Source organism: Neofelis nebulosa, chromosome 5 (assembly GCF_028018385.1).
Source record: "Neofelis nebulosa isolate mNeoNeb1 chromosome 5, mNeoNeb1.pri, whole genome shotgun sequence".
NCBI classification, from domain to species: Eukaryota; Metazoa; Chordata; class Mammalia; order Carnivora; family Felidae; genus Neofelis; species Neofelis nebulosa.
In genome coordinates this window covers 141,713,162-141,857,340 of record NC_080786.1, presented here as the reverse complement: position 1 = coordinate 141,857,340, position 144,179 = coordinate 141,713,162, and the positions used below count along the sequence as shown (strand labels likewise).

At 41.4% G+C, this 144,179-nt stretch overlaps 1 protein-coding gene and 3 long non-coding RNA genes across 5 annotated transcripts; 2 read left to right on the top strand and 2 right to left on the bottom strand.

The window, feature by feature from the left end:
* Positions 1-77,100: 77,100 nt before the first annotated feature.
* On the bottom strand, positions 77,101-83,933 carry LOC131512743 (uncharacterized). The gene is made up of 4 exons (XR_009262280.1): positions 83,834-83,933; positions 81,299-81,371; positions 79,468-79,948; positions 77,101-77,262 (listed from the first exon to the last, which is right to left on the bottom strand). It is a non-coding gene; the product is annotated as an uncharacterized LOC131512743 (long non-coding RNA).
* Positions 82,352-128,062, top strand: ADAMTS5 (ADAM metallopeptidase with thrombospondin type 1 motif 5). Of its 2 annotated transcripts, XM_058731811.1 has the most exons (9): positions 82,352-82,481; positions 82,819-84,670; positions 96,691-96,823; positions 108,846-109,013; positions 118,202-118,485; positions 119,507-119,690; positions 120,062-120,237; positions 122,583-122,758; positions 127,079-128,062. In XM_058731811.1, the coding sequence occupies exons 2-9, from the start codon at positions 83,567-83,569 to the stop codon at positions 127,644-127,646; spliced, it is 2,793 nt and encodes a 930-aa protein (XP_058587794.1). In that variant the 5' UTR covers positions 82,352-82,481; positions 82,819-83,566; the 3' UTR covers positions 127,647-128,062. The 2 variants fall into 2 exon arrangements, with proteins under 2 accessions (XP_058587794.1, XP_058587793.1); XM_058731810.1 differs by lacking the exon at positions 82,352-82,481 and having other exon boundaries at positions 82,714-84,670.
* On the bottom strand, positions 96,643-108,822 carry LOC131512745 (uncharacterized). The gene is made up of 3 exons (XR_009262282.1): positions 108,236-108,822; positions 102,704-102,906; positions 96,643-96,872 (listed from the first exon to the last, which is right to left on the bottom strand). It is a non-coding gene; the product is annotated as an uncharacterized LOC131512745 (long non-coding RNA).
* A 6,009-nt stretch (positions 128,063-134,071) lies between the features above and the next one.
* On the top strand, positions 134,072-139,973 carry LOC131512744 (uncharacterized). The gene is made up of 3 exons (XR_009262281.1): positions 134,072-137,486; positions 137,721-138,072; positions 138,747-139,973. It is a non-coding gene; the product is annotated as an uncharacterized LOC131512744 (long non-coding RNA).
* The last annotated feature ends 4,206 nt before the right edge of the window (positions 139,974-144,179 follow it).

Sequence of the window (144,179 nt, the reverse complement as noted above, 5' to 3'; positions counted from 1 at the left end):
CCATCTTCAGCCCTAGCAGAACTTTCTCTCATTCTTTCAAGCTCTTTCCTCTTTCGGTGCAGAACTGCCAGAACCCCACATCCACCCGCTCTCAGGTCCTACCTTCTAGACTTCTCAGTCCCGTGGGACCAGGGATCTTTTCTGCACGGGCATTCCTAGATTCTGCATTTGAATTCTGGGAACAACTTTTTCTGTGTAGGACCATGATCCTTCCTGAATATTCACCTTTAGTTTCTTGTGAACTAATCTTCTTTTAAATAAATGTCTCTAAGCCAAAACTTATGTCATTAGAAAGAAAGATACAAATACCAGAATGGGTTTTTTAAAGGTAGGATAAAACTATAATTGTGTAAAGTCTGGGACACACCACGATGATGAAAATTATATTGAACTTGGAGTCAAGGACATGGGTCCCATGAAACATTAGTTTGTGTTTGCTGTTCGAGCCTAGACAATTTACTTAACTTTCTTGAGTATGCTTAGATTGTCTATGGACAGTAAGACTTCATTACCCTCAGTTGTTTCTGTGTCCTATGCAGCCCAGAGAAGAAGCTTTGGCCTGTGTGTCCCAACATCCCTTTCTCAAAATGGTGCCTGGTTTCTGTCTGACAATGACAGGCATTCATAGTGCATTGTTTGAGGATAGCGTTTGGGGAGTGTTGGATTAGATTTTGAGGCCAGTATACGCAGGAGGTGCCTGCCTCAGTATGTTCTAAGCCCTGACTAAGAGACAGCCACCAGCCCACAAGACATGACAACTGGTTCCTAATGTCAGGTTTACTTCTAGGTGGGAGGAACAGGATCTACTTGCCTGCTGCCTTGAAGTTTGGGGTCATATAACCAGTTGTGGCCAATGTGTATGGGTGATGGGTGAAAATGACCTCTAGGAGAAGATCCAGTAGGCATTTTTTTTTCTACCACAACCAGCAGTGTTCCAGAGAGCAGAGTCAAGGACCTAGAGTGAGAATGGCAATCTCATTGGCGATTCAGTAAGAGTGAGCAATAAACCTTTTTGTTTCATTTTTTAAAAAAAATTTCTGGCTTTATTGAGGTATAATTCACAAAATTGCAAATGTTTAGAATGTACAATGTGGCGATTTAGTAGAAGTAGACATTGTAAAACCATTACCATAATCAAGTTAGTTAACATATCTATCACCTCACATAGTCACCGTGTGTGTGTGTGTGTGTGTGTGTGTGTGTGTGGTGGTGATGGTGGTGAGAGCACTTAAGATCTGCTCTCTCAGCAAATTTCAAGTATACTATATAGTATTATTAATTGCAGTCACCATGGCGTACATTGGATTCCCAGAACTTATAACTGGATGTTTCTATCGTTGCCCAGTATCTCACCATTTCCACCACCTACCAGCCTCTGGAGCCATCATTTTACTCTCTGGTCCTATTAGTTCAACATTCCCGAACCTTGGCAAAAATTAGATACTTACTTTATAGAAAACCACAGAAGTTTTGGACTCACGGACACTAGTCATAGTTGAAGACGGGATAACATATGGAGAACCATTAGATGAAATCAAACCCTACCCTGAAAGGTAAGACCGCACTAGATCTCTTTACAAATAGCCCCCCAAGTGAGCAATCAGGATTATAACTTGTAGACAGGAAATAAGATTCCTTTCTGGAGAAAGATGACACCTCGTGAAACAGCCAATCCAGATTATCCTATAGGGAAATCCGGAATTTCCAATCACATTTTGGTATCCCCACACTTAAATAACGATTAAAAACATTTTTTTAAAGAAACAGAAACAATGCATGGAACAGAAAAAACATTTAAGAAAAAAATAAGAAAAGGAGGCTATAAAAATAATGGAAACAAGAAGCAACAACGAATAGTTCTGGAAATGAAAAATATGATAACAGAAATAAACATTTGAATGGGAGTTGAAGATTAAGTTTCAAGAGAAAATGACTTATAATCTGAAATTATGCAGCCAGTTTAATGCTCAATCAAAAATGAAGGCCCAACAAAGACGATTTTAGAAAAGCATGTTCTCAGAAACTAAATCCCTTCCCTATGCTCCCTTTTTATGAATCTACAGATATGCATCCCACTAGTCAAGGAAAGAAACTCAGAAGAGGACCCAAGGAGCAGAGGACCCAACAACAACAAAAAGGAGTAGGAAAGCTCTAGGTCCTGAAGGCAAAACTCAGGATGACAGGGGTCCAACAGGCCCAAGGGGAGACTATCCTTATTGCAGCAGGAAGACAGTGGGCTCCAGGAGACCAATCTTCAAATAAAAAGTATTTTTTTAAGAAAAACTCTGGAATATTTTTGAACATGTTATTTAAAGATTTGGGCTTCTAGTACAAGAATTTGGGGATAACATTACAGTCACATGCAAAACTAGACAAAAAGAGGCACCTGGGTGGCTCAGTTGGTTGAGCGGCCAACTTTGAGTCATGATCTCGAAGTCCGTGAGTTCCAGCCCTACATCGGGCTCTGCGCTGACGGCTCGGAGCTTGGAGCCCGCTTCGGATTCTGCGTCTCCCTCTCTCTCTGCTCCTCTCCTGCTCACGCTCTGTCTCTCTTAAAAATAAACATTAAAAGTTAAAAAAAAAAAAATAAACAAGAAAATTAAAGAAAAGATGTAATAAAGAAAGAAAATATAGCCATGAGTTACCTGAAAATAAAATTTGGATAAACACATATTATGACCAGTAATTTGGGACTTTCTAAGTTATAATACAATTGTGCTAGGATGAGAAATGGGGGTAGATGTGCACATGTTGAAGGACAGAGTGGGTTTGGGGCAGCTATTTTCAAGTGAGGAAGTCAGTGGAACTACCTTAACAAACACTCAAAAAATGGCAGTACAGCACATTATATAGAGATACGAAGGACAGTATTAGGAAAAACACCTAAAAGATGTGTACGTGACTTCCTCTAGGGAATGAGAATCAAGTGTGCCGCAGAGAAATTTTCTTTTTTCCTAACGTTCAGAATTTTGCTTAGTTAGAAACAGTAGAAAATGATTTGACTTTTGACACTATGCACATTTCTTCAAAAATTAGATTAAAAGTATATATATTTTTTAAGTTTATTTGCTTTGAAAGAGAGACAGAGAGTACAAACTGGGGATGGGCAGGCAGAGGGAGAGAGAGAGAATCCCAACCAGGCTGTACAGTGCCAGCAAGGAGCCGGATGCAGGGTTCGAACTCACAGACTGTGAGATCATGACCTGACCTGAAATCTACAGTTGGCCATTTGGCCATTTGGCCACCTGAGCCACACAGGTGCCTCATGGAAATATATATATATATATATATATATATATATATATATATATATATATATATGTGTGTGTGTGTGTGTGTGTGTATATATATATATATATATATATTTTTTTTTTTTTTTTACCAAAAAACCCTGAGAGAGAATGGACATGGAGTGTTCCCAGTACTGAGAGAAGTCTCTAGAGCAGGTAGTTAGCAAGGAGAAGAGTGAAGGGAGAGAGCCAGAGATGCAGAACTGGACCAGAGTGGGCAGTGTCTTGAAAGACACGATGAAAACTTAGACATTTGCCTTAACACCAATGAGATGACCGCCTAAGTTATCCACAAAAAAGGGTATATCTTTTTAATTTAATAGTTATCAATGTAACCAATTTAATAGTTATCAATCATCTTAGAACATCTCAAAAATAAATGAAAACTAAATGTCCTTTTAAAAGAGTTTCTGAGGGGCGCCTGGGTGGCTCATTCCATTGAGGGTCCGCCTTCAGCTCAGGTCATGATTTCATAGTTTGTGAGTTCGAGGCCCACGTCGGGCTCTGTGCTGACAGCTCAGAGCCTGGAGCCTGCTTCGGATTCTGTGTCTCCCTCTCTCTCTGCCTCTCCCCACCTTGCACGCATTCTCTCTCTCTCTCTCTCCCTCTCAAAAATAAACATCAAAATTTTTTTTTCAAAAAATACAAGATTTTATGAGATTTTATCTCAGTCTTAAAACTCACAAAGTGAACAAGAAAAAAAAAGAAAGAAAAAAAAAAGAAACAAAAAGATGGATAGTTGAAACTGTACGATCTTAGTTTCAGATGCAATATTTTGCCAGTGTAAGTCGAGCAAGTAAGCAAGTTCATGAAAAAATGAGACTCAAATAAGGTATATTTCTTTCTAGTTTTGCCCCCTTGCCCCGTGGAGATTATTTTTTGAAAGAAAGTAGGCAGTACTTTTCTTCAGGGAGTGACTATTACCTGTAAATTTTGATGAACACTTTAACTTCACTCCAATCCAAACAACATTTATTGCATGAATGATGTTTCTCACCTCCCTCCCTGGATTTAAATTTTTATTCCTTGTTTTCAAAATAGTCTCTGAGTACCCTAGAGCTGGAACTGACAGAAAGATGAGTGGTCTAATCCCATCATTTTTTCAGCTGAGGTCCAGATAGGAAAAGTGACTTGCCAAAGGCTATCTATCAAGTTAGGGGCAAAACATGAGCCTATTTCTTTTGCTTAGTTCAGATCTCTTGCCATTATATCAGCTCAGGACTATTCGATTTACTAGGCAATATAGTCACGTTATCAGTGACCCCATGGTTTTCCAAGGACACATAGCAATGTTTGGGACCTGAAGTGGGTAACACTTACTGACTTAAAAATATTTTTAAAAAGTACGAGACTGACATCCATAAGTACACCATTAAATGACGAGACAACATTAATTTATGTCAACTACCAGTTACAACACGGTTTTTACAGTTTTGTAAAGTTATATGTTAATTTTATGAAATGCATTACATGATAATATGTTCATTATCATAGAAAGTCAGATCCTTCTGTTGTATTTTTTCAAAATAGATACTAGCAAAAATATTCATGTACATACACACATACTAGTTTTCCAGGTTGAGAGTACAGTGGTTAGTAAAAACCTAATCTAATTCAAGTTTTCATTTGTATCTATAGAAAAGTTCCAGGTAATTAAAAGTCACCAAGTGTGTTTTTTCTTGCCCTCATTATATGGATTCTTATCTCTAAACTAGGGTATTGGGCATACAAACCACATGATCTCTAAGTTTTCTTATGGATCTAAATTCCCGTAATTTGATTGTGATCCTTCCCTTCTGAAGATCCGTCCTTAAGAAAAAATAAATGTTGCTGAGTTCCTTTAGAGGACACAGGAGTGGGTTGGGTCAAGTACTCCCTGTGCGTATTGTTTTTGATGTCCTGAGTTCCTTCCTCGCGATTGCTTCATGCATTTGCTGATGTCAGGGCTTTGACTGTGGACCGTAGGCTGCAATTGCCACAGATTTTCCAGATGTTGACACATTAGGCAAATGTATTCTTTGTGGGAGCAGCTATTGCTGTGGGAAGAGAAATCTTGGAAGTACATTCCAGAGGCAGCCTGATTTAATGAAAGTAGTAAACATCATGGGAACAATGGTTGACATTGGCCAGGCTCCACCATAAGGAGGTGCAGAGTCACCGGAGAACCAGGAGGGAAGTGCAGAAAATAAGGCAAAACATATGAAGCAGTGAGAGGAGAAGAAGGGAGAGAGAATGCCAAGAAAGCCAGACACATAAACAAATGAGTAATGTTTTCCATTGGTTGTTCAAATGTGTGTGTGTGTGTGTGTGTGTGTGTGTGTGTGTGTGTGTGTATTAAAAGCTCAGAGGATAATTTATATAAGATTCTACAAGCTATTCTCTTTGAGTTTTTCAGACCCCAGGAAGATACCTTCATGTTATTCTAAGATGTTTGTCTTTCCGTCCACTTTAAAAAGGATTCATTTATACAATGTAAAAATTCCAAAACCATTTACACAATTAAATCACATTTTCACCGAGTTAATCCTGCTGCTCTCTCTTTGCATATGTGAGGGTGTCTTGGTCCCATTAAAGAGCTTCTTTGGCTCTCAAGGCAGCAATAAATTGACCAAGTGGCTAAAGAGGGACATGATATGGTTTCACTCTCAAGTTTGATGTCGACATTTTCCCTCCACGAATAATAAGGTCTTTGACAGGTTTGTGATTTTTAAAGATTATGAATAAAGCTTTTTCTACTTGTCTATTTTCAAAAATATCAGTGTATATTAACATCCTTTACACATTCTTGTAACCAATATTGTCAAAGCCTTACTTTTTCCTCTGTTTCAGTGCTTTTATTTCAAGTTATTTACTACTCTTAAAACTTCATATCTTATTGAAACTAGCCACATATTATGAAGCAGTACTGTTCATACAAAGAGTTTGATAGTTTCTCTGTCCTATCCTTTCCAACTTCCCCAATTTCTCATGTTCCATCTTTCCTGTGTTGCTAAATATATAAACACCTCAACCAACAGATGGTAAATGGAAGCACCAATGGGCACAGAAGTCAATCCAAGGGTTTTTAAGCATAAAATGTCCCTGAGGCAAGCAGCAGAAGAAAAAAGAAAAAGGAAGCTTGAGTGTTTTCAAAGGGAAGAAAGGACTGACTGTCCTTTCTTGTCGTTTGGAGAATCATTCAATAAATGAGGCGAATAAAATTGACCAACTGAGAATGAATTCATTTTAGAGTTTGAATCGCATTAAAAGTGGTATGCCCGTTTTTGGGTGCCCAATGTGGTTAAAACCTAAGCAATAGACTCTTGTCTTCAATGCTGTTACATTTTATTGGGATAAGGAGTCATGCACTGCTTTACTTTTCAGGATTTCAGAGCTCCTATATTAAAACCTTCTAGAAGGCCCTGGGTTTTTAACGTTTTGGGTATGACTTTACTCAGTCTGTGCAATCTTCACAGCTGTTAAAGAAAATGTGGTTATATAATCTTAAAATATAACCATTCTCTGATCTTTTTTTCTCAATACTCATTCATCCCAGATGACTCTTTCCTTAATATATAACTATGAAGATATTAAGATAAAACAGTGCATACCAATGTACTTTAAATAGTTTAAATAGTTTCAAGTGTTCTTTAGGCTGTACATCATGGCTGGCGAAGGAAAAAACGCTGTCTTCCTCTATCAGCTAAGAATCCAATTCAATCTTTTGAAGGGTTTTAAAATTTTAATCTACATGTCGCATTACCGAGAAATTAATTCCTAGATTGTTTCTTCACTATATAATCTTGGGGGAAAAATAAAACTCTCCCAAGAACAACATATGAGCAGAAGAAAGGTTCTATGATGAGAATTAAAAGGCTAGCAACTGACATCCATTTGGACCTACTTGTTGTTGTAACTCTTTACTGCTCCTTATTCTAAATAAGAACCTTTTTCTCTATTCAGATTGCACCCTCAAAACTGCAGAGACATTTTGATAACAAATGCCTTAACTTCTAGAAGGTTACAAACAAAGCAAAAGCTAGTGTTGTGGCAGCGATGTACAGGTGGGATCCTTGGGCTCCATGTCAGAATCCTAGCTTAACCGGATCTCAGTAAGAGAGGCAGATGGAAAAAGAGAAGCAGCCCCATAACTGAAATTATGTCAAGTTTGAAAAGTGCTCTGAACCTAGCGTAGGGTTAGGGTATCTAAAGAGACTCATTAGAGGCTCAAAGAGGCTCATTAGAGGTTCAGGGAAGACAAAAGGATGCGGTTAGATCTGCCAGAAGAAGACAGGACATGAAGACATGCCAGCAAAGAGATCACCACGAACAAAAGTCTCAAGTGAACAAGAGTTTAAGTGGCTCCAAGAAGTAAAAGAAGCTTGGGCTGGAGCTCTGGAAACAGCGGAGAAGCACAAGGGGTGAAGAGAGCCGTCGGCAGTGGGCTGTCGATTTTTAGTCAAAAAGGTTGTTTTATTGAAAGTGACTAAAGGGTTTTAAGCAGAAGAGTACGTACTAGTAATCTATTTCTAACAAGTGCCCCAAAACTTAGAGGTTCAAGACAACAATATTTATCACCTCACAGTTTCTCTAGTTCAGGAATCCAGGTGCAATTTATCCGGGACCTGTAGCTCAAGATGCCTCACGGAGATGCAATCAAAGTGTTGGCTAGAGATCCACCCACCTCATGGCTCGACTGGAGCCATCGTTCCATCTTGGAACGATCCATTTCCAAGCTCACTTCAGCGATTGTTGGCAGGGTTCAGTTTCACGTGGACTGTTGAACTGAGGGCCTCAGTTTCTTCTTGGCTGTTGGCTGGAGGCCATCCTCACTTTCTCGCCCCGTGAGTCTCTCCATAAGGTAATTCACAGCATGGCAGCTCGATTCTTTAGAGGGTGTGACTGAGAAGAGCCAGAGGGAGAGAAAGAGCAAACAAGATAGAAGTCACAGTCTTCTGTAACCTAAGGTCAGAAGTAATATGCCATTACTTTTGTCATGTTCTATCCATTAGACGCCAATGTGTCCACTCAGCTCTTAGGAGGAGGGAATTGCACAGTGGCATGAATATCAGGAGATGGGGATTATTGTGGGCTAGCTTAGAAGTGTGCCTACTATAAAATATCATCATTTTATAATTTTAGCAAGATCTCTAGCTCTGTGCGGAGAATGGACTGTAGGTACCAAAAGTAGAGTCAGGCAACTGATGTAGGTAAAGCCTATAGAATGTGCTGACAGGTTAGATGTGGAGGGTTTGAGGAAGAGAGGATTCGAGGATGTCTGGCTTCCGTGATGGACTTGATGATGTTGTACTTTTGGATAAAGAAGACACGCATAAAGAAGGTCTAGAGTGGGGTCACCTGGGTGACTCCGTTGGGTAAGCATCCGACTCTGGATACAGGCTCAGGTAGTGACCTCATGGTTGTGAGATCAAACCCCACTTCGGGCTCTGTGCTGACAGTGGAGCTTGGTTGGAATTCTCTCTCTCTCTCTCTCTCTCTCTCTCTCTCTCTCTCTCTCTCTCTCCGTCTCATAAATAAATAAACTTTAAAAAAACAAAAGCCTACACTGGAAATCAATTGGCAACTCGTCCATGAAAAATCAAACTTCATGTTTAAAAACTGTTTATTAACTATAATATGTTGGTTAGTTCGATTTTATTTCGTTTCGAAGACCGAATAATATTGTAAAAAATTTTAAAGTAGAGGGGCATGTGAGTGGCTCCATCAGTTGAGCATCTGGCTTGATTTCAGCTCAGGTCATCATCCCAGGGTTGTGCGATCAAGTCCTGTGTAGGGCTCCGCACTGAGCGTGGAGCTTGCTTAAGATTCTCTTTCTCTTTCTCTCTGCCCCTCTTCGCCACTCACGCTCTCTCCCTCTCTCAAATTAAAAAAATATAGGGGCGCCTGGGTGGCGCAGTCGGTTAAGCGTCCGACTTCAGCCAGGTCACGATCTCGCGGTCCGTGAGTTCGAGCCCCGCGTCAGGCTCTGGGCTGATGGCTCGGAGCCTGGAGCCTGTTTCCGATTCTGTGTCTCCCTCTCTCTCTGCCCCTCCCCCGTTCATGCTCTGTCTCTCTCTGTCCCAAAAATAAAAATAAAAAAAAAAAAAAATTAAAAAAATATATATATATTAAAACTATGTGTGACTTTGCCTGAAATTAAACTGTCACTCTACATGGCACCACAGGGAAGAACAGAACTACAGGAAAACGGATTTTACATTAGCCTAAGTGTCTTCTAATAATATAATAGATGTCTGTAAAGAATTTAATAAATTACATCATAAAATAATGAACTTTTCATTTCTGGGGTGTTGAAAGAGCATTTAGAAGACCACAGGCCAGGTGAAATCTGTGTCAAGTTGCAGCTGAATTAATTGATCTCTAAAGATTCGCAAATCATCTGTTCAATAATTCCATGAGATACGGTGCGGAATTATGATAAAATTATTAAGTTATTATATAAATAGAACATACTTCATTTTCTTTCAGTAACTTCACATCCATAAATTCCTTCCACATGGAGTTGCTGCGTGCTATGCTCAGTCACGGATTTGGGCTGTAAAGGAGGGAGCAGAATCATAGGGCCTTTTCAGTCCAACTTTCTTTCCTGCTGCATCTCATGTTATAGTGAAGTACATGGTGATGGCCTCACAATACTTACACACATGCACCTCTCTGTGCTCCATCACGATCACTGACAAGGCTGCAAACAGTTCTACTATCAAACATATATTTCAGGGGCGCCTGGGTGGCTCAGTCGGTTGAGCGTCCGACTTCGGTTCAGGTCACCATCTCGCGGTCTGTGTGTTCGAGCCCCGCATCGGGCTCTGGGCTGACGGCTCAGGGCCTGGAGCCTGCTTCGGATTCTGGGTCTCGCTCTCTCTCTCTCTGCCCCTCCCCTGCTCATGCTCTGTCTCGCTCTCTGTCAAAAATGAATAAACATTAAACACATGTTTCAGGCCAGTGATCCTTTCCACACCAGGTTCACTTATAAAATATTACCGAGGGATGGAAAGGCCATTTCCCACAGTGTCGTAGGTATGAAGGTCCAAAACATTTGTGCTCATGCAATTCGAGAAGGTGAGAAATTTGGCACGAGGAATGGAATGTGTTAGCATGGTATGTAGATACTCACACATCGTCATCTTCTAAACAGGAAAGAGTGCCCTGCAGCTACAGCATATTTATTTCTTTTTTCCTTTCTTTTTTTTTTTTTTGGAGGTAATTACAATTCATGTTACGTCTTATTTGCTTTTTTGTGCTAATTTTCTGTTGAGGTAGAACATACATACATTTTATAATGTAATGTAACAAAGCATCTCTTGATTGTGATTGCTTTGCATTCATTCTTTGAGGCTACATTTGCCATAGCTACAATCATGAGCCTTCCAGCTCATGAAAATGTCACCTCATCCATTTATTCATTCATTCTTTTTCCATTTTTCTCAATAATTTTTATATTGTAACTATCTCTACGGAAGCTTTTCCATCTTTAATGTATTCGTAGGCATGTGATACTTTTTTTTAATGTTAATTTATTTCTGTGAGAGAGAGAGAGAGAGAGAGAGAGAGAGAGAATGCAAGCGGGGGAGGGGCAGAGAGAGAGAGGGAGACACAGAATCCCAAGCAGGCTCCAGACTCAGAGCTGTCAGCACAGACCCCCGACACGGGGCTCGAACTCACAAACCATGAGATCATGACCTGAGCTGAAGTCTGACACTCAACCGACTGATCCACCCAGGCACCCCAGGCATGTGATACTTTTTGATATTAACATAAATAGTTTTATAAATATAGCCAGTGCTTTAAAAGACTGTACACATTCAGAAGACTGTACTGAACAAATTCACAGCAATTAGCCCACCAAGGTCACCATTGTGATTTCCAGCACCATTGATCACTTTTATTTATTTTGGAGAGACAGTCTCTATAGAGATGAGATTCTATAATATAGAATATATTCTGTCACAAGTGACGTCTCACAATCAAATTTATAAAGCCACTCTCACGCATGTCGTAGCCTTGAACAGTCTCCGATTTTGGACAGAAGCTTTATTCATTTACCTTTCACTTGTAGATCTTCAACTGGAATCTTCAATCCACCTGGAATTCGTTTTTACATATGGTGAGAGATGTGAGAAAAAGTTTAATTCAATTTTTCTTCCACTTGAATATCAAATTGATTTGGCATCATCTACGGAAAAGTTGAAGGTTCATCTATTTTCCCATAGAGGTACCCAACTTATCCAGCATCACCTGCTGAAAATATCAATCTTTCTTTCCTACATTTCGGTGGCACTTTTGTTATAAATGGTGTGGTTATTGTAAATACTATGATGCATCATTGTTATGAATGGTGTGGTATATCATTCTGGATTCTTTCTGGGGTCCCACTGAATTGTTTGTCTGATTGTGTCAATATCGCACACTTTTATAGTAACTTTATGATAAAACATGGTAACGTACCTCCTCCTGTGCATTCATCTTTGCCATTCTTGGGTCTTCGAATTTCCACATGCATTTCAGAATCAATTTTCAATCCACACACATAGACCCTGCTGGAATTTTGATTGGTATTACGTTGCATCTACTGTTTTGGGAGGATATAGTTTGTATCTTTAAATGATGAGTCTTCTGATCAGTCAAGTGCATTTATTGCATTATTTGTTCGTTTTCTTTTCGTCCTCAGTAATGTTTGCTTTGTAATTTTCCATGTAGAAGTTTTGCACGTCTTTCATTAGATTTACTCCCAGGTATGTTTGATGCTATTTTAAAGAATTCACTTGAATATTTCATTCACTCTTTGTCAACTTCAAACCTATCCAGAATCAGCCAACTAACAGAATCAAGAGCAAAAAATATGTATTTTTGTTAGTCATTGAGTTTTGAGATGATTTGTTAGGTTGGAATAACCAACTATATACAATGTCCCTTATCAGTGTAATGAAATTTTCCTTTATTACCAGTTTGCCCACAGAGCCAAAAAAAAAAAAAAAAGAAAAGAAAAGAAAGAAAGAAATACAAGAAAAAAAGAAAGAAAGAAAGAAATGGATGTTGACTTTATCAATATTGTTCTGCATCTGATCAGATGATCCTATTTTTTCTCCTTTATTTTATTAATGCAGTAAGTTACAATGATTGACTTACAAATGTTACACTGCCTTTACATTATTAGAAAAAACACTGCTTTATGCATTACTGGATTAATTTCACTAATAGTTATTTTTTCATATTTTTGTGTCTATGTTCTTGAAATAAATCTGTTTGAGAATTTCCATTCTTAAAGTGTCCATGCTTTGTTTTGGCATCAACTTATGCTTGCCATTAAAAAGTTGGGGGAATATTTTCCTTCTGCTTCTATTCCCAAAAAAGCTTTTTATAACAATAATGAAATTACTTCCCTAAATTTTTGGAAGGATTCAAAGTGAGATCTTTTTGACTCAGAGTTTTCTTAGTGGAAAGTTTAAATTGTGAATTCGATTTTTTAAACATACGCAATAATTTGCATTTAATCTGCCATCTTGTGTCAATTTCAATAAATTGTGGTTTTTTAAGACATTGGCTTATTTAATTTTAATCATTTTAGTTATAATCTTAATTGGTAGATATTGCCCATATCAGATAGAGATATATATATTTTTTATTCCTTTAAAAAGCTACACCATCTCTCTTTTCTTTTAATCAAGAATAGGATTGTCAGGTTACAATTTTAATAGTTTTCAACTTTCAAACAACCAAAATTTATCTTTGTTTATTTTCTCTATGGCGTATTTGTTTTCTGTTTCATTGATTTCTGCTTTAACCTTTTATTGTGTCCTTTCTGCTACTTCATTTAGCTCTGTTTTTTTTTTTTTGTTTCTTCACATGGAAATATAGATTGCTAATTTTTCAGATTTTCTTCTTTTCTTCTGGATGTATATATACTGAGTTTTCCTCACAGTACAGCTATAGCAACATCCTACAACATTTTTATGTAATATTGTCATTAAATTTTAGTTCAAAATATTTTCTCATTTCTACGTGATTTATTCTTTGGCACACGGGCGATTTCAAAACGCATTGCTTCATCTTCAAAGTTTGGGGATTTTACTAGTTATCTTTCTATTTTTGTTAATGTTTTTCCCAGTTTAATTATATTTGTGTCAGGACATATTCTCTATGACTTCATTTTCAACTCCTTTGGAATATATTAGGACTTGCTTTGTGGCCCAGCATGTGGTGACCTATTTTGGAAAATGTTCCATGTACACTTGAAACGAACTGCATTTTGCAGTCCTTGAGTGCACTGGTGTGTGTGTGTGTGTGTGTGTGTGTGCATGCATGCATGTGAGTGTGTGTGTATGTAGAAAGAGAGAAAGAGAATTACATATATTCATAGTATATATATTATGTACTTATATACTATATTGAATTGTTTAATTATGTCAAGTTGTTTCATTATATAAATTTCTAACACTGAATTTTTGTCTGCTTCATCTGTCAGTTACTAAATGGGGTATATAGAAATCTCAAATTATGAGAATCATCTGGCTGTCCCATAAGTTTTTAAAAGATAATATTAGTGGTATACAAAATTAGACCTTGTAAATTTTTTTTTTACTGAGCATCTCTGTGAATCACCATTTCTTTAAGTATTTGACTTGTGTTGGTAGAGTTTTACAGTTTCTGTTGGTTACTCTTTGCACTTCTCATCTTTTCTTTCCTTTTCCTTTCAACTATTCTGTTCCCTTATATTAAAGATGCATCCCATGTGAGCAAGAGATGGCCATTTTGTTGTTTTTTGTTTTTTTTTTCAACGTTTTTTATTTTTGGGACAGAGAGAGACAGAGCATGAACGGGGGAGGGGCAGAGAGAGAGGGAGACACAGAATCGGAAACAGGCTCCAGGCTCCGAGCCATCAGCACAGAGCCCGACGCGGGGCTCGAACTCACGGACCGCGAGATCGTGACCTGAGCTGAAGTCGGACGCTTAACCGACTGAGCCACCCAGGCGCCCCGGCCATTTTGTTTTTTAATTGTCTTTATAATTAACACTGTCCGTGAATTTAGGTTGGTTTTTTCCATCGTACCATTTGCTTTCCAATGTGTCCATCAATTCTTTGTTTCTTGTGTTCTCATTTCTTGCTTTTTTCTGGATAAATCAAATATCTCTATTTTTTTTCACTCCTCATCTTTAATAAGCCTGTTAGTAATACATTCTATTATTATTATTTTTGTGTGTAACTGTTGTTAAGGTCCTTTTTGCTATTGTGGGAAAATATACATAACATAAAACTGGTCATTTTTCAGCAGACACTTCAGTGACATTACTACATTCACCTTGTTGCACACACATCACCACCATCCACTTCCAGAACTTTCTGTCATTGTCTCCCTGAGACTCCACACTCACAGAACAGTAACTCTTCATTCCCTCTCCACACAGTTTCTGGTGCTCACCATTCTACTCCTGTCTCTATGAACCTGACTGCCCCCAGTCAGGTGGACTCATACAGTATTTGACATTTTGTAACTGGCTTATCATGTCACTTAGCATAACGTTGTCAACGTTCATCCATATTGTGGCACGTGCTAGAATTCTCTTGCTTTTTAAGGATGACTAATATTTCGTGGTATGACTATATCATGTTGTATTTAGCCATTCATCCACCAAGGAACACTTGGATTGCTTCCACCATTGGATTACTGCAAATAATGTTGTTGTAAACTTGAGTGTACAACACTCGAAGATATATTTTCCGAGGCCTTGATTGCAAGTTTTGGGGGTATATTCCCAGAAGTGGAATTGCTGGATCATATGATAACTTAACATTTAATGTTGTGAGGAACTACAATATCATTTTCTACGGCAACTGAGCCATTTCTTTCCTGCTCAGCAGCCCACAAGGCTGTAGTTCTTTCACATCTCCACACGTGTAATAAATTCAATGTCCTAGTGATACCCTCCTTCTTTCATCTATTTTTTTGCTGTATTGGCTATTTTTTTAAATTTTATGTCTGATAACCTCCATAGCTGAAGTTGTATAGTCTGTTCTTTTTGTCTGTTTTGATTTCCATATTTTCTGTCACCTTCCCCTTCAAATTTAGCAATATAACTGGCAAAGAATTAGTCAGATATAAAAGACTTTAGAAAGGGTGGTAAAGAATTTTTGCCAGTGAACCTGGATTTCTGAAAGACTCTCTCACCATTAAACAACAAACAAACAAAAATCTGCAATGGGTATTTAAAGGCACTGGGGGTAAGGGGCACTAATAGTAGATTAACAAAATTATTAAGTTTACAATTACTCTTTTCATAGTGAGAAAATAACAATATTCTCACATGATTACCTTACTCACAAGAGATATATCATTAGACATCACCATCGCAAAAGACAGGGATATAGTTGTTTCTGTTAGGAAGTCAAAAATTACAGGTGGAAGTCTAAGCATATGAGTCTGGGTTCTCCAGAAAACAGAAAGAACAAGAGATTTTATATAGAGACAGAGATAGATAGATAGATAGATAGATAGATGATAGATAAATAAATGATAGATGATAGATAGATAGACAGATGATAGATAAATAAATGATAGATAATAAATGATAGATGATAGATAGATAGATAGATAGATAGAGATAGATAGATGATAGACAGACATTTACTATATGAAATTGGCTCATGTGACTATGAAGGCTGAGAAATCGCAGGGTAGCAAATGATATAGTTCTAATCCAAGTCTGAAGGCCTGAGAGACAAAAGAACCAATACTGTAAGTTCTAGACTAAGACCAAGTCGAACGGCAGGAGAAAAACTATGTCTCAGCTCAAAGACAGTCAGATAAAGAGAGGATTGTTTCTTATCCTTTTCTTCTATTCAGGCTTTCAACAGACAGATACCCTCATAGACACATCCAGAAATGCTGTTTAACCAAAAGATAGGGCCCTCCATGGTGGTCCAATTAAACTGACATAAAATTAGCCAGTACATCAGGATTTTTTTATAGTCTTTTTTTTTACATTTTTTTTTTTTTACTTGAAGTATAATTGCCAAGGTTTTATTCATTTGAGAGGAACTAGATATGAATGGCACAACCTTTTTTTTTTTTTTTAAGAGAGAGAGAGAGAAGTGAAGCCCACCCAACGTGGAGCTTGAGCTCAACAACTGTGAGATCCTGACCTGAGCCAAAGTCAGATGCTTAAGGCCTGAGCCACCCGGGAGGCCAAGCGTAACTCTTTCATAGTCACTTGCTTTGTCTTGCTTTGTTTTATTTTCATCTCAGATGTAAAGTTGTTTGTTCGTTCACCTTCCCTGACTAGAACCTGGCGAGCGTGCTGTTCCAAAACGCATTGTGAGGGGAGAGCGAGATGTCAGTTTTGCTTCCACACGCCATTTGTAAGTTCATATCTGGCCCTGGAACCGGGTGTCTCTGTGCACTGCGAATTGGCCCATTGTTGGTCGATGGGAATCTTTGAGCGTGACATCATTAACATTCTGGCTTATTAGTTGAGAGGTCACGAAGTGTCTAGATGAACTCCTATATTGATCGCTACTATTTCTATTTTGCCATCAAGTCTTCATGTCACCTCAGGGTAGTACTCGGGTCTCTGCAAAACAAACTCGAAAGATCTGTTTTCAAAAATCTAGCTAATCAAAATATTTACCGAAACAAAAAAGCAATGTTATGGTGATGGTACATCATGCTATGATTATCCCGCCTTAGTGAAATCGTTAAATCAGGTGAAGTTAACTTTTTTTAATGTTTGTTTATTTTTGAGGAAAGAGAGAGACAGAGCATGAAGGGGGCGGGGTGGGGGAGAGAGAGAGAGGGAGACACAGAATCTGAAGCAGGCTCCAGGCTCTGAGCTGTCAACACAGAGCCCGTTGTGGGGCTCGAACTCACGAACTTCGAGATCGTGACCTGAGCTGAAGTCGGTCGCTCAACCGACTGAGCCACCCAGGCGCCCCAGGTGAATTTAATTTAAATGAGGTGAAATGTAGTTGAACAATTCAGGTTTGAACTGAGCAGGTCCACTTAGATTTTTTTTCAATAAATACAGTACAGTACTGTAAATGTATTTTTCTTCCTTATGACTTTTCTTAATAACGTTTTTTCTCCCTAGCTTACCTTATTGTAAGAATATAGTACATAATATATATAACATACAAAATAGGTCCATCGATTATTTATGTTATCAATAAGGCCTCCAGTCAACAGTAGGCTGTTAGTAGTCAACCTTTTTAGGAGTCAACAGTTATATGCAGATTTTTAACTAGAAAGAGTAGAGGGGAGTTGGTGCCCCCAACATCCACATTGTTTAAAGAGCCCACTGTGGTGAAATAAATTACCTGTTATAAATTACCCATCTCAAACTTAAAAGTATTTATAAATGTAAATATACATTTATATATTTAAACTTCAGGAAAATATTCTTCTATTGAAAATCAGGGACATTTCCACACTTGGTAATGAGGGTCCTTTATTTTATAGAAGAATTTCTCTCTCTCAAGTTTGTCTCTTATAAAACACAGTTGAAAGGATACAATGTTCCATGATGAAATCATAATAAAGTCTGCACATTAGAAATGACAGCTCCTGTGTAAAACATTTCTGCCAGAATTCCAAAGTCTCTACTAAAATGTCTGGCATTTCTGTAAAACCTTAGTAGATATTTTTGGTATAACATAACATTACCTCAAGGAATTCCATGAGCTGTCCCTCCCCACATCTGTTAGCAAAGTTCTTGTCAAACATGGGTCATGAAATGTGGCTGAGAGCTGCAACCCTTCCAGTCAAAACTGGTGATGTAAAGTTGTCATATATTACAATTGTGTCCCCACAAGGGAGAGGGGGGAGTATTATTTCGATCCCTTTAACATTCCAGATGAAGAAATAGATTTAGAGGAATGAAGAGATATTAGGTTCATACAACTAGTTAGTGGCAGAACTAATCCCGAAACAACGCCATTCATTAAAAACTTTTAACAACTTTCCCACAGGGGCGCCTGAGTGGCCCAGTCGCTACTCTTGACTTCAGCTCAGGTCATGATCCCATGGCGGGGTCAGGCTACCATTGAGTATGGCGCCTGCTTGCGATTTTCTCCCTCTCTCTCTGCCCCTGCCCCACTCGCTCATGCTTTCTCTCTCAAAACAAAACAAAACAAACACTTTTCCACAGACGCACATTTAAAACAGAGAAGAAGCTTACACCCTAAAAGTCTAGACAGGTAAATGGTGGCGATTCACAGGAAGCAGAACATTTCTGGGAAGTATCTGAAGCCATGTGAATTTTTCAGCCCATGTAGAATATACCTATGTCTCTCTTAATGTAAAAATAATGTTTTATATATCTTACCAATAAAAAAAAATTGAGGCATAATAAAGACAGCTTATATAGTGTGGTAGGCAGAGTCCAATTTTTTGGTTTTCTGGGTTTGGGTGGGTTTCATTTTGGGGGGTTTTGTTTGTTTTTGTTTTTTTCACCGTTGGTGGATTAACATGCCCTCCAGAGGATACATTTATCTGAGTTTCAGAAGCAAAGAATGACAATCTGTTTCCTATATCATTCATTGTATCAAGTGAGTGTGGAGTGGGGGGTAATTTTAACTAGTCTAGGAAACAACATAAATGATGTGAGATTTCAAACTAGGCACTGGAAAATCTAGACAAATCTAAAATGCCCTGAACATTTATTAAATTCTATTTCATGAATAAACTGACTCACTTGGCACATTTTCTCATAACATAAACACCAAGATATAAGTTAGGAAAGAATGCATGTGTCAGCCAATGGCTAGCCCATCCTTACTTAATGCCCATCCCTACTACTTTGTATTTCTGTATTCAGCTACTCAGGGTCCCAAACCCATCATTCTACATTTTTTCCCCCGGACAGGCAGCCAGAATTGTCCATATCCAAGTTTGCATTGATAGAAATGAACTTGTCTCTCTCTTACCTTCATTAAAACTTCCTTTACTATGTCTGAAAATTTCAAGTAGATGATAGGAAGAAAGCAACCTGATTAAAAGCATATATAACTAAATATAATATATATATGTGTGTATATATATATATATACGTATATATATGTGTTTATATACATATATGTGTATATATGTATGTATGTGTATATATATGTATATATACACATATATATGGAAATAAGCATATAAAAGCATACATATATATAAGGAAATAAGCATATAAAGCTATATATAGTCTGGTTAAACTTGCCCAAGATTAGGTGTAGTTTGAAAGGAGGAGGTAACCTTATCTCAAATGAATTTGTAATTAGCACAGAGTCTTGCATTTCAACGTTTTTTTTGTTTGTTTGTTTTTATTTTTGGGACAGAGAGAGACAGAGCATGAACGGGGGAGGGGCAGAGAGAGAGGGAGACACAGAATCGGAAACAGGCTCCAGGCTCCGAGCCATCAGCCCAGAGCCTGACGCGGGGCTCGAACTCACGGACCGCGAGATCGTGACCTGGCTGAAGTCGGACGCTTAACCGACTGCGCCACCCAGGTGCCCCCAGAGTCTTGCATTTCAAACACAGTAGTAATGGGAGGGGGCTGGGAATATTACATGGACCTGACAGCACAACTCGGCTGTTTTGAGTTGTCATCACCTGTGGCTTTTGAGGCTGTCTCTTTCTATGCCAGTTTCCACTTGAGGGTAAGGGGGAAGCCAAATGACCGAGGGCCTCAATTTCAGAATTGTTTCTTTTTAAGGTTTCTTTGTTTCCCTGTATGATTTGCTCCTGCACTGTCTCCATGCTTAGGAGTCATGGTCACCTGCTTCATCGCCCAGTGGATGTTTGTTGTGAGACTGTGTCTCCAAATGCCTTTCAGCCTGGTCCTGATCGAGGTCCCGAGGATAACAAAGTCCATACCATTTGGGGAAGAGAATTCTGAGCAGGCTACCTTCGTGCAGTAGTCTGGCTTTGCCTCCAACTTGTCTGTGGCAAGTTATCATGGTACCGTGCGTGCACGGTTTCACTTCTGCAGACCTGCAACTGCTTAGGAGGAATGATACCAACTAATTCTGTTTGTAACATGGGGGCAGCTGGGAGGGTTCACTCGATATGATACAAGTTTCCTCTAAGGAGAGGTTATGAATGAAAACATTGCTGATTTGAGTCCACATGTGTTCCTTGAGGGGTTAGGCAATTTCACCTGCTAACTAGCCAATATGGATGTGGATAATTAAAAGCAGGCAATTCACAAAATATTAACAGCCAGCAATTTGAAACCTATAAGGAGGGTGTTGACCTATCTTCACAATGTTTCCACCCTTTGGGTACCCTGGAGAAATTAAGAAATATTGGCTGATACTGATCCTTGCTGTGAAGAGCAACTTTGGTGGGGTTTTCTGCCAAGAATCTGTTGTTTTAAGCAATTCACAAAGAAGGCCAGATTGGTATGCGTTCTCCCTACTTGAGTATTTCTGGTTTGAATTATTCCTTGCAAATCTCAGTTCTGGAGGGAGGGTGGATTTACAGCGAACTGGTATTTAGATGGTGGGAGTAGGGGGCTGTTTCTAATTCCAAGCTATATTGAGGAGTAATTAGTTGCAGTGGAATAGATCTTTTCGGAGATAAGGCCAATGGCTTCCTCTTTAAAATGCTTTTCATCAGCAAGAATGTTTTCTTTTAAATGTGGTCCTCACCAATCTCTTGCGTGCGTGTGTGCTTTCCATTTTCCAAACCCTAACAAACATTTTGAAGGGTACATTTAAAATAGGTGTTTATTTACATGTGTAAAAGTACATAGATAACATTTGTAATCTGACACACCAATGCACAAAGAAGTTTTATCCTGTAATTTAGGGGAAGAAATCTTATTTTTGACTCTACATTTGTACAATAGAGAATCAAGATGTTATTATTCTCTTTATTATTTTTAAATGATTATTCGTCTTTCTCTGCGAGACAAATTAGTGACCTACTAACATTCTTGAACTAATGTAGGAGTCTTACTTCAAAAAAGTTCAGATCTTAACCTAATTAGCAATTGCTAGAAATAAAACTATTAAGCAGACATTTGTTAGGGCTTGATGTGACAGTATCATTTTCTGGGAAGTGAGCCATTTATGTAGAACTGTCAAAGAGAACCAGGTTTTTACCATTCTTTTGGAATTGGGTTTACAAAATCCCCGAAGTGGTCCAATAAGTACCTTCTCTGAGTTTGTTAGTGAATTATTTATAGTTGAAACACATTTTAATTAATTAATGGAAGGAATGCACGCGTTTTCCCAGTACTTTCTGCGAACATCAAACCAACTGAAATTTTGCTTTTCAACATAGCCTATCATAAAAGCAAAATTTTAAATTTTGTAAGCTTTGATTTTCTATTTATCCACTATAGTCATATTCAAATAACTTCACAGAAATGGTACAGGGGTGTGACAAAATATAGGCTGAATGTGTCACTCACCTGATCGAGAGGCATCTGAGGGACAGGAAACTTCCAATAAAAAAATCACTATAATATCAGTCCTTGTAAAATGATTCCTATAATAATGATTTAAAAAATAATGAAAAAGGGGTGCCTGGGTGGCTCAGTCGGTCGAGTGTCTGACTTCGGCTCAGGTCATGATCTCGCGGTCTGTGAGTTCGAGCCCCGTGTCAGGCTCTGTGCTGAGAGCTCAGAGCCTGGAGCCTGTTTCAGATTCTGTGTCTCCTTCTTCCCCGCTCATGCTCTGTCTCCCTCTCCGTCAAAAATAAATAAACATTAAAAAAATTTTTTAAATAATGAAAAAGACTTAATGACTGAACTAATTTCTACCAGGTTTTATGATAAGTATTACACACACATTTGTACTTCATCTCCAAATAGTAAAGAAAAATTAAGCACAATTTTAGACTTTTTTCCTTGAAACTGATAGAGATCTGGAGCGTTGGGGAAGTCGCACAAGATGTCTAGGGTTTTACAGTGAATAAGTAAGAAAGGGAATATTCTGGCCATATTCCTTACTACCAAGCAATCACATTTTCTGTTTATAAAACTAATGTTCTTTATGTCCTTAATTAATAGAAAAGCATCAGTGAATTCCAGAAAAAAAAAAAATACAGTTGATCCTTGAACAATACAGGGGTTAGGGACACTGATTGCCAACACAGTAAAAAATCACATATAACGTTTGACCCTCCTCAGATCTCAGCTACTGATAGCCTACTGTTGGCTAGAAGCCTTACCAGTAAAATAGACAGTCAATTAACTCATAATATGTACATGTGTCATATACCGTATTCTTTTTTATTTTTAAAGTTTATTTATTTATTTTGAGAAAGAGAGAGACAGTGTAAGGGTGGTACAAAGAGAGAAGGAGAGAGAGAATGGCAAGTAGGCTCCGTGCTGTAAGCACACAACCCGACTCGGGGCTTGAACTCACAAACCACAAGATCGTGACCTGTGCCAAAAGCAAGAGTCAGACACTCAACCGACTGAGCCACTCAGGCTTCCCTATACTGTATTCTTATAAGGTAAGCTAGATAAAAAATGTTATTAAGAAAAATCATAAGACGGGCGCCTGGGTGGCTTGGTTGGTTAAGCGTCCGACTTCGGCTCAGGTCATGATCTCACGGTCAGTGAGTTCGAGCCCCGCGTCGGGCTCTGTGCTGACAGCTCAGAGCCTGGAGCCTATTTCAGATTCTGTGTCTCCCTCTCTCTCTACCCCTCCCCTGTTCATGCTCTGTCTCTCTCTGTCTCAAAAATAAATAAATGTTAAAAAAAAAAAATTTTTTTTTTAAATCATAAGAAAAAGAAAATACATTTACAGCACTATTGGTATATTTACTGATAACAATAAAAGAGAAACATGTGTAAGTGTACCTGCACCATGCAAGCCTGTGTTGCTCAAGGGTCAGTTGTATAAATACACATAAAACATATAACCATATAGGGGCACCTGGGCTCAATCGATTAAACAACTGACTTCGGCTCAGGTCACGGTGTTGCGGTTCATGAGTTCGAGCCCCGCGTCAGGCTCTGTGCTGACGGCTCAGAGCCTGGAGCCTGCTTCAGATTCTGTGTCTCCCTCTATCTCTCTGCCCCTCCCCTGTTCATTCTGTGTCTCTCTCTGTCTCTCAAAAATAAATAAGTGTTAAAAAAATGTTTTTAAGTATATGTATATAACCATATATTAATCCCCTAAAAAAAAGGAAGTAATTGTGAAAGTAGAAAGCGCGTAGGTTCTAAGGAAAAAAAGCAAGGCAGAGACTAGGGATAAGGAGAGTCGGGCTTTGGATGGGACTTCCATTTTAAGAAGAGGGGACTACAGTGGCATCACGGAGAAGGTGTCTTTGTGACTTAAGTCCTATGGCATTGGGGGTGGGAGGGAGAAGGTATCTGAGGAACAGGAAACTTCCAGTGAAAAGTCCCTAGGGAAACAAGATCCCTGGAGTGACTGAGGAGTAGCAAGAAAGCCAGTATGGTTGAGGGGTAATAGACAAGAATTGGAGAGTGGAAGATAAGACCAGAAAGGTTAGTGAGGTAGGGCTGAGGTGAGGGAGGTAGGCATTTATAGGCTTTTGTAAGTCATTTTTGAACTTTGGCTTTTATTTAAAATGAAGCGTGAAGCCATCGGGAGGATTTGAAAAGAGAAATTATATGATGTAGCTTATATCTTAACAATATCACTTAATACCTGAGCTGCAAATAGGCTAGATGTGGATTAGTGCAAAGAAAAAAAAAAAAAAAAAAGCAGTGATTCAGCTAATATAGTTGTTCAGTTGAGAAATGTCAACATCTTGGATCAGAATAGAAGCAGTGAAGGTAGGAGAAGGTTATTTTGAAGGTGAGCTAATGGTATTTGCAAGTGGACTGTGCCTGAGACATGGCAGAAAGAGGAGTCCACTAGGTGACATGGGGTGGGGTCCAGAGCATGGATGGAGAATTTGCTGGAGTTCTTCTCTGATTGCTTCACTTTTCTCAGTGAAATAGAAGATCGTCAGTTCAGTGGGAAAAATACGTGAAGAAATTCTGGAAGTCGAAGGAAAGACAAGATGTGAAATGATCATCTGGGAGAGTGGAAAAGTAAATGGGCCGGTGGATAGAGGACGATTACCCGACAACTTGAAGTTAAGGACAGTAAAGCTCATGTGAGAACAGCCAGCACTGTTGGGTGTCCTATTCCAGCCACGCTGAGGTGCAGGTGCAGATGTGAAGTATTTGGAGGGCTGGATTTCGCCAGGGTTGGGATTTTGCCAAAGGATCGATTATGGGAAGGAAGGATAAAGCAGCTGAAAAGCATATGCCAAGAAAAGCTTTTAGTTGACTGTAGAATGGAGGTGGAGTAAAAAGAAAGGTGAGGACGTTAGGTGGAGTAGCCATATAATTTATTATCTAAACCAGGGCACTATTGATTCTTACGCTGAGATGACTAACACGTTTAACCCAGACCTCTCCTATGCAAACCAGGACATATGGTGATTATAACATTAAGGGGCACGGGACAAGAAAAAGGGCTTGTGATTATTGGAATCAGACTACTAAAAGAGATGGGGCTAGAAAGGTGGGAGGTGAAGGTCAGAACGTGGTATTTGAAATTGATAGTATGGAAGGTTTGCAGTTGCTGTTAATAACAAAATCACTGGGGCATCTGGGTGGCTCAGTTGGTGAAACGCCCTGTCTGACTTTCAATTTCAGCTCAGATCATGATTTCATAGTTCACCAGTTCAAACCCCGTGTGGGGCTCTGCGCTGACAGTGTGTAGCCTGCTTGGGATTCTTTCTCTCTCTCTCCCTCCCCCCCCCCCAAAAAAATAAATAAATAAACATTAAAAAACAAAACAAAATCATGCCCACATGGGTGAGTGCCCGAAGGAGGTGGAGGGCAAAACAACTGGAAAGGAAGTTAAAACCAGAGAGGCCCGTGGAGGGAAAGGTCCACGCAGATGTTTTCAAGCACAAAAATTAGGAAAGGGGTGTTTTGGAGACAGTGGCATCTACGAGGGCTGGTATTTTCAAGGAATTAAGGGGTTTGCCTCGGGATCAGCAGACACTTGCCCAAGGTACCGTAAACAATGTTATAATCTGAAGCCTTGAGAGTTAAAACTGGGAGAATTTAGAGAAGAGGAAGGAAGAATCGTGTCAAAGCTTCAAAGAAGCAGAAGCAGCAAAGAGCTTGCCTTCTCCTGCCTAGGCGCGGGAGACCAAGTTTGTGGGCACGACACAGCGGCCACTGGGCACCCCGAGAGAAGCTGCGCGCCAGTGAGGCCAGGTTTCAGAGCAAGAAGATAAAGGAAACTGCCAGGAAAAAGACCAAGGCTACCAGGGATTTGGCTGTGTCATCAAAAGGATGGCGAGGATGAAAATAATGCTGCGTGGGAGGGGCGGAAGTAGGGAGTAGGAGGCGGGCTCGGAATAACGATGTGCGCCGGGAGGGTGGGGGTGCAGAGCAGACGCAGGAAAATGGGACGAGCAACATCTCAGAGACGAAGGGAAGGGAGGCGGCGAGATTGGGCCTTTTAGGGCCAAGGCAGATAACGATGCTGAATCCATCTTCAGCAAAAGGAAGCACAGGGATGGAGACGTGTGTGGAGGATAGTGCTGAGCGGGACTCTTCGCAAGGTGTGGAGGCCCACCCTGCTAGCCAGGGTATGGCCCCACCACCACCTTAGTGTATTGACTGATCATCTTTTCAAAATGCAGTTTCGACCTTGTGTATTTTACCATACTGTGCATCAATTAATACATTAGGGTGAAGTTTTATTTACAGGGTTTTTTTTTAAGTTTATTTATTTTGGGAGGGAGAGAGAATGCACATGCACGCACATGCGATGGAGAGAGTGGGGGAGGGAGAGAGAGAGAGAGAGAGAGGGAAGGAGAGACTCCCAAGCAGGTTCCATGCTGTGATCACGGAGGAGCCTGACCCTGGGCTCGATCTCACGACGTGAGCCGAAAGCGAGAGTCGGAGGCTTAACCGGCTGAGCCACCCGGCTGCCCCCAATTTAAAGCTTCTGCTTTGTTTAAAGCCAAATACTTTCTGGAAAAACACATCTCTGACTTTATCGTAGTGGCCCTCGGTGAAAATTATACAGAAAAGCATTCAGTGTTGCCATATATGTAGACACATATGCTTTGCAGTAATTAAGTCTATTTTGTTTTGTTGTATTTTAAGAAATCTTTAAGGCTCTTACTTTTTTAATCAAAGGAAATAGAAATGCAATTTTAATTTGGGGCAACATTGTTACCTATTTCAATATTTTAGCAAATGTAATACCATTAAAAAACATTTTAATTAACATATATTTGAATAACTGTTAATTAACAGATACCGCTGCATAATCCATTCAATTTGTTTAATTAAAAAACTCTACCAGCACTTAATAGTGTGTTACTTATTTTAGCATATTGAAAGCTACTTAGACTAAAACCCTAACTCAAAGAGAACGCAAATATTTGGATGACTAATAACGGCAAAGGAAAAATTCAGCTTGGATACCTCTGTTTTTTTTCATTTAGACAAACAAGATGACAAAAATAAAGTTGTCTGTGTAAATGTATGGTTATTAACTCATTTTCAGTTACTCTTTAGAACAGCTGATATTTTATCTCTGTGTTTTTTATCTTCTGAGGGGAAAAAACAGAAAAGAATTCCAAGTTATACAACTTAACAGAGCAAAATAAAGTTCACATATTTTTGTAAAAGGAGAGTAAATGAATCCGTACATTTGGACGCACAGTCTTTCATCTCTGGTCAACGGCTAAAACCAGTGATTCTGAATTCCTATGGTTTCCGTTTTGACATTGTTGTTTACTCTTGGTTCTACGTGTACGTATTTTTTTCTACCTTTGTTATTTTCATAGATGTTGCTCAAAACTTAAGAATTGTTCTGCCAGTACACCTTTACAAAATTAAGGTTATAGTCTAATATGTTTCAATAAAAAAGGATATGAAAATAGATTGGCTGCAAATACATGCCCTAACTAGTTAAGTGAAGGGTTATCCCAAAGTACTCATGAATGAGTATGCTGTTTTTAAAATATGTGTTTTATTATTCTTTGAAGAGTAGAGGGATGAATCTCTTTAGATGCTGTGTTAGTATGAATGCCAACAGGAATTGCTGTGGCTGAGACATTCCTTCCCACACAAGCCCCAAATACTAGGGCAGCTGTCTTCATAACAGGTTAACATGTCCCTTAAAATGTCCCCTTGCTCTGAATGGTCAGTATGAAGTTTAAAAAGAGTCAGAGTAGGATGTGGGATAGCAACAGTACCAAAAAAAAGAAAAAAAAAAAAGTCATGTAAGAACCTTCACTCTTCACCTAACTTCCAATGCCTACCTATGGCTCGCTGCTTCTTTCCAATCCTTGATGAAGAGAAGAAAGACTGTATCAACGGGGTTTTTTTCAAGGAGTTATGGAAAAATTCCCTCCTTGACCACTTCAGATTTGGCATGGGCTTTATTGTTTTATATACATCTTATAGATATGGCATGAAAGACCCACTGATATCAGAGGTAATAAATTTTGTTCCAGAAATTCACCATGGAAGCCAATGTAAAAATATTTTTGCCCTTTTTCCTAGGCTTGTGTGTTGGGATGGCATTCCTACTGGAGTAAGTCACCCGTAAGTTTCCTTAGTAGTCAGTTTCCCATCCTGTCTTATGATTGCCTGCCCTTAAAAAAGTATGAAGATAAGAGAATACATATTCCCAACAGATGGGATAGCCTGTGTCTTTTAGACACGTTTCAGCAGCTAAATTGTTCCCCATTTTTTAAGGTTCTTGGACCCTGAGTCTTAAGTTAGGTATGAATGTGTCTGGCTCTTCATTAAATTTACTAAGATTCTTGCTTTAAAATTAGGGAAATGGATAAGGGACTAGAAAAATGTATCTTCTTACCCATAACTTAATCATGTAGAATCTTTGAGTAGGAATTATTTGGCTCTGACAACTGGTAACTTCAAAATGGAAACATTTCATGAACTCACCCAGCTTTCTTAGGAACACATTCCCTTCCAGAAACTTCCCCTAAACACACACACACACACACACACACACACACACACACACTTATTTAAGTAATAAATGTTCCAGCCACCACTCAGATTTTTCTAATCACATATGTCAAAAGACAGTCTTTTCCCTGAATTAGTTGAATCTGAGTATAAAGAAGAGAGGTTGTCTGAGCTACTGACGTTAGCTCAAGCACCTCCATCAACTTTTAAAATAAGATTCCTGGGGTGCCTGGGTGGCTCAGTTGGTTAAGCATCTGACTTTGGCTTAGGTCATGTTCTCACAGTTTGTGGGTTCAAGCTCCGCATCAGGCTCCATGCTGACAGCTCAGAGCCTGGAGCCTGTTTCAGAGTCTGTGTCTCCCTCTCTCTCTGCCCCTCTCCTGCTCATGCTCTGTCTCTCTTTCTCAAAAATAAATAAACACTAAGAAAAAATAAGATTGCTCTTACTAACTGTATTGGTTTTATAGGGCTGCCATAACAAATACCACAAACTAGGTGACTTACCAGAAATTTATTGCCTCACTGTTCTGGAGGCTAGAAACTCAAAATCAAGATGCCAGGACCATTGGTTTCTTCTGAGAGCTAAGAAGAATACATTCCATGCCTTTCCCTTAGTTTCTGGTGGTTTTCCAGAAACCTTTGGCCTTCCTTGACCTGTGGCCACTTATCTCCAATCTTCGCCTGGTGTTCTCCCTGTGTTCCTCACTGTGACCATATTTCCCCTTCTTATTAAGCCATCAGTCATATCGTTTGAGAGACAGACCCACCCTACTCGAATATAACTTCATCTAAAATAATTACATCTGCAATGAGCTTATTTTCCAGTCAAGTCACACTGTAAAATAACCAAGGTTAAGACTTCAGCATATAAATTTAAGGGAGACAAAATTCAACCCTTAAAACTGACCGATAGGTCCTTGGAGGTAAGAACTCTTTGATTCATCTTTCGCTATTGTTTCTAGTCTCCCAAGTTCAAGTGTCTCCATGCCTGTTACTTATTTATGTTTTGAATACACAGAGCTCTGATGCATTCTTATCTTCTTTTTGAAACTAGAGCAATCATTTACTTATTTATTCAATAAGCTTATAAAAAGTGTTTATTTGAGAGAGAGAGAGAGAGAGAGAGAGAGAGAGAGAAAGAGAGAGTGAGCAGGGAAAGGGCAGAGAGAGAGGGAATCCCAAGCAGGTTTCCTGCTATCAATGCTGAGCCCAACATGGGGCTTGATCCCATGAACCGTGAGATCATGATCTGAACCGAAATCAAGAGTCAGATGCTTAATCGACTGAGCCACCCAGGCACCCCAAGCATATATTATCTTCTAGGTACAAGGGATACAGTATAAAACAAACACTAATGTCTCTAGCTTTGATAGACTTACAGTCAAATTAGAATGTCAAAAGAGAATAGGGAATTTTACAGTTGAGACATTTTAGATATTAAAGAAGATAAATTCTTCTTCTTCTAAGTACAGAAACTAAGGAAGAAGTCAAGGGCTTGTTTACTCGAATTTCCATGCCTTCCCCAAAGTTTAATTTTTCATGGTTAATTGTCATTTTAGGGGACAATCTGACATTCCAAAGGGAATAATTCCTAGCGAGAGGAAACAGACTCCACAGAAGTGTATTTTTGAGGGCTCACTGAGCATCTGCGTTCCAGCAGCCACAAGCAGATTTTTTTGCTCCGATTATATCCTTAGGACCTTGCGCAAATGTTGCTCAGAAATGTGAATGGAGAACTTTCACTCTAGAAATGACTTCCCTCTTATGCTTTGTTCTTTGCCACAAACAGTTTAAGCAAACCATTTTTCAAGAGGCACACTGGGATAAGATTCAAATGGACCGCAGAGCGGATGAGAATCATGCAAATAAGGAGAAAGGAGAAAAACCTATTAAACACCAAAATAGCAACAAGGATACAGAGAAGCTAGGCACGCCTGGAATCTCTGGATTCATGGTGACGGTGGCCCCAGGTGAGCAGGAAGGCCCAATTCTTAAACCAAGCGTAGGGAGCTTAATATCACTATCTGTCATGTATTATTAGGAAACATCTATATGAAAGATATGCTTCATTGTCTCCAATAAAAAATTCTGACATCTTAAAAAAATTAACTGCAAAAGAAATAAATTTCTTTCTTTCTTTCTTTCTTTCTTTCTTTCTTTCTTTCTTTCTTTCTTTCTTTCTTTTGAGAGAGAGAGACACAGCACATGCTCATGTGAGCAGGTTAAGGGGTAGAGGAAGAGAGAGAGAGAGACAGAGAGAGAGAGAGAGAGAGCATCTTCAGCAGGCCCCACACTCAGCGAGGAGCTCGATTCCACGACCCTGGGATCATGACCTGAGCTGAAATCAAGAGTTGGACACTCACCCAAGTCAGACAACCAGGTGCCCCCATTCTTTAAGAAAGGTCTGAAAGAGTTCAAATATCTCATTTCCTTGGAATTGGTAGTTCCAATGCAAAGATATCTTTGCCATTTCTAAGAGAGTCTAATGCAATAAAGGGTATTCAAGGACACAAAAGCAAGAGCCTACAGCATCAGAGGCTGAAAGCAATTAAAAGATGTTTGCCCTTTGTCTGAAAGGGAAAAACATCAAAGAGTCACTAACGTTGGGAAGAGAATGAAGCCATAGCTCAACTTGACTAGGTATTGTCATGTTGCTCTATGAAATGAATACAGCGGTCTTCACCTCTGCCAGAAATGCATGAAATTTCCTTTGACTTCCTGTGACTGGGGACATATGGTTACTTCTGGCCAATGAATTATGGGCAGAAGTGTCATATAAAATGTTTTTGCCAATCCAAAGGCTCACCCCCACATCCCAACTCAATTCCCACCCACACTCTCTGCCCAGAGGGATCTCCTTTTCCCACCGACCTGACCAACAATGTTTAATTGGTTGTGCTACATGAGCCCGGGTTTCTGAGAACAGTGAGCAGAGGACTACTTTTGACACTGTAATATGCAAGTACCATGAGCCGTAAATAAACCTTTAGTTATTTTAGCCACCAACATTTTGATTTTGGTGTCATTTATCTTCCTAACTTACACTAGTCGGTCCAGGACAGACTTCATAACCATATCAACATTTGACATTAGCTGGATTTGTACTATACAAATACAGTCTTTGATATGTAAGTTTATATTCTATTATTATTTTAATGTGCGTTTCTCAGATACAAAATGTTTTGTGTATCTTACTATATGATCGTGAGATTTTTGCGTTTCTTCTTCAACTTTACTCTTCACAGATGTTTCCCATTTGATATTGCTATCTTTATATGCCATTGATTTTCGTGAGTTTTACTCATGATTTTTTGGTTTTTAGTTTAAGTTTCAGATATTGCAAATATTTTCTTCCATTCTGGCAACTTGTCTTTAACTTTGTGCTATCCTTTTTGGAAAAGAAATCCATAATTTTTATAGCATCAGATTGTTTTATAGCATCAGATAATTTTCCCATTGATGTTTTGTTTAAGAAATCCTTTCTGACCTCTAGGTCAAAAAGATAAATTCCTAAAAAACAAACAGGCAAAAAAAAGATAAATTCCTACTTTTCCTTGTAATAACTTTTTAAAATTTTTGCTTTTCATATTTATTTCTTTAATCAATCTAAAGTTTTATTTTCTTCCATACAAGGAGTATGTTGCTCAACACCACATATTAAACAATCTGCCTTATTACCACTGATTTGCAAAGCCAAACATTTTTGTATCCTCAGTTCTCGTATATTTGCAATGCGATCATTGACTCAAATTTGTTAAATTTTTACCCTTGGGAATCTTATTTGGCAACCAGGGGCATCTCCTTCCTATGGGTTTTTGTATTTTGCGGCTGGCAATGCCCACCCATAGGAATTAGAGCAATGCAAATGAACACAAACACCTCCAGCAGGGTATAAACAGCACCATTCGTTGGTACCCTTTCCTGCTGGGTTAAATAGATTCGCTGAACAAAGCTGCATGAATCTTCTACACCGTGTGGGGAAGAGGTAAAGTGTAGGTGTTTGGTTCAGGTTCCTTCGAAGCAAAGCCTGAGATAAGAATGTGTATGCAAGGAATTTACTTTTGGAGAGAAAAGGGCCTTGGTTGGCAAATTGGGGAGTAAGACAGAGAAGGCGGATAACAGAAGGTAACAACTGTTGGGACTAGAGCTTACCTCCACTGGGAAAACTCTGGGATTCAGTGCAGAACACAAGCTTTGCAGTTGTCACAGATGAGTCGTGAGAGCTGGAGTACTTCCAAAAACTCATTGTCTGAGAGCTGCATTCCTGATCTTCACTGGGCAGAAAAGGAGCTCGAGCACCAGGAGAAAGCCCTCAGGGACCGATGCTGGCAGCTGGCAGTATGTAGCTACATGGCGTGCCCTGAGGAGGCAAGGGTGATAGGAAGCTGGTGGACGGCCGACAGTGATCATGTTATACATATGGTGAATGTAGGTCATAATTGGATAGCCCTGTTTAATAAGAAGGGAAATACGGGGTCATAGAGCAGAGCTTCTCAAGTTTAATTAATAAATGTACCTCTTTGGGTCACCTGGGTGGCTCAGTCGGTTGAGCATGCACCTCCAGCTCAGGTCATGATCTCACGGTCCGTGAGTTTGAGCCCCGCGTCGGGCTCTGTGCTGACAGCTCAGAGCCTGGAGCCTGCTTTGGATTCTGTGTCTCCCCCTCTCTCTCTGCCCCTCCCCTGCTTGTGCTCTGTCTCTCTCTCTCTGCCTCTCTCTCAAAAATAAATAAACATTAAAAAAATAATAATAAATGTATCCCTTGGGAATCCTAACAAGACCCAAAGTGGACACTATTAATATTCCTATTTTACACATGAAAATACTAAGGTATAGAGACGTTGGGAATATTTCCCAAGATTTCAGAGCTAGGTTTGGTTTTCACTACCTTTTTTTTTTTTTTTTTCAGGAATTTGGGTCACTGGGAAATTAAGACTTTTGATACAAATATTTCATTATTTGTCTTGATCCCCCACTGCATTTGCAAAATACTCTGTGTGTGTGTGTGGGGGGGGAAATATATATATATATATATATATATATATATATATATATATATATATCAGTAATGAAAATTTTTGTTTCTACAAAATGAAAGAAACAAATAGCTAAGACGTGAAATCCAAATGCCAAATTACTTTACGGTTGAAATGTAATAACACAAACAGGAAATACTATCCAAGCAGTGAGTGGACCTCATATTTAATGTTCCCTCTCCTTATTTCCTCACATTACCCACAATGAAAATAGTATTGCAAAGCTCTGACTTAAGAGGCTATTTCCTATACTTTGTCCTTAAAATCTCTCATATCAATTCTTGGCTTTTGACCTTTAAAAATTTGAACAACGACAGTTCTTGCCAACCATTTTCCCCACTCTCATGTTTAGTTACAATCATTCACAGCTCTTTCTGAGAAAGAATAATACAGTGTGACAGACTATCGTCCTGTTTATGAGGCTTTAGATCCACGGCCACTCTGTTTGCAGACTAGTCGAAGTTAGACAGTTCTGGCGATTCTCCACCTGTACTTTGTCCCTTGCGTTGATGGTAGGTTCTAAAATTCTCCCCTAGGATCCACTATACAAAAGCTAATAAAAGAAGACACACACTATTCTTGATCAGAAGCAGCGTTTAAAATGGAGCACTATGGAAGATGGCGGCGTAGGAGGACGCTGGGCTCACCGCGTCCTGCGGATCACTTAGATTCCACCCACACCTGCCTAAAGAATCCAGAAAACCGCCAGAGGATTAGCAGAACGGAGTCTCTGGAGCCAAGCGCAGACCAGAGGCCCACGGAAGAGGGTAGGAAGGGCGGCGAGGCGGTGCGCGCTCCACGGACTGGCGGGAGGGAGCCTGGGCGGAGGGGCGGCTCGCCGGCCAAGCAGAGCCCCCGAGTCTGGCTGGCAAAAGCGGAGGGGCCGGACGGAGTGTGTTCCGACAGCGAGCGGGACTTGACATCTGGAAGGTTATAAGCTAACAGCTCTGCTCAGAGAACGGGAGGGCTGGAGGACAACGGGAGGGAGAGTTGTTGAGCCCCGGCCGACAGAACGCAGCTTGGCGGGGAACAAAGGCGCTCGCCAGCGCCATCTCCCCCGCCCATCCCCCAGCCAAAAGCCCAAAGGGAACCGGTTCCTGCCAGGGAACTTGCTCGCTCCGTGCAAACACCCAATGCTGTGCTTCTGCGGATCCATCCCTCCTACGGGTCTGACTCCCTCCCAGAGCCGCAGGGCCCCTCCCGAAGCGGATCTCCGAAGGAAAAGCGAGCTGAGCCTGCCCCTCCCACCCCCACCCCCCCCCCCCGTGCCCCTTGCCGATCCACCCCAGCTAATATGCCAGATCCCCAGCACCACAAGCCTGGCAGTGTGCAAGTAGCCCAGACGGGCCACGCCACCCCACAGTAAATCCCGCCCCTAGGAGAGGGGAAGAGAAGGCACTCACCAGTCTGACTGTGGCCCCAGCGGTGGGCTGGGGGCAGACATCAGGTCGGACTGCGGCCCCGCCCACCAACTCCAGTTATACACCACAGCACAGGGGAAGTGCCCTACAGTCCCGCATGACTCCAGGGACTATCCAAAATGACCAAACGGAAGAATTCCCCTTGAAAAACGTCCCGGAAATAACAACAGCTAACGAACTGATCAAAAATGATTTAAACAATATAACAGAAAGTGAATTTAGAATAATAGTCATAAAATTAATCGCCGGGCTTGAAAACAGTATAAAGGACAGCAGAGAATCTCTTGCTACAGAGATCAAGGGACTAAGGAACAGCCAGGAGGAGCTAAGAAATGCTAACAACGAGTCGCAAAATAAAATGGAGACAACTACGGCTCGGATTGAAGAGGCAGAGGAGAGAATAGGTGAACTAGAAGATAAAATTATGGAAAAAGAAGAAGCTGAGAAAAAGAGATAAAAAAATCCAGGAGTATGAGGGGAAAATTAGAGAACTAAGTGAGGCACTAAAGAGAAATAATCTACCCATAATTGGTATTCCAGAGGAGGAAGAGAGAGGGAAAGGTGCTAAAGGTGTACTTGAAGAAATAATAGCTGAGAACTTCCCAGATCTGGGGAAGGAAAAAAGGCATTGAAATCCAAGGGGCACAGAGAACTCCCTTCAGACGTAACTTGAATGGATCTTCTGCACGACATATCATAGTGAAACTGGCAAAATACAAGGATAAGAGAAAATTCTGAAAGCAGCTAGAGATAAACGTGCTCTAACATATAAAGGGAGACCTATAAGACTCGTGATGGATCTCTCTTTTGAAACTTGGCAGGCTAGAAAGGAATGGCAGGATATCTTCAATGTGATGAACAGAAAAAATATGCATCCGAGAATTCTTTATCCAGCAAGTCTGTCATTTAGAATAGAAGGAGAGATAAAGGTCTTCCCAAACAAACAAAAACTGAAGGAATTGTCACCACGAAACCAGCCCTACAAGAGATCCTAAGGGGGATCCTGTGAGACAAAGTACCAGAGACATCACTACAAGCATGAAACCTATGGACATCACAATGACTCTAAACCCATATCTTTCTATAATAACACTGAATGTAAATGGACTAAATGTGCCAACCAAAAAACATAAGGTATCAGAATGGATAAAAAAACAAGACCCATCTATTTCCTGTCTACAAGAGACTCCTTTTAGACCTGAGGACACCTTTAGGTTGAGAGTGAGGGGATGGAGAACTATTTATCATGCCACTGAAAGTCAAAAGAAAGCTGGAGTAGCCATACTTATATCAGACAAACTAGACTTTAAATTAAAGGCTGTAACAAGAGATGAAGAAGGGAATTATATAATAATTACAGGGTCTATCCATCAGGAAGAGCTAACAATTATAAATGTCTATGTGCCAAATACAGGAGGCCCCAAATATATAAAACAATTATTCACAAACATAAGCAACCTTATTGATAAGAATGTGGTCATTGCAGGGGACTTTAACACTCCACTTACAGAAATGGATAGATCATCTAGACACACGGTCAATAAAGAAACAAGGGCCCCATGGGGCGCCTGGGTGGCGCAGTCGGTTAAGCGTCCGACTTCAGCCAGGTCACGATCTCGCGGTCCGTGAGTTCGAGCCCCGCGTCGGGCTCTGGGCTGACGGCTCGGAGCCTGGAGCCTGTTTCCGATTCTGTGTCTCCCTCTCTCTCTGCCCCTCCCCCGTTCATGCTCTGTCTCTCTCTGTCCCAAAAATAAATAAAAAAAAAAAAAAAAAAAAAAAAAGAAACAAGGGCCCTGAATGATACATTGGATCAGATGGACTTGACAGATATATTTAGAACTCTGCATCCCAAAGCAACGGAATATACTTTCTTCTCGAGTGCACATGGAACATTCTCCAAGATAGATCACATACTGGGTCACAAAACAGCCCTTCATAAGTATACAAGAATTGAGATCATACCATGCATACTTTTAGACCACAATGCTATGAAGCTTGAAATCAACCAAAGGAAAAAGTCTGGAAAACCTCCAAAAGCATGGAGGTTAAAGAACACCCTACTAAAGAATGAATGGGTCAACCAGGCAATTAGAGAAGAAATTAAAAAATGTATGGAAACAAACGAAAATGAAAATACAACACTCCAAATGCTTTGGGATGCAGCGAAGGCAGTCCTGAGAGGAAAATACATTGCAATCCAGGCCTATCTCAAGAAACAAGAAAAATCCCAAATACAAAATCTAACAGCACACCTAAAGGAAATAGAAGCAGAACAGCAAAGACAGCCTAAACCCAGCAGAAGAAGAGAAATAATAAAGATCAGAGCAGAAATAAACAATATAGAATCTAAAAAAACTGTAGAGCAGATCAACGAAACCAAGAGTTGGTTTTTTGAAAAAAATGAACAAAATTGATAAACCTCTAGCCAGGCTTCTCAAAAAGAAAAGGGAGATGACCCAAATAGATAAAATCATGAATGAAAATGGAATTATTACAACCAATCCCTCAGAGATACAAGCAATTATCAGGGAATACTATGAAAAACTATATGCCAACAAACTGGACAACCTGGAAGAAATGGACAAATTCCTAAATACCCACATGCTTCCAAAACTCAATCAGGAGGAAATAGAAGCTTGAACAGACCCATGACCAGCGAAGAAATTGAATCAGTCATCAAAAATCTCCCAACAAATAAGAGTCCAGGACCAGATGGCTTCCCAGGGGAGTTCTACCAGACGTTTAAAGCAGAGATAATACCTATCTTTCTCAAGCTATTCCAAAAAAGACTCATTTTATGAAGCCAGTATTACTTTGATTCCTAAACCAGACAGAGACCCAGTAAAAAAAGAGAACTACAGGCCAATATCCCTGATGAATATGGATGCCAAAATTCTCAATAAGATACTAGCAAATCGAATTCAACAGCATATAAAAAGAATTATTCACCATGATCAAGTGGGATTCATTCCTGGGATGCAGGGCTGGTTCAACATTCGCAAATCAATTAATGTGATACATCACATTAATAAAAGAAAAGATAAGAACCATATGATCCTGTCAATCGATGCAGAAAAGGCCTTTGACAAAATCCAGCAATGTTTCTTAATAAAAACCCTCGAGACAGTCGGGATAGAAGGAACATACTTAAAGATCATAAAAGCCATTTATGAAAAGCCCACAGCTAACATCATCCTCAATGGGGAAAAACTGAGAGCTTTTTCCCGCGATCAGGAACACGACAGGGATGTCCACTCTCACCGCTGTTGTTTAACATAGTGTTGGAAGTTCTAGCATCAGCAATCAGACAACAAAAGGAAATCAAAGGCATCAAAATTGGCAAAGATGAAGTTAAGCTTTCACTTTTTGCAGATGACATGATATTATACCTGGAAAATCCAATAGACTCCACCAGAAGTCTGCTAAAACTGATACATGAATTCAGCAAACTTGCAGGATACAAAATCAATGTACAGAAATCAGTTGCATTCTTATACACTAATAATGAAGCAACAGAAAGACAAATAAAGAAACTGATCTCATTCACAATTGCACCAAGAAGCATAAAATACCTAGGAATAAATCTAACCAAAGATGTAAAAGATCTGTATGCTGAAAACTATAGAGAGCTTATGAAGGAAATTGAAGAAGATGTAAAGAAATGGAAAAACATTCCGTGCTCATGGATTAGAAGAATAAATATTGTCAAAATGTCAATACTACCCAAAGCTATCTACACATTCAATGCAATCCCAATCAAAATTGTACCAGCATTCTTCTCGAAACTAGAACAAGCAATCCTAAAATTCATATGGAACCACAAAAGGCCCCGAATAGCCAAAGTAATTTTGAAGAAGACCAAAGCAGGAGGCATCACAATCCCAGACTTTAGCCTCTACTACAAAGCTGTCATCATCAAGACAGCATGGTATTGGCACAAAAACAGACACATAGACCAATGGAATAGAATAGAAACCCCAGAACTAGACCCACAAACGTATGGCCAACTCATCTTTGACAAAGCAGGAAAGAACATCCAATGGAAAAAAGACAGTCTCTTTAACAAACGGTGCTGGGAGAACTGGACAGCAACATGCAGAAGATTGAAACTAGACCACTTTCTCACACCATTCACAAAAATAAACTCAAAATGGATAAAGGACCTGAATGTGAGACAGGAAACCATCAAAACCCTAGAGGAGAAAGCAGGAAAAGACCTCTCTGACCTCAGTCGTAGCAATTTCTTACTTGACACATCCCCAAAAGCAAGGGCATTAAAAGCAAAAATGAACTACTGGGACCTTATGAAGATAAAAAGCTTCTGCACAGCAAAGGAAACAACCAACAAAACTAAAAGGCAACCGATATTTGGGAAAAGATATTTGCAAATGACATATCGGACAAAGGGTTAGTATCCAAAATCTATAAAGAGCTCACCAAACTCCACACCCGAAAAACAAATAACCCAGTGAAGAAATGGGCAGAAGACATGAATAGACACTTCTCTAAAGAAGATACCCAGGTGGCCAAGAGGCACATGAAAAGATGCTCAACGTCGCTCCTCACCAGGGTAATACAAATCAAAACCACACTCAGATATCACCTCACGCCAGTCAGAGTGGCCAAAATGAACAAATCAGGAGACTATAGATGCTGGAGAGGATGTGGAGAAACGGGAACCCTCTTGCATCATTGGTGGGAATGCAAACTGGTGCAGCCACTCTGGAAAACAGTGTGGAGGTTCCTCAAAAAATTAAAAATAGACCTACCCTATGACCCAGCAATAGCACTGCTAGGAATTTACCCAAGGGATACAGGAGTGCTGATGCATAGTGGCACTTGTACCCCAAGGTTTATAGCAGCACTCCCAACAATAGCCAAATTGTGGAAAGAGCCTAAATGTCCATCAACTGATGAATGGATAAAGAAATTGTGGTTTATATGCACAATGGAGTACTACGTGGCAATGAGAAAGAATGAAATATGGCCCTTTGTAGCAACGTGGATGGAACTGGAGAGTGTGATGCTAAGTGAAATAAGCCATACAGAGAAAGACAGATACCATATGTTTTCACTCTTATGTGGATCCTGAGAAACTTAACAGAAACCCATGGGGTAGGGGAAGGAAAAAAAGAGGTTAGAGTGGGAGAGAGCCAAAGCATAAGAGACTCTTAAAAACTAAGAACAAACTGAGGGTTGATGCAGGGTGGGAGGGAGGGGAGAGCGGGTGATGGGTATTGATGAGGGCACCTTTTGGGATGAGCACTGGGTGTTGTATGGAAACCAATTTGGCAGTAAATTTAATATATTGAAAAAAATAAATAAAATAAAATAAAATAAAATAAAATAAAATAAAATAAAATGGAGCACTATAAAACTTCATAAATTTTTTTTTAAAAAGTTTCCTTAAAGAAGGGCAACTGGGTGGCTCAGTCGGTTAAGCGTCCGACTTTGGCTCAGGTCACGATCTCACGGTTCATGTGGTCAAGCCCCGCGTCGGGCTCTGTGCTGACAGCACAGAGCCTGGAGCCTGCTTCAGATTCTGTGTCTCTGTCTCTCTCTGCCCCCACCTCCCACTCGTACTCTGTCTCTTTCTCAAAAATAAATAATAAAAACATTTAAAAAATTTTTTGAAAAGCTTATAAAAAAGTTCGCCTAAGGAGGGGCGCCTGGGTGGCGCAGTCGGTTAAGCGTCCGACTTCAGCCAGGTCACGATCTCACGGTCCGTGAGTTCGAGCCCCGCGTCAGGCTCTGGGCTGATGGCTCGGAGCCTGGAGCCTGTTTCCGATTCTGTGTCTCCCTCTCTCTCTGCCCCTCCCCCGTTCGTGCTCTGTCTCTCTCTGTCCCAAAAATAAATAAAAAAAAAAAAAAAAAAAAAAAAAAAAGTTCGCCTAAGGAAAGTGACGTGTAATTGTTAACATTTCACATATTGATGTCCATGCTCACAATGGCATGTCTTTCAAGCAGGAATACCGTATAATAACATCACTGATGATGCAATATATCTTTATTTATGTGATTTGTGTGTGTGTAACAAAGATACTTTTAAATAGAGCATCTTATTTCATCACTAAAAAATGTATTGTTATTGTAGACTTTTACAAAAAAGAAAAACGAAGTAACTCTCCCAGAATCAAAGAAAACTAGTAATTTCCAGATGCGTAAGTGGAATCCAGGACCGCTAAAGTTCATATTAACGTAACATTAGTGTTCTTTCCCATAAGCCGTGTTTCGGGACTATGTTTCCAAGTGAATCACATGGGACACTATTGATTTAAAATCCAGCCTGCATATGCGATCTCATAGAAGTTTCTCTTGGTGCCTGCAAGTGATCATGTTTCTGGGTATTTGCTTCTCAAATATGTCTGCCAAGTGAGGCATGAGATAACACTTAACAACAATGAGATGTTTGTGTGATAATTACCACAAAGAATCTCTCTCAATAATTCTTACCAGTGAGGCAGAAAGAGAAAAATGAGCCATAAAGTGTGCCAGCTAGATAAAACATTGGAAAATAGTTTGCTCTCAGAAACTAAGTGGTAATGAGGGTGAATTCAGGCACGAGTATTTCTTCTGCATTGTTGTCACATATTGTTTTAAGCCATATTCTGTTAAGGTATGGCACACAAACAAAAAAGCTAAGAGACATCATCTCCGGTATCAAGAAACACACACACATGCACACACGCATGCACACACACGTGCGCACACACATATAATCGCTGATGATTCATGAATAATTGCCGCAGATATGTTTTAGAAATTGAGAACACATATTTCTGCAGATTGGTAAACAGCGGTGGTATTTCAACAGATTCCCAGCACGAGATTTCTTGAGAAAGCAGAAGAGATAAGACATAGGTTCTTGATAGTTATCTTTAAAAAGTTCATTCGTGATTCAGAGTCACAGGATTCTCAGTTCAGAAAAGGTGCCAATCAATGTGGTTTAATAACAAATCTTTATTTCATGCTCAATACTCCCTGAAATCCAAGGACAAATGCTTATAGAGCCATTAAGAGGCTTAGCGTCCTCTGATTATATGGCAGAAGCCTGTAGTTATGCCAAATACTTGTATTGCAAGGACAAGATGATCATTTTATGGGGGTAGGCAGCTAAATTATTCTAACCTGTCTAAACTTTACCTGCAATTTTCAGATGGCATTCCTTTATTAGCAATTAGAACTCCTCTAGATTTCATTTTCTTTTTCAGCTAAAAAAGGTGTTCTAGTTAAAATACCATTCATTATTGGGGGTGCCCGGGTGGCTCAGTCAGTTGAGCGACCGACTCCGGCTGAGGTCATGATCTCGAAATCTGTGAGTTCAAGCCCCGCGTCGGGCTACGTGCTGACAGCTCAGAACCTGGAGCCTGTTGCAGATTCTGTGTCTTCCTCTCTTCTTCATGCTCTGTCTCTCTCTCTCTCTCTCTCAAAAATAAATGAACGATAATTTTTTTAATAAATAACATGTATTATTCAAGCCAAACAATATCACATGTATCCTTGCCTTAGATATCTAAATTTTACAAAAGTAGAATTTATTGATGCCTAAATGAGTATTTTGCTGGACCCATGCTTTATATATTCTTATCTTTCCTATTTTTGGATTAATTTAATCTATATTCAAATTATTATCTAAATTTCTTTTCCTTATGTCAAAACTTCTTTGCTTGGTTGTTTGCTCTCTGAATCAAAGCTGGTTAATATATAATAACTTGATCATTGTAGAAAAGGCTCAAAAATTATTTAAGTAAGTTGAAATATTCCATTATCGAAACAAATTAATCCAGTTTTTTCCCAGCAAAAGTAACCATCCATCAACTTTGGAAGAAATGAACTCTTACCCATTCTTTCTTACACTCAACCATGCCTGGAAAATGTATCCTGGGTAAGTGATTTTGTTTGTTCTAGCAAACCTAGCTCAAAGATCACTCACTCATGGGGGTGCTTGGGTGGCTCAGCCAGTTAAGTGTCCAGCTCTTGATTTCTGCTCAAGTCATGATCTCATGGCTGGTCGTGAGATCGAGCCCTGAGTCTTTGGGTGCTGGATGTGGAGACTGCTTAAAATTTCTCTCTCTCTCTCTCTCTCCTTCTCCCTCTGCCCCTCCCCCACTTGCAAGCACTAGAGTGCGAGCTTTCTCTCTCTCTTAAAAACAAACAAAAGATCACTCTTGTATCTCACAAATAATCATTGATCACTAACAGTGTGTTTCACATGAAAGGAACAGCGGAGAAAAAGCAAAAGTCCCTGTCATCATGGGAGTTACAGTATAAGGCAAGTAATCAGTCAAACATATAACTCATTTTCTATGTTAATAAAATCTTGAGTTCATGCAGTATCATCACATCCTGTACTCTAATTCACTGTAATATAAATTCATTTTGACAGTCAGAAGAATCTGTTAAGATCAGACACAAGAATCTGGCAGGAATCTAAGGTTTTATCCATGGCACAACCACCTTCTGTCTCATAAACTGCTGTCTCATGGCGGGCTCCGCCATCATTCCCTCCCTACTGAGTCAGTAGGTGCCGCCCACGGGAGTTGAGAGGCACCACTGCAGCGTTACGGCTGAATCTCTCACAACCCTAGAGTTAATATCACAATTTCTATAGTGAGAATTTTATTCAGTGAGAAATATTGGTAGTGAGAAACTATTTATAGTGAGAAATATTAATATGCTCAACTCAAAGAGTGATCCTGGGGCGCCTGGGTGGCTCAGTTGGCTAAACATCTGACTCTTGGTTCCGGCTCACATCAGGATCTCATGCATGGTTTATGAGTTCAAGCCCCACATCAGGCTCTGTGCTGTCAGTCTCTCTCTCCCTCTCTCTCTGCCCCTCCCCCCACTCACTCTCTCTGTCTCTATCAAAATAAATAAACTTAAAAAAAAAATAAATAGCTTTATAAAAAAAAAGAGTGATCCAAGTTTTGGAGGTCTGTTGCTTATATCATTGTGGGGGTATTTTCGCAAAAAATAAGAATACACACATGAATACAAAATTAGATTAGGTCAAGAGATTTGGAAGATGCTAATGCATGGGAAGATCTGAAAGCCAAGCTTTATTAGCTTCACAATAAATGGTTCCATTAATAAATGAGAATAGAGCACACAATTCGTCACATAGACACCTTCGTATGCACACGATCAAGCGTAACACTCTAGCGCCTATAACTATAACTAAGGTTATGAAAATCCTATGACAGTATTTGCATATTTAATCCAGCTAAAAACACACTATGATAAGCCACCAAACTGCCTCTTAAAGTGGCTGTATCATTTTGCATTTCTACCAGCAGTGAATGTAGTTTCCTGTTGTTCCACATCGTCACCAGCATTTAGTGTTGTCAGTATTCTGGGTTTGGACCATTCTAATAAATATGTAGTGGTAACGTGGTTGTTGTTTTCATCTGTGTATCCATGATGATGTATGATGTGGAACATCTTTCGTGTGTTTATTTGCCTTCTATGTATCTTCTTTGATGAGGTATCTGTTAAGGTCTTTGGCCCATTTTGGGGGAAGGTTGTTTGTTTTCTTATTATTAAATTCTACTTTGTGTATTTTGGATATAGTCCTTTATCACTTATGTCTTTTGAAGTATTTTATCTCAGTATGTGGTTTGTCTTTTCATTCTCTTGACAGTGTCCTTTAGAGGGCAGAAATCTTAAATTTTAAAGAATTCTAACGTATCAATTTTTTTTTCATGGATCATACTTTTGGTGTTCGATGTAAAAATCATTACTATTTTCACGGGTGGGGGGAACCATCAGCAACACAAAATGGCAATTTACTGACTGGGTGAAGATATTTTCAAATCATATATCCAGTAAGGGGTTGGTATCTAAAATGTATCAAGAACTCCTACAACCCAACACCAAAATAACCCAAACAACCCAATTAAAAAATGGGCAGAAACGCTTCTGGTTGGCTCAGTTGGTTGTGTCCAACTTCAGTGCAAGTCACGATCTCACAGTTCATGAGTTTGAGCCCCGTGACGGGCACTGTGCTGACAGCTCAGAGCCTGGAGCTTGCTTCGGATTCTGTGTCTCCCTCTCTGTCTGCCCCTCCCCCATTCATGCTCTGTCCCTGTCTCTCTCTCTCAAAAATAAATAAATGTTAAAAAAATTGTTTTAAATGAGCAGAGGACCTGAACAGACATTTTTTTCAAAGAAAACATATAGATGGCCAAAAGGCAGATGAAAAGATGCTGAATATCAGTAATCATCAGGGAAATGCAAATCAAAACCACAATGAAATATCACCTCATACCTACCAGAATGGCTCGTAGCAACAAGACGAGAAACAACAAGTGTTGGTGACGATGTGGAGAAAAGAGAACGCTTGTGCACTGTTGATAGGACTTTACATTGGTTCAACCACTGTGGAAAGCAGTATGGAGTTTCCTCAAAAAATCAAAATTAGATACCCCATATGATCCACTAATTTTACTACTGGGTATTTACCCAAGGAAAACAAAAACACTAATTCAAAAAGATATATGCACCCCTATGTTTATTGCAGCAGCCAAACTACGGAAGCAGCCCAAGTGTCCATTGATAGATGAATGGATAAAGAAGATGTGGTATTTATACAAAATTGGAATATTACTTGGCCACAAAAAGAACGAGACCTTGCCATTGGTGATAACATGGACGGACCTAGAAGGTATTATGCTGGGTGAAATAAGTCAGACAAAAAAAGACAAATGACCACATCGTTTCGCTTATACGTAAAATCTGAAAAACAAAACAAATGAACACACAACCAATCAATCAAACAGACAAACAAAAATAGACCCTTGAACACAGAAAACAAACTCGTGGTTGTCAAAGGGGAAGCCAGTTAGAGGATGGATAAAATAGGTGAAGGAAACTAAGATACAAACTTCCAGTTATAAAATAAATAGGTCACAGAGATGAAAAGTACGGCATAGGGAATAGAGCCAAGAAGATTGTAACAACCCTGTATGGAGACAGACGGTGTCTGTACTTTTTGTGGTGAGTAATGAGTAACGCGCAGAATTGTCAAATGTACAGAAATGTCAAATATGCACCTAAAACTCATATAACACTTATGTCAATTATACTCAGATAAAAAAAATAAGTGAAAATAAAAATGATTGTTATGATTTCTTTAACCAAATCAAGAGATTTTCAAAATAGCCGTGTTTGTGAATGTTTTCATTAAGGTCTGTCAACTGGGAATTCTTTAAATCTAAAACCAAAGATCACTATTATTAAAGAAGATTGGTTTTATTTATTCATCTTTTGAAGTGTATTTACTTATTTTGAGAAAGAGAGAACACACACGCATGCGTCAGGGAGGAGCAGAGAGGGGTGGAATCCCAAGCAGGCTCTCCTGCTGTCAGCACAGACCCTATCATGGGGCTCAATCCCATGACCCAGGGATCATGACCTGAGCCTAAATCAGGAGTCAGACACTCAATCTACTGAGCCACCCAGGCACCTCTAAAGAGGTTTAGGTTGAAAGTCTGATTGTTTTTCAAAATGTTTTGCTACTCGTGGAAGTTTCCATCACCATCCATCATGGGGCTAATAATTCACTTGAAACACAATGAATTGAGTTTGTGTAGGATGAATATCTACATATGAAAGAACTGGGGATTAAAGCAATTGCCTCTTTGCTTTGAAATCGCTGTGTGTTTGAAGTAAATGTATCACTTCAACTAGAATCATCCCAATAAGTTATGTTTCCCCTCCCCTCCTATTTTGTCAGTGTAGCCAGAAAATCTGTAAATAAAACCATCTTATTCAGATTCCAAACACACACTGACGTGCACACACAAAGACACACACTCATATACATTCATAACCCTTCAACAAAAACAAGACTATTCCTTTCAAAAGAATACCAGCCTTTACTGTAAACCACCAGAACACTAATGTGCTTGCGCATGAGTTAGAGATATAGAGTAGCTTCCCGAACCCATGTGTGGTTTTTACAAGCCACTGCCTTCTGTTTACCGCTGAACGTTTCCTAAGGCCACTTCCCACCACACTGAAGACCTTCCATCAAAGGGAATAATATCCCACTGCTCTTCCACAATGTGAATGTTACAAATCATTCCACTTTAACAAAATATTTAGCCCTTCAATCTCATGTTTGAAAAGCCACATGGCAAGGGCAGAAGCCACAACCCAAAAGGCATAATGTCTAAGTAGCAAAAGTAACAAGTTCTCATTATTGCTCTCATTTGGCCCTTCAGCATGGTTCTTTCTTCTACTTCACAAAAGCTCTGGCCAGCCATTTGGCAATAATTGTCAAGATGTCGGCTAATAGACTTTATTTTAACCTTACGGGTCGTTGGATTTTAGTGTCAGGTTCTAAATGAATTAAAATCCCTTAAGACTCACAGCAATAAATATCCTTCGGAGAAATTTCAAGCATCGTAATCATTGGTGAAAGAATATTTGGAGCAGGAACCTTCCCAGAAACCACATTCTGAAAACATGCGCCTGCTCGACTCCATTTCACTGGGCTGGGGGAAGCAGGGAGGTGGAGAAAGAGCTTTGTTTAGCCTCAGAAAGAACTAGATTCTAACAGCAATTCAGGTATTGTTTACAAATATGGCTATGGACAAATGATGAAACCTTTCTGATCTTCACTTTAGCCAAATGTATCACGAGAATAAGAAAACTTATGTCTTCAGGATATTGTTACAATTGGATGTTTAAATGCATATGAAATGCCTACTGGGTAGTAGGTGCTTAACAAATGACAGTGAATAGCTATCGCATTCATCTATTTGCATCTTGAAGTAAATGTAAAACTGTGACCTGTAGCATCATAATTGTGGCTCTTTTTTATGACTACAGTTTAACATCTGTTCTTTAATATTTGTAAATTTAAAGCAAACTCAACAGAAACTCGTTGCTTTGTTAACGTGGAACTTTTTCTCAGTGGTAAAAGCATGTCCACTGCCCTCGCACCTGTCAGAATGGCTAAAATCAACAACACAAGAAACAACAAGGGTTGGCATGGCTGTGGAGAAAAGGGAAGCTTCCTGCACTGTTGGCGAGAATGCAAACTGGTGCATCCACTCTGGAAAACAGTGTGGAGGTTCCTCAAAAAAATAAAAATAGAACTACCCTATGATCCAGTAATCCCACTACTGGCTATTTACCCAAAAATCAGAGAAACACTAATTCAAAGGATTACATGCACCCTGATGTTTATTGCAGCATTATTTACAATAGCCAACCTATGGAAGCAGCCCAAGGGTCCACTGATAGATGAATGAGGAAAGAAGATATATATAGATATAGACGATATAGATATAGATATAGATATAGATATAGATATAGATATAGATAGAGAATATTACTCGGCCATAAAAAAGAACGAAATCTTGCCATTTGCAACAACATGGATAGAGCTGGAGAGTGTTATGAGAAGTGAAATAAGTCAGTCAGTGAAAGACAAATAACCTATGATTTCACTCACATGTGGAATTTAAGAAACAAAACAAATGAGCAAAGGGGGAAAAAAAAAGAGAGACAAACCAAGAAACGGACTCTAAACTATAGAGAACAGACTGATGGTTACCAGAGGGGAGGTAGGTGGGGGGGATTGTTAAATAGGAGATGGGGACTAAGGAGTGTACTTATCATGAGAAGAAACAATAAAACAATTGTTTAAAATGTTCGTTGATAAATGCTTTCAATTTCTACTCTGTAGTCAGCATTTTGGACAGAAATGGAACATCATTTGCTACTTGTGTGGGAGTCTAAGTGATATGGGAATTCTATATGCCTCTGAAATCCTATTATTTTGTAGAATCTGAGAAGCAAGTAAGAGAGAGGAAATGCACACCTATAGGATTTTATGTTGTCGATAAATTCAACATCATAAAAGTATGCCTCTGTTCTATAAAATATCCATGTTCCGTACCTTAACAACACTTTATTTGTATAACCAGAGAGTCAAAAACAGGGAGAGGATAGAGAAGAAATTATTTTTGTTTGCTTTTTAAAATTCTACTTGCAAGTAGCATTGTCGCCAAAAAGAGTAAATAAATAAACAACAAACTATTTCGTGAAGGGATAACTTGACAGGAATCGCTTCATAAGCCACTTATCCATAAACTATGGATATCTGATTATGATATCAGGATATGAGCCACATTTAGATATTTATTAAGTTATACTTTGAAACAAAGAAGCTAATATTGGCTGATATCAAAACTTTGTTATGTTTTGTTTTCCTCGTGAGTCTATTATAATGTTCCTGAACTTATGGAAATCTGGTTCATATAATCTCTGTGAATAAATGTTTTATGGGACTGGGCAAAAATAAAAATTCTTACCATTTCAGGTAAGCCGCATTTTTCTATGTGCCCCATGCTGTTCTAAGCACCTCATTTAAACGTTAGAACAATCTATAGGGTAAGTATAACTATCCTCATTTTTAAAAAAGAGAAAATTGATTCTTTTTAGAGATGAAAGATCACCACTTTTCCAACATCACAAAGATAGAGCCAACACCCAAACCCAGTTAATCTGAGTCCAAAGCTTTCATTCTCCTCAGATGGCCATGAACGTCTACCTGTGATCCCCTTCGTCTTCCAGGTAAGATAGCTTTTCGAGTGCTCTCACCTTCTCTGGGAAGCTGATGGCAGAACGATGAGCCTCAGTCATGGTCAAAGTGCCAAAGGTTTCTTAACCTCCAGAACAGCTCTCAAAACACCTGTCGCAGCCTAGTGTGTGCATATCAGCAGAAAGTTAGGAAACAAAGTAAGAGCATTATCTAAAAAGAAAAAAGGAAAGAAAAAGTCACACATGGCATCTGGGGTGAGCCACAAGTGTGTGTGAACAATTCTGTATGTTTGGTTTACAGCAGAGAAACTTTGGTGTGGGCATCAGTGCTCAGGGGAAGTCAGGCAAACGCAAGGGATAGATGTTGGTTTTTTCAGTCACTACAGCTTCCGGTGGCATCCATGATATTCCTTGGGTGTTTCCTCACAGCCATCCTATACTGTGGATAAGCCAGAATGACCTCTTGTGACAAAATAAATATCAAACTTAACTTAATCAGTTGACTTGCCTGAGATTCCATCGTCACTTGGTAATATTGACAAGGTAGGGTAGAGGTTCTCAAACTTTTGGTGTGAATAAAACTTAACAAGAGATCTGTTAAAATTCAGATGCTTTTTTTTAAATTTTTTATTTATTTTTGAAAAAGAGAGAGACACAGAGCGTGAGTGGGGGAGGGGCAGACAGAGAGGGAGACACAGAATTCAAAGCAGGCTCCAGGCTCTGAGCTGTCAGCACAGAGCCCGATGCGGGGCTTGAACTCACGAACCGTGAGATCATGACCTGAGCCAGAGTTGGACGTTCAACCAACTGAGCCACCCAGGGGCCCCAAAGTTCAGATTCTTAAGTGCAACCCTAGAGAACCCTCCTGGGGTGAGGCTCTGGAATCTACATTTTTAACAATACATCAAGTGTTTTTTGTGGCAAATGACCCAGTCTCTGTTTGAGAAACAGAGCTTGTCAATGAGCGTCTTGGTCTGCAAATGTTAAGCTGATTAAGGACAGGCTTGCGGAATAATTGTGGCCTGGAGTTTCCTGGAGTGGGCATATTACGGGATTTAACAAACTGTTTATAATGGCTTAAATCAAGCCATCTGCCAAGGAAATAGCTATCCAGGACCGTGAACAAAGAAAGGCGTTTCGGATACCAGGTCCCAGGGTCATCACAGGGAAGCTCTGTCCACAGAGATAAAAAGGACTAATTGATCACATAACTAACTACTCCAGCCAGACCAGCCTATCTGCTTGGGCGGATGGCAGATATATCTAGGGCCACGTCCTTAGTTGGTGGTCTTCTCCATTCTTGTGTCTTTGGGATTGCTGACTCTTGAATGAAAATCGTCCTAAGGGAGTGATTTTTGGTGTTCATGAGAAACACTGAGAGGAGCATTAAACCAAAAATCTTCTCCAAAAACATTGGACAAAGAGTATCTTGATCCTACCAGCTGAAAGCAATCATTTCTGGACCTCATTTCCCATTGCATTGGGTGCTCACCTCCAAATGACACCATGATTGCTCTGTGAAGAATGCTCATTTGTGTACCTTTCCTATCTCTGCACATGAGTGTACAAGATCCATTGTGGAGTCACTGTTTTATCCCCCAAGTGTGCACAACACATATCTGGCACTTCTAGGCAAGGGTGTTCTGGGGATTTGAGTTACTGAAGGTTTCATTTGCTAGAGAGTAACTTCTTGCAGAACTGCTAATAACAGCCCTGAGAAGATAATTTGAGAGGCTTGCCAAGCAAGTGATATTACAGAACTTATCCCTGCCAAAGAAAGAACAGAGTGAAAATCCCATGTACCAGATACGTTTTTCCTCTGATCTGAGATTTATGATATCACAATTTGTGGAAACAGTGAATCCAGCTTTAAGTCCTTGGAAAGAAAGCCATTATCATGAGGAAAGCTAGGATTCTAAGATTTTTTTTACTCTCTTCAGGGGAAGAGAAGCAGAGTTTCTCTGGACATGAACTTGGCAAGAAGAAATTGGTGAAAGGTCTTGGCTTACCTGCCAAACTTTAACCTGTGCCTGGTTTGAGGGGAAGGTGGTGCAGAGACCATTGCAAGGCTAAGTGCATCCATTTCATCTAAAGGTTAATTGTTGGGCAAAGATGAAGAGAGATCTCTTTCACCTCCTGCAACAGTAAAGATTTGTGGGTTGGGTGTGTGGTCGGAACCTACTTATTCCTTGGTTCCATTTATTGAAGGTTCGTGGAGTCTAGTGCTGTTAGCAACTGGTGAGGCCTCTGACTTTTATTTGCGGACTGTTTGACATAGGAATGTCATGGTCGATGCTAAAAGCTGTGGTTTGCTCTCAGTGACACCTTGGTCCAATAGTGTATCTTGGCCCAATACGATGCATCTCAGACCATTTGGTTAATTCCCTTAGCACGTTGTTCCAGAGGCAAGAGTTTGTGGTGTCTTGGCAGTGCTTGGAAACTGGTAACATTTTTCTCATGTACTTTAGTCTGGATAAAGTTTTAGCTGGGTAGTCACGGTAAAAGCTTGTGAAGGTCTAACTGAAACGTGTTTTAATATTCCAGTTATGGTAGCTTTTAGACTGTTGATTTGGGCCAATAAGTGGGATTTAGAAATGGCTTCATAATGTGATTTGTTTGGTGGAAGGGGGGCAACATTAACCTTGCGGTCAGTTTTCACTACAGTTTGTAACCAATGCTCACTTGAGAAGATCTTCTTTCTCTGCAGGTGGTCCCTAGGGCATCCTATACCCAGTAACCAAAATCTAATGGAGCCTCAGCTCTATGGCCCTTCCTTTATAAGCTTGGTAATGGGATAATAGTGCAATGGTAAATTTAGAAGGTCTTCAAGTACATTGATAAAACCCATGGACTCGCCAAAAAGCCATCAATCCTTAAAGAATCCTCAGTCTACTACTGAGACTACAGTCTACTACTGTACGCACAGGTACACTTGCATTTGGAATGTGAGAAGAGATACCAAAAACCCTCACCATTTTCAGAACCTGTGTTCTTTCAGAGACTGTGACAATGTATATTGCTCTTTGGTGACTCCATTCTTCTTTTTTTTTTTTTTTTAATGTTTTTACTTATTTTTGAGAGAGAGAGTGAGACAGAGCATGAGCGGGGGAGGGGCAGAGAAAGAGGGAGACAGAGGCTCAGAAGCAGGCTCCAGGCTCTGACCTGTCAGCACAGAGCCCAATGTGAGGCTCGAACTTACAAACCATGAGATCATGACCTGAGCTGAAGTCAAACACCCAACCAACTCAGCCACCCAGGTGCCCCAACTCCATTGTTCTTTAATCATTACGGGTGGCTGATAATAAAGGAATGTGGGTGCCACATCTGAAGTCCGGTAATGGTTCTCCAGTGATTATACACCCATGGTACTGTGTAGAATGGAGTAATGGTAGAGGTTGTGGGTTAGGCAGTCAAAGGTAGACATAGCCCTGGATACCCGATTCATCTTGGTGCTGTCGTTGTACAATTTTATGGTGAAGACAGAGTATTGGCTATATTTTACATAGATCATAAAGCTTTTAGGAGGTGACTAAATATGGGAAGCTGATGTTTTTCCTTTTGTAAGAGTTATCTGGGAGTCCAAATGTCAAGTGCCCTATTAAATGACATGTATGTTTTGCTTCCTACCAATTACCTATCCTTCTCAAAGATTACATTCCTATTAGACAGTGAAATTTATCCACTTCCCAGAATATATGTAACCTAATTCCTTGGTGCTCTACTCAGATTCCTCTTACTGAGTGACTGTATGTACCCCCTGGGAGTCTGGAGACATTCGCTATTAACAGTTCACACCACCACCTTTCTCTGGAAGACCACCATTAGAGAACGGGAGTGGACTCACCTGGAGATGCGTGGAGTTGCTCCTTAGCCAATGACTAATGGAACAGGGGTCTAATAATCCAGCCCCCCCGCCCTTGTCTCTGGGCAGGACAACCTCTATCATGTGATTCAGGCTCCCTGTGAATCAATCTAGACTTTTGTTGAACAACATGCTTGCCTAACTTCTCGCCTGGTCCATCCTATTTTCCTGATCCCCTTAAAAGTTTTTTTTTCCTGAGACCCTCCATCAGTAAATCACTTGCACAGGAATCTCAGACAGCCCTGAGACAGAAATGAAAAAAAAAAAAAATAGAGAATTTATTTTAAAAGAGAAAGATGCAATTGTGGTCACCAAGGCTCAACCAGGCAACTCGTTATACACATTTATCCTTTGGGGGTCTATTAAACAACACCTTCTCCATGGACACAAATCCATAAGATCTACAGTTAGCAAAAAAAAAAAAAAAAAAAAAAAAAAAATTCGCAAGGGAAATTATTTACTGCATAAAATCTCACTCATACACTCACCGAAGTAAAAAGCAATATTTATTAGTATGAATTTGTTTGGTAAGTTAAAATTTATGGCAGAGTTGATCAATAAGAAAATGGAGCTGTGTTGAGTAACTGAAACAATTTTAGGGCAGTCTTAACCAATCCGAAATCTTGGAAAAATTCCTAGTGAAAATTTCCTGTCTCAAAGCTGAATCACTTAAAATCTAAAATTGCATTCTTTACCTGTAAACAAATGCTGACCGTTGTTACCAAACTGTCATAAGGAGAGCTTATAAGAACACATGTCATTTCACAAGTGAAATTAAGCTATGATCCAATTATCCACTGAATAGGTGCTCTTGATATTTTGTCTCTGATCGTAAGTATGGAAGGAGTGTTTTTTTCTAATACTCTACCCTACCAAGTATGCACCAAACTGTTTTATTAAAAAATCATGCAAGACTAAAACCCCTTAATCAATAACACATTTATTAGACATTTAAATTTTTACAAAGATACTACAGAAAAAAAAAAGTCCCTTGCGCTATCAGAAGAAGTTCTCTTAAAGGATTGACAGAACCAGGGAGTGAAAGGTGCCCATGAGAATCAGACCTGAGCATCATAGTCCAAAGAAATTTGATGCAAACAAGTGCAAAACCTGAGTATGTTCTTTTATGGCCATGACCTCCAGCAGGATAGTCTTTCTCATCCTTATATCCTCATTCTGATCATTTTGTCCCCATTCTTGATTAGAGACCTGACAATAGAGACCTGATATTACTCATGCCCACTGCTCACGTGCAGCATACGTCAACCAGCAAGAAACGTAAGTAAATGAACTGCATAGCTGTTGAAGTTACCTAGAACCATCCAGCTCAGTAATTATGGTCAACACTGTGTCCTCTTCATATCTTTGCTAAATAGGAGGCTTTGACAGACCCTTCAATATGTCCCAGGGTGTTTCCTGTCCTTCCAAATCCACTTCTCAACCTTTTGTCCTCTATCTTCTGTTTTTGAGGCTAACTTGTAGGGACTATATTAATGGGCATCATTGCCCTCTGGTCTCCATTGGATTTGGTCAACAAAAGAAGGAAAGTAAATTTAAGATATTTACCTCCACAGCTGTCTTATTGTGTGGTTGCCTCAGACTGGTTGCATTCCTCAACCAAAGGGCAGAGATCACTGCTCTTTTCCTCCAGATAACTCTCTCTATAGGCTCTTTGTATCCCAGGTTCCAGAAATTGACCCCACCTCTTTTCCTGACACACACGCTCAGCTGTTACCATTGTTATCACCCTGTTGTCATGAACTATCTTTTGATTCTGCACATCTTGCCCACTCATTTGCAAACAATTCCTCATTAAAGCTTCCTGGAATGATCACCATTAGGAGGTGTTATTTGCCTCAACTGGCTGGCTGATTGATAAACAATAGCATGCTCACTTTCTATGGAATTTGAAAGATGGCTGAAGTTTATCCCCGAGCTCAGTCAGCATCTAAGGTTATATTTGTATAATGTCACACTTAAATGGAATTGATTTTGTTCATTAGAAATTTGAGCACCTATGCAAGCTAAAATCGACCAGTGATTACTGGATACCAATTATTTTCCTAAACTTTTGGGGATTTAAATCTGTACCTCTGTCTTTGGAATTAAGGCAAATTAACTGAGACTCATATAAAGTCTCGTAAAAGTTGCATAAAAATGCATATAAAGTTGCATAAAAATGCAACACAATTCTTCAGTCTCTCAGGTAGCAGTGTGGACACTGGCTAGGGGAGAGGACAGAGGGAAGAGGGACACAGGAGTCATGTTAAAATAGACCCCCTGAGTGATGACGAGGAGTGTGGCCACAGCGTGGTAATGGTAGTTGGGGCACTCAAGGAAAACACTGGACAAGAGTTGACTTGAATGGTGATAGGACGAATTAAGACGGAAGAGAATTAAGATGGAAGAACTAGTGACTTTAGACATCAAGATTTAACTTCAAGTGAAAAGTTTTAGTTTATGTGGAAAAACTGAAAAGAATCTCCATGAATTCTCCTTGAGGACTAGCGTTGCATTCTTTTCTGGCAAACGTTTCACTTGGGGAGTAGAAAGGGAAGTGAATTCCAAAACAAATGGGTCTAGCAATTAAGGACACAATATAAAGAATTTGTTCTCCATCAATTTCTAACATACTATTTTCATGTGTTACTTATTAGGTATTTGAAAGGACCTAACATTTTGTTGAATTAGGCAAAAGAGGCAACATTCATTTCTATTAAGGGTAATAAGAGAAATGAAAGCTACCTTTTGCCAACCTTTCAATTTCTTGGCCCATCTGAGTTTCAGATTCAGTTCAAAATTTTTCATCTAAGCTGAAGTACAAAAGGGGAAATATTTTTGGATTGACCAAGGCATAGATGTACAGATTATGGTGGATGTAAATAATTATCAGAAACTATTTTATGAGTTGTGAATAAATCAATCAATCAATAAGTAAATAAATAGGCAAACAAATAAATAAGAAACATATGGACTGCATTTCCCTGGAAATACGCTTGGGTTTAAAAATTAAAAAGAAAAAATAACCACTCTGGCAAAAAGCTGACAAGTGTTTGCCAAACCCCAACAGTTGGAAAAATAGCTTGAAACATCTGAGGAACCCAAACATGGATGAGTTTGCCCTAGTTAGAAGGCCTTTTACGGTCAGATGAATGTGGGTAACAGTGGAGGAGGCAGGGAAGAAAAACAAATCACAAACAGCACATGGTTTGGCATTTTTCCAGTCGATTTAATGGAAACCTAGATTAAAATATTCCACAGAATGTACCTGACTCGAACTTTCACACCAAACAAGATCAAGAATTTCCTGGGTAGTTGACCCAACTTGGAATGAGAAGTGTTAACAGCTTAGTATATCCGCACTGCATACGTTCTAGACTTGGTGACCTGGATGTCAAACAGTTCAGAAAAAAATGATATGAATGACCACACGAATAGGTTCCCTGCAAGGGAGGATGTACTCTGAGTGCAGGTGATGTATCAGAAGTGAAATTCTAAGTAAGTAATTAAAAATCCTGCCCGTGGAGAAGAAAATATTGATGTCCTCAAGGCAATTTACAAATCTGGACAGAGAGCCCTCAGATACCTGAATATTTGCCCAGCAGAAACATGAAAGAGAGAAGTGTTGGTAACTAGGAAAAAGATATTACAATGGAAAAAACTAATGAAGAAACGGAACACAAAACCGAGGCTTTTGAGAAATGCTAAGAACTACAAAAATGTGCCATTCACTCGACAACTATTCACATTCTAAGAACCAAACAGATGAGCTACGTAATTGATTTGTGTATTCACAAATTGTATATTTGTGTATACACAAATGTGTGTATCCACGTAATTGATTTGGGATTCACAGGATAGCATAAACTACCATCTTATAATTGTTTTCATTTTCCCTATCAAAGAGGATAATTTTCAAACTGGAGCGAGTTAATTTTGTTAAAATTTCAGCCTCAAATTAGAAAAAAAAAAAATAGCAAAGGACATTAACCTTTTGATGTGTTACAGTGTCTAGGCCTAGTAATTTGTATTCTAAGGACCTGAACAAAACCGCAGAGGACAAACCAGGTTCCCATCAGTAATCTTTGCTAATTCATGGAGAATAGGAGAACTGACAGAGAATAATATACTATTTTCATTTTCAAAGTCGTTGAGAGTGCGGAGTGAGGATTTCAGTATTGATGGGGCAGTAAACTTACGTGAAGTACTTGTAGTATTTTAGAATATTAACTCAAGAGTAGTTCACATCTTTTTAAAAATTTTTTATGTTTATTTTTTGAGAGAGAGAGAGCACGCGCGCAAGCAAGCATGAGTGGGGGATGGGCAGGGAGAGAGAGGGAGACACAGAATGCATAACAGGCTCCAGGCTCCGAGCTGTCAACACAGAGCCCGACACAGGGCTTGAACCTACGAACCATGAGATCATGACCTGAGCCAAAATCAGAGGCTTAACTGACTGAACCACCCACATGCCTCAAGAATAGCTCACACCTTGAGGAATTTAAAGACTTCACTTTAGTTTGACTTTATTGTAAGTTTTCTAGAAGAACCTGGAAAAACATGTGTAGGAAGATAACGTCTCAGATTCGTGATTCTGGCAGGGAGTTAGGAAAAAAAAGAAACTGCCATGGAAAGAGATGTGGAATGGTAATTAATAGGAGTAATAAAACAGATTTTGAATAAGATGGAATAACTGAAATAAACAAATTTTTAATGAATAATAAAAATGAGATGAAGTTATTTATGAAACTAACCATAAAATTCAAGCTCTATAGGAAGTCAACTCTACCAGAAGTGCAGCTCCTAGATGGAGGCATCATACTCTTGTTTATTCAGCATGTGAGATGAGAGCCTACTGTGTTTTAAAACCTGCGACTCCGTCAGTTAAGCGTCTGACTTCAGCTCAGGACGTGATCTCACCGTTCGTGAGCTGGAATCCCTCGTCGGGCTCTGTGCTGACGGCTCGGAGCCCGGAGCCTGCTTTGGATTCTGTGTCTCCCTCTCTCTTCCCCTCCCCTGCTCATACTCTGTCTCTCTCTCTGTCTCTCAAAAACGAATAAATGTTAAAAAAAAAAAAAAAAAAAAAAAGAATTTTTTTTTAAAAAGAACCTGTCTTAACTACTAAAGTGCTCTAATGATGTTTTATGTTCCAACTAGGCTAGATTTCCCAGTTATTCATACTGTGGTCTGGGTATTTCTGTGAAGGGATTCTGTAGATGTGATTAACGTCTATAATCAGTTGACTCTAGGTGAAAGAGATCATCTTTGATAAACTGGGTGAGCCTGAGTCAATCAGGTGAAGGGCTTTAAATGTAGAACTCAGGCATTTCTGAAGTGGAATAAATGCTGCCTGTAAACTTCAGTCTCAGATGGTGCTTGCGAGTACTAACCTGCCTTCCTAAAAGTCTGTTTTATGGATTTTGGAGTGATGTAACAAGCCCCCACAGTTGCCTAAAGTTGGTTCCTTGCAATAAACATCTTGATATACGTGTCCTATCCATTCTGTTTCTCTGGGGGAAGCTTAACTGATACAGCTTTTGGTTCCAGAAAGTGGGACACTGCTGTCACAAAGAAATAAATACGTGGAAGTGCCTTTGAACTTGGATCATTGGACAGAAGGTGGAAGAATTTCAAGACATACAAAAGAAAAAGCCTAGATGGCCTTAAATAAACCGCTGGTAGAAATACAGATGGGAAACACTTCTAATAGAACTCAAGGGGAAATGGGGAACACATGACTGGAAACTGGAGAAAAGGTGATTCTTGTGATACGATGGCGGAAAATTTTCACGGAAGTGTGCCTTACGGTGGTGCGGGAAGCAGAATTCATAAGCGATGAATTTGGGTATTTACCTGAGGGGATTCCAAGCCAAGGGTTCAAGATGCAACTTGGTTCCTTCTTTCTGCCTAGAGTAAAACATGAGCCAAAAGAGGTACACTGAGGAAAGAACCGTTAAACAGAAGGAAACCGGTACCTGATATGTAGGGACGTTGTCAGCCTCTCCCAATCGCAAATGATGCTAAAACGAGCAGATTCATTGCTGGGAAAGTGTGTCCTGAAGAGAAGGCACAAGTGTGTGCGGACAACGTTGTGCTGGTGCAAAAAGGTGAAGCATGTGACTCATCGGTCTTCTTAGCCCTCTCAACAGGAGGCAGGAAAGAAGATGGGGTTGCCCAGGTAAAGTCTTTGGATTTTGTTTTTAATGTTTATTTCAGAGACACAGACAGAGACAGAGACAGAGAGAGCACAGGCCGGGGAGGGGCAGAGAGAGAGAGGAAGACACACAATCGGAAGCGGGCTCCAGGCTCTGAGCTGTCGGCACAGAGCCCTTCGCGGGTTCAAACTCATTAGGTGTGAGATCCTGACCTGAGCCGAAGTCGGACATGGAACCGACTGAGGCGCCCCACACAGGTAAGATCTTTGGAAGACACTTTTGTCTAGAGGAGTGAATCCCCATGACATACACCTGAGAGCCACAATACTTTTTAAGAATGTTATATCAGCAAAGAAAAAAAAAAAAAAAACTGTTAGGACAAAATGAAAGAGGGTTACCAGACTCTCAAAATTCCAGAAGCAGGAAATGGGCTGATAAAAACGACTCAGTTGCAGACATGTGCTACCATTCAAAAAAAAAAAAAAAAAAAAAAGTGTAACTCCAAAAGTGGAGACTTTCTCCCAGAGGCTACAGCCATGGGTGTAAAAGGCTGCAAGGAGACTGAACCCATAGACCCAGAGGGTGGAGTCACAGACACAGAAGCCAGAGACTCTAAATCCACAGAGGATTATTCCCGGGGCCTTGAGACCCAAAGGGATCTCATCTGCTGTGTTTCAAAAGCACGGAAGACCAGCGACCTTTCCTTCCTTCCATTTTCTCCCTTTAGGGATGGGGATTTTTACAGCTGCTATGCGATGTCTGCCCCACCATCATAATTTGCGAACAGATCAGGTCTTTTCCAGTTTCACAGATTGGCAGAAGGAGGGTTTTGCCTCAAGGTGGATCCTACTCAGAGCCTCAGCTATTCCTGATTTAGAGGATTTAAGTGATGACATTGGGACTTTGAATCTGATGATATTTAAATGAGATTTTGGACTTGAGTTGATGCTATAATGAGTTGAGACTTTTGGAAATGATGAGACGATGTGACTCTGTTTTGCGTCGACAAGGACGTGACACTTGGGGGCCAGAGTAGACATAGTGAATTGAATAGTGATCCCCTAATCCCTAGAATCCATAAGTGTTATCTTATTTAGAAAACTAAAAAGGTATTTGCAGGTGTGATCAAATGAAGAATCTTGAGATGAGATTATCCTGGATTATCTGGACAAGCCACTAAATCCCATCACGTGTGTCTTTATACGAGGGAGGCCAAGAGATGTGACACAAATGAGAGGAGGCAAGGTGAGCAAGAAAGCAGGAATTGGGATGACGGGGCTCCAAGGCAAAAAATCCTGAAAGCCACCAGAAGCTGGCAGAGACAAGGAACAGATTGTCCTCTAAAGCCCCCAGAGAAAGTGCATCCCTACTGCCACTTGGACTTTGGCCTCATGATACTGATTTTGGGCTTCAGGCCTTCAGAACTGTAAGCAAACAAACTTCTGTTGTTTTAAGACACCAGGTTTGTGATCATCTGTTGTAGAGAAAGATTCTTCCACAGAGATTATCTCAGGCTCATGGGGGCCAGACTCACGTCGAGAGTAATTACGAGCCCTCGCAACAATGGCAGGTGCACAAAACAGGAAAGATTGGTTTCTCCTTGGGGTAAGGAGCATATCACAGCAATGATTTTAGCTGTGATTGTAGGTTAAATGCAGCTTATCTGGATCAGTAAGAGAAAGGAGGTCACTAACCTAGGAGGAACGAGAAATAAAAATGTATGGGGCAACAAAAGAGTAAGAGGTGTTTGAAAAGTGAAAAGGAATCCTATTCAACAAAAAATATGGAATGAATGAAAAGAAAGACAGCAATGAAATCGAAGAGGTAATCTGAGGAGGGGAGCACCTGAGGGGGGCTCAGGCGGCTGGGCATCCAGCTCTTAATTTGGGCTCAGGTCATGATTTCACAGTCGTGAAACTGAGCCTCTCATCGAGCTCTGTGCTGAGTATGGAGCCTGTTTGGGATTCTCTCTCTCCATCTCTCTCTGGCCCTCCCCCATGTGCTCTCTCTCTTTCTCTCAAAATAAACATTTAAAGACAAAAGAGGCAATCTGGGGCCTTATTGCTGATGGTCTTTGACCTGGTACTGAAGATTTTGGACTTATTCGTGTAAGAAACAGGAACTCACAACTCTGACCCAGTTAGTGAGTAGGGGTTTATGATATACTTTATATATACGTATCTTAATGTGTTCACCCGAGAAGCTACATAGAAAAGAAACTAAAGCCAGAGCAGAGAGACGAGATCAGTTAAAGAACAATTACAACAGCCCAGCTGCGAAAATACAACAAAGATGACAGAGAGGAGGAGATGAATTTAGCTATTTTTGAAGTCATGCTCCCTGGACTTGCTGACCAAATTAAACGTCAGGTCAATGAGGAGGAATCCAAGGGGTTGTTTTTTGTTTTCTTTTCTTTTCTTTTTTCTGCCACAGATTGAATGGAAGCCAGTGCTACGACCTGAAAAAAGAAAGATGGGGGTGCTTGTGGCCTGTTTACACAATTTGTTTCTTCATTTAATAAATATTTACTGTTCACCTACTTTGTCCAGCCTCCGGGCTAGTGATGTTCAGCTTGGGGTGATTCCAGCACCTGAAGAAGGTCAAGCAGTAGGAGAAAGGGGAGGAGGGAAAGGAGTCATTCAGACAGTGTGTACTTTTTTGGGTTTATTTCGTTTTGATTTTGGGGTGGGTTGGCAGTGTGGAAAGGAGTAGATAGCAGGTGAAGAGGCTGTATGTAGATTAGACAGGCGAGCTGAAAAGCGTGAACGGTTGTTAAAACAAGAGGTAAATCAGCTGTCGATAAGAATGTTCTATCTCCTTGAGCACAAATGCAACTTGTCAACATTTAAATTTTCTTTAATGTTTATTTTTGAGAGAGAAAGAAAGAGACATAGGCGGAGCCCAAGCAGGGGAGGAGCAGAGAGAGAGGGAGACACAGAATCGGAAGCAGACTCCAGGCTCTGAGCTGTCAGCACAGAGCCCGACGCGGGGCTCGAACTCACAACCTGAGAAATCATGACCTGAGCGGAAGTCAGACACTTAACTGATTGAGCCACCCAGGCACCCCGCCTTGGCAACATTTTAACGATTGGTTGACTTTGAAAAGTTTTGGCTTTAAATGTAAATCACATCCCATATGAATCTTCTTTTATATGCATTTTTTAGACTGTACCGCTATAGAAAAATGAACAGTGATCTACAGATATGGACATTCTAGTATGTTTATGGCTGCTAGATAATGAGGCACACTTAGCATTGCACTTTATTAAAATTCCAGGAGCAAACTTACCATAGACGTTCGAATGAAGCTTCATCTGTCATTTAGTAATTCTTGCACAGTAAAAACTTTGATACATGTTTAGATACAGTGAGATACTGGTTACATGTATATGCTGTCCAAACACATGTTAAAAGAATACCAGTCTAGGAAATAAGCCATAATATTCCTCTTTTTATCCCCACCTATGATGCAATTGTGCCGGACTATAAGAAGGCAGTATACAATACACAATGATTATTTTCTTTTTTGCCTGAAAGCCAGGATTATTCTTAGTCTAGGGGCATGGCGATTCTTTTATATTGATAATCAAGGAATGTCCAATGCTTCCCAGGCCAATGATAGTCACGACCACATGCAAACATCTCTCAAGTTTGACGTCTTGGTTGAAAAGAAGATAAACAAATAACAGAGAAACTTTCCATGGCCAGAATTAGGTACCTGGTATATACATTGGTTCTTGGCATCCTTCTTGCATTGAGAATGGTTCGTTTTCACGGATGTAAAAATGGTCCCATGGATATCCTGAGCAGAGTTTAAACTTCATATCCTCTTGGGAGGTGCTCCACAGCATTGTTATTCTGTAATTCTGCATCAGGGAGATTTCTAATCATTAAAGGCCTCCAAAACACCTGGTACTATGTAAAAATAACTTCTCTTCCACCCAATACTGCTGAAGAGAAATGTTACTTTAATAGATATGGAAACGGGTAATTTTCTCGTTTTAATGGATGAGGAAAATATTATTTTGGAAATTTTAATAGATGAGGAAATTTACCTGGCAGAATGGAGATTCAAACCAAGCATGTGACTCTCTTCCACCCCGATGCCAAGCTATTCCTAGCACAGCACGCTGCTTCAGAAACACAGTACCTCAAATAATCAAACAAAGCTTATGTTTTTGGTGGGTTTCACCCAGATTTAGCCCTCTGAGAAAAAATGTCATTTTTCTATTACAATCATATTTATGAATGTTGCCTTTAGTTGGTTTAAAAGACATAACTAAAGAAAGCATACTCAATTAACTCGGGATGCCAAAACGTATTGATTTATTTTTAACCAAGGTATACATTGGGGCACCCGGGTGGCTCAGTCGGTTGAGCGTCCGACTTCAGCTCAGGTCATGATCTCACAGTCTGTGAGTTCAAGCCCCGCATCGGGCTCTGTGCTGACAGCTCAGAGCCTGGAGCCTGCTTTGGATTCTGTGTCTCCCTCTCTCTCTCTGCTCCTCCCCCATTCATTCTGTGTCTCTCTCTGTCTTTCTTTAGAAACAAATAAAAAAAGTTACCAAAAAAAATTTTTTTAAAAAGAGATCAATCTTTAGCTACTGTAAGAAGTCATTGGGTGATGATCAAAATTGGCAAATCATGATTAGCTGACCACCGATCAACATGGAAGTCAATTTCAAAAGAAATCGCTAAACGTTTTTAATTTTTTTTTTTTAAGTTTATTTATTTTTGAGACAGAGAGAGACAGAGCATGAACGGGGGAGGGTCAGAAAGAGCGGGAGACACAGAATCAGAAGCAGGCTCCAGGCTCCGAGCCATCAGCCCAGAGCCCGACGTGGGGCTCCAACCCACGGACCACGAGATTGTGACCTGAGCCGAAGTCAGACGCTTAACCGACTGAGCCACCCAGGCGCCCCTAAACGTTTTTAAATAGCTGCTTCTGAAGAACAGAGCTAGTAGATGTGGAGGCATGGGAATACTATTTTCTAACTCCAAGCCTTTTAATATTCATTTAAAAGTCTATACAATAAAAACTAAAATTGATAAAATGATATAATGAAAGGCCGGAAAAAAAAAATGCACAAAAATTATACTTGCCTTACTATTAAGATGTTAGTCTGGGGGCGCCTGGGTGGCGCAGTCGGTTAAGCGTCCGACTTCAGCCAGGTCACGATCTCGCGGTCCGTGAGTTCGAGCCCCGCGTCGGGCTCTGGGCTGATGGCTCGGAGCCTGGAGCCTGTTTCCGATTCTGTGTCTCCCTCTCTCTCTCTGCCCCTCCCCCGTTCATGCTCTGTCTCTCTCTGTCCCAAAAATAAATAAAAAAACGTTGAAAAAAAAAATTAAAAAAAAAAAAAAAAGATGTTAGTCTGGGTGATAATTTTACCGTGTTTTTTCTCAATATTTTTAAATGTTACATAATTCATAAAGTTTGCCGATAAATTCTCATACAGAATAAATTCTTTGGTATCTTATTCTATTTTAGAAAACATTTCCAGTGTTTGCAAAAGAACTAACTCAGTAGTGGAAGAGAGGAGAGTACATGTTTCTGTTTGTATATATTAACTCGTACTTCAGTAGCCAGGACAAGAAATTACCCTCTTGCTGGATCTGTTATTGGACTGAACACAGGAGAGGCGACAGAAATGTTTTCCTGGACTGAAGGAGTTGCTGGCTTTATCAGTAAATGTAATTTGCCAAAGAAATTACGTATCAAAGAGGGTTTTCAGCACTTAAAAGTGGGTGCTCTAGGGAAATGAAAAGTCCAATCTCATCTGCACAGGTAACGACCCAATCTTAGACCAGGAAAATTCACTAAGGTAGTAAAAATCTCCCAAGTAAGGTTCCTTGGTAGACAGTAATCTGATCTCAGAAGACAGTTCATTCACACCTGGGAATGACAGATAAGCCATCAAAATCAGCAAGAGTTGTCCTTGACAAGGACAACCTCGAGGCACAAGGAATTGGCTAGATTTCTGAGTCTTTGATTGTAGGTCAATATCACATCATCTATACCCAAGAACCAAAAATGAAGACAAAATTTCTCTTTCAAAGACTTTGCCATCCATTCTATTCTTTTCCTGGACCATTCTAAGACAGTCCTTAAATGTACAGCTCATCATTTGGGCTGTAAATGAAATGATCCCAGTTAACTTTGGTTTTCCCATAGGTACGATGTTGTAATAAAGAAATATTGCCTACTGAGGGATGATGGGGGGTGGGAGGGAGGGAAGGGTCGGTGATGGGTACTGAGGAGGGCACCTTTTGGGATGAGCACTGGGTGTTGTATGGAAACCAATTTGACAATAAACTTCATATATTGAAAAAAAAAAAGAAATATTTCCTAATCAACATCCTGATGTCCAATTTTCTTTCATAAAATGACCACAGTTTCTCTATTAAAACTGTCTCATTGGGGCGTCTGGGTGGCTCAGTCGGCTAAGCGTCCAACTTCGGCTCAGGTCACGATCTCGCGGTCCGTGGGTTCGAGCCCCACGTCGGGCTCTGTGCTGACAGCTCGGAGCCTGGAGCCTGTTTCGGATTCTGTGTCTCCCTCTCTCTGACCCTCCCCCGTTCATGCTCTGTCTCTCTCTGTCCCAAAAATAAATAAACATTAAAAAAAAAAATTAAAAAAAAACACTCTCATTAAATCATAAATTTATATGCCGTGCACTGTAAAAGTTTTAACGGTATAGAGAAGTTAATAAATTTGAATGATGCAGTAACTAGATACACTAACATACTTAGTATAATGAAAATAGAACAGGTAGAAATGCTTGGTGGATAAAAGTTAGCAACTAAGTTACCTTCTGAGGAGGAACAATATTATATAATAAAGAACAAGCTTTGGAGGCAGGAGACTTGGATCCAAGTTCCTGCTCGGCCTCACCACTCTTTGGCTTTGCCCAAGTCACGCACCATTTCCAAGTTTTAACATGTTGATATATGCAACCTGAAATTCATGATGTCCTTGTCATAAATTTCTCAAAGGATTAAACACGTTCGTCAATGCAAAATGACTGCTATAGTGACTGTCCCGTAATAATTGCTCGGTAAATATTTGGTTGTTGGTACCTGTTGGTTAAAAAGAGAGAATATTTGCACGAATCGTCTATCCTACATGATTATTATTGCTTATTGATAGGGAATGTTTGAGACTGAGCACCCAAGAGCACTCAGGCAAATGGAGCTGTGCAAGCTGCCGGAGGCCATCTGAAGTCTCAGGCACGGGTTCATGTCAGAAAACAGACAGTGTCACTGATGGACTGAGTGGCCTCCTGCCAGGGCCCTGAGTCGTGGGCAGAACACTCAGCATGTGACTCACTGTAAGTCAAATCAGTGTAAGGGAGGAACCACCCCTTTAAAACAAGTGCCTCCTGGAATTTGTTAGAGCATGAGAAAACTCTGGGAAAGAGTGGTATCTCTGATGCAAAATGCATAGGTTTCCCCCGCCCCCCCCCCCCCCCCTGACTCTGGCTTGCAGTACTTTCTAAGAATTCCCTTTGCCCCACTCCTGTATCTGGTCAAAGCATCTCTTCTAAGCTCTCTCTTTGGAAGAGACTGGGATCTGGGGGGTGAGGCTTCCCGTGGCCAACGCGATACATAGGTTCCGCCTTTTTTACCGCACTGTGGATTACACTACACAATAAAATAGGAGGTATACCCCTTTAGCTTCACGTATAAACCATACTAGAAAACCCTACACTACCTATGTAGCTTGAGCGCTGTCCCATGTACGGGCATTCGAACTTTAATTCAACCGCCATCGCTATAATTTAAACCAAACGCCACCACCATCCGCAAAATCCGTTTATTTCCTCTTTCCCTTCAGCTTAGCCAAGAGAATCAATCTCTCTCTCCCTCTCTCTCCAGTTTTATTGGTAACTGACCTACATACATCACCCTGTAAGTACAAAATAGCGCGATGGTCTGATTTACAAATACTGTGAAATGACAACAGTAGGTTGAGTGACCACCCATCATCCTCGTATAGATACAATAAAAGGAAAAGAAAAAAAGATTTCTTCTTGTGATGAGAACTTTTAGGTTCTTCTCCTAACATCACGCAAGAGTTAGCTCTAGTCATCATGTTGTACATCACGGCCCTAATGCTTGTTTATCTTATAAAGGGAAGTTTGTGCCTTTTGACCCCCCTCCTCCAATTACCCCCCGACTTAAAATTTCTCTCTTTTTAACATTAAACTTAAATCCTACTTGGGTACTGCCACGCATTACCTGACAATTTTTTCTTTCTTCTCTCCTCACTATGAAAGCTGTACAAGCTCACTCTCCCTGTCTCCATTTGGGCCTGAATCAGCCTTCATTTTCTCTCATATTTTATTTTATACTTACATTTCTGTTTCACTCAAAAGGTTCTGGCACTCCTTATAAACTCCCCTTTCTTTCGGCGACTGAGGAGAGGACCCTTACATGTTGCCGGCACCCTGATCTTGGACTTCCAGCTTCCAGAACTGCAAGAAATAAGTATTTGTTGGTTACCAGCCACCTGGTCTGTAGTATTTTGGGTTGGAGCAGCCCAAATGGACTAAAACAGAAGCACCCTGGATGAATTCAATCTTCAGTACTGTCCTCCAAGTCCCTGTCTTCAACTGTATGCAGAGTATGTGGATATATTGCTATTTTCTGTATATTATGATGTTCCGGCGTCTTAAAAAGAAAATTATCCTTCTGACTAGGGAGGCACTGCCCATCCTGGGACTAGACTTTGATATTCAAGCCCACTCCATACCTCCTTTCTCGGGCTCAGGCGCTATAGTGAACAGGATTCCTTTGCCTTAATCATTCATCCCAGGGCCACGTATCAGGCATCCAGGGACGTCACCTATAGCCCTGGTGAAATATCCACACTAGATAATCCTAAACCCTTTACCCTGCCCCTGTCTTACCTTGCTGTGGAAACAGCAGGGAAGGTCTAAGTGCCTGCCATCACCTGTTTCTGCTCTCTGACCAAAACCTGTTACCTCCCCCCGCGTTCCCTGCAAACCCACGCTGGGCCTGTCGTTTCTGGAGGAACCGTATTGTTAAAACTATTTTTCAACGGCCTGGGTCTCTCCGTATCGTCAGTCAGAGCCACGCACAGAATAATCGTTTTATATTTTAAAAACCGTATTTTTTTCTTTTCAGTATTTCTATTTTGTTCTCTTTTACGCTTACCTCTTCTTTTTCTACTGCACCTTTCATGCTGTTTTATAATATCCTGTTCTCCGAGATAGAAATGATTTCTTCATCTGTCTCTTCAAATGACCTCCGAAACTTTGAAGTTGTAATCTGCTGATTCCACGAAATCCCTTTCCCCTGAAATTATATTCCAATTTTGACGGTTGATTTTGTGGGCGGTACCTTTTAACATTCGATTTCTGGGTATATGTCGCCCACACGTTTAGATAAGCAGGTTTTGTCGGTTAGCTCTTTTCCTTTACTTCCTCTGTTTACCCATCCCTGCCTAGTGATCATTAGTTCTAACACCCTGCTATTGCACACTTCAGTGTTCTTGCCAGAGGAGACAGTGGGGACATCACAGACATAATCACAAATTCACTACATTCCCTGGCTCCATTTCTGATGTCTGAGCTTAGTTTTACAACTAACCCGGGCCACAGCTTACTACAAACCATTGCTGCAAATACCAGCTAGGTGCCCCTTTTTAAGCCCAACATCATGATCTAGACACGCAAGGTAGAGGATTTAAGTTGAGGCTTCAGCTAGCGAGGCTGACTCCAGGCGTCTATCTACTAGAGGACCAGAGTCCTAAATGCCACTGCCCACCGGTCCCAGAGTCCGGAAAGCCTATGACTTTATGACTCGGAATGTCTGTTTCTGATCCAAAGAGATCTCCTTTAGAAAACGCCTGTTTCTCTTCTTCTATCTTATCCATCTTTGTTACATTTTTGAACACAGGGATGTAAACAGGTGTAAGTATAAACTTAGTGTAAGTTTACACACTCGTAAGTGTAACTCACATAAGCTTTGTGTGCTGCCTTGAGGCTAAGTCTGAACACCTTGCTAAAGACAACACTCCCTAAATCGATAAAAATACATACAGCGTATTTTTCTAAAGAAAAAGCATTATTGGGCAAATACTAAGTTCTGGACTATCACTTCATCTTCCATAGCAGCAGCATATCTCCATACTGGGCACACGTACTGAACTAAGATGTGTACAGAAGAGGAGTGCCTGAGTGGCTCGGTCGGTTAAGCCTCTGACCTCAGCTCAGGTCGTGATCTCACAGTCCTTGAGTTCGAGCCCCATGTCAGGCTCTGTACCGACAGCTGGGAGCCTGGAGCCTGCTTAGGATTCTGTGTCTCCCTCTCTGCCCCTCTCCAGCTTGTTCTCTCTCGCACGCTCGCTCGCTCTGTCAAAAATAAATAAACATTAAAAACATTTTTTTAAAGATTTGTGCACAAGATTCAGCATTTGTTGTGTCTGAAGACACGATTAAGTAATAAATTATCACAACCATCCCTTTCTGAACGAGCTGAGAAATATGCCAGAGAGTCTGATAAGGATCAACATATAATTGGCACAGCTTAACGGGAACATGGTTTGAACTTGTATCTGTATCCTTCCGACTTCCTGGGTTAGTCTTTTGGACCTACTTTTAGGAAGAGTGACAAACAAGATATTTACCAGCCTTGCTGCGTACAACTGGGAGCACAGAGAACTCTGCTCCTTTAAAAAGAAAAAAAAAAAAGGTCCTACACACTTAATGATCTTTACCATATTCATTATTCCCACCTGGGAAATCTGACCAGTACAGATTGGTCAAACCAGTTTTCTTTTTCATTTCCCAATTAGCTGAGCCTCTCTTTTTCCCTGGGGAGAAGTCAGTAAGAGATGTAAACAGAGCAACAGTTTCTTTCCATTTATATCCGAACACAGCACATTACTCAACTTAATGAGTATGTCAAGTATGTGGAGAGTTTCTGAAAATGCAGATCCACCGGTCTGAGGCCAGGCCTGAGATACTGCATTTCCAGAAGCTCCCACGTCATGAAGTGTACCAAGTCCCTAGGGTTTCTCAAACCCTCTCAGGAAATCCCCCAAATCAAACTGATTTTTCCAATAATATAAAGACATTACAGTGGAGTTTTCCAAAGCGTATATGACACGTGATGTTACAGTGACTGAATATAGAAGCAGATATGAGAATCCAACCATCTTGGGTAGAAAGATTTGCAAAAATATAAAACAATACCACTCACTTTACTAAGGATTTTTCATTTTGGAAAATACAGCTATGTTTCATAAACAATATATTACCTAAATAAACATGGAATCGGTTTATTGTTGTTAGTGAATACATCAACAAATACTTATTTTTTAAGGTCTCGTTCCTATTATCATCACTATTAGTAGATCTAACCACATATTGAGGACTGCTCATAAACCAGATTTTTGGAAGTTCTCAGTAATTTTTCAAGGGCTCCAAAATATCTGAGATGGACCACTTCATAAAGGGTGGAAAGTTATTTTTCCCTGTTTCCACAGAAATATTAAGAAAGAGAAAGCATCCCAATATATAGATAGGTCAAGAAAATATTGAGAATGCACTCCTTTTAAAATACTACCTTAGCGCAAAGTACTTAGGGACATTTTAGAAGGAAAAAAAATAAAAGAGTTTGGCTATGACTTATACTCTTTTTAATGGAATGTCAATAAACATTCAAGGAGTTCTTATTCAAGTCCCTTAAGGTTGGGAAATGACAGAACAGGAAAACAAGTGAGTCTTAATCCCAAAATATGCTACATCGCCACAAAAGTAGATGAGTCAGCTTACCCTTGGCTTCCTTAAATTCTCATGTTTTCTTACCCATCTCGTGGAGGAATATTTGGGAGAGTATTTTCCTTATTGAGCATATTATTTCTTCTGAAAGCTTCTCTTCAAAACACTTGTGGGGCAATGAGTCAAGTAATGCATTTGTTGACTTCACATGTGGCAAAAGATACAATGCGTCGGGAAGTTGCAAACCAACATATTTACTCCAGGAGCGCTTAATCCAATTGCCTGCGTCTTGCCTTCACCACCTGTAGCTTTGTAGAAAAGTTTGCACCCTTGTCTTTCTCTTCAACCTCACTTTGTTGGCGATTTCCTGCCTTGTGCTTTGTGTGCATGGCAACACATTTTGCCATCTTGCAACGTTTTCGGATGTTTGTCTCACTGGTGAGGAAACTCTGCATGGCAGGAACCGGCCTGGAGGTGCTATTCCATCCACCTCCTTTTCTTCTACCTCCGGGTTGCGTGAGTGAAACTGTTCACGTGGTAGATCTGAGCCATCGCTGGATTCTCCTGTCAGTGTATCCATTTTATTTTCTGTCTTAAAGTACAACTTATTTATGTTCTTGTCACTCCCACCACCAACAAGAACAGTTCACCTCCTTTGAGCAAAACAGTTGTGCGGTTGTGGGGCCCCTGGGTGACTCAGTCAGTTAAGCCTCTGACTTCAGCTGAGGTCACGATCTCGCGGTTCGTGGGTTCGAGCCCCACATCGGGCTCTGTGCTGACGGCTCAGAGCCTGGAGCCTGCTCCGGATTCTGGGTCTCCCTCTGTCTCTCTGCCCCTCCACTGCTCGCACTCTGTCTTGCTCTGTCTCTCAAAAATAAATAAACGTTAAAAAGAAATTAAAAAAAAAGTTGTGGTTGTAGATTTGTTTTGTTTGCTTGGCTTAAAGCAACAGAAATTTATTCGCTCGCATTCTGGAAGCTGGAAGTCCAAAATCAAAGTGTCAGCAAGGCCATACTCCCACTGGAGGCACTAGGAGAGAATCCTTCTTTGCCTCTTCCTAGCTTCTAGTGGCCCCCAGCACTCCTTGGACCTTCTTTGGTTTGTAGCTTCTGAGTCCCCCCAATCTCTGTTTCATCTCCAGAGATGTGTGTGTCCGTATGCGTGTTTTATTAGGACATCAGTCACTGCATTTAGGGCCTAGCCTAATGCATACGACCTCATCTTAACTAATTCTATCTGCCACAACCTTATTTCCAGACAAGGTCGCATTGTGAGGTTTCAGATGGTTTCTTTCGAAGAAACAAGGAGTTTGGGTTTTAGTTTTTGCTCGGTATCTTTACATTAGTTGCCTGTTACGTGATAATGACTATTCGAAACAAAATAAACAAAACCGAGAACCAGAAATGCCAGACAACTGCATAGGGTGGCCCATTTCAAATTACAAATTGCTGTATACTATATACATTAAGTTTTTCAGGGAACCACCCAGTGATTGGAAATGTCAATACCATACCCACTCATCGTAAGGGTCTGAGGGGGTGATATGTTACATCATATGGTGGGAAAGGCAAGGGTCATGGAGTCTTCCCTCAAGGACCAACAATGACACCATACTGCTGCCACCTGAATTCCCTTCTGGATTCGGGGTCTAGAACGCAAAAGCTGCCATTAAACTGAGCTAGAGTCATGATTATCTTCATAAATTATAATGCTTTCTCTTTTCCTTCAACTCAGGCCAAGATCGTGAAGAAGAAACAAGAATTACATTTTTGTTTGTTGGTTTTTGCTTTGTCTCTCTTCACTTAACTCCTGTGGGATTGAATGATTCCACTGAAATCAATTAAGCACAGGTCTGACGTGGCCTGGGTGCTGGAGGCACGTGCAGATAGCGGTAATAGTCCTCACACTCTGTGACGGACAGTATGGCGCACGTCAGGAGGGACAAAGGGACAAGCACAGCAGCAACTTTAATACTGTCAGGGAATATAAATACAAGAGGACATGGATGAGAAAATTACATTGGTTTGCTTTATTTTATTATTTTTAAGTTTGTATTTATTTTGAGAAAGAGAGAGAGAGAGAGAGAGAGAGAGAGAGAATGAATCCCAAGAAGGCTCCACGCTCAGGGCAGAGCCCCACTTGGGGCTCGATCTCATGAACCACAAGATCACAGCCTGAGCCACGATCAAGAGCCAGTCGCTTAACCAACTGAGCCACCCAGGCGCCCCACATTGATTGTTTCAGATTCATTTTTATGGTTCACGCAGACACCAGAGGTAAGGAGCATGAGAAGACGTATCTCTCTGAACCCTTTTGGAGTTTCCACTTTGCATCAGGCTTTTCTTCAACTTTAGCGCCTGGAATGAAGGTCTTCGATATCGTTACTCTTCTCAGCTCTCACAGTTCTCGTCCAACACTTCCCATCAGGGCAAAGTCAGAGATACACTCTTTGAGCCAAAGTTTAAGTGAACACAAAACAGTTAAAACTAACCCACAACGAATAACAATATCAATCGTCATTGTAATCATATTTATTTGCCATGTACCAGGCACTTCATACATATTTAAACTCTAAACCTTCATAAAAACTTAGGGAGGTATGTGTTACAAGACTTCCTCTCTTGCAATGAGGAAATAGGTGTCTATTTATCCCAAAAGCCTAAATAACTTTCCCAGGATCGCAGATCATGCCTAGACTGGGATATGAGCTTGGGGGTTTGGCTCGTTGCTGTGTTTTTGTTTTTGTTTTAAAACAGTTCTCTTTTTTTTTCTTTTTTTTTTTGAGGGTGTGCTCAACCATACAGAAGGCTAGCACCGAGTACATTTTCAGCCACCCTTCTGCGTCACAGTTTGGCAGAAGACTTTTGTCACAATGCGGACCTCTGGCGGTTTGCTCTAACTTCTACGAGCCACACGATCGGCATCTCCCCACACCCCAGGGTCAGGCACAGAGAAGGGGCAGGTGAGTCAAGCATCCCTTCAGAGCACACCTCAGAGGGGTGTGCGTACCCTTATGTTGTAAGATTTGGCAAACATTTGCGGTAGGGACTAGGATGTGACAGACCTAGAATAACAGAAATACAGTTGAAGTCAGGTTTAACTAATCCTCAATGTGGAAGTTCTACAACTGGCGTATCGGCTGGGATAGAGGGTGTGGGCAATTTTGATCCAGACCAGCATGAGTCATGCACAGGTAACACAGATCAGAATCAGAGAAGCAACAACGAAACAAAACAAAACAAAACAAAAAACACTAATAGAACCAGGGGTGCACACGTATTAGTTACTTGAGACTACAGTTCTCGGGGATAACGGGGATAATGGGATAAGTCTGATCGCTAACATCAGACCAATACAATAATACTGGCTATGCGATCTTACTATTTTCAATTCAGAAAATGTTTAGACCGCCTACTGTATGTAAAGCATTGAGCTGGGGACTGGACAGAACGCGACGAAACAGAAGTATGTGAATCCGGATTCTCCTTCGGGTGACAGAATTCCTAATGAAAGTAAACAAAAATCAAGATGTTAGTGACCTCGCCGGATTCAAGGGTTCTGATGGCATTATCTTCTCGCTCTTTTCTCTCTTGTTCTCCTTTCTACCGCTTGGCTTCCTTCTCAGCCTTCTACCATTCGATGGCATCTCTGGCTAGGCGTTTATTCTCCCCCTTTCTTCTTGGGCTCATACCTGTTTCTGTTCCCCAGCTCCCGCCTTCCCCTGACATCTGGATGGGACCACATGGCTACTTCTGCCAAGGGACTGCAAGCAATGAACGACACTACTTAGAGGCAGAAGCAGATAAGAGGGGCGGCCCTCTTATTTCTCTCTTCCTTCCATTTCGAAGTCAGCCTTGGAGACAACAGATGGAGACTGGGTAGGATTGCAGCATGGAACGAGCTTGAATTTCTGAATGCTTGCACGGAGCAGAACTCCACCTGCCATCGACCCACAATGAAATAGGATATGAGTAGGGACTGTAATGTGATTGTGCAAAAGCAATGGGGATTTGAAGGTGTTGATTACAACGGTTAGAGTAAACTTCAGTTGTGTGAAACCATGGAGAATTTATGGGCGTTTATGATAGCAATTAGATTTCTCTTTTTCGTGCCTGGTCCTTGTATCTTCTGATCATGGAGAAAGAGTACATTTGGCTGATGACTAGGGCAGATGTCCCCCATGGGACTCCAATGGGCAGAGCTCTTTCTGGAACAAACCACCATGGCCATGTGTGTGGGTGCTCTGAGCTGCCAGGTTGGGTATCCAGTGCCCAGGCTTGTGGGAAGGGGGCAGGAAGAAGATCATCATCATTCAAACACGTGCCATGGGTTTCTCAGAAAAGACAGGGCTTTATTATTAGAGAGAAGATGGTTAAGAAGGGTGCCAGACGAATTTCAGTGAACACGTGCAAACAGACTTTAAAAAATAATTAGGCATACATATTTTGTAGAGCGCACACGTCTACTCATGCCTCCAGGTGCCTGTTCCTGGCTAGAAACCGGAGTTACACCATTGACAAGGACAAGCAAGGTTGGTGTTTTCATGGAGCATGCATTCCAGTGGAGAAGCGGGACATAAAGAAAGAGAGGGAGGGGGCACCTGGGTGGCTCAGTGGGTTAAGCATCTGACTCTTGATTTCGGCTCAGGTCATGATCTCATGGTTTGAGGGTTAGAGCCCCATATCGGGCTCTGCACTGACAACAAGGAGCCTGGTTGGGATTGTCTCTCCCTCACCCTCTCTCTCTTTCCCTTCCCCGATCTCTTGCTCTCAAAATAAATAAACATCAAAAAAATAAAAAGAAAGAGAAGGGAGGGAGGGCAGGGAAAAGGGAAAGAGTGTGGAAGGAAGAGGGAAAGACAAGAATAATTCTGAGACACTGAACTACATTCAGCATGCCAAAATTGACTTGTGTAGGAGGGACGCAGCCTTGAGACTTGTCAGTGATCAAAGGCAAAACAAGGTTTACAATCAAATGTGGCGAAGGAAAAATAAAACTCCAAGATACCTCATAGTCTCAAGACATTGTTGTGCATTTCTTGGAAGGTAATCTGTTTGGCTGGGAGCTAACAGAGAGGCCACGGGATCTGTCTGCTGTTTAACCCTCCATCAGCGATTTTTTTAAGTCATTTTTAAATTTTCTGCAGGTTCCATAGAGTTTATCTGTGGAATACACCCGAGAGGCTTTCTCTGTGCCATACCCGACTGACAGTTTCCCTCTGAAAGTGCCTCCAGTCTTTTCAGTTTTAATATGCACCGTTTTCCTCAAACAACTTTCCTCAAAGAACGCCACCTCATACACTACCAGGTGTAATGAAATGATGACAACTTGATCGACGCAGTGGCAGAAATAAATGAAGATCCGAGATGCAGAGAACCAGGCTAGAGATTACACAATCACATGTCAATGTGTGTTCAGTAATTCACATCCAACGACTGGTAAATAATTCTAAAGTAATGAGTCAAAAAGAAACCTTTCAGGTATCACTCAACAGAGTCCCCTAAATCATCTGGGCTTCAGCTGACATGGGCCGTCAAGGATGTGATAACCTTTGTGGGCAGATCTGGTGAGGACTCCCCTTGACAGGATGATTTAAAACACAGGTTTGAGTCTTACTGAGTGGCAACTTTATCCTTTCCTACCCAGATCTGGTCTCTAAAAATTTGATGTTCCCCATTCCTGAAGGACAAAGGGAATCATGGTTTCATCACTTACCTAGACTGGAAAGGGTATAGATGGGTCGGAAGAAGATCCTGAAAGGAGAAAAACAAAAGCAGGAGTCTAGCTTTTGGGAAGAATGCAGGAAAATGTGGTCAAGGAACAGATCCCTGAACTAGATTAATCAATCGGTCTCTACTTTCCTGTCTCTTCTGCTGCCTGAGGCTCATCTGCTCCTATTTTCAGTGATCAGAGGTAGCAATCTTTTATTTTTATATGTATTTCTTTATTTAGAGAGACAGAGAGAACATGCTCAGGGGAGGGGCAAAGAGAGAGAGAGAGACAGGGAGAGAGAGAGAGAGAGAATCCCATGCGGGGCTTGAACTCACAAGCAAGAGATCATGACCAGAGCCAAAATTAACCAACTGAGCTACCCAACCGTCCTCCCCACCCCCCCCACCCCCACCCCCCCAGATGTAGCAATCTTGCTGGGACTCCAGTGTTTCAGCCACTTTGGGAGGCTCAGTTGAGTTGATGGTGATTGACAGGAAGGGTTCTTCCTGCGATGTAGAATCAAATCGTCATTCAGGCAGTCTCATTTCATGTTGCCAAAATGATTCTGGAGACAAAGAGAGAGGTATAGGATGAGCATCACCTCCTAAGTAAAAGAAAGTAACTAAAAACTTCAGTGCCTTCATCTGAACACCTATCTGCGTGTAGGATCATCTGCTTTTCCATCTATTAGTACCCGACTGGGAAAGATGTGTGTTAGAGAGATATGTATTAGCCTATGGACAGCCATGAAAAAAAGGATACTGAGTGTCTTTCTTAAATCATCTAAGCAACTTGCAGTGACCTCAGCATGGTGAGCGGGAGGAAAGCTTGTTGACTCCACAGTCACCTTGTCCATTTCCTTCCTGCCCAGTGGAGAGTGAAACAGTAACCAATTGGTGTCTATCAACTTTGTTTAGACTAATTTCCTCTTCTTACTTTACTGACCAGAATAAGGTAAATACATTTAACATGGAGAGATCGAATCCTTTCAAAGAAGACTGTAATATTCTGGAGCTTGAGCAAGGTGTTGTTACCATGTAACCTGAATTAAAAAACAAAACAAAACAAAACAATTAATTGTTGCTATAGAACAACAACTCCTACCTACTACAATTACTACTCATTAAGGAATTTGAAATTTTTTCTTCAATTTGCCTCCATGAAGGGAAAAATAAAGACCTCAAATGTTTCAAATTACTGTAGGCTGGAAATTCCTGATTTTCCATGTGTTTCCAGTAAGGTTTGATTTCAAGATGATTTCCGGAAAATAAAGGGGCAAAAAAAAAAAAAAAAAAAAAAAAAGAGAACTGGAGTAACTCATAAAAGCAAGTAATATGCGCATAATTGTGTAAGAAAAGCTAAAACAACATTTCCCAGCTGGTCAACATAAAAACTGACTTGTTGGTTTTACTTTACAGATAGCACCTGTATGTCTTAAATAATACACGTGTACATTATTCACTCGAAGACTTTTTATAGTTTACAATTTCTGTGAATAAGAAAAAGGAAAATCTATTTTTTCCAAAAACTTATTTTTTATTTTCAGCAAACTGATTCTGAAGTGTATGTTATCCATCACAACAGATAGAATGTTCTGTAATATGTCCTAGGCACATAGCGGAGACAATAGCTTTACCAGGATTGCAGCAAACTTCGCTGGAAAAAAATCTCTACTACGCAAGAAAGATTTCTTTGCGAGGGGCAACGAGAAATTGGTGTAACTAATCAGATCAGAACTTGCTCTGCACAGGCCAGTGCGGCACAGAGGGGACACTGAGTTAGGGGTGAGCGTGTGTGTGGGCGCACAGGCATGCTGACGTGCCTTGTGTGCTCAATGTGTGGGAGATTGTGCACGTGTATCGGCCGGTCCAGATGCATGTTAGACCATCCTGAGATATAAGAGGATTTGGAGACGGAGTTAAAGGGCTGGAAAAGGAGAGGACCGTTCGGGTATAGCTTCATCTTCTAAACATTTAGGATTCGTATCAAAGCTAGTATAGTAAATATACTCCTTCCCACATTCCTACGGCGTCATCTTTAGCTTTGTTTTGCTTTGTGGTAAGAACATTTAACACGGAATGTACCCTCAATACATTTTTAAGTGCACGATACAGTATCGTTAACTGTAGGCACGACGTGGTCCAGAAGATCTCTAGAATTTGTCTAGCAGAACTGAATCTGTACTCCCCATTTCCCCCTCTCCCTGGGCCCTGGCAACCATCACTCTACTCTCTGATTCCAGGAGTTTGACTGTTTTATAGGTGACAACACGGATGAACCTGGAGGCATTACGGTAAGAGAAATAGGCCATCACCAAAGGACACATACTGCCTAATCGCACAACACGAAGGGACTAAAAATAACCTCTGGTTATGAAGCATGTCTTCTGAGAACTAGAACTTGAAAAGCTGAGTGGCCCCCCAAGGAAAGGGCTGGCCCAGAGTCTTCAAGGCATTCATAAAGGGCCTTAAGTAGCCACGGAGAGGCTGTCTTCCTCGCATCCACCATCAGGCCCCAAAGGGAGACGATACTAAGGAAGCTCGAAATACAGTAAGGCCTGGGGTAGGGAATCTGGGTGTGGGAAAGGAAAATTATTGCGCAGAGTTGAGAGGCTGTGATTCTCCTGCACGGGAGGTGAGGAGCAGGTGTTTGGCTAGAGGGGGAGTATTTTATTGTTACTTATTTCCTCACCCTTACCATTAAAATCATAGATGGGGGAGGGGAGGAAATGACACTTTGGCAAATGGAAATGTGAGAAAATACTACTTACAAGGATACACAAGTCCTATGGAGTGAAGCTGTCCTGGAAATACATAGCTCGGAGCACCTGCAGGGGTTAGTTACTCTCTTGCCTTTCTCCCGCCATATTTGCATTTTCCAGCCCGTAGTCCAAGCAGCTCTTGGTACAATTGGCCCCTCTCTGAACCGTGAGCCTCTCTGAACGTCAATCATGGCTTATTCATGCTTACGTGTCTCCGGAGAACTTCACACAGCACTTGGTAGCCAGCCCTCGACAGACATTTGCGGAACTGGATAGATTTTAAGGGGTGCTGTCGACTGAGCACCGACTGAAGGAGTCAAGTTTTCAGGATTCAGGAGGGCTGACCACCGGTGGACTTGTTAACCGCAGGCAATCGCTTTGGTCTCTGCTCTCAGCTCCTCTTTGGTTCCCGGAGGAAGCGGCCTTAGGTGATCACCAGGATAAATGTCAACTGTAACTTCCCACTGGCTGGCAGAGAAAGTCTCCCCTCCTTTTGGGAAATGTAAAATTACGTTATCAGGTGTGATCACGTCCTCCATCAACGCGGCGAAAAGTTCTGGTTAAAAATGCACAAATACCACGGTATTTTTGGAATAATCAAAGACTGAAGTAGCAGTTAGCCCACCTACGCACGACTGCTAATATATTTTAGCCTCCTACCGTAAAAGGAAAATAACAACTTGGACTACTTTCATCCGGGACAAATGACTTCCTTGGACTGACAAGACATTCATTGTTCTGGAACTTAGCACTTCATCCTAATCCACGAGGGTAATATGTGAAAAGCATTACCAAACGAACTTCCTAAAGTATCCAAGTTACTTTCACAGAAAAGTTAAAATCACCCCCAAGTAGAAATTGCCTGACTATGTAAGAATCCACTCATCCTATTTATAAGCTGTCGTTACAGTGCCTTTCTTTGTGACTGTGTGGTTCTAATAAATATTGAGTGCTTGATACTCCTGTTTGGAGCCTTCTCTGCCCTGTCCTGTTCTTCAACATACTTCTAAACATTTGAATACTCTGAGGACAAATGTCATTATTTGCTTAATTTGTAATTAAGCTTAAAGGCATAAAGTTCAGAGGCATGATTCACATGAGAAATACCGTGTTTTTGAAAGAGGAGCAAAACTTTCACTAAGAGGAAAATTCGGCTGGCAGTCCCATAAGTGCTAAATAAGACATTTCCTGCCTGTGAAGGCAAATAATTGTAATTCACAAGTTCAAGCCACTGTCATCTAAAATGCTTATCTCGCAAAATGATCCTCTGGGAGTAACAATGATGAAATGGTTAACATTAGTAAATCAAAGTTGTTTTAGAGATGGTGTTGAGTGCCGAGTATTGGTGTTCACTTTTCAGTGAAACTGGAAGAAAAAAAAAAAAAAAAGTTTGCTCTCTATTAAGACCGAAGGACCACAAGGTTTTGAGGAGGGACAGAGAAGACAGCTTCCATCTATCCTGATCCTGAACACCTCTGGTCCCTCCAACTATTCAACTGGTAGAATTGGCCTTGGGCAACTGACCCCTGAGAGACCCAGGGGGTGTGGAATAAAAAGGGGATGACGGGCCTTAAGCAACAGCAATTTCCTGCCAAGTCTGGAGGTATTTCAGAATCCACTAGGGGCTGTTGGGTGGTCCAGGGGCCCCAAGCGATCATTTCATTTATACACATGAGCTAATGCTCAGGATATGCATCACCCCGCCTCCCCCATGACGGACTCCAGAGGGTCCTCAACGCACTGGGCACTGGGCACCATTGCTGGGCAATTCTGAGCTTCCCACACGGGGTTCCCCGCCACTCTGAGGACCTCCAACCACTCCCTGAAAAAGCGACCACACCTCTTAGCAAGGATCTGGGGAAACCACCTGTAGCTCAGGGTCCCTTGAGGAAGGCCCACTATCCGGCGCATCTCTGTAAGTGAAAGCTAAGAAAGGCAGAAAAGTGCTAATTGTACAGAATTCATTTTACCCACGGATTCATTAATTAGCCTGAAGAATGAAGGGAAGTGGGAGGTGCTCCTGTTCTAGGAGATCTTCTACCCATTACCAGATAGTGGTCACAACGCCCTGGGATGTTCTTTCCGTTTCTATTAGGGTCCATAATGACAGGAAACAAAGAAACTAGGAGAAACCTAGTCACAATGACTATGCCACTCACCTACCAATAAGCACCGACCTGCACCCCCCTCTCCCCTCTTCTCCAGTCTTCTTTTTTTTTTCTCCTAACAGGAATTTCTGAGAAGGATAGTAGGTCAGGGCCTGGAGCGATGAGCGGTTGTTTTAGGACACATAAATACAAATAACGGGTATCTGATTTTCATTTAAGCAGGAGGAAGAAGAGAAAGTATGGGCACATATATTTTTTTTAATCTTATTTAAAAAAAAAAAAAAAAAGCTCAATTCTCTACCACAGTTAACTCTTTCTCACCCTGCCTTCTTAGAGCAGAGCGAAGGAAGTTCCAGTCGCCCGGGATGAAGTGACAGATTGCGGGCGCCGAGGATCGGCGCGCGGAGAAAGGCGGGGGGGGGGGTGGGGGTGGGGGGGGGTGAGCCCCGGGCTCGCACACAAAGGCGCGGAGTTCCCAGACGGCGAGCGACCCCGCCGCGGACACCGCAGGACTCGGGGCGCAGCGACGCGCCAGGAAGCGCCTGCGGCTCTCCGGCCGCCCGGCCCCTCTGCCGGTGGCTGGGAGAACTTAGTCACCCGGAGCCCGAGCCCGACGAGCGTCCCGCAGCGAAGAGGCCGGGGACCTGGGGAGGGGAGGCACCCCGGGACCGGGGGGAGGGGGGGGCGGCGGGCCGGCGAGGAGGGCGCGGGGCGAGAGGCCGCACGGGCAGCCGAAAGCCCCGGGCGGGCGGACGGAGCGGCAAGGTCTTCGAGGCGGGAGCGCACGGGCGTGCACCGAGCAAAAAAACTTGCGGCAGGAACTTGCTACCCAGGGACAAGGAGCAGGAGAGAAGGAGGCAGGGAGAGACTTGCACTGTCTCAGTAACTTTCAAAACACCCCTTTCAGGAGATGAGGTAAGCCGGGGTTAGCCAACCCCGATTGGTTGTGAAATATCAGACAAACCCGGAGCCACTGTGGCTTTAAATGAGGCCAAGGAAATCTGTTTTTCTTACCCCAATACTTTTTTTTTTTTTTTTTCCCCTCTCGCCCTTGCTCCCTCCCTCGTTCCTCCTTCCACCTCGCCGGGTCCCTCTCGGTCTTCCTTTCCTCGATCACCCCCCAAATCCCCCCCCCCCTCGCCCGCCCTCCCCCATCTGATTAGGCGCGGACCGGGAAGGGTGGGAGGGGTGGGGGAAGCTCTCCCTTTAAGAGGCAGCTTGCAGTGACGAATTGTTGAAATTGCCATTGCAGGATGGCATGCCGCTATAAATTCATTGTTCCACCTCCTCGCATCTTCACAGCGCTCGCGCTGCTCTCCGCGCTCGCAGCGGCCGACTGGGGATGACGGCGGGCAGGACGACACTGCATCCGAAGGGACACGGACGCGCCGCTTCGCTGGCTGCCCGCAGGCCGCGCCTGGCATTTTTTGTTTCAATTTTTATGGCTTTTCTCCCTCTCTTTCTTCCTTTCCTCCTGGTTCTAGTAGAGTCAAGGACACCCACAGAATAAGAAAAGGACTGGGCTCCGGAGCTTGGAACCCCCGCTGCCGGCGGGTCCAGAGCAGCGAGGGGGCGGGAGGCCGCGCGCACCAGTTGCCAGCCTGGTGCGCGACACCATCCGTACTTTTTGTCGTGCACCGTTAGTGGCTGCACTGGGGGTTCGATTTGGGTTATTACCCCCCCCTTTCCTTGTATTTGCGGAACCTCCACAACCCGGCGTCCCCCCCCCCTTTTTTTTCCTTTTTATTCCCCCCCCCCTTTTTTTTTTCCGGAGCACGCATCCAAACATTTTCCAAAGCAACAAAGAAAAGTTCGCACGCTGGCACCGAGGCCGGGACCGGCTGGCGCTGCCGCCAGGCCCTCCTCCCTCCGACACTTGACTCAGCCTTGCAAGCAAGTGTGTGTTGAGCCCCCCACCTCCCGCCCCGGTCACTTCCACGCCGAATAACAGATACCCATCAAGTCCCCGTCGCGCGGCCCCTCCCCGCGGGCGGCGCACTATGCTGCTCGGGTGGGCGTCCCTGCTGCTGTGCGCGCTCCGCCTGCCCCCGGTCGCGGCCGGCCCCGCCGCGGCACCTGCCCAGGATACAGCCGGGCAGCCTCGGGCTGCCGCAGCGTCCGCCCAGCCCCGCGGGCGGCAGGGGGAGGAGGCGCAGGAGCGGGCCGAGCCTCCGGGCCACACGCACCCCCTGGCGCCGCAGCGCAGGAGCGGCGGGCTGGTGCACAACATCGACCAGATCTACGCCGGCGGCGGCAAGGTGGGCTACCTCGTCTACGCGGGCGGCCGGAGGTTCCTCCTGGACCTGGAGCGCGATGGCTCGGTGGGCGCCGCTGGCTTTGCGCCCGCGGGAAGCGGTCCGGGTGCCAGCCGGCGCCACCGGGACCACTGCTTCCACCGCGGCACCGTGGACGGCAGCCCCCGCTCCCTGGCTGTCTTTGACCTCTGCGGCGGGCTCGACGGCTTCTTCGCGGTGAAGCACGCGCGCTACACCCTGAAGCCGCTGCTGCGCGGGCCCCGGGCCGAGGCAGAGGCCGGGCGAGTGTACGGAGATGGGTCCTCGCGGATCCTGCACGTCTACACCCGCGAGGGCTTCAGCTTTGAGGCCGTGCCGCCGCGCGCTAGCTGCGAGACTCCCGCGTCCCCGCCAGGGCCTCGCGAGCGCCCCCCGGCGCACGGCAGTCCAGACCCACGCTGGGAGCTGGCCCCGCAGTTCCCGGACCAGACGGTTCCCTCCTCCGAGGGGACCCAGGGACCCCAGACGTGGTGGCGGCGGCGGCGCCGCTCCATCTCCCGGGCCCGCCAGGTGGAGCTTCTCCTGGTGGCTGACGCGTCCATGGCGCGGATGTACGGCCAGGGCCTGCAGCACTACCTGCTGACCCTGGCCTCCATCGCCAACAGGCTGTACAGCCACGCCAGCATCGAGAACCACATCCGCCTGGCCGTGGTGAAGGTGGTGGTGCTGGGTGACAAGGACAAGAGCCTGGAGGTGAGCAAGAACGCGGCCACCACGCTCAAGAACTTTTGCAAGTGGCAGCATCAGCACAACCAGCTGGAGGATGACCACGAGGAGCATCACGACGCGGCCATTCTGTTCACGCGGGAGGTGAGTCCAACCTTCGTGGGTGGTCCGAGCGCCCGTGGAAGGAGGTGGGTCAGAGGTTCAGCCTTGCTGACCGCCTGGCTTCTCCCACACGCCGCCTGCCGCTGCGGATTTGCCGGAGTGCTCCTTGCAGGATAACCCAGCTAGCCTGCAGCCCTGCTCGCGTGGTCTGGGTGTCCCCAGAAGCATTCCCTGCCTTGAATGGCTAGACCTGCGTAGACGATCAATCAGGCTGGCTGTCTCTAGTCTGAGATATGGTGTCCTAGAGGCATAAATAGGATAAGAAGGGACTAGAATCGTTGAGAAAACGTACAGAGCTAAGTGGGAGAAGGAGAAAAGCAAATCTATCTTTTTTTTTTTTTTTAATGTTTGTTTTTGAGAGAGAGAGAGAGCGTGAGGAGGGCAGAGGCAGAGAGAGTGGGAGACACAGAATCTGAAGCAGGCTCCAGGCTCTGAGCTGTCAGCACAGAGCCCGATGCGGGATTTGAACTCATGGACCAGGAGATCATGACCTGCACTGAACTGGGATGCTTAACTGATTGAGGCACCCGGGCACCTCAAAAGCAAATTTATCTTTGGAATGGGTGGTCTTTCTTTCTTTCTTTCTTTCTTTCTTTCTTTCTTTCTTTCTTTCTTTCATTTCTTCCTCCTCCTCCTCCTCCTTTTCATCTTCCTCCTCTTTCTCCTCCTCCCTCTTCTGCTTTTGTGGGGGTGGGGGAAGGGGGATCTTCCACCTCTCAGGGAGCCTAAATATACAACTTGGTGCAACCTCATGGGAGGGGCTTGTTGGTTCATCCCTTGTAGCCACTCTATCCATGACCTCTCATTGTCAGTGTCCATACTTCCTTACTGGAACCACTCCTGTGGCATAAGCCGAGGAAAGACTTTTCAAAGGAAAGACTCTTTTTCTAGTTTGGCTTTTTAACGAAGTTCTTACGTGTCCACCTTGGTGAATTTTTGTTTCTGGTAAGGAAGGGATTCGGGAGGGCAAGGAGGATAACCCTGTCTTGTCAGGATCCTTAGTGCCTCCTTTGCCTAGTCCTCCAGTCAGGCACTGCCTGTCCCTCCGGAGCTGTCAGCGAAGGGTCACATCCAGCTTGCATGTTTGGGTTTTGGATGAACGTGTTTCTGAAGCCCCAGTGTGGAAAGACCTGGGCAAAGAGTCAAGACACGAGGAAGGAATGCTTTCCCAGGATTTCCCTCTTTTAAGGAAGATGGTTAAAGGGAAGGAAAGAAACTGATCTCTATAGGCCCGGAGGTTCTGGGAAGAACACAGTATCTATTTGCTCAATCATTCAGTCCCCACCTAAATGTGACATTCAGACACGGAGCCTGGGCTGGTTTTGAGCCTGGCTTCCTCAGAGCTCTGAGCCTGCTTCATGACTGTGCTCTGATTGGCAGTTTTAAGTCATGCCTCTCGGCTGCCTGGTAAGAATTGCCTTTCAAAGCTCATTCTTTAAGTATTTGGGATCCACCCAGGGTAGCTGAAGGATTTGAAAGTTTGAAACATCATGCAAACGCATGGTATGAAATGGAGTGCCCAGAGCTAGGATAGAAGATGCCATGATGGCTTGGAGGCTTTAGAATCATAGGGCTCCACCACCTAATTCTCTGTTTTTACCAAGGCACCCCTGGTATGAAGGAAAAGTGTCGATAAATTTGGAATGGAGAAACACTTGTGGTCCATGGGGGGGACATAAATGCAAACCACAGGTAAACAAAGATGCCAGAGGGCAACAGTTTAGGAAGAACCTGGCAGGACATGAGGCTACGCACGATGGAAAATCTTCCTTCTCATTAAGTGATCTAAAAACCATCCTGTAATTTCTCTGCGCTACATTAATCTTTGAAATGGAAGAACATTCGTTTTGTAGCCTCCTGTATGGAGTGAACTTCTCCTGTAAAACTAGTCCTTTTTTATTTGGTTTCCAAGACTTTTTTTTTTTTTTTCTTGTAAGCAATTTTCCACGTCTGGATTTCTTGCTCTGCTGCATCACAAGAAGCTGCCAAGAAGAAGGCTTCAGAGAGTTTATGGAAGGAAGTTCTCTAGAGACAGAGGAAAAAATACTTTTGTAGGCACACTACTCCAAATGAGTAGGTCATTTTAATAGTTCACTTTCATTTTGGAATACAAATGCACGTTCCATAATTTTTAAAACAAACAAAAATTCATAGAAGACCCCATTACTCCCTACCTCCTCCTGCCCCATAATTTTCCTAATTGCTTCCCAGAAAAAAAAAAAAAAAAAAAAAAAGGGAAATCCGTTAGTGGTTCTAAATGATCTGCCTATTGCTTTTCTGGATTTGTGTTTTATTTGGGGAGTTAACAATTCCTATTTTCCAAGCTCTGAAACCTATCGGTACGTTTTAAGTAGATAAAGGCAAGGGAGCAAGAGATTAATGGGTCTATCTTAATGTTAATGAGTATTGTAATAACATAACATTTTCCAAAGGAGTCTGCACATGGAAAATATTTTACATGGGCCCTCCGTCGCCTCCCTGCCAAGCAGAAGCATACTTTTGGTAAAGCAAATCTCACTTAGGTTGTGGTTGGCCCTCTGGTATATACATCTAACTTGAGAAGAACCAAATACTTAAAAAGTTGTGTATTGTGACTATATAGACTTAATTTCAAAGAATGCTGTTCACTGGGGGGCTGAGAAAAATATGACAAGACCCTTATGCAGCATCCAGTAAGAGTACCTTGAAATGTAAAGTTAAACTCCACCTAATGCTTCAGAAGGTGAGAAATAAGGGGACGAGAGCAGAAATCATCTGAGCCCTTCCACCGTGGAAAGCAGGTACCCTAAGACTTAAGAGAAACGTTCATGGCTTTTTTTTTTTTTTCAATGAGAAATACCCGAAGTTGGCACCTGGAACCTACTTTTACAACTCTGTTTTGAATGTAAGAAGTACGTTGCTTAGCAACCAGACGCCAAGCCATCAAATCCATGTTTTGATGGGCTCTGAGAACCGTTCAAATTTTGTGTCCAGATGTCTTCTCTTAAATTGCTTGTTTTTCAGGCACCAAGTGAATGTGTGAGGATATGTTTTCCACCCCTGTTTACTGGCCCGGGCCACCTTGAACGTTGTGTCTGGGAGTCAGCAGAATGGTGCTAGTAATTCATTTACCTGGCACTCTAATTAGAGAAACTTAGCACCAGTCAATTTTCTGGCAGAGGAACCATTTCATCCTGGAATAGCGCTCATGCTGGAATTTGCACCCCTTCTGCCATCAAACAGTAGACATCTGATCTCCCCAGGATTTTGTTTTGCTTTCCAGAATCCTTTCCTTGTCCCTGGTTTCCTCTTTTGTTTTAAACTAGGTCCTTTAAAGACAGTCTCTTAAGCCCATTTAGGAGACCACACACTCTTCTTTAGGAACAAATGTCCTACCTGCAGGATGATTAAATTGGAGATTGTTTAAGACCCCCCTCATCCCAAACTTAACACGGATCGAAAGCATTCGACTGAAAATGAACCAGCTACAGACTGTGCAATACACAAGGTGCACTCGCCTTCATTAGTTATCACTCTGCCAGTTAATAGGCAATTGTCTCTCAACTAATACCTCTCCTTATGTTCTGCTCTGCAGTGCTGAGAAATGAGAGAGCATTTCTCCTCCAGCAGCCAGCCCCTTGTTAGCTTGTGACAATAGGGACCCCTAAAGGGTGACCTGAAGCTAGGAGGAAGAAGTCAGCTTGCTTGCTGACTAGATTGACTAATTCACTTGCACATCTGAGTTCAAATCCCATTTAAAGTCAAAAGTGAACTCTTAGCCAGGGTTCCTAGCCTGTATAGATCAATCTTGATCAATAAACATCTAAATAACTCAGAAATGGGAAGACTGGGAGCAGATTAAGCAGCTGTAGTTGACATTTTAAAAACAAATGTAGGGGTGCCTGGATGGCTCAATCAGTTAGCTCTTAGACTCTTGATTTCAGCTCAGGTCATGAGCTCATAGTTCGTGAGTTCGAGCCCCGCATCAACAGCACGGAGCCTGCTTGTGATTCTCTGTCTCCCCCACCCCCTCTATGCCCCTTTCAAAAATAAATAAATAGACATTTTAAAAAATGTGTTGGATGCCCAGGTGGCTCAGGTGGTTAAGCGTCGGACTTTGGCTCAGCTCATGATCTCACAGTTAGTGAGTTGAAGCCCTGCATTGGGCTCTGTGCTAACAGCTGGGAGCCTGGAGCCTGCTTCAGATTCTGTCTCCCTCTCTCTCTGCCCCTTCCCCCCTCAAAAATAAATAAACATTAAAAAGAAAAAACAAATGTGAGTTGCAAATTGCTAAGAGAATAGACCTAAAGGTTCTCATCACAAGAAAAAAAAATTGTAACTATGCATAGTGATGGATATTAACCAGACTTATTGTGGTGATCATTTCACAACATATACATATATCAAATCCCCATGTTGTACACCTAAAACTAATATAAGTCAATTATATCTCAATTGATAAATAAACCAATAAATATAGTGAAGAATATTCTAAAAAATCTAAGGTTCGTTACAGACAATATACTAAAACACACAGGACTTATGTAATTACTGTCTCTCTGTCTCTGTCTCTGTCTCTGTCTCTCTCTCTCTCTCTCTCACTTTTGGCGCATGGATATGAATACCTTCTATGTGTGAGGTACTCATTGATGCAGCTGAATGCAGCATATGTGGAATAAACCTGTTCCCTGCCCAACTGGGCTTATCACCAAGGGAAAAGCAGCAGGTGCACACATATATCACTCTGATTAAGGAAAACTTGGGTAAATGTTGTGACCAAGTTATAAACAAAGTATGTGAAAAGAGAAGGGAGGAATAATCAATTCTGCCCATAGATCTTAACATAATGTCATTGTGTATGTGATATCATGCTACCATTGTGTTATACAACCAAAATATCATCATAATTGGACAGATGAAGACATTAATGAAAAGAAATAGTCTTCTAAGAGTAATAACTGACAAGTGGCAGAGAGAGAACTTAGTCCTGTCTAATGCTCTCTAAATGAAATAGTATGACTAATTTAGTCAGACCATCAATATGTTCCTAATAAACAGAGAGGGATTCAGAAATTTAAAACGTGGCCCCTTTCCTAAGAATCTGTCCCAGGAAACAGACAAGGAAATGGATAATTGCTATGTAGCATGATGATTTTTATGACACATGTGCCCATGAGATATCATGGAAATGCGTTAGAAGGTTGCCTAACCCAGCTGAGTTCAATTGGAAGAAGTCTGAGTTAACCAGACCATAAGGAGGAAGTAGGCGTTGCAAACTTGCCCGCTGTCATGTGCAATGGCCCAGGGACAAAGGGGGGTTGGAAGTGATACAGCACACACTATGAAGGCAGAGATTGATAGAGTCTAGTCTAGAGAAGACGATGACAACTAGATTATAGAAGAAATTGTGTGTCATGTGTATCTAGTTTGTTCAGGCTGCCATAAAAAAATATATACCAATCGGGGGGCTTAAACAACAGAAACATTTTCTCACAGTTCTGGAGCCTGGGAAGTCCAGGATCCAGGTTCCAACCTATTCAGTTTTTGGTGAGAGATCTCTTCCTGCCACGTTTTCGATGTATGCTCACATGGCCTTTATTCCAGGGTCCGGCATTGATGGTTGGAGGGGAGAGGAGAGAGAGGAGATTTCAATGTCTTTTGTTTGAAGGACACTAATCCTATTGGATTAGGGCTCCACCCTTATGATCTTATTTAACCTTAATTACCTTCTTTTTGGCCCTACCTCCCAATACAGTCACATTGGGGATTAAGGCTTCAGCATACGAATTTGAGGTTTTGGGGGAGACACAAGTCAGTCCAAAGCACCACACTTAAGATTTTAAGTTGTTAATTAAATCAAATGGGAATCTACGGATGTAAAACGGCCGTGACCAGTAGTATGTTCTGGGATGAGCCTTCCAGCGGGAGTAGTTGGACTCAATCCAGGGGGAGCCGTTGCAGGCTCCATCAGTAACCTTCAAAAGGAGACTTGAGATAATCAAAATGAAAAGAGTGGCATTAGAAATACAGAAGCAGGCACCAAATCAAGAGATTTTAAAATGAGGTGGCTGTGAGTTAATTAGCCCTTTCCAACAGAAGGAGTGCTTGGGCTAAGGTTTGGCCCCAAAATGTTGATAAGATATGCAGGAAATAGTGGACAAGAGGGGACATGGCAGTGCAGTGGAGGCTGACAGGAAGCCTGGCTTGCAGGTTAAATGCCATGCTAATCAGATCTGGGCTCTGGAAGGTAACTGCTGCGTACAGGCAGGGCAGTTACAGGAGACAGAGGGACCATTTAGAAGCCTCAGATGATGGTACAGGCAGGAAGCCATAATGGAAGGAAGAGGAGGAGACATTTGGTAGGCGGGATCAGTGACTTACGTGACCAATCAGATGTGGTAGGAGAGACAGAGAGAGAGAGAGAGAGAGAGAGAGAGAGAGAGAAGTACAAGTAAATGAAGTCCAGGTTTCTTATCCAGCCCTTCCATTTTCTTCTTTTCTGGAATATCTTTCTCAGTGCTTTTTTATACATTTAGTATGCTTCTAAATTGCTGAGTTTTACTGAACACACCATAGAGATAAAGACCATGCTGCATTATTTGTTGTAGGAAAGAATTTGCTTGACCGGGCACAGGCTATAAATGTAAAAGGTAACAGAACTGTCAAGAAAAATATGTGTGATGCCTTACCAGTACCATGGTGAAGGTGGTTTAGGAATTGGGGTGTTTAGATGCGGGTTCAAATTTTGGCTTCACCCGTCTCAGGCTTGCAACTTTGGACATTTATTGCCCTGAGCTTTAATTTCTCCACCTATAAATTGGAGTGTTTCCATTTAATATCAACACAGGTATAGCTGGAAAGACTTAGGGATCACCTGGTCCAAATTCCTTATGTTAATGATGAGGGAACTTTGTCTCAAAGCATTTAAACAACTTATGTAATGACTCTGACTAATAGTGTTAGAATTAAAAAGTGATCTGCATTAAGGGTGCCTGGGTGGCTCAGTTGGTTAAAACTGACTCTTGATTTGGGCTCAGGTCAGCCCCGGGTCGTGTGGGACTCTGTGCTGACAGCTCAGAGCCTGGGATTCTCTCTCTCTCCCTCCCTCTCTCTCTCTCTGCTCCTCCCCTGCTTGCGAGCTCTCTCTCTCTCTCTCTCTCTCTCTCAAAATAAATAAATAAAACCTCAAAAAAATAGTGATCTACTTTGCATTGACTGTGTCTAATCAGCTTCCATTCCTGTTCTCCAAAAGGACTCTCCCAAGCATTTCCTCCCTCTAACCTCCAGCTTGCTGCTTCCGTCTTTCCCTTCTTTTTACTTTACCTTTAGCAGACGAAATGTCCCATCTTGGAACTTGGGCCACACCATCTTTCCAGCTTCCCCTGATTGCCTTTCACCCGACAAATCCTACATTCTCCAGTCATGACAAGCTTCCTGTCATTCCCTCCAAACAGAGCCTGCCTTCTACCATCCCCTGATGTATTGACCAATCTTTCCTGGTTGGGATACCCCTCCTCTAAGACTTTCAGACTTCTGTTCATCCCTCAATATCAGTCACCTCCTTTGAGACACTTTGATTGATTCAGATTCATTCTACATTCCCTCAAAAATCAGTCGTAATAGCATGTCACAATTTGCTTCCTTCTTGGCATATCTGTTTTCCTCACTAGATCGCGATGCTTCTTTTTTTAAATTTTTTTTTTTTTTTCCAACGTTTTTTATTTATTTTTGGGACAGAGAGACAGAGCATGAACGGGGGAGGGGCAGAGAGAGAGAGGGAGACACAGAATCGGAAACAGGCTCCAGGCTCCGAGCCATCGGCCCAGAGCCCGACGCGGGGCTCGAACTCACAGACCGCGAGATCGTGACCTGGCTGAAGTCGGACGCTTAACCGACTGCGCCACCCAGGCGCCCCTAGATCGCGATGCTTCTTAAGGCCAAGATCAGATCTTATTTATTTATCACAGTGTCAGCACTGAGCACAGCGTCAGCAGATTGTGGGCACATCGTAATTGTTTTAGGAATCAATGCATCTGGATCCATGGTCTCGGTATATTTGTATCACCTAGTTGTGTCCAGAAGCATGGACAGAGATAGTATACCATGGGTCACCATAATGGTCGGACTAACAGACCCGATGAACCCAGTTTCTCTTGAGATCTAAATCAAGACCTCTACTATTGGGGATTGCTGTACAGGTGGCCAGAAAGGCACATGACACCTCAAGAATTGGATGCACAGATAAATCTGCATTATGGTGTATATGTTTGAATAGTACTTAAGACTAAAATATGTACCATGCAAGATGAATTCTTCTATCTTAATCCCTTTTCATAGGAATTGGGAAGTCAGACAGGCATCTGAGGCTTATTAATCCTCAGATCCTGTGCCCTTCTCTTGAGCTCCATGCTTGCCCTTATGAGATGGTAATATTTATATAAACAGAAGTTGCTGGTATTTAACTCAGGATTCCATTGGACGACGAACTCTCCCTTAATTGGGGCTGCCATTGCTGCAGGTGTCATGATGGCTGCTCTTCTTACCTTGTGTTGCTTTTTGGCTCCTTCCCACAGTGCATTTATGCTGCATGAGAGACAGTCTCCCAGTCAAGGCAAGAAATCCCATGGCTCCCGCTATTCATTCCTCTTTGCACATTCTCATGTCTTCTTGCTTCATTACTGACCACTGGGATTTGCTAAGGGGTCATTGGGACCAGTGGGTAAAGTGGGATTTGTACTATCTTCTGGGCATCTGCTTCTCCAGGTAGCATACTTTTCTGGCTCCCTCCCCCCGACTCCATCCCCAAGAATAGGTCTGGGGTGCTACTAGTCCTTCTAAATTTCATGATGAATCACAGATGCGGACACATTCATAATCCCCTAAACGGCTACATCTGGTGAGTGGTCACCATGTCAATGACTTCCTTGTCAAGTCTTCATCCATCTTGTTGACCATCTAAGCTCTATTTTTGAGTTAGATCCAATGTCCCAGTCATATCTCCTGGCCTACACCACAAGCCACCTGTTAAGTTTCTGCATGCTTTTCCAACTTTTACATTTTACTAATCTTCCTTTGCAGTGCTATCTACACCATGGTGATAAGATCTGGATCCTGCATGAAAAGGGCCATCTTTAACATAACAAAACTATAACGAACCTTCAGATCTACACTGACCAAGCAGAAACTCTTATTAACAGTTTTCACTTAATTACCTTTTATGTGGATAGTATATATGAGTCACCATTTTTTTAATATCCCCTGCCTCCAGATCCAGAAGACAGATAGGTGGAGGGATGGATGGATGGATAATAGAGATAGATAGATAGATAGATAGATAGACAGATAGATGCTATCGCCCCCTTGTCTCCTTACTCCTAATCTGAAATAACATTTAAAAAAAATCCTACTAACTTCAAATAAAGTGTGCACCTGTAAATGTCATAAATCTCTACCACAAATAGGTATAGGTGTGATGTGCTGTATTCTCAGTAATTTGATGCACAAGTTGAGTTTTTACACGTTGGCATGAACATCGGATCACAACGAAATACAGACTTCTCATTCGAAATCTTGGGGATGAAACTGTATCTGGGTTGCCAAGGTTTGAAATGCGTGAATGAAGTGGAGAGGTTGCCAGTTTACATAATTATAGTTACGAAATTATGTAAAGTATGGCCATGTCATCAAGGGGTGTAATCAGTTGTGCTTACAAAAAAAAAAAGAACAACTGCTTCTGTTCATGATTTTGGCACATGCACACATTTCTGTGGCAAAGGGCCAAGTGCATTTAATGCAATTCACGGATAACAAGGAGAGTTGATAGCCTCTAATGAGCAATTGACCCAAGCACACAGAGAGATATTAAGAATCCAGTTTAAACTTTGTTCAAAGCAGGAGGGCCATTTCCATTTGATGTGACTCTTCGTCTGAGCTGCTGAACGACATACGGAGTAAGAAGGGGCAACAATTCCTGCATTTCGTTATTTGAAGATAACGACCCCCACATTGTGACGATACACGTCACTCTGGGTTTAAAAAAAATGTGTGCAGGGAAAGCCTGTCGTGTCTAGCAATGACAAGTGAGTCTTTGGTCTTAACGTGACTGAGATGATTGGAGAAAAACTGGATTGAAAATGTATTGTGCTATATTATTATCTCGAAGACTGATTATTATGCAAAAGCGTGTTCCAGTTTCAATTTTAAAAACTACTAATTTGTTCTCAACAGCTGTAATTTGAGATCCCACGGGATGACATATGAGGATACACAGGAAACTTGGGGAGGCTATTGCTGGTTTGGGGACTTGATTCACCAAGGCTACTTGGCCGAGATTTCCACTGTCTGAAGCTACAATGTAATGCATCACAGCTGGGATCTCATAATCTATGGAACACAATAAGGACCTGAAAATGTAGAGAGAAGATCGTAGGGTATATATTTTAAATATTCTTTACCTTGGTTAGATTTGTATGCAGCAAAATAGGGAAGAGTTAGATGACTATGCTGACATGGAGTGGGTAACGTTGGCTATGTAGTAAAAACGTCGTGCTTCCTGGAACGTCCTGACTTCCTGGAACCTGCTGAGAGCTTTCTAGCATACCGTGTATTGAAGGTGTGCAAGGTCTACGTTGCATCTGACTCTATGTCCCAGTTCACCTCAATTAAGCAAATGAGCCAGACATTGTTGTAGTTGGGGATGCAAAGATAATAGCTATGATGGAAACAACACTTATTATCTCAGCCGGTAAATAGTCATCTTTTATAATGGTATTTAAAAAAACCCTTTTTCGGGGCGCCTGGGTGGCTTGGTCGGTTAAGTGTCCGACTTCGGCTCAGGTCATGATCTCACGGTCCGTGAGTTCGAGCCCCGTGTCGGGCTCTGTGCTGACAGCTCAGAGCCTGGAGCCTGTTTCGGATTCTGTGTCTCCCTCTCTCTCTGCTCCTCCCCTGTTCATGCTCTGTCTCTCTCTGTCTCAAAAAAATAAATAAACGTTAAAAAAAAATTAAAAAAAACCCTTTTTCTTCTGGAATTCATTTATGGCTCATTAGGATACTATCTTGCATTTGGGGATGTAGAAATACACAATGTTCATTAATTTTCATTGAAGACGGTGGTCAAACACAAGAAGTTCTGATGTCTCTTAATACTCAAATAGCATTTAAGGGAAGGCTTATTACAGATCGATCATGTACAAAATCCTGGCTTATATTTTCTCTTTATGCTTCATAACTTAAAATGGTCTTGTGATGTCTCTTTCAGCTATCATATTTAGCGATCATATATAATGATCATTTTAATGGGATATGATCATGTTTTTCTTTGAGAAGCTTTTCAAAGCTATACAACTTCTCACCAGAAAAATGCTCCCACTCACTTCTATAAACACAATATATTGCATATATTTTCCGCAGATTGATCAGGTTGAGAAACGCTGCATCGGATGCTATGAGTAAGAATGTACGCATTTTTGAAGACGTAACCAATGAAATTACAGCTGCATTTGGAAATGAAGAGCCAATCTTTCAAGGGATTACGCTTTTGGATTACAATTTAGTTTCCTATTTGAGTTACGGATATACTTGTATTTTGCCACAAACACGTGGTTGCAGTTTGCCCGTGATGCAAAATAAATTATTAGGCCGGGCTTCTGATAAGCTTAGCATGACTTTCGGTCAGAATTTTAGGGCTTTGGTGAGCATGACTGTATGTGAAAGTGATCCTGGCCGTTAAGTGCCTGTGTATATGCTGTACCTCTTTGTGAGAGCCGAGGTTGCTATTGTAAGGGACAAGCTACAATCCCAGGACTTCTTTTTAAATGCAGTTGAGTCCCATCCCCTCTGGGGCCAGGAGATGTTTAGAAGAGTCCATGCCACTAATCTGTCTTTGGAGCATTTCCAGAGCTGAACAGGTGATCCCATAAACATATCCCCCTCTTGCTGTTTGGAGTGAGCAAGTGACTCGACAAGGTGGCTCCTTCTGGATGTAAATTGATTTTAATGATTTCTTTCTTTCTCCCCGGCAGGATTTATGTGGGCATCATTCATGTGACACCCTGGGAATGGCAGACGTTGGGACCATATGTTCCCCGGAGCGCAGCTGTGCTGTGATTGAAGATGATGGCCTCCATGCGGCTTTCACCGTGGCTCACGAAATTGGTATGCAGCGCCTTTTCTCTTCCCTCGCCAAATCAAACACTTGTAACAGCTGCAAGGGGAACCAAAATACTTGGCAATTAATTCCAGATCTCTCCAGGTTCAGATGTACTGCTGGGGATTAAATGTGTTTATATTTGCACTTTTAGGGTTAACTGGTTAGGGAGAAGGAAGGCAAAGTCAGGCACACAGGAGATGTTGCCTGTGGACAGTGTCATTTAAACGTGTAAGAGAAATTGGCGACAGCTACTGTCCTGTGACGTATATCCATCAATGACTCTGAGATGGAATTTGTCACAGTTGACTATGAAATGCAGAGAGGTCCCTCTTGAAAGTTACCCAAGAGTCTCCTGACTCCTCCAGGGCTAATCAGTTTTGCACAGAGATTTGTCATGTTTATTCCACTGTGAGCGATAATAGCTCCTGTCAAAGGTAAATAATAGCTTATAATAAACAGTCCTATCTCGTCTTTAATAACAAAGACAAACTGAGACCAGCAGTCCACAGGGTTTGTCTTCAAATGTCACCCGATTTGTGTGTCATAAGAGACACATCTAAATCTTAAGATTGGGAATTTAGGACGGAGTTAATTGTTGAAAAATATCCCAGCAGTTAGGAAATGTGTTTCCCGGGCAGTGACCTAGGTTCCTAGGTATAGGAGTACTTTAGTATTTAGAATTAGATATTAGAATCAGACACATCTGGGCTCAATTCTTCCTAAAGTACTTTCTGCTGTGTCACGTTGGTCTTATTATTTAAATTCTCAAAGCTTGTTTTCATATCTGAAGTATAGGCATAATGGTACCGATTCCATGGAGTTATTTTAGGGTCCAAATTGGGTAGGTTACAGATACCAGCTGTTATTTATAACCACGTATGCTTCTTTTTTGCTTTTTAGGTAGCAAATTCATTTAACATTAGATGTATGGCTCACCTTTCAGCATCATCTTTTTGGGAGCAGAGTATGCTTTGATACTTTTTTGCTCTATTTCTCTTAAACAGATTGAGGTTTTTAACCTAAAACTGTAATTTTTAAACAGAAATTAAAGCTGCTTTTTCACATTCCTAGTAGGCAGAGAACATTTCATAGAGGGCAGGTTTCTGGCTCCTCTGTTTTCTTTGGAGAGTCAAATAACTTCAAATCAAAGATGTAATTGTGTAAGTCAGCACAATGCAACAGTGAAGTGGAAATCAGTGGTTAAATTTCAATTCTGAAGTATTAATCACGACTCTGATTTTCTTCACTGACACTCTTCTTACTATCTAAGGAAAAAAAACAGGACACGGACATAAAAGCCTTAACATAAATAACCACCTTACAGCATCACTGATAATAATTTAATTTACACATTAATTGGGCATCTGTAGCCTCCAGACGGAGTCTCATCTCTGCCTCCGTGGTCTCTGATTTGTCTCACGCAAGAGATTCAGACACTGAGTCTCCATTTCTTGTCTGTAACGTGGGCTAATGATGAGATGTGTGCTACTTTAAAAGACCTGGCAATGGGGCGCCTGGGTGGCTCAGTCGGTTGAGCGTCCGACTTCGGCTCAGGTCACGATCTTGCGGTCTGTGAGTTCAAGCCCCGCGTCGGGCTCTGTGCTGACAGCTCAGAGCCTGGAGCCTGCTTCTGATTCTCTGCTCCCCCTCTCTCTCCGCCCCACCCCTGCTGTACTCTGTCTCTCTCTGTCTTTCAAAAATGAATAAACATTAAAAAAAAAAAAGAGACCTGGCAAGCCTGAAAAGGTTTTCAAAACACATATGCTATTTGAGCTCTCTGAGCTGGGAATATGTCTTTACCTCTCCCTCATTTCTACCTATTAAGCTGATAATGATATAGCCTAATATAGATCCTTAATCAGTATTTATTACCTATAGACGGATGTGCACGAGTGAGTAAGTGGGAAAAACACAAGAGCTGCCCAAGGCAACATTCTGAACATGCAGCAGAAGCTAAGAAGAATTAGCCCAAATGCTCCAGAGGATTATCATTAAGCAGAGATGATTTTGAAAGTACACCAGTAGTTAATCACCATTATTCAGAACGATGGAAGTTCTGAAAGAAAGGTTCTGTATCTGTGGGTAGGCAGAGGCTGCTTCATCTCAGACTCTGTGAGTAAGTGACACTGTTGGATTGTGACATCAGCCATCTGTAAGATTATGAGCCCTACATCCTGATCTTCTAAAGAAGAGATTACAAAGTTCTTGAAGGAAGGGCTATTTCTCCCTTTAATCCTGCAATGGTCTGTTATCACGCATTGCTAGCATTTGGGAGGTTTCTCTGCAAAAGTATCGCTGTGGCAGTAAATTAAGTCTCTTTGGGGATACATTAGACTCTCAAGACAACTGGGCTGGCATGAAGAACCTTCCGGCATCACCTTTCCCAGCCTTCCTGAATTCCTAAACCAAGGGTAAACGTGGGCAGGCCCAGCAGCCTGAGAAGTAGGAAGACAGGTGCTGATGAGAACAAATGTTTTATTAAAACTGTATATGTACAATAAGGACTTTTATTCATGGTACAGTATTGGGCAGTTTTACAAGGGAACAATGATGGAGAAGTATAGGCTTCTATGTGAAAAACTCAAGCCCAAATCTTTGATTATATGACCATGCCCTCTGTTCCCTTTAATTTCTTGGTTGGGTCATCTCTATTTCCTTCTTTAGAATTCTCTATAATCCATTCTTCAGTCAAACACTGCCCACTTAATCTATCTTTCTGCATTACATATAGCTTAATCTGAGAAATTTAAGATCTGGGGATAAGGCGATATGGACTTAATTTTCCTTTCACAAAGGGATCTGGCTTGCATTCTCTTTATTTTCTAATTGCTTTATTATTCTTTAATTTCACCTCTTGCCTAGATATTGTGAACATATGTTATAAAGTACGAGCCTTAAATAAATTAGAGACAATAACCCCACAAAATATTTCCTAATCATCTGTCTGTTATTACAGTCTTGCCTCTGCAGCCAGTGTGATCTTTGGTAATGCCACTCGCTGAGCTGTTTCCGGCACTTTATTTTTAGATTGTTGCATGAAACCATGGGTCTGAGCTAACCATGCTCTGGATTCTAATTCCACTTCATTCTTCTCGTGTGATTTCTTCCCTTCCTTTTATTAGACATTTACCACTTTCCAGATTGGGAGGTTATATATATATAGGCTAAGGACAGTGGTAAAGTGACCTCAGTTTTTGCTAGAGTGCTTTGAAATCTGCTTGAGGACATTCCAAAATGCACAGTTTGCTTCATGCATACAGACTGTGGAGGTAGGTTACTGTGCTCAAAGCATAAGCCATGAAGAAAATTTCTAGGCTGTTCCCATAATTTTTCTACTTTATTTCTTCTATAAGCAGTAAAAGGATATACAGTGAAACCTTGAAGTGCAAGTAACTTGGTCTGTGAGTGTTTCACAAGATGAGCAAATAGGTCTAATAAATTTTAACTTGCTAACCGAGCGATGTCTTGCAATACGAGTAGTACGTGAGGCTGAACATCACATGATCACAACCGAGCCAGTGGTTCTTGAAATTTGCTTTGAGACACGAGTGCTTTGGATTACAAACGTGTTTTCCCAGAACGAATTATGTTCGCAAACCAAGGTTTTACTGTATCTGATGAAGGAAAATGCTTTCAGGGGTGCCTGTGGCTCCGTCGGATCTTGATTCCGATTCAGGTTGGGATTTCGCATCCTGTGAGCTCGAGCCCCAGGTCGGGCTCCACGCTGACGGTGCAGAGCCTGCTTGGGATTCTCTCTCTCCATTCTCTCTGCCCCTCCCCCACTCACTCTCTCTGTCTTGGAATGAATAAACTTAATTTTTTTTTTTTAATTGAGGAAGGAAAAGAATAGTGCTTCCATTAACGGACTTAAAGTTTCTCACGCTATGCCCATCACTGCTTATTTCTGTACCTAGTGGTTTAAAATACAGAGTCATATTTGAATCACAATTTTCTTTGGTCTTTTATCCCCTCTATCTAAAATATTTCTGAACTTGAAAATTAACGTGAAGTACTTGAACTAGCCTGAAGGACCCATCTTACAGCTTCTCTGTCCATCAGGGTAAAATCAGAATGGCTTCAATGAACAATTCTGAAAAGTGACTCTTTCCCTGGACCAGATATTAATGTGAGCACTTCTCTTTTCCTGCTAATCGTTTCCATAAAAAGAGCTAGATTTTGGAGATATGTAGTCCACCGATGCCAGTGCAGGCTTCTGGAAAATAGATTTTGATAAATATAGACCCTACACAGGCAGTAATAATTTATCTTCCTCCTTGCTATGTTTTGTGTATGTAAACATCGACTAAATTGTTCGGACATTTTAAGAAGTTGCTTTAAACTCTCGGGAACACAGTCCTCATCCGTGTGCCTTGAGTGGAGGCAAGAATGGGGTTATGGCCATTTTATAACCCAAGTGTGAACTGTGGAAAGTTTGCAAGTGAATGTAAGTTTACATTTTGAGTTTATATTTTTAACTTGTCAAACTTTTATTATTGGCTTGTAATAATAAAGATTTCACCTGCTGCACACATGGTTCTCCAAAATAATAATTTTATTGATGTTGGGCCAGCTTCCCATATGCGAGGGAGAACAATCTGATTTTATTTAGGCTAATGAAATCCATCATTTGCGAACTTGCTGAAGCTTTGCTTTATCGTAGTTAATTATAAAATGTGCTAAGGGAATCTCTCCACCGTGAAAGACTCCAAAATGCTTCCTGAGCTAAAGTCAGGCAACTTAAAAAGTCAAAGCCAAGTATTCAGCTGGAGGCTTAGGAAGTAAGTGGTGGAGACACGGCAGCCCAGCCGCCCCTGTTTTGCTGTGGTTAGAGGGAGTTCTTTGGTTGCGCTGATGTGTGTGACTGTGCTCCCAGAGATGATTAGATTAAACAAGGCCATGTTTTGAAAAGCTGCAGAGGCCCTCGAAACACCATAGACTGAAGCCAACACACAGAATCAGATGTCAGGACCAACTGTGAATGTGGAGTGAAAGGAAGCTAGGATTAAACTTGGATTTAAACCCGAACGTATAGCTTTAATCAACATGAGCTAAACTTATTATTATTATTATTATTATTATTATTATTATTATTATTTTCTATCTAGTCTGGAGCCATACCACACTGTCTTTCTTGGCCCCCAGATGAAAGGTGGAAATGGGTCTCGACTCTACGTCCCGCAGCAACGGGAGATTTAGGGTTTTTTGTGTGCCGGTTCTGTGTTTTCTATATCCTATCCCAATTCCCATTTCTCTTGTGGAAGCCTCTAGATTGCCTGCCACATGTGTAGAAATCCAAGTTGAAGGTCACATAAAAAGTAAAGACATCACAAACTTGATGCATGATTTTTCCCCCTCTAATGGTTAGCAAATGTCTCCTTCTCTCCTCAATTGTCTGTTAATATCAAAATTTATCAAAACTACTTAAGATTAGAGTACTCAAGAGCATAACAAAGCGGGGATATCAGTGAGAACAATAAAGTCAGCTCACAATCCCTGGGCCTTTGATACTTGTCAAGCGTATTTTCTAAGCACCTTGCATCTTTTATGTTATTTAATCCTCACAAAATGCCATGGGTTAAGCACTATCAATGAGTCACTCAAGAAAGGAAAAAACACAGAGATGTAAGCATCTTTAAGAAGTTTCTAAACGTGCCTGAGGTCAACAGCTAGTATACTGCTAGGGTTAAGACGCGAACCCAATTCACTTGGCTCTAACACCCAAGATTTTGATGCTATCCTATAATGGTTCGTTAGTGTTGATCTTCCAGGAGATAATCCTGAATTGGGTTACAAAGGATTCAATATCCTTTGTATCCACAGCTAGCTAGAAGGCCCCCAAATGAAGTTTTCTTCCTTCCGAATTCTATAACTGATACAACACTTACCATTCATGCTTAACGTCTTGAAATGGGAGTTTGTAAGGGTTTTATCACTTCTGCATCAGGCTTTGCATTTGAATAGACATGTAGGATCCAGTTCCTAGAGCTCCTGGTTCTCTTCTTCAAGGATTCTGGATTCGGATCCCACGTGAGCTGTTGGCTCACTTTTCAACCCCTGGCAAGATCTTCTTACACCTCAATAATCCCAGCTGGAAAATTAGGTAAAATAAAAACATGACCTCATTAAGAAACAGATGCTTCATCCGAGCTGTTCTTTCTTAAGGAAACACATTACAGAGCTTTTTGTGACTTTTTGTAGGATGTGGTGCTCTGTCCCCTTGTCCGTTGGTCAGCTTAGGGTCAAGATACAAGAGTTTGAAATGCTGTCTAATTTTCAGACCAAAGTTTAGAAGAACAACCCAATTTCCTTCCTGAGGTTAATATTATAAGTTAGCCCTAGTTGTAGAGTAACGCCTGAGCTGAATAAGATGCTGGACCAACATTTCCCTTTCTGGTAACGTGTCTTCACCCAGTGTATATACATTTTCTCAGATTTACTAACATCAGAGTCATTTGTGAATTTAAGGAGGCAAGATACTCTTTAAGTCTATAATGTGAATGTCAAAGATGAAATTTATTTAATGAAATCTCACTCATTTTGCCTTTAAAAAGACCATTACCGTACTAGAGAAATTACCGGGTGACTAATTGTTTGCTATTTCTGAGATAACAGTATAATTCAAACTCCTACCCTACAGACTTTGCTTTGACATAATTCACCATGAAATTTGTTTCCTTGTGTAATCCAAATAAGCTCCTTCCAGATCTTACTTTGTGTGATGGGCACTCATGAGCAAGATTGTTGTATTTGTGATATGATGGAATGTCTGTTAAGAATAGATAAGTATTCTCTCCAAAAGCATTTGCAATTTACATCTTGACTTTTAATAATGATTTCAAAGAACAAGAGGCAGTTCTGAAGTCTGTAGCACTTGGGAAAATACTGGATTACCCAGGTGCATTATTCTCCGAGCTTCCTTCTGACTTCTGTAATACCCTTCATGTTCTTAGTTCATATATAAATACAAATGTCATTAACACGTGCACTCACTACACAAGTGTGTTTGTTCCTTTCATTGCCTCCAGATTTGAGGTGAAAGGTCTCCAGCTACGTTAATCAAGAATTAAAGATTGACTGCATGGGGTGCCTGGGTGGCTTAGTCGGTTGAGCTTCCGACTTCGGCTCAGGTCATGATCTCACAGCTCGTGAGTTCGAGCCCTGCGTCGGGCTCTGTGCTGACGGCTCGGAGCCTGGAGCCTGCCTCCGATTCCGTGTCTCCCTCTCTCTCTGCCCCTCCCCCATTCATGCTCTGTCTCTGTCTCAAAAATAAATAAACGTTAAAAAAAATTGAATAATAGAAAAAGAATTAAAGATCGACTGCAAAAGCTAGCCTTGGAAACAAGATGACTTAACGTAGTTAAAGCAAGCTGCTCTTCAATCTTTTGCACGTCTACTGATTACAAACACTAATACTTCCAATTTTAGTTTTCATACGAACACTAATTCTTGCAAATGCAAATACTAATTCCTCCTTAAAGCGAGACTTTGGGACCTCTACTTGAAACCCTGACAGTGAGTTATCGCCTTCTGTCTACTTTCTGCGTTGTCTCTTCTCGGTAGGGGTTTGACTCTAGGAGCTTGGTTGAGCTTCTTCAGATCTCTTCTTTTACCTTCAAAACTGCCTTGACTCCTCCTCACTCTACTTTTCTTTTCTTGCTTTTTTTTTTCAAAGTTTATTTGCTCTGAGAGGGAGAGAGAGAGAGAGAGAAAGGGGGAAGGGCAGAGGGGGAGGGAGAGAAAGGATCCCAAGCAGGCTCCTCACTGTCAAGGTAGGGCACCACATAGAGCTCGATCTGAGCAACCCTGAGATCGTGACCTGAGCCGAGGCCAAGAGTCAGATGCTTGACCGACTGAGTCTCCCACGTGCCCTCCACTCTTCTTTTCTACGTGGACTTTAGAAAGAACTATCTGGCTTTCCGAGGGTGAGAATTGCCTTTCTCTGTGGGTTCCTTGGTTCTATCACTCGGCCTCCTCCAAGGACTTCACCCCTCAACTAATTCTGCTCTGTATTGCTCTAAAGACTCCTCGTAAAATGCATTTTGATAAACCAACACCTAAGTTTAGGGGTTGTAAACATTTTCTCCACCAAGGCTTCATATGCTTCATTTGCCGTCTTAATCTCTGGGACACATTTGTGCAAATCCCAGCTGTGCTAATCCTGCTGAAGGCTGCTTCTCAGGGAAATGCTCCGTCTCTGCTCACATCTGCAATTTTCAGCATCCCCGTGGGTGACTGATGAACGAATTCTCACTGGAAAAGGCAGATGTCCTAGGAGATCAGGGACATCGTGATCCATTCTAATTAAACCTTTCACAACACCGACTCGAAATGCATTATTGTCCACTACGACATTATATCTTAAGTTTCCTGGATTCTGGATGTTTCTGTGTTAATAAGCGTTTAGTGCCATAGTGTGTGGTCTCTGATGGGAGTGTCCTTTTAAAATATCCTGCGCTTTTATATGTATCTTGGCATTTCAGGGCTCAGAGATACTGGCAAACCTCAGGCTGACATTAATGTCTTAGCATAATGATCGGGGGACTCACATTTGAAAATACCACAACTTTTGCTGCTCACGGCCTTTAGTATGGCTGTCACGTCTCTCCTGAAGAGCATCCAAACATTCCTCACATTGATCTTCCATTTTAATTCCTGTCCAGCTCCTGAAGGGAAGTCACATGGGTCTCTCTCACTGTGCCCTGCTTCCAGCTACTGGAACTGACTGCCTGTTTCTGTGGGTGCTTAAATGTTCTTCGCGTTGGCCATGACTCCTATTGTCCTTTAGAGAGCATGCTTCTCCCAACCAGCCGACAGACTTGCTTCATGGAGAACAGAATATTCCTCCAAAGATTCTGTCTCTCCCTTGACCCCTAAGCCGTCCATTCCCGATTCACCTTTGCAGATCTTAGAAAATTCACATCTTCTTTTAGCTCTTACTGAAGTGGAACTAGGATTTGTTCCTGCTCAGAATGGCAATCTTTTCTGGTCGCCATATAAAAATTCCTTATACGTATCTTCGGCAGCAACTAAGCTACACTGATAAATTAGGAAATTGATGGAGCATAAGATTCACAATATCCTGCCAAGTGGCATGTCAAAAGATTCATAAAACTATAACAAAATATTTTTTTGTTTTTTTTAATGTTTATTCATTTTTGAGAGACAGAGCATGAGCGGGGAAGGGGCAGAGAGAGAGGGACACATAGAATCCAAAGCAGGCTCCAGGCTCCGAGTTGTCAGCACAGACCCCAATGTGGGGCTCAAACTCACAAACCATGAGATCATGACCTGAGCTGAAGTCGGATGCTCAACCGACTGAGCCACCCAGGCGCCCCACAAAATATTTTTAAATAAACTGTTTTGCTTATATAATTGAAATCTTTAAAAAATTATATGTGTCGCTGTTCTATATGAAAGAAAAAATTGAGGTACTCTTCAGGGCTTCTCAAAGGTACTTTGGTATTTGCCACATGGTCTGTAATCTATTCTTTTTTTTTCCCTTTTTTAAGTTTTTATTTATTTACTGTGAGAGAGAGAGAGAGAGTCCCATCCAGGCTCCGCACTATCAGCTCGGAGCCCGATGCAGGGCTCGAACTCACAAACTGTGAAGTCATAACCTGAGCCAAAATCTAAAGTTGGATGCTGACCCCACTGAGCCACCCGGGCGCCCCAGCCTGTATTGTAATTCAGAAGTCTGAAATTTACCCTCCAAAATCACCTGATGCTGTAATGAAAATTCATACGGAAAGTGTTATTTGTGTCGACACATTTGGAGGAAAAGACTATTGCTTTGTTAAATAGATCCGAATATCTTATGAAATAGAATGCAGAAATAGAAAAATAGAAATAGAAAAATCACATATTTTTCTCAAATATAAAACCTGGATTCAAATAAATGTTAAGTGGCAGAGGTCACCCTAGGCCACTTTCCCTCTCTCTCTTCTATGCCAGGAGGAAAAAAAAAACCCAAGTGTGAAATTTCCACACAAATCTCACAGCGTTAGCTGATAAAGATTCTACGACGGAAAAGTTCAAGAAGCACAGAGTGCCTTCTCCACAAGTGTTCTTTGCACTAAGTAACTTTAAGCCATTTTGGACAGGACATGGTGAAAGGCCCTGTTTTTTTCAGAGCTGTGGGTTGCATGAAGAAAACTCCATGTACCATCCAAAAATTGGACAACCCCCCCCCCCCCCCCGCCGCCACCCGTCTCCTTCTGCGTGTTATTTGGGACATACTTAACAGACTCTGATGCACATTCGTGCTACTGAGGAAATAAAACGTGAGAGCAGGAGGGTTTCCCACAGAAAACTTGCTAGGCTGGCAAATGCTATTGAAGTAAATAACTGTATAAATACCATAAAAATGTGGAGTTTTGGAAGGTCACTGAGCCCTGGCCACTTAATTTCAGCCACAACAGCAAGCAGCTGCTTGGTGGACAGTTTTGTTATGAGGTGTTGGTGATTTAACAAGTTGGCCAAAAGTAGCTGGAATGTGGAATGAAAGATTTCATCTCTGTTGGGTTTTACTGTTGTGCACTGAACTTCTTTGGTGTTTTTTTTGTTGTTGTTGTTGTTTTTTGGCAGAATGACCAAAGTCCCTGCCTTTGGCATCCAGGAACCCAATGCAGTCATCATTTTTCTGTAGTATTTTATACACCCTTTTTTTGATCCTTTGTGTATGATTCTATAAAACTTTACCAAAAAAAAAAAAGCTATTAGGATCTGCTTGTCTACTTTTTCAGAGTCTCTACAAAATACTGTCCTGGAATTAAAAAAAAAAAAAGAATTAGATATCCTGGAGAACATCATTTTATTCTTAGACTATGTGAAAATCTTATATAATAATAATTTAAAAAAAAGACTAGAGGGGCGCCTGGGTGGCGCAGTCGGTTAAGCGTCCGACTTCAGCTAGGTCACGATCTCGCGGTCCGTGAGTTCGAGCCCCGCGTCAGGCTCTGGGCTGATGGCTCGGAGCCTGGAGCCTGTTTCGGATTCTGTGTCTCCCTCTCTCTCTGCCCCTGCCCCGTTCATGCTTTGTCTCTCTCTGTCCCAAAAATAAATAAAAAACGTTGAAAAAAAAAAAAAATTAAAAAAAAAAAAAAAAAAAAAAAGACTAGATTATAAGAATGTGGTTGGGACACCGAGCTTGATAGACTGGAAATGGCAGCCTGGCATTGCAGGGAGCATGCATAGTCAGCTGGAGCACGAACACCCACGGGGCTGAGTGGTTTGGGACAATCACCGACGTTTCTAGTAGCTGTTCTCTCTTTAAGCTCTAACACGCCGCGATGGGCATCTTGGTGCCCTAGACGGTTCTTCATTGGGTATGTTTTTCAAAATCTGTCATTTATTTGGGGGATGAGCAAACATGCAGAAGTCTCTAAACAAAGGAAACAAAAGGGTGACAGCAAGCTTACCTTTGTTGGGAGCCAGAACGTTCCTAATTTCACTCCTCTTTCTTTCCCCCCCTCGTCATCTCTTGGATAGCTACCTGGTAACTTGGCCAAGAAAACAGAAGTCACTGACATTCAACAACCGTCTATTAAGTGTTTGCAACTTGCAGAACGTTGAGTTAAATACAGAGGTTTCAACAGTGGATGGAGGAGATGTTCTCTGATCTCACGGGGCTCCTGGTTGATCAGAGAAGGCGGAAAATTAGACAAGTAATCAAAATAATATGTAGTCAGGGCTATGACATAATCCCACAGTTGCCTTGCAAATTCTAGATTCTAAATAAGGCCTCTTTCTACATGTCGTTGAGCATGTGTGATCCAGATGGATTATGGGACCGTCTATTCCTTCGCGTAGTTTTTCAGTTTTCCTCTAAATGTTCACCAAAAGTGACTTCTCTGACTACACACAGCTTTAATTTCCCTGGGGGTCCAGTCTGTGCATGAGAAAGCAGTTAAAATGAACTCATGTACAGTTGGGGACAGGGGAGGGAGACCAAGTGCTAGTATAATTGTCACGGAAAAGTAGAAATGCAAAATCGCTCATTATCTGCGCTCCCGCTCTTCTCTCCCTTAGGACATCTACTTGGCCTCTCCCATGATGATTCCAAATTCTGTGAAGAGAACTTTGGTTCCACAGAAGATAAGCGCTTAATGTCTTCCATCCTAACCAGCATCGACGCGTCCAAACCCTGGTCCAAGTGCACTTCAGCCACCATCACAGAATTCCTGGATGATGGCCATGGTATGTGTCATTCAAGACAACACGGGCTCAGTCACAAAACTTAGGGGGGATTATTACCAGTGTTACTTTATTACGTCCTCATGAAACCCACCACGCCCTGTGAGACGGTGGTTGTTTAGGTAGGGTCAGAAAAGGACCAAAGGGACTGTCTGTTGTGGTATAATGCCAACGTCCTTGGTGGCATTATAGCTATGGTATTTTTGCTTTGGAATTGAAAAGTTCAAAAGAGAAACAGTGTGGGAGACCACACAGAATGCCTAGCCAGTGCCCTGAAAGCCTGGCTTCTATTCCGTCTTTCACCACTAGCTTCCTGTGAGAATATTGGCAGACATCTTGTTTCCCTGCTATTAATATGACTCTCAGAATTATTTGTTACATGCCTCTTACAGGGGTGTGGTTAAAATGTAGGTGACCAGTCTGTTGGATCCTCTTCACGGCAACAGAAAGACAGGAAAGGAAGCTCTTTAGATTTGCATTCACTGGAAGAATCTGGTTTTATCCTGACAGCAGATTCTCCTAGAAGTAGAAGGAAAACTACAGAAAAGAACAAGAAAATCAATCTGAATGGTGAGAAAATACTTCAAGAACTTCAAAGGAAAATCTTTGGTTTTATCCATTAGATACAGTTCAAGAGCATAGCACACTTTATTAAATTCTGTAAATCTAGGATTAGTCCTGTAAATTATATAAAAATACCAAGGAAGTCACAGTTTTTAGAAATAATAAATTCTGACCTTTAAGTAGTTTTTGAAACAAGCTGTTGCTAATTTCCTAACATCCTTTTTTATTTTATTTTTTTCATCTTTTATTATTTTAAAGTTCTAGACACACAGGATAGATGCATTAGAGTTGAGGTAGTTGACCTACAGAGACCGTGTGGTTCACAATTTTCTCAGGTTATAGAAATGGACATATTCTCATTCCTTTCTTTCCTCTTAAAATTTGTCTCTTTCCGAAACTGGTGGTTGAACTGAATATGACAGAAATTTTTTATCGTAATAATTGTCCATAAAATTATCTCATGATGCATGGCTTAGAGTTAGCTGAAGAGGACCCATGATAGTTGTTTTTCTTGGTTCCACAAAGCTAATGGCATAACATTTCATAATATCTTAGTGAGTTGGCCATCTTGAACACTGGCTAAGTAACGTCAAAACAATTGATGAATCCTTCAAAGAAATTCTGCTACCAACTTCTTTGGTATCTTGGAGGCAAAATCTGTTCATTAACTCCATTTTGCTATGTTAGTGGTGAACCAGTAATGGCTTTAGCTACTTTAAACTCTTTAAAATATCCTATTCCTGAAACAACCCAGGCCTAGCCTGGTTTAAAATTTCCCTCAATAGAAGCTGCTCTTTGCTCATTGGATGGACGTCCCAATATCTCAAAGATTTAGGAAAAAATACTGAGAATCCATGTGTCAGGCTTTTTCTTAAGACTAATAATAAGGGGTATTTTTCAGTGCAGCTCAGTTTACAATGCTGACTTAAAAATGATAAAGTCCTGCAATTGAATGTTTACCTAATTCTCTGCCTGTGCACATTGAACAAGTCAGTATCTAATAAAGTCCCTCTTGGGTGGGGCGTTAGTCTCCGCTCTTAATATCACTTCTGCTTTTTTCCCAGGTTTTCTGAAAATGAGATAGCATTAATATTTTAGTTCAGAATCCACATTACACATTCCAAAAGTTTGAGCTAAACTTTGAATCCCTAAATGAATGGATTTAGTTGCTAAGGCAGCAAATACTTATGGCTAAAACGGGACCATTTTTATTTTCCTGTGCAAGTATTAGGTCAGCTAATTACAATGCTGTGCAGAATTGTGTTCCTTATTGCCATAATTTTGGAATGAGTCGTTTATTTCATGTTTGTGGAATTCATGATCTTACTTTCTGTGCAGCAAATATGCTTTCAGTATTGTCTTCATTTTTAAACATCACTCCTGTATTTAAGAGTCCACGCTCAAGATTTTTAAAACTTTTGCAACAAATTTACATAGTTTACATGTGTGTCTCTATGTCCATTCCAGAGATCTTCATGGTAGATAGCAACCAAGAGCATACTGTTAGTCAACGTGGATCTTATCACTTGCGTTGATAAAATCTTATCTGAATTTCCCACTCACATGTTAAATACATTGATTAAATTACCAAAATTCTTGGAACAGCAAATTCTCATAGTCTACTTCCTCATTTATTCATTTCATGAAGCTTAGACTCTCTCACTTTTGAATATATTGGTCAGGCAGTCTTGTGTTATGACTAACACACACACACACACACACACACACACACAAAAGCACACACACACTGATTTTTATCAGGAGCCTGTAATGAATAAAGTCATTTCAGAATATGGAGAGCCAAAGAAAGTAGGGTACAATTGCAAAGCTCAATTATGCTCATTTCAAAACAGCACACACAGATACCGAAACAGTGATACCCTCTATGTACTGTGATTTAAGTGGGAATTCAAATAACTTAATAACTTTTACACTGCCACCAAAAAATCGAGTTAAGTCATTTTATGTGAAAGTGCAGTGATAGTAAGCCCAGGGGCGCCTGGGTGGCTCCGGCTAGGTCTGTTGGGCTTCCAACTTCGGCTTAGGGCTGATCTCGTGTCTGTGAGTTCGAACCCCGCGTCAGGCTCTGTGCTGACATCTCGGAGCCTGGAGCCTGCTTCAGATTCTGTGTCCCTCTCTCTCTCTGCCCCTCCCCCGCTCATGCTCGGTCTTTCTCTCTCTGTCAAAAATAAATAAACATTAAAAAAAAAAAAGAACTAGTAAGCCTGATTTTGAGATGGTTGAGGCTCTGACATTTCAGCTTCAGAGCTTGGGAGAAAACCAGGGAGAGCATCAAAATCCTAGAGGAAAGACAAACAAACAAACAAACACATCTTTCTCAAAAGACTAGACTGATACCAAGAAACCATATTGTAAAATCCTTTTACTTTGCTTATAGGAAATGACTCAGACTTCCATGCAAAGCCCTTTCATTCATAGTTAATAGAAATGGTTCTACTATTTTTCTGCACGACTTTTCTAGGCCGCTAACAGTTTAAAGCAATAAAATGGTCATCATGGCAGGGGCCAGGGGGAACTTCTGGCAGGTAAACTGAGAGCAAGAAGGGATATCATTTGACAATGAAGGAGAAACCAAAAAAGCTGTAAAATGTAGCCCTAAAACATTAAAAGCTCAGAGGTCTGGTACCTTTTGCCAAAAGGTCAAAAATGGTATCATATCACCATAATCCCCGAAGGTACCTCTATGTTTCCATGTGATCCAATGATCGATGCTCAGAAAAAAATGATTTGCTCTATAGGAAGATTAAGTTGATTAAATTGTGACACTAATATAAAGGCAGCAAAGCCAAGGATATGCTCTCACAAAATTTATACAATTTTTAGATGGTGTCTAAAGAGTTCCTTGTCTGGAAAATCTATTCATGGATAAAGAGCTCATCCGTCTCCTTCCCACCGGTGCTAGAGAAATGAGGTCTTAAAGCTCAGTTAAATTCCCATGATTTGATTTGTTTTTAAAATTATTAGCCATAAGTAGCTGGACATTTGTAGCACTCTCCCACTGCCAAATTTAAATTCATTAATACTGAGTGTTTCCTGATTTCATTCCAACAAGAAGTATGTAACAATTAGGTTATGGTTGAAAAGTCAACACGCACAGGCTAAAATAACTGGACTGCTGATTTGTGATTCAGAAAAGGAGAAGCCACGTCTCAGGGGCACTTCCCCACCAGCCTCGCCAAGATACTTGTAAACGTTCTGCAGTGTTTATACGACTTAGCTCTATGCAAGCTGGCGAGGACTGTGATCCCCCAAAATCAAGGGTAAGCACTGGCAGAGAAATTGTGCGGTGAAAGCAGGTTGCTGAATTTCTTTTCTCAAAGGCTAATAACCGTGAAGCCAAAAACGATAGCTGTGTCCACTATATCCTGAAGTCCGCGGTGCCAGGTGATGAGGAAGGCCACGCCCCAAACAGGTGCAGCTCAAGAGGACCCTTGACACAGGCTGCTAAGAAAAATCTAGAGACAACTTTGAAATATTAACATGGGACATACTTAAAGAGCTAAGTTTACAGCCATCTACTAAACGCAGAACTTTGGAGATAAAATGGTTTAGAGAACCAGTTCTCTGAATCCAGTGTAGACTATGACGCTAATAACAAGATCTTAACATTCAGTTTTTAAGGCAACACTCATAAAACTCCAGGCCCATCATGACAGTATCTTGATTTTCACAGCAAATGTATTCTTTAAAAAGAGTCTGCAAATAAGGACATATTTAAAGGACTGGTATTTTTAAACAGCTATGCTTCACCCTGTAACAAGGAGACTTTTTCATCTAATTTCCTCGGCGTAACATTTGCTAAACAGTGCACTTCAAGCTTGTGACGGTGTCACCAACAGATCCCTGGAATTGCCTTTGGTTAGCGACAATGGTCTGTGCCTTGTCAATGGCCTCAAGGTGTCTCTGTCACCTGGCCCGTAATACATCACTTCCTCTTCTACTGCTAGCCATTCAAATAAACACCTATAAACGTTGGGGTCCAAGTGCCCCTATGCATCAGCACTCCTGTATCCCTTGGGTAAATTCCTAGCAGTGCTATTGCTGGGTCATAGGGTAGATCTGTTTTTAATTTTTTGAGGAACCTCCACACTGTTTTCCGGAGCGGCTGCACCAGTTTGCATTCCCACCAACAGTATTGATGGGGGATGGGAGGGAGGGGAGGGTGGGTGATGGGCATTGAGGAGGGCACCTGTTGGGATGAGCACTGAGTGTTGTATGGAAACCAATTTGACAATAAATTTCATAATTAAAAAAAGATATGAAAGGCCAAAATAACTTCAAGACCATTTTATAGGTTTATGAAGAATAAACATACATTTTAAATCTATATAAAAAAAATAAACACCTAAAAGAACTATGAGTTGCCAGGGAGATATGCTTGCAAGTGAAAGGGGACAAGTTTCATTGGGAATATTCATTGATTTCTGATATACCATGGGTATTCGGACCGATGCTTAATTTCATGCCTGTGCTATTGGAAAGGAAGAGAAAACAGAGAAATTACCATCGTGCTAGAAACAGAGAAGAAAATATGAAAAGAATAGAGAACAACCACATTTGATCTGATGATTTTCATTAATCATTGAAATGAAAGACAAAACAGTGCTGGAAATCAGATAGAAAAAAGCCAGAGATCTTTCTACTCCATTTCCTGGAGGCATGGCCGACCTGGCATCCCCCTTAACGTTCTCTGTGGCCATGGAGAGACTACCACCGTCTTTCCTTTAATAGCTCATCGCGAATCTCTGCCTTTTACATTTTTTAATTTTTCATCTTTAAAGCATTTAATTGAACAGGGCTGGTAAAAACGAATATGCAATATGGACACATTTCTGTTGCCTTTCTTCTAGAAACTATCCATTCTTCTATGGAGAAAATGTGAACACAAAGGGGAAAAAAAGGAAGCAGGGAGGAAAAGAAAAAAACAATTTGGCAATTTGTGGAAGAGAGCCCAGCATAGCCCAGATAGGATTTCAGACTAGGATAAGTTGAAAAATACGGGAAATAGATGGGAAGAAGTGGTTGAGTATAAAAGTCAAACACATTAAGAAAAGTCAACCGTAGATGGTTGCTTTTAGAGGTCAATGCAAATGATGCCGAAAGATTGACAGATACCCTCTTTCGCTCTTCCTCCAAATTATACACATTTTTAGAAAAATGGACAATGTATATCCAACCCACTGTGATTGAGGTTTTAAATATTGTATACCGTGCGATTCAGAATCAGGCTCTAGGCTGACTTCTTTTTTATTGTTGTTCAAGCATTCCATTTGGTAGAGGTGTCCGTACCTATTTTATATTGCAAAAGGACATAATTAAGCATATAGATGAAACTGATAGACTGTATGTTTCAGGACACACAGAAACTAATGCAGCAACAAATCCTGATGAGAACACCGGAATAATAAATTAATGGCAATTCTGAAATAAATCATTTTATTTTAAGCAAGAAGTCATCCCCAGGTGACTTTTAAGGGAAAACCATAGAACTGAGATACCATATTTTTTTTTTAATTTTTTTTATGGTTTATTTATTTTTGAGACAGAGACAGACAGAGTGTGAGTGGGGGAGGGGCAGAGAGAGAGCGAGACACAGACTCTGAAGCAGGCTCCCAGGCTCCGAGCGGTCAGCACAGAGCCCAACGTGGGGCTCGAACTCACCAACCGCGAGATCATGACCTGAGCTGAAGTCGGACACTTACCCGACTGAGCCACCCAGGCGCCCCTGAGACACCATATTTTTAATAACAAAGCAAATGTGTTATTCATTTTTAAAATTTACCCTTTGGGCGTGAAACCAATGTAACATCATGTGTCAACTTTACTCCACACAAAACAAAACAAAACTTAACACTTGGGTATTAAGCTTTTTAAAGAGACACCACATCCCAAAGTCTCCTTGTTAGAAGTTGATTTCAAATTGAATTCTATGTTTCTTTTTGCTCACCATCTCCTAGCCAGGTGAAAAGACGTCGGTGACTGCAAGCCCACAAAGAAGTGGTAAATTATTTTGGCTCAAGACGAACAAAGTTCACCCAGGCCACATGTATCCACACACGTTAAAGGCTCCCCTGCCTAATCCTTAGTTACGCAGTCTTACAGTTCTGTGCTTTTCAGTAAAATAAAAAAATTTCTTGAAACAGCACTTTTGAAGAATCGGAAAGTATTCTTGCTGTCTCAGACGTTTGTTGACAGTTCTTGTAACATCAGCCACCTGTCAAGCATTCCCTGGTTTATACAATGTTCTCTTCTCATGTAGCAATGAAGGTAACGCTTTTCATAGAATTCTCAGTGCCTAGTCTTACTGTCTTCCAAACAAAGCTTGGTGAGGTTTGACTATCATTCTTTCCTATTGACTTGATGTTGATGTTTTTCTTTTAACTCGATGTTTTTCTCCCAGAGTTCTCTTTGGCTGGATGCTTATTTTTAATGCTTTTTCTGGCTTGCCTTCAGAAGCTTTACCTCTTCAAACGTTCTGGCTCGGAAACTAAATAGGAACTCTGTTCTTTATTCATTTTCATATAATGCTTCCATCAGATTGACGAATTCTAAGGTATTCACTTTGAAGAAACTTGACCGTGGTTGTGAAAACATTTGCAGTATACTTAAAATGTGCTGAACTGTTCCTTTTCTCAGTGGAAAGTAGGATTGAAATGTGATTTTCTTTTGTTAAGTGAGAAGAATGACTTGAATGTGTCTAAAATTGTTAAATAATGTTGAGCATAGAGTCAGCTGTCATTGTTTTGTAAATTTTCGGTCACCCTTTATATTTCTGTTAGTTAATTTTATGCTTACAGTGTCCTAGTGAGGAGAGAAGCATTCCACAGAGCTTGAAAATTAGGGAAAGCTTAACTGGCCTTGGTCAAGAATACTCAGCCACTTCGTGTTTTGCCAGAAATAGACTTTAGACCAGGTGTTTCTACCATTAGGCAGGGTATCCACCATTTAAAAGATTCCTCCACGAGCCTGCCCGGTCAGCAATAAAAGCTAGAAATCTATCCACATGCTAAGCAGAGGCGAGAAGGAATATGATGAGGAAGGCAGGCTCTGAGCATAAACCCCTAATAGCTACATGACCTTGGGTCAGTGTCCTGTGTTTTCATTTCTCAGTTTTCTTATCTGTAAAATAAAGAAAATATTAGAATTTGCCTCAAAGAGTTCTTGTGAGGATTAAGTAAGCAAGTACATTTAAAGACGTGAGGGGGTGCTTGGGTGGCTCAGTCGGTTAAGCATCTGACTTCGGCTCAGGTCATGATCTCGTGGTCCGTGGGTTCAAGCCCCGCGTCGGGCTCTGTGCCGACAGCTCAGAGCCCGGAGCCTGCTTCGGATTCTGTGTCTCCCTCTTCTCTCTGCTCCTCCCCCGCTCGTGCTCTGTCTCCCTCTCTCTCTCTCTCAAAAATAAATAAACCTTAAAAAAGTTAAGAAAGAAGTGAGAATAGTGTAAATATTTGTTACGTTTAGTACTATTAATAATCAGCGAGCAAATCCTAAAATCAAGTAAACAAAAACGTGCAGAAACCGATGGGTAATGGGCATGCTCCTGTAGGCCCAGAGACAATTCATGGTGCTAACTCACTGAGCAGGGATACTTACGGGAAGCTTTTGAGGGGAGGGGAGGCGTGCATCAGCTCATGAGTTCACATTGCCTGCATGTATGCCCACTTCTACGGATTCCCCAGCGTCACTCCTTGATGCTTGTCACAGTACTATGTAAGGAGAGTACCAACTTATTTGTGTGACACGCTTCAAGCACCCAACAGCTACTAGGTGCATCCAAGACTAGACCCAAATGGGAGACAAAGAAGAAGAATTAAAAGAAGGGCTTTGTCCCAAATTTTCAAAGATTAGGTCTTGTCTTTGCCCACTGCTCCTTTATTCTGTGGCTCTTGAGTGCTCTGTAGTTAAAATTAACATAAGTCTAGAAGAAATGCTTCATTTCTTTTATTTTCTTCACTTTTGGGGGAGACGTGAAGGCGTAGATCTGGGTCGTTTTCGTGTTTTCCCCGTATCTAGTACGTTTGCTGGGACATCGTAGGTGCTGACCAAATGTTTGTTGATGTAGTGAATGAATGAGGTCTCCCCTTGTAATTATTTACGGAATTAATGGAGAGGGACGTGGATGGGCACATGAGGAAGACCTAGGCTGACAGTGGAGAAGGGTATAAACAGAGCGCATGGACAAATTCTGTTTCTCAGAGTTGTAAATGCTCGTTTATTAGTATTGTTTTTGCTGCTGCCGTTGTCGTTGTGTCCATTGTCTTTTTTCCTCCAGGTCCGTCCCGATTTCCTCTCACCCCTCAGCACAGCGGCTGTTCTTACAGCTCATTATTACAAAATAATTTCACTTGATCATCCCCCAGTCATCGTCACAGATGCCCCAGAGCACGTACGTGGCCCGTGAAAATCCGGGAGGTAGTTAGTTGGTGAATGCAGAGAGGCGCCTGCGTCCCTCTCCTGTGGAGCCCCTGCCCCCGGGCATCAGCCTGCAGACGTGTGGCCGGCTTATGCTCCCACACCAGCTGGAGCGCTGCGTTTTCAGACCCATGAGTTGCGTAGGTAGAGAAGCCTAAACACAGAGCAGCGGTCAATCTCGGTTTTTCTTTCAGGTAACTGCTTGCTAGATCTACCACGCCAACAGATATCGGGCCCTGAGGAGCTCCCCGGACAGACGTATGATGCCACCCAGCAGTGCAACCTGACGTTCGGCCCTGAGTACTCGGTGTGCCCCGGCATGGATGTGTGCACGCGCCTGTGGTGTGCCGTGGTCCGCCAGGGCCAGATGGTGTGTCTGACCAAGAAGCTGCCAGCCGTGGAAGGGACGCCATGTGGGAAAGGGAGGATTTGCCTGCAGGGCAAGTGTGTGGACAAGACCAAGAAAAAATATTATTCAGTAAGTGATTTTGTCACGCAATGCCTGGGGACGCAGGATCTGAAGAACATTCCGGTGACATGTGTGCGTGCTATCACCAGAAGGCTTTATTTCCTAGTGAAGGTATTTTTCCTTGAAAGGCTCAAGGGGAGCATTTGCTCAGTCTCCTCCGCTTTTCAAGGTCCCGAGGAGAGTGTTGATGTACACACAGGCACAGTGCTTGTCTTTAAAGACTGTCACACAACCACGCATTCTCAGATGCCCCGACAGCAGCCAGAGCTCTTCGCCCGTTCCTTCCGCAAAGGAGTTTATAGCGTTCTTCCCTGCGGCCCCTCTCATCTTCCTGCTGCAGTTGCCAGAGTCGTAGACCCCTAGGGCGTCAGAACAGAGCTAATCATTCCCTGTGGTGCAGTTAACACGTGGCGTGAGTGTGTGGGGGTGTGGGTGCTCTTCGATATCCGTCATATTTCCTCTCGACAGACAAGGACTCCAGGCTTATCAGGAACTAAGCCAAACTCACGTCAAATACGGTTATGCATGTGACAGGGGATCTGCTTCAGATGGGATGCGTGATGTCAACAAAGGAATGCAGAACTTAGGTGCTAAAGAGGGAGAAAAACATAAATACGATCAGCCATGCCAGGCATCGTGCAAAGGCCTCAGCGGCGTATAGCTTGCTAAAAATGCAGAATCAGAGCTGACAAAAAGTTAGCTGTAGGGCCGTGGTTATTGACGGAAATGGGCAGTATCAGAAGGCCTAGAGGAACCAGGAGTGATCCTTGCAGTGTGCTCAATACTGACAGGGAAACATTCAGATCCTAGTGCCACGGAATGGCAGGGAGCAGAAAAGAGGAATTGCTTAGAATTGGAATTGCACTGTCATTCCAGAACGTCCAATATCTGTGACCATGCCCAACTCAGGGAAAATTTACACCTGGGATGCGGTTTCCAATATGTCATTGAATGCAGAGGATTTCCAAATGTACGTCTTGAATGTTTTTCTCCTTTCTGAGTTAGAAATATCTTCTATTTTCTCTTTCAGACATCAAGCCATGGCAACTGGGGATCCTGGGGGCCCTGGGGCCAGTGTTCTCGCTCGTGTGGGGGAGGAGTGCAGTTTGCCTATCGCCATTGCAATAACCCCGCACCCAGAAACAGTGGTCGCTACTGCACAGGGAAGAGGGCCATCTACCGTTCCTGCAGCGTCACACCCTGCCCACCCAATGGTACGCTGCTCCCAAGTGTCAGCAACCCACCATGTGCCACTTGTAACCTGTATTCTAGCAGTAATAAATAAAGGAGGCGAGAGAAATAGACTATTAATCTTGTACTTCACGGTTCCACCAGTGTGCGAATTAATAACAGATGCATGAGTGATTTTTAAATGGTTATTAAAAGCAACTCGGTATTCAGAGAGTAGGAAGAAAATAATGGTTGTTTTCAACTCCATGTACAGATAAAACCCTTCCACCCTTGTGTGTCAAGAGGCTCGCAAAGAAAGAAGTTTGCGCCTTCTCCTGAAAATTATTTAAAAGCACAAGATTATGTCTCAGGTTCAGAGTAGGTAAAGTAATCACATGACCTGTTTGTTTTTTAGGGAAATCTTTCCGTCACGAACAGTGTGAGGCCAAAAATGGATATCAGTCTGATGCGAAAGGAGTCAAGACATTTGTGGAATGGGTCCCCAAATATTCAGGTGTCCTGCTGGGGGATGTGTGCAAACTGACCTGCAGAGCTAAGGGGACTGGTTACTACGTGGTGTTTTCTCCAAAGGTAATTGCCCACCGCCTGTCTGGAAGCAGTCGAGCCTTGCTGGAGATTATTTGGTAGAATAAAACCTAGAGCTACCAAATATAAACAGTCATTATTCCTGGGGTGGCTAGATTTTGGAGGGTTTTCTTTTCATCTCTAGAAGGTCTATGTTCTCAAACCTTAACACAAAGAACAAGAAATTATTCTGTACAAACAAAACAAGTCAATATTTCAAAAGCTACTTTTGAAAAGCGTAGCTCTCCGTCAGGGAAGGTGTGGTTTGACTTTAACTTCAAAATAAGCATGAAAACAACTAGAATTTCCGAGGTATGTTTGTATGGGGAACTGAAAGCAAGAAAGTTTTCTATTTTTTCCATTGTTTAATTAAGAATTCCTTTGGCGGGGCACCTTGGGTGGCTCAGTCGGTTAAGCGTCTGACTTGGGCTCAGGTCATGGTCTCGCGGCTTGTGAGTTCGAGCCCCGTGTCGGGCTCTGTGCTGACAGCTCAGAGCCTGGAGGCCACTTCAGATTCTATGTCTCCCTCTCTGTCTGCCCCTCTCCCGTTCATACTCTGTCTCTCTCAAAAATAAGTAAACATTTTTAAAAATTAAAAAAAAAAATTCCTTTGGTGATTCATGAAGGTCGGTTTCAAGATCATCATCTCTGACCCAGACTGTTAAATGTCTTACACCCATAATATGAATTCATATCCCTATAGTTAGACGCGTTATGATATATGTGCATGAAATTATCCCTCATTTATCACAGGAAAGCATTTGCTAAGTTACTAACAGTTTTATTTCTCACAGTGAATGGTATGCAACAATTTAAAACACTGTTTAATTTGTAAACAGGTGCTGCATTTAAAACTACCTCTGAAATTGGCCTTCAGATATGTGTGACATATTACTGAAAACAGAAGTTAACATCCACCTTAAGTCATTTTGAAAATACTTTCTCTTTTCATTGTAAAATAATACATTTTCGGGGTGCCTGGGTGGCTCAGTCGGTTGAGCGTCTGACTTCGGCTCAGGTCATGATCTCACGGTTCGTGGGCTCGAGCCCCGCGTCGGGCTCTGTGCTGGCAGCTCGGAGCCTGGAGCCTGCTTCGAATTCTGTGTCTCCCTCTCTCTCTGCTCTTCCCCCGCTCATGCTCTGTCTCTCTCTCTCTCTTTCAAAAAATAAATAAAAAAGAATTTAAAAAATTTTAAGAAAAAAAATAATAATACAATTTCATTTAAAAACTGACAAAGAAATAAGATCACCTGGAAATGCCACCATCTGGAGACCTATGAGTCTGTTGAAGTATACCCCACTTCACTTTGCACACATATACACACTCACATACTCACACACATATATGAAAATAGTAGTAGATACCCAAATGCAAAATACAAGTTTATTTATACATATGACTACATGTGCTATTTATATACACTCACATGCACAAACCACAAAGTGCATATTCATACTATTTTATAGCTAGTTTTTAAAATACATACTATTTTTGGGTATGATTCCTTCATTCCAAATGTATTCAGTATCTTCTAGTAAGTACTTTGCTCTGACTTCCCCAGACTCCTTTTCTGCACTCATATATTTGTGTCTATTTCAATATCTGACGGTTCAACACACGATAGGGCATGCTTTTCAACCACAAGGAGGTTTGGATGTCAAGTGTAGACTTTCAAATGCATCACTAGAGTAACAATTATGCCACCAAGAAGGATCTCTGCCATCTTTTTTTTTTTTTTAAACTTTGTAAAATGTTTATTTATTACTGAGAAACAGAGAGAGACAGAGCATGAGTATGGGAGGGGCAGACCAGAATCCGAAGCAGGCTCCAGGCTCTGAGCTGTCAGCACAGAGCCCAGGGCGGGGCTTGAACCCACAAACCGCCAGATCGTGACCTGAGCTGCAGTCAGATGCCCAACCGACCGAGCCACCCAGGCGCCCCAGATCTGTGCCATCTTGAGCTTGCTCATTTTCCGCACAAGGGACACGTCCCACGTGCGAAGTGTAACGATCGTTTCTAGCAATGTAAAAAGGCGAGACGATACCTTGGGAACATGCTCGGGATACAGAAAGGGAGAGGATGACCTTGGGTCTCCCGGCGCATTTGGAATTAGGCTCAAGAGAGAAAGTGCATAACTGAGATTTATCTCAGATCTTCCTTCTGCCAATATGTCGAGGATGTTTCGGTTAGATACTCCTGGGAACTATGCTTTTTCGGTTGTTTGTTCATTTTTCGATGTACCGTCCCGATCAAACCCAAAACTCAACATTAGGACTTGCTCTCTTACCGTGCAAACCAAACCACCTGCGCACAAGTATCTCCCGCCGCTAACGTGAGCCTCGTTATTCAGGTGACGGATGGGACCGAATGCAGGCCGTACAGTAACTCCGTGTGTGTCCGGGGGAAGTGTGTCCGGACTGGCTGTGACGGCATCATCGGCTCCAGGCTGCAGTATGACAAGTGCGCAGTGTGCGGGGGAGACAACTCCAGTTGCACCAAGGTGGTCGGGACCTTCAATAAAAAAAGGTGAGGGGGTAGAACCCTTGCCCTTACGTGCATGGGACAAAGCTTTAGCCTTGAGAAACCGAAAGGGTGACTCATGTTACGTCACGAGCCATCCGTGGAGGGGTCCAGCATGGCTCCAGTAACACAGGGTCCACTTGAGAACCGGGGAGGGAGAGGAGAAAGCTCTGGTTGCAGAGCCGAAGCTCCTGGTGCCTCTGGTGGCAAATAAACCGCAATGGCTCTGATCAGGGTCAAGGTCTTGCCGAGTGGGAACACCCAGAAGGAAAAGTCGGTGGGGTCCCCGCTAGCCATCTCGCTATTTCTGAAGCATCTCTTATTTCCGAAGCATAATTTAGGGAAGGATGGCCAGTTTGCATCATAATGATTTCACTTTACAAAGGATTTTTCATTAGGCTGTAATTTTCTTGAGAAGACCTGTAAGTTAATGGCGGTGATGGAGACAGCAATCCCATTTTATAGTGACCTCTGCAGGTTTAAATCTTCTCTATAAAGAAATATATGCAGTAACGTCTGCTTCCTGTCATGGTCCTTGATTATGCTTTTGTTTTAAGTATGTAAATGTATAAAGTATCCAGTTTTGGGGGGGTGTCTGAGGGGCTCAGTCCGTTCAACGCCCAACTCTTGGTTCCGGCTCAGGTCCTGATCTCATGGTTGGTGGGTTCGAGTCCCGCATCGGGCTGCATACTGATGGTGCAGAGCCTGCTCGGGATTCTCTCTCTCTCTGCCTCTCTCTCTGTCTCGGCGCCTTCCCTGCTCACTCTCTCTCTATCAAAATAAATAAATAAACTTAAAAAAATGATAAAAATAAAGTACCCAATTTTTGGCATGAAATATTATGTTATCAGCTAGGAGGAGGGAGCAGGCTAAAAAGTCTGCTGGAATGCAGGATTGTCTTTCCCCTTTGTCAAACCACTCTTTCGCTGAGTAGTGTTGGCCCGGTACGCATACATTCTTGATGTGTGTGCTGTATTGTCTTTACCGGCAGGTAATATGCAAACCCGATTAACAATAGGATTTATTAAAATAGTCACATGCCATGTTATTATGCACCGCTGGAAATTATCTTTGATATAGTAAAAAAAAATTGTATGTCTGCAGAATCTATTCTGAGTTAAAAGATGCATTACTAATCTTATTTGCTAGCGATTCGTCGGGACTGTATCGAGCCATCTCTGTAAAATACCCTGCGTGTCAATTAATGAGGAAACTGGGACTCTGAAAGTGTAGGGCTTATCTAATTTTGCACGGTTGTTAATGCTAAAGCAAAGGCTATGCCTTAGGTCATAAGATGAGAAGGCTATCTTGTTTAAAAAAAAAAAAAAGGAATGGGGAAGGGAAGAAGTTCAGGAATCAAATAAGAAATAAAATACCTTATGTACTATATGCTATGCATTTTTCCTACATAAGCTTAGAAGCCACTATTTTAGGTGCTAAATTTAGCATTTTGTCTCTGTATTGACAACCAATGTTTGCATGTTTCTTGTCCCATGAAAAGATGAAGAAATTCATGGTAGCGACGAGTGGTGGTGACAGAGCAGCTTGTCAGTTGATTTAACCAAGATTATATTGTGTGATATGACCGTTGAACTATTCCAGATAAATTACCTTGGTCAAATGTGACATATGAGAAAGGACATTGATCTTGGAGCTGAAATCTTGGCAGTCAAGCCTTGACTCAGTGACGAACATCATGTGATCTTTGAAGGGTCGCTTTTATTTATTTATTTTTTTACTATCAGAGTTCTTTTTTTTTTTAATGTTTACTTATTTTGGGGAAAGAGAGAGACAGAGACGGAGCATGAGCGGGGAAGGGGCAAAGTGAGAGGGAGACACAGAATCTGAAGCAGGGGCCAAGCTCTGAGCTGTCAGCACAGAGCCCGATAGGGGCTCGAACTCACGATCTGTGAGATCATGACCTGAGCCGACGTCGGATGCTTAACCGCCTGAGCCACCCAGGCACCCCTACAATCAGAATTCTTGAGAGTAGAATGGAATTAATAGTAATTATCTTGCAAGTTAATATTGTTGTATGCATCAGAGGAGATGATGCATATTAAAATATTTCAGCAAGCTCACACCTCTTGACAAATACGACCCTAATCTTAATTCACTCCTCCCTCAATGTTCCTCATCTCAGTAAATGGCAGCTCCGTCCTCCTCTTGCTCAGTATCAGGAGAGTAAGAGAATCATATTTTATTGAGGCGCTAAGAAATCAAGGCACTAGGCCTCCTACCTCCCGCTGCCTTGGGAAGGTCAGTCTCAAGACCTCCTGCAATGGCTGATAATCCCAACTGATTCTCACGAATATGAGGAACGCTAAGGAATAAGGATTTAAAACAAAAAAACAAACAAAACAAAACAAAAAAGCTCTCCTACCTGATTCCCTTACCCTTCATTCTTTATTTTCTTGACATCCTGTTCGGCGTCACTTAAACTCTGTATATAATCAGAACGTATTTTCCCGTAATGGTTATAAAGTATGACTGGCAGAGGTAAGGGTGTCGCACGTGGGGATGTTGTGAAAGGAGCATAAAGTAAGAGTAAGGGGCCATGGCTTTGGAGCCCAGCACTGCCACCGGCTCTGGAGTGCACCTGTTCAAATACTTTAATATACCTCCACTTTATATGCTTCCTATGTAAGATGATATATCCTCTCCAACACCCCTCCAGGTTATGTTTCAAGCCACAGTAGGTTTGCCTATCATCTCTCGATCCTAGATATTTCAAAAAAAGTAAGTCCCGTAACAAATTCTAAGGCAAAACGTATTACAAAAATAAAAATAATGAGTCCAGTTGGATGGGTAAGCAGTATCATCAGCCTTGCATCTTCTTTCTCCCAACACAATAGAAGGTGGCAGTTGCTGTCCATCAGATTCCCAACACACAAAAGGATTTCCCTGGGGAGGAGCCCCTCTCTGGATTCAGAGGAAATGCCTGGGCAGGGCAAATACCTTAGGGATTTTCAGGGTACGAATTAGTTGCCCCATAACCCCTCAACCTGAGTAAGAATTTAGCAGCAGATCATTAAATTTCACACACACCAAACTACACGGGCAATTTGTTTCTGTTCAAGTAACTAAGAAAGTAAAGCATATGGGGACCTTATTATCAAATTACTTATGGAGGCAGAGATTTTCACAAAGATGACTCCTTACACGTAGAGTCTCTTGGTGCTCAATTAGCATTTCTGTCCTAGCCTTTTTCAGAAGCTGTGGATATTAGAGATATTGATGCCTTTGCCCATATTCCAGAGCAGATGATGGGTCATTCGAGACCTACCTTATTCGTCACCCATCACATAGCCTCACTTTATCTGTCATAAGGTTCACGGACACAGCATTTGAGGAAATTTGCTATGGCATTAAAGATTCACTTTTTTTTTTTTTTTTTTTTTTTTTATTTATTTTTGGGACAGAGAGAGACAGAGCATGAACGGGGGAGGGGCAGAGAGAGAGGGAGACACAGAATCGGAAACAGGCTCCAGGCTCCTAGCCATCAGCCCAGAGCCTGATGCGGGGCTCGAACTCACGGACCGCGAGATCGTGACCTGGCTGAAGTCGGACGCTCAACCGACTGCGCCACCCAGGCGCCCCAACTTTTTTTTTTGTTTTGATGATACTAGTCAGCGATGATTACCCACTTACAGAATTTTACATTTCATTGGTGTTCTGCTCAAATAATCCAGAGTTCTAGTAGAAACAGAAACAGAACTTCTACTGTGTCTCTAGTTCAGCAGTTAAATCCGTGGTTCCCCAACTATTCTGCACATTTGGAACGACTCCCAAAATCCTGCTGTCTCTTCCCATCCTGACAGATGGGATTTAATTGGTCTGGGGTCTGGGGATTTAAATTTTTAAAAGACCTCCGCTTGATTTTAGTCTGCAGACAAATCTGAGACTCGTTAGTTTAAAGATTTCTATGAGATCGAGGGCGGATTTTTGTTAGTATTTACACATATCCCATTTTGTGCCAAAAGAACATAAAGGAGCTTTGTAAAGATGATAGGCTTTGGTAAGAGTGGGCAATGTGTTTGAAAATCTCAAAGTTGGTGTACGTTTTAAAACGAAGGCAGGTTGTTAACATCATCCTGATTTTGAACATCACAATAAAAATGTATATACTCTCATAGTCTACTCACAATTTTGTTATAAGGAAACTAATTTTTGAAGCCAATTTTTAATCTCTTCACTACATTAAAACGTGTGAAGATAAGGTAAGACTTTTAGAGAACTCTTATTTGTTTATCCATTTACTAAGTGTTGACTTATTTTTCCTTCTTTCTCTCCCTCTCTCTCCTCTGTGGACATTCCTGCTTCCAGTAAGGGTTACACTGATGTGGTGAGGATCCCCGAAGGGGCAACCCACATAAAAGTCCGACAGTTCAAAGCCAAAGACCAGACTCGATTCACTGCCTACTTAGCCCTGAAGAAGAAAAATGGTGAGTACCTTATCAATGGGAAGTACATGATCTCCACCTCGGAAACCATCATCGACATCAATGGAACAGTCATGAACTACAGTGGTTGGAGCCACAGGGATGACTTCTTGCATGGGATGGGCTACTCAGCCACGAAGGAAATTCTAATAGTGCAGATTCTTGCAACAGATCCAACGAAAGCATTAGATGTGCGCTACAGTTTTTTCGTTCCCAAGAAGTCCACCCAAAAAGTAAACTCTGTCACTAGCCACGGCAGCAATAGAGTGGGCTCACACACTCCACAGTTGCAGTGGGTGACAGGCCCATGGCTCGCCTGTTCCAGGACCTGTGATACGGGCTGGCACACCCGGACGGTCCAGTGCCAGGATGCAAACCGGAAGTTAGCGAAGGGATGCCTTCTCTCCCAGAGGCCTTCTGCGTTTAAGCAATGTTTGCTAAAGAAATGTTAGCCTGTGGTCATGAGCTTACGCAGAGCTAACTGGATGATTCATCACTGATCAGTCGTGGCAAATGGTGGTGATCAGTCATGGTAAACAAGAGGTCTACCTGAAGCACAGAAAGTCACGCTTCAATGTCATTGTCCACAGGAGTCTAATTATGGGCAGAATCTGCTCTCTGTGACCAAATGGAGATGTGCACTGCTTCGTGCGACAGTAGTGACCTTGGAATACAGAACAACTTGGGAGTTATTGAACATCCCCTGGGCTACAAGAATGAAAAAACACTGGTGAATGTAGAATCAGGGGACATTTGAAGATGGCAGAACAGTCTCCCCTTTGTCACCTACCTCTTATAGAATGTCTTCAAAGGCATCATAATCATTCTCATCCATAATACACAGTAGCTTCTTTTTACTGTTTGTAAATCATTCTCCCTTGGTATGTCACTTTATATCACTTGGTTCTATTAAAAAAAAAAAAAAAAAAAATATATATATATATATATATATATATATATATATATATATATTTCTATAAAAAATGTTTGACCAAAGTAGGTCTGCAGCTATTTCAACGCCTTCCAGTTTCCAGAAAGAGCTGTGGATGATTTACTGGAAATTAAGAACCTGCTGCTGTTTTCACAAGATTTCACATACTTTCAGACTACAGGAGATCAAATTTTGGTCAAAGACCATTTTGACAGGAAGCATCTTCTGCGAAATTCTGAAAAGGAAAAGGATCTCCGCGTAGCTGGTCATTTAAATAGATACACCGATCCATTTACTTAAACGTCAACTGCCTGTATTTTTTCAGGCAGCCAGCCAAATGAATGCATAATTAGGACGTAGATGTAGTGTTTGCGTGTGTGTATGTTGGGTGTATTCAAGAGTCTAAACACTAGTTTCCTCATGTTAGAATTTAAAAGGAAGAAAAACACACAAATAGAAATTTTCGATTTCTATCGTCACACTGCTTGCCCTTTCAGAGGCTTCCAGCTAATATCCTACCTTGTGTAATATTCATACAAAACACACGGCAGAGAGTTTTCTAATCGCATCCCACACGTTCAACACTGGTATACCTCTTACCAGCCAGCCTTGAAAATGCATTTGTTTTCGCTTGTATGTTTTGTTCAAGGGTTCTGTAAGACCTGCAATGTTTTGTACTTGTTGATTTAGTTTGATAGGAGTATTAAAGATCACTTTGGAGTTAGCCACATCTAGAAGTGATCATCATATATGTGGCTCTGGCAAAAGGAAAAAAAAATAGTGGTTAATATTAATAAGACTGTTTCCACACCATACAGGCAGCGATTCTTTGCATTGTCTTTTTAAATCCAAGTATACTGATACTGTCCGTAAGATTTTTCCCAGTTGGAAAGCACTTGGTTGTACCAGTAAGTGTTTGATGAAACGGGACGATTTTTGAGAAGTTTGTTGCTTCTGTTTCCGTAGCCTGTCTGGGTAGGTTGTACGTTTGGGTGTTAGATATGGAATTTTTTTTACAATTGACTGCCTAAAAATCTCTTTTTAAACGGTCAACTGCACCCCTCTACCCCATAGCTCAGAAAATCCAAGGTGTTCAAATTCATCGGGATCTCTTTTTCTTTATGAAAGATTACAAAGCCAATTGTTTTATATAAAACTTTATAATAATTGTACCAAATGTGCCTATTATTAGAGATTTGCATATAAAGATATTAGGGGACAATTGTTTGAGTTCCCTTAAAGCTCACCAGAGTTTATTTTTATTAGAAAATATTTTTAATATAAAATAATTATGTAATTGATCTTGCTAGATCACACTGATTTCAGCGGGTGAGGAGAATGGAGGTCTCACTGTTTTAAGTATTTTCTTAAGAAATTATTTGGTGAAACAAATAACGTTTTACAAAACTGTTAATCATCCTTTGGCTTCTCATCGACTGACTTTGCTTTAGACATGGTCATTTACTCTTAATAAATTATTCATCAGAGAAATGAGTCCTATATAGAGCTGGTCACCTACATTTGATGGAGGTCACCAGATATCAGGGACAGGAAACCATGCTATTCAAATCACTCAGAAAAGAATTTTAAATCATACCGACTATTTGATTATTCCAAAAGAATTAATAGCCAGGCCAACCTGACTATTTCCCAGTTTTCAAAATAATTTTAATCAAGTAACTCAACTGGGACAAAATTTGTTTTTATCTTTTGTTATATTCGTAGCAACATGAAAAAAAAAATAATTGAAGGGCAGCCATGTTTGTATTCATAGATTTTTTTTAGTATGATTTATCATTTATTTTCCCCCCAAACAGTGAAGTTTTATTCTTCTCATTGAAAGAATCCTAGAGAGCTTAAAAGGAATAAACCACTATTCCGTGCTTTTAAGGAGTTTTCTTTAGTTTTTTCATACGAGTATCAATAGTTTGACTGAGGAATGTATGTCTATCTAAACTCCTGAGAAAAGCGATACAGACTGGAAACTGAAATTCAGAGAAATGGAGTGTTCAATAGATAAAAGGAATGATAAAGGGAAAATCCCCCATAATGAAATCTAATTTAGTCCAGTCTAATGTTGGACTATGCATTTCCCCTTTCCATAGTTGCATCGTGAATGAAGAGTCCAGGATTCACGATGCTGAGGCTCCTTCCTCGAGGAAAAAAGTTTGTCTGAAAATGCTCAGGATAGTAAGAATCTAATCCCACAAAACTAAACACTCCGGATTCAGTGTCACTAAATAAAGGGAGCCCAGAAGAAAATGACATCTCTTTCTTCTGGAACAGAAAAGGCCAAATTAAGCCCTGGCTTGTTGTTTAAAGGTTTCAGGGCATTGTTTGAATTTGTTCGGTAAATTCAACGTCCTTTGCCTTCCTGTGGAAACAGTTTTATCCCATGAAACTAAGAATGAAGGGATTAATCACAAACAAAAATAAAGTTGCAGCACTGAAAAAAAATGTAATTTATTGTTTTTGCGACTGGTATGTGAATTTGTGTGATAAAAGTATTTATTCTTATTTAACAAAAATATGTGCAAATTCTATATTTAAAAAGTTTTGCTGTTGTCCTACTTTTAATTTATGCTTCATGTTTGTGTATAAAGTACACTTTGTGAGTTTACATAATATACAGCACTGGTTGCTTTTGTATTTTTTTACAGAAGGCTTTCTGCGTGAAACAGGCGTATATGTATATATTCCTCACGTATCCTTATTCTGATACTGTAGTCTTCCTCTCTAAGGAAGTTTTAAACTTACCCTTTCTTGACTAGTGGTATTCGTTACTTGTAGTTACATTAATAAGTCTGTTGGGTTTCATTAATATTAGTTTTTCCAAGTCACAGATAAGAAAAACACTTATTCAAGCAACTGAAGCCTAAGTTCTCAACTTGGTGTATAGATAGCCTGGAAGCTTCCCACAGAAGCTAAGACACAGTTCAGAATCCCTGATACCAGTGATAAACGTAGACAGGGAGCTGTTGATACGTGAAATTTGTGTGCACACAATGTCCAAGAGCTATCAGTGATGATAAAACCAAATACTGTCCTTTGCTGCTTTAAAAACACTCCTTAAAAATTAATACCATTTATTCTCTAGCATTGGCGGGATCCTATAGTTAGAGTAAACAAATTGCATTTAAGTGATTTAAATACTAGTAATGATGAACGTTGCTACAGATATGGGGTCTCCGTTGATAGAATGTCACTTTGTACTACTAATGAATCTCACGGAGTGAAAATAGGACTTGGGACAAGCAAGGACACCTTTTATCACATCAGCTTGCCTTCGTGATTTCAGTCTGGTCACAGTAATAAGGCAAAGCACCCTTGGATATTCAACTGACCAGCTCCATCTCTGGCTCTGATGTTTCCCCCACTGACTCATTCCTTAATAACAAGGTCATTGTAATGGTTTAGGTGAGCACAGCAGCCAGATTCAATGAAGTCCAGGACTTGTGTATGACTTAGAGGTCACTCTATGTGAAACAAGATTGGATTTAATAATGGCCAAATTTTGCTAATAGTTTATGGCTGAGGATTGGTGAATATTACTGATCTATTTATGATTAAGTGGAGGTGATAATACCTTATATTTTTTTAACACTTCAAAGTTAATAAATGAATAACCATGAGTATAGAAATGGTTGTCCAGAGCTATCATAGAGCCAGTCTATCATTTAAACACAGAGGAAAGGAACTTGTATGTTTTCTCTATCATTTTTCTCATTTGCCAACACCTATAGTTTTAGATTGTCAAACAGACCATTTTAGGTAAGTAGTACACTGAAAAAAACCCAGAAAACTCCCTAATAGCCTCCTTGCTAGCATGAACTAGAGAAATGACGTCTGAAGTTATAGGATCATGAAACACATCAGTCTATAATGCATAATTATATTCTAATCAATTAGCACATGGGAACATATTGAAACAAGAACCCGTTACATTAGTGAGATAAAGAAACTGGAAATACACATGATGTTCAGATCAGAAAAGTATTCATCCGCCAAATGTCTTTCTGGGGTAATGATACCGTAGTTCTCAATGCAGATCTTATGGGGAAAATAATGAAGGTATAGTTGCTAGAAGTTGCTGGTTTTAAAAGAGAGGAAGACTGAAATGTACATATTAGCCAACCCAGTTAATTGCACCTTCCAAATACAGTAGCACTTTAGCGATAAATTGGCTACCTGTGGTTCTTATCCTGGAGCTCCACCAACTGGTCCATGTGGACTGTCATAGGTCAAATGAAAAACCAAATGGCCCATCATCTTATAAGGCACGGCCACATCAGAGTGATCCAAAGTCTAACACTGTGAGGAAACCTGTGATTTGTAAATAAAACAGCATATATTTTTTTTTCAGTTTCTTTTTGGCACATCCAATGTAATTTTTATCAAGGTGCTAATATTGATCAGTGACCAACTATCAAATATGTTACTTCGGACTCACTATTTTATTCTACATGATTTTTCAATTTGCAAAAAAAAACTCTAAGTTTTTGGTCTAGGCGGGGCACAACTTGATACTCAATGTTTGGGAAATGCATCAAATGGTCAGCCTGATCAGCAGGGTTCAGTGACATAAGCTATAGGTACATCCAGGATGTTTAAGGTGACATCGAAACTTGAAGAGTGTCAGGCTAGAGGAACAGACTTTTAGATGAGTCGTGTTTCAGCACTTACTAAACCATCCATGTTCCTTTCAAACTAACTTTTTGTTTCCGATACACAAGCTTTTGTGTGTATTTAGCCTGACTTTTTTTTTTTTAAAGCTTTGCAATATTTTATGTCCATGGTAAACCCTTGGCAACTCTTTCTTGGTCTTTTCTTTAACAACCCACAGCATATTAGAAACACCTCAGACTGAGAGTATAATTAGAATAGGAGATCATATTGTGTGTGACTTTGTAAGACGTGACTTTCGATTAAGAAAAATATATTGTCTCCGGATGGTGTCTTTGCGTTACATGCTCAGCCATGACATCAATGTAGGAGTTGACAAACACTGCTTCCATTTAGTATGTTTATTAGAGGAAATCATGCACATGCTTTGTAAATAGACTGCAGATAACTAAACAGATTGCAGAAATATATTTAATTTGATGTGAGCCGTGGCACAAATTTTTGATTTCTATATAAGAGCCTTGTGAGTAAAGACAGGTAATAAACCTAAGTGGGTATAACTGAGATTTTTATATCTTGAAACATGATTTCAAGCCAGAGTAAAATATCGAAGATTTTCATGTCATTGTATATAAGCAGTAGAATGTGACCTGCTTATTATCTTCAATTTGTCAGAAGTGATGGTATGTTTCAGTAAATGTAATGCAGTTGAAAAACCAAAAATCTTGGAAAACTAAGACGGGTCTTGTTTAAAATGTCTCTTCCGCTTTGGCAAATTTTGAACCTGAATCAGCTATTGAAAGCATTACCGCGTCTTGTAGCCTGCATTCCACGACAGTTCTGTTATTCAGGTAAACCACTTGAACTGACTCGTTTGGGACCTATACTGTAATATTTTTCGTTGAGGAACAATATCCTATTTTGTAAAGCATTTCCCTATGTGTGACTTCAAACTGTAAAATTAAACATTGGCTTTGTGGTTTCAGTGGGCATAATAAATGTTAATTGTAAACTAGGTTAAAGTATGTACTGCATATAATATGTTTTAGAGTTGGAAAATAGTGTCCATTTATTTTTAATTTTCTCATAAGAGTAGGACCAAGCCAGCTCTTAAGGAAGTCCCAGGCTCCCTGCAGTTTTTACCATTCTTCTTCCATTTGGCTTAGACAATACTCCTACCTTAGTTACGGGACTTTGGAATTCTTACTTCAAGTTCTTCTTACCTGAGTATCACTCGCTAAAGTCTGTCTGGTATTGAAATTCTGATGTTAAATTAGTAACAGCAAGTAACGTAGTCCCCTTCATTTTTCCTTCTTTAAAGATAAACTTATTCTAGGTAGACAAGGAAAGAGTCAACAATGCACACATGGAAATTCAAAAAAAATTGGCATTCATTCACTAGCAGAAGCCTTTCCGTTTGCGAAAAAACTTTATGGCACTAAGGTTCCTAAGGACGCTGATTCCTTCTAAACCTGAAATCATTGCTATTTAGTGTGCATCAGGTTGAATTTCTCCCGTATACCAAATAATATTTCAGAATTGTTGTGCTTTACATGTGCCGCTTAGCAGGATATATAGATTTTGAGTAAGTAATTACAAACACCTAAACTCTTAAAAGACGGTATAGAAACTTAACCATAATAATATTGCTAAGATTGGTTGAACATCTCTTTGGGTCAGGACCTGTGGGAAACATCTCACAAACTTTCCTGCATGTGTTTCTCTCCATGACCATTATAAGGTTGTTCTTAAGATCCACATAGTAAAGGGGTGCCTGGGAGGCTCAGTCGGTTAAGCGCCAATCTCTTGACTTCGGCTCAGGTCATGATCTCATGGTTCGTGAGTTCAAGCCCTCCGTCGGGCTCCGGGTTGACTGTGTGGAGCCTGCTTGAGATTCTCTCTCTCTTCCCCTCGCCTGCTTATGCTCTTTTCCTCTCTCTAAATAAATACATAAACTTAAAAAAATCCCAATATTACAGATGACGATCCCATTATAACAACTGTTAGTGGTCATTTTGTTGTTACCAAGTGTAGGCACTGTTATAAGCACTTTAGATATTTATTATCACTTTTCACCTTCTTTAAGCGCTGGGAGTCTTCTATCCCTGTGGAATGGGAGTCTGAGGGGGGGACTATGGGGTGAGTGGCAGACTGTGTGAGATTGGAGAAGTGCAGGGAAGTGTTTAGATGCCCTATGTGCGGTGGGCCCCCTGAGTAAATCCAAGAGTAGTCCTGAAATTCCAATAAAAACGGCAAGGAAACTATGGAGAATCAGACAAGCAGCAAGAAAAGAGGCAAGTGCTCCAAGTGTACAAAGGAGCTTGTTGTTTAAAGAGAGAGGAAAGAGAATTTGATTTAGAAAACTAGTAAATTGCTGGGAAGAATTAAAAAAAAAATGCAGTATTTAACCTTACAGTCTCCTTCACAGCTAATAATGAGCTGGTTCAGACAAGGTCACAGGCATAAAAATGGTCCTGAGGGGTGCTTTTGGATCAGGAGTGGAGTGAAAAAAGATGGTTAGAAACGGCACTATAGACCCTGGAAAAGTCCAAATCACCCATAATTCCTGGGTTCTGTGGGAATCTTTCCGGATAGCTCATTGTTTTGTCTGCTCTGTTAAACTCCTGTCTTCCCACAGAACGAATGACTACGTGTCCCAACGCAGACACAAGCGAAGGGTGCACCTTTATTTTTCTCAGTTTCCCTCCGTGTCCATCTCCCGAGGTGAAGAGAAGCAAATCTCAGAATGATCAACCACCTGGGTCGTTCCCAGAAATAGAGAAAGATACAGAACAGCCCCAGGACCACATCTAACATGAATTCATGAATTCGGCTGTAATCTTGGTTTCTCTTTTCACCTCCAGATGCCCACAGCACCTTGTCTCCCTATTTCAGCCTTCGTCAGGGTTGGCCTCGAATTGCAGGGACAGACTTTGGTTGCGGTGGTTATTCATTATTGAAACATCAAAATCTTGGGGAGCAGGAAAGGGTATTTCTTAATCACTTGTAGGTGGGCTCATTTCAAAAACTCAGCCATGCTTTGAGCCTAGACATTGATAAGATTGTGGGGTAATATATTGGTGTTGCTTTAAGCTGCTAAATGTGTGACAATTTTTATGGTACCTACAGAGAATGAGAACACAGGTGAAAACAAGGAAGGATCCCAATCTACGAGGGATTATTAGAAAGGCTATTAGGTTAGACGCTTAAGTGGAATGAATAAGGTTAAGACCCAGTTATTGGGGCTAGAATACAAGGGGGAGGAACACAGGACAAACACAGAATCTGAGTTATTAGAACTCGCACAAAGTTGTGGAATGAGACTCCCATTTAAGCTAACTGACATAGGGTCACTTGGGCTGCTAGAGGATAGGTCCATATATACACTCAGACTCAAGGACAGAATTAGTTAAAATCTTGGTGTGAAGTCAGAATCACAGTGATAAGAACAAGCACAAACAGGTTTCAAAGAGATAGGGGCGGATGGATGGGAAAATCTGCCCGCAGCAATGTTTTCCAAAGTGCGGCTAAGAAATCCCTTGTTGCCATAAATAAATGTAGAGGTTTTCATCAAATAAGTTAAAAATTTAATAAGAATGTTCTGATTATATATTGCTATTCACAGGTCATCCCCAAACTTAGTAGCTTAAGACGGTGGTTTATTGAACTTCATGATTCTGTGAGTCAGGGTTGAGTTGAACAATATGTCTACTCCACAGGTCAACTGGGGTCATTTGGTGAGATGCATCAGGCTGGACTGGAGTGGAGGAGCCAAGATAGGTTCACTCACACACCTAGGGTCTTGACAGGAGCATTCAGAAGGTCAGGGTCAGCCCTACCCTTCGTTTTTTATGCAGTCTTAGGCCTTTCGCTGTGGTATCTTCACCAAGTTGAGTTTTCTTACAAGATGGTTCTGGGTTCCAAGAGCGGGTGTTACCAGAGTACCAAATGGAATCTACTAGCCTTCTTATGGCTGAGACTTGGAAGGTCCAGAATATCCCATTTTAACACAACTAATTACAAATTTCAACATGTGGGGTGCCTGGGTGACTCCGTTGGTGAGGCATCCGGCTCTTGACTTCAGCTCAGGTCATGATCTCATGGTTCGTGGGTCGAGTCCTACGTAGGGCTCTGCAGTGGCAGTTCAGAGCCTGCTTGGGATTCTCTCTCTTCCTTTCTGTCTGCCCCTCCCCTGCTCACATGCTCTGTCTGTCTCTCAAAATAAATAAACACATTTTTTTTTTTTACTATGTGTGAATTGGCAACACTCAAAGACCTTTTCTTGATTCTTCCAAAAATTAAGAGATTGTACAATATGCCATTTTTGGAAGTTTCGTTAATCAACCTTTAAGGTTAATTTTTCTGGCTAACCTGTCATTTCTACACACATAAAAATGGAGGTTTTTGTTTCAGAAACAACAGTGTTCAGAATCAGAGAGCCATAAGAGTGAACAAGCAAGTGGAAATCATTACCCTTTATATTTATTTCTGTATAAAATAAGCAAGCTACAGACAAGGAGTCGCATAGTCTTATAATTAACTTGGTGTACCGGCCCTGACTCTGGGGAGTCTCCCGGGTTGGGTGGGGAAGATGAATTGATTTTTATTGTTTTTTGTTCTGTTTTCCCAATCTGCATGCCTTTCCCTAAAATAACATTTCAACATGTCTAAAACGTTGTTCTATGGGACCACAAGTGCCTGACTTAAGAAGGCCCCAAATTTAATGTTGTAAAGACAGGTTTTGGGGGCGCCTGGGTGGCTCAGTCGGTTAAGCGTCCGACTTCAGCTCAGGTCATGATCTCATGGTGTGTGAGTTCGAGCCGGCGTCGGGCTCTGTGCTGACAGCTCAGAGCCTGGAGCCCGTTTCAGATTCTGTGTCTCCCTCTCTCTCTGCCCCTCCCCTGTTCATGCTCTGTCTCTCTCTGTCTCAAAAATAAATAAGCATTTAAAAAAATTAAAAAAAAAAAGACAGGTTTTGGTATCAGTGGTACATGTGGACTTAAATAAATAATAAACCTTTATTTTCCAAAGTATATTAAGCCGGCTGTATGCAATAGCATAATAAATTGTTCAATCACCTTCAAGTCATTTCGCGAGCCAGTAAAGCCCCTCTATTTTAGGAGGGTAAGGACTCAGAAAATGAGCTGTTTAGGAGTTATAAATAGCACATTAATTCAACTATCTGTAATGCAATGATCAAGTTCCCATTCCTTTAAAGGGACAGACGTCTCTCCTAATCCTGCCAGTTCTTCTGTCATTGGTCCTACAGGGGACCAGATTATGGATGAATCGGTATATAAATCCATCAGCACGGATTTTAAAAGGTATGTACTGTTGAAAATGAGTCAGAAGCTTTTTTTTTCTTTTTCTTTTATATGTTTTTGAAATTTTTTTAATGTTTATTTATTTTTGAGAGGGAGAGAGAGCAAGAGGAGGGGAGGGACAGAGAGAGACACACACACACAGAAACCAAAGCCGGCTTCAGGCTCTGAGCTGTCCGCGCAGAGCCCAGTGTGGGGCTCAAACCCACAAACTGTGAGATCCACCTGAGCTGAAGTCGAGTGCTTAATGAATGAGCCACCCATACAACTCTAGGTTGGGAGCTTTAAGAAAGGACCCTTGGAGGGGCGCCTGGGTGGCTTAGCCGGTTAGGCATCCAACTTCGGTTCAGGTCATGATCTCATGATTCGTGAGTTCGAGCCCCACATCGGGCTCTGTGCTGACAGCTCAGAGCCTAGAGCCTGCTTCAGATTCTGTGTCCCCCCACCCCCCCGTCTGCCCCTCCCCCAGTTGAACTCTGTCTTTCAAAAAATGAATAAACGTTAAAAAAAATTAAAAAAAAAGAAAAGAAAGGACTCTTGGATGTTGTATCTTCCTCCTCGTGAAAGAACAAAACCATTTTAATATTGGTAGAGTGTCTCCGGAGCCCATGATTTTGTTGCTATAATCCAATAAAGATAGATTCCTAAAACTTTTTTTTTTTTTTTTTTAATCATAGGAAGAAACAGAAATCTCCAACACAGGTCCTTTCTGATTGTCCAGTTTTCCTGAAAATAATCCTCCTCTTAAAGTACTTCTCCCTTGATCTTCCGTTTATCCTTTTTTTTTTGGGGGGGGGGGGAATCTATATTGTATAAGGAGTTCAACTTCTTAAATAAATGCACATGTATGCAAAATATTATGTACAATTTCTAGAGAACTCAAGGATTTTGGAAGCTGAACATGAATTCCAATGTAACAGAAAGAAAAATATACATGTTGTAAATGACAAGTTTCTATAAATAACTTGCAAGTGAAAATTTTGCTCCTAAGGTTACAGCATATTTAGTATACACTGATAATTTTTAAAAAACGTATTTACTGATCCCTTATGTAATGTGGTCTATGATAAGGCATGATAGCAAATAATACACAGTTCCAGGATTCAAGGACCTCAAGCCAGAAAGAGGTCTCTACAGGTGAAAAAGAAATCATATTGCAGGGGCACCTGAGTGGCTCAGTCAGTGGAGCCTCCAACTCTTGATTTTGGCTCAAGCCATGACCTTGAGGTTTGTGATTGAGCTCCACATCAGGCTCCACACTGGCGACAGCACAGGGCACGCTTGGGATTCTCTCTCTCCCTCTCTGCCTCTCCCCTGTTCTCTCTCTCTCAAAATAAATAAATAAACAAAAGAAATAAAGAAATCATCTTGCAGTTGAATCATTTCTACAAAACAGTTGAAAACAATGTCATTCATGTAAGATAGTCACCAAGGAAGGAGCTAGACTCTTGAAGTGTGCTGCTAGACTTCCAGATTCTCTTCCTCTTCTGCACGTTGTAGACACTGCTAATGCTAACATCCATTCAACTTCCTTCCTGCGTCCATGTGAACAATGGGGGGCAGATGGTCAGCTGGAGAGTGGGTCCTTGAGCAGTTCACCCAATGCCAGCAGTCAACCACCTTTGAAATTCTTGTCAGTGGGAACTTTTTTTTAAAGGTTTTAAGTCCTTACTAGATTTTCTCTTTCCAAAGCATTTCTAATGGACTCGTTTTGGTCCTGGGAATCCTAATGCAGGAATTGTGTCAGCAGACAGCACTTCCACTGGGGGAAAGGAAAGGGAAAGATAGAGGAACCTCAAACTACATTCTATTTCATATGATGGAAAAGGTTGGGAAGGAACTGGAGAACAACGTAGTACGTTTTCAAATAGTTGACAGGTTATCACGGGAAAGAAAAATTATGATTATTTTATAGGACCGGGGCGGGGGGTAGATTTAAAACCAGTGAGTTTGTCAAAATAAGGACCAATGTAGAAAATAGCTTCTGCCATTCTTACATTCCAGCTTTTCTTTCAAACACAGTTGCCTCAAAAGTAGCATAACTATAAACGTTTTTTACCTCTCCCTCCAGTGAAAATTTTCTCAAAGTGTCAAAGTATGGGGCTTCTGGGTGTCTCAGTTGGTTGAGCGTCTGACTTCGGCTGAAGTCATGATCTCATCATTCACAAGTTCGAGCCCCACATCGAGCTCTGTGCTGACAGCTCAGAGCCTGGAGGCCGCTTCAAATTCTGTGTCTCCCTCTCTCTCTCTGCCCCTCCCTGACTCATGCTCTGTCTCTCTCTTTCTCAAAAATAAACATTTAAATTTTTTTAAAGTGTCAAGGTATGCAGTGTGTGTGTGTGTGTGTGTGTGCGTGTGTGTGTATATGCATGTGTATATATATATATATATATATTACTTTTAAGTATATTTAATAAATATTTATCTTATTCATCCTATAGACTGATGTTCCCTTCATGTATTCATTCATTATGCAATGCTGTCAATCATGAAAGCTTAGTTTTACTTTTTCCCTAGTACAGTGGTTCTCATTCAGGGGAAATTTTATCCCCATAGGGTATTTGTCAATGTCTCGAGATATTTTTGATTGTCACGATGCGGGGGGTGGGGAGGGTGTTACTGGCTTCTAGAAAGTAGAATCAAAGGATGCTGCAAAGAACAGGATAGCCCCCTTACAACAAAGAATTATCCCCTTCAAAATGTCAGTAGCGGTGAGATTGAAAAACACCACGTTAGTGGATCCCTCCCGTCTCACTCTACCTGCGTGATACACATTCTCAGGGGACTACTTCTTACCTTCTAAGTGGATGTGAGTGAACATGCCTGTGACTCTTTTCTTCTCGCTGCTGTGGAGGTTAGAGAGGCAGGGGCTGGGGAGTCAGTGCTTCATTCTTGCGACCTTGGCACTTGGTATGTATTCCTTCACATGTGAAGCAAATAATCTCAGGGAGGTTCGGAGCCCTGGGCATTGTTGGGACAATTGACGGATTATTCAGGTGAACATGACATAGACTGATGATAGGCAATTACTATAAATCACTGTTAGTCTAACTTCCAGCCACGTACAACTGATCGCAAGAAATGCACGGAGATCAGCCTTGGCCCATCCATTCTAGAAAATTAGTATTGTGCCCAAAGCCAGGTTTGCACATTTTTTGAATGAGCCAAGTGGAATACTTTCCATATAGCCAAATGAAATGAATGGAGAAGAATGAAAGTTTTGTTCCTTCAAGGGTATTTTTACACGATGTTGTAGTTTAGGTGAAAATGTTATTTATTTTTAAATAGTAAGCGCTATAAATGAGCGTGTTTCAGTTTCTGGGGGAGTTTTAGAAGTATGACAACTTTAGGAAGTACAAAAACACCATAATACAACAGACAATCCCAATTCAAGTTTTCAATGGGAGTCACTAACGATAGATATTAGGGTTTTCTTTAAGAATTTGTTTTAAGGATAAGAGCTGTATAAAGGCTTGTATACGAAGATTTTTTGCCAAAATATACATTCTCAAGCTGATTTTTTAGAATACCTCTAATGCTGTTATAATTGACTAAGGTGGGGGGAGGGTGGATGGGGTTTTCTTTTCCCTTCTTTCCCCTCCAGAGTTTCCTAATTTAGAAAGGAAATCGCCAGTAGTACAAATGCTGGAAATTTGGTCAAAACCAAAAAGAAAGCACAATACACAATATCTTGAAGATTAGGAAGATGTGAGGTGGACTGAGGGCGCGTGGTAGAGAGTAGGTCACTGGCGTCGTGGTTAAGAGCAGGTAAGATCGTGGGATCAGGGGAGGACACGCTACGGAAGTGCACTTACATTTTCATGAGGCTATTACTCATTTTCAGATATATACCGCGTAGTTGCCACTGGATTTCATCATGCCAAACCAGAAGGATTCCTGAGGTTCTCGTTTATTTCTGCTGTCTAAAGCCATTACCTTCCACCTCCTAAAAGACTCAACACCACAGCTTTTAAGTCGAGGCCAAAGACGCTACATCTCTAGAAGCGAGTGTACAATTTGAAAAAAAAACAAACAAAAAAACACTGGCGCTCTTGATGTGCTTTGTTTTTTCTCTCGCAGAAATGGTGCTCAATCATAAGGGTCGGTCTTGGCTCAATTCAAAATCTGACACACGGTGACTGGTATGTTCGCAAGAGTCATCAGAATTGAGGACCATCTCTAAGAACACGTTACCTCGGTTCTGAGTTGCTGTGCACGTGATCTAGACGGCGAGTGACTAATTCCTTCTGTCAGTTCAAAGCTAAATGCTGGAAGCAGCCTGTTCTCCTAGATGTTTAACTAAATCTTCTTGGCTAGGTTTACTCGGCCAAAGTCACAAACTGCCAAAGCACTGTTGCATTTAGAAAGACAGTGGCTTCTCATTTGCGGGGATTCCATGCTTTGAAGAGTATTTACAGGCTCATTCTTCATCCTGGAGGGCCTGACTCTGGAATCCAGCAGATGATGGATGATGGGTCCGCAGAGCATTTAAATCCCAGCCAAGTTTTCCAGCCACACGTCCGTTTTCATATCTGATCATGCTACTTTGTGTATCATTGTGTGTATTGGAACAGGAAGTTAAAAAAAGATAGACTGGGGCACCTGGATGGCTCAGTCAGTGAGGCCTCCAACTCTTGATTTCAGCTCCGATCGTGATCTCACGGGTCATGAGATCGAGCCTTGGGCCGGGCTCTGCACTGGTGGCATGGAGCCTACTTGAGATTCTGTCTTTCCCTCTCTCTCTAGCCCTCCTCTCTTCACACACTTATTCTTTATAAATAAATAAATAAATAATAAATAAATAAATAAATAAATAAACTTAAAAATAAAAGAAGTATTTTATTAAGCGTGCTGAGTGTGTCGAAATCTTACTAACTTTGATAATCCAGAACAAAGTCATAATAATCCAGAAATCTTACTGACTTTGATAACCAGAGCAAAGTAATAAAGCTAGAATTCTGGTGTTTGCCCCACCTTCTGTAACATTAGATACAACTTAGGAGCTCTACCTGGACGTAGGCTAGAGGATCTCTTCTGTTACCCTTGACCCTGGCGTCCGTGCCTTATGCCAGATCTCTGGTCCTGAGCCATGTCTTTCGCCTTGTCCCGACTGAAGCTTAGGCGTTGTTCATTCAACAAACCTGGATCTGAGGGTTCAGACGTTGGCACGTTTTCAACCTCTTGGCCCTGTTTTCCCTGTTTGTAAAATGGGGAGTTTGGCATGCCTGTATAATGAAGAGCACAGAGGAATAGCTCCTTAAACTTTGGTTGTTCTTTAATCCTCCTTTCTAAGTGTACCCACGTTCTCTTCGTGGAGTTCTACTTAAAGTTGTCAGTGTCTACAGAGTGTCAATGTTTCAAACAAAACGCCCCGTTCTGGCACTCCGGGGCATACCCAAGCCTGATTTTCTCACTTTGTCTCCCCTTTGCCTTTGTCCTGCACCACAGGGTCACTCTCACTCATCTAAAATGAGTTGGCCCTTGGGGCGCCTGGGTGGCGCAGCCGGTTAAGCGTCCGACTTCAGCCAGGTCACGATCTCGCGGTCCGTGGGTTCGAGCCCCGCGTCGGGCTCTGGGCTGACGGCTCGGAGCCTGGAGCTTGTTTCCGATTCTGTGTCTCCCTCTCTCTCTGCCCCTCCCCCGTTCATGCTCTGTCTCTCTCTGTCCCAAAAATAAATAAAAAACGTTGAAAAAAAAAATTAAAATGAGTTGGCCCTCAACCCATGTACTTGTATCAAAGGACCCCATCCCTTCTGTATGTCAGGACTCTATCCCGCCATTTTGCTATCGAAAGTGTGCTCTTTTTCTAAGGACCAACTTCACTGTCACTTCTTCCAAGAAGCGAGGAGAACCTCACTCCAAATGCATTCTTCCAAATTCAGAGACTGAAATTCACCCCTCGCTTTTTAAAATCAAAAGTCAAATAAACCAAGCACACACCATGAACTTATTTCAATTCATGGCAGAGTCAACAAGTGGACTAGAAAACAGATACGCCTGAAAAAAAGAAACACCTTTTGTTTCATTTTAGCTTAACCTTTTGTCACTCTCAAAGAAGAGCCTGTGTTTGCGTGAATTCTCCACTAGATCGAGTTCTGAGATCCTTGAGG

What these genes read in the sequence shown, in the direction of transcription:
- ADAMTS5 (XM_058731811.1), top strand. Translation starts at nt 83,567, where the DNA reads ATGCTGCTCGGGTGGGCGTCCCTGCTGCTGTGCGCGCTCCGCCTGCCC. An exon ending in CCATTCTGTTCACGCGGGAG is followed by an intron (nt 84,671 to 96,690) that starts GTGAGTCCAACC and finishes TCTCCCCGGCAG; the next exon opens with GATTTATGTGGGCATCATTC. An exon ending in CACCGTGGCTCACGAAATTG is followed by an intron (nt 96,824 to 108,845) that starts GTATGCAGCGCC and finishes TCTCTCCCTTAG; the next exon opens with GACATCTACTTGGCCTCTCC.